The 144,179-nt window shown below is 41.2% G+C and overlaps 1 pseudogene; it reads right to left on the bottom strand.

The window, feature by feature from the left end:
• Positions 1-8,106: 8,106 nt before the first annotated feature.
• LOC126103948 (5S ribosomal RNA) lies at positions 8,107-8,223 on the bottom strand (annotated as a pseudogene).
• Between the last annotated feature and the right edge of the window lie 135,956 nt (positions 8,224-144,179).

The following is a 144,179-nucleotide window of genomic DNA, read 5'->3' as shown; positions in this document are numbered from 1 at the left end:
ATAGCTTTTATTCATCATAAAAATCTTTATCTTGCTGCGCCTAGGTCTAGGACAGTAACACTTTAAATAACGTAAGATGAAGTGTCTGAACCAAAGCGAGTAACATCCATGCACAAAAAGTAGAAGTTTGAAATAAAACAATAATATATCCACTTTTATTATAATAATCTCAGTGTCACACGCCTTGGTTTAACTTACTACAGAAATTATGTGGTCTGATAATGTGGAGGCTCTCTACAAAATCGGCAGTGGCAGGAACATATAGAAAACGTTGACAAAAGGAGGAGAGTTAGATACATTTGTTAAGACACCCATGAATATCTTCCACGCTACCTGAGGGTGCCGTAGATGGTAAAAACTGTAGATGAAGATAGGAAGGCACTAGCTAATAATAGAAGGCAGAGTGTGCAAGTGCTTCTCTGTGACAAAGAGGTCGGCACAGAGGAATTCGTGAGGGGATACCTGGAACCAATCAGAAGACCTATGGCTCAAAAAAAAAGCATTAAGGGAAAAAACGTATCGCTGGAGACAGAAAGTAATTTTTCCCTCGCTCACTATGCTCACGTAATAAAAAATAAATCAGACATGCGCTATACTGTAATTTTGCCGAGGCCAATCTAATCTTCCCTTTCCACATTAATTTTATCATACCATTTCGCTAATTTTTCCCGTCTAACATTAGTATTTTACAGCGAGTAGCTGATGAAGAAATCTTATCCCTTCTGTATTCGTAATTGATATTACACTGAAGAACAAAAGAAACTGGTACATATCGTGTAGAGCCCCCGCAAAGCACCCAGAAGTGTCGCAACACGACGTGGCATGGACTCGATTAATGTTTGAAGTAGTGCTGGAGGGAACTGACACCACGAATTCCGCAGGGCTGTCCTTTAATCCGAAATAGTACGAGGGTGTTGAGATCTCTTCTAAACAATACGTTGCAAGGCATCCCAGATAATCTTAATGAATTTCATGTCTAGAGAGTTTGGTAGCCAGCGGAATTGTTTGAACTCAGAACAGTGTGCCTGGAGCCACTCTGTAGCAATTCCCGTCGTGTGGGGTGTCGCATTGTCCTGCTGGAATTGCCCAAGCCCGTCGGAGTGTACAATTGACATGAATGGATGCAGGTGATCAGACAGGATACTTACGTACGTGTCACCTATCAGAGTCGTATCTAGACATATCAGGGGTCCCACATCACTCCAATTGCATACGGCACACACCTTACAGAGCCTCCACAAGCTTGAATAGTCCTCTGCTGACATGCAGGGTCCATGGATTAACACGGTTGTCTCCATACCCGTACACGTCCATCCTCTCGATACAATTTGAAACAATGTCGGTGTTGACGGGCCCAGGCGAGACGTGAAATCTTTTGTCTTGCACTCCGAAAGCCCATACTGATGTTTCTTCCAATGGTTTGCTCGCTGACACTTTTTGATGGCCGAGCATTGAGATCTACAGCAATCTGCGGAAGGGTTGCGCTTCTGTCACGTTGAACGATTCTCTTCGGTCGTTGTTGGTGCCATTCTCGCAGTATCTTTTTCCGACCGCAGCGATGTCGGAGATTTGATGTTTTATCGGATTACTGATTTCACGGTGCAGTCGTGAATTGGTCGTACGGGTTATTCCCCGCTTCAGCGCTGCCTCGGAGATCCTGTGTCCCATCGCTTGTGCGCCGTCTATAACACCACATTCAAACTCACTTAAATCTTGATCAATTGTCATTGTAGCAGGAGTAACCGATCTAATGCCTGGGCCAGACACTTGTTGGCTGATACGGGAATTGGCGACCGCTGCGCTTACATATCTCTGTATTTGAATACGCATGCCTGTATCAATTTCTTTGGCGCTTCAGTGTACGTTCCCAGTATTGAACTTCGGATTAAGCTTGGGAACTTTGTGTGGCTACTGTCTTGAGTTAGAAAATCACTATGATGAAAGGTACAACATGGTTTGTTGGGTTCTGGCTTCTCTCTCCGTGGACAACCTTGCCTTGTGGCCTGGTGGTAATGTGCGAGCCTGGAGACCATAAGGTCGAGCAGACGAAAACCTGTCACAGATTGGAATTTTTGAGAACGCATTTACGCTAGCCCTAGACTTTGCAAACAGAAAGTTGAAGACACGTCTTCAGGGACTCGCAACCGGGTATGAATATGAATTTATTAGCGTGCCTGGAGTTTCTGATGAAATCACGAAGAATTAGCTCCTCTGTTTGCTCATTTTCAAAGGTGCTTTTAGACACGAAAATGATGGGCCGCGTTGGTGTTATAGGTTCAATAATTCGGCGGTAATGATCTGCTTATAACCATAACACGAATGCGTAATTATACGAAAATCAGGCTATTGGTTCTAGGAGATTATTCAAAGCGCCGTTGTTGGGAAACGTTCGACTGCGTTTAATACAACCATGAGACACAGTCATTTCTTTACGTACCACAGAAAGTAAGGCAGAGGGACGACTCATCAAAGCTCCCTCTTGTTGCACAGTCATCAAGCAAAGTGATTTCCTTATTTGGTGAACGGTGCTCAGCTGATAAAACAAGGAATCACACAATCTTGATAATTCTCGTGTGCGATTTGATCACTTCCGATCGAGTTCCACAGTAACTGAACTTCGGAAGTAATTCACTGATCTGATAAGACTGATTCACACTCGCTGTTGTCTTCCTCACTGTAATACTTTTGCTATCTCAAGATGAGTACACTACCCATCGTAACGAAAGAAGTTTAGTAAGTCTTAGCTTCAAAGCTTTGGTGTAGTACTAAATTATTATACGAGTACAAAGAATCTTCAAGAGAGCGTATTCTGACAAACACTAATAAGCTACGATGTATATCATGTAAATTTGTCTTACACGTAACGTCACTTCTCTTCAACTACACGTTTCATTGACGATGCGTAATTTAATTTTGCCAAACATGGTTCGAAAAAGACTAGATTTTCTTTCAAATAAATGAAATTGGTAGAACCGGGAGAGATGATCCTGCACTATGCTCCTATACAGTGCAGCTGTTTCTTATATCTAACTGATAATTCACCGATGAAATATTTTAATGGTTTTGCGACAAAATTTGATTTAAAGAGGAAACATGTTTGATACTAAACGTGGGAGAAAAGTGTGTTCGTGATAGCGACAGCTAGAGCCGTACTGGCGAAGCAAATCGTTATCAGCAATTTCTCAGAACTATCGAGGTCGATATTATATTTTGCACAGGTAAACACTCACAATGCCATATCAGAGGTGACGTAACATATATAACCTATAGGACTTTGTTTCAGTGGAACAAAACACACTGAATTACACTACGCCGGCATGAGTGCTGTATGAAACAAGCTTGAAATTGGGAGTAAGTGGTACACTAATGAGAAACATATCAGCGTAACTGCACAGACAGTGATGAATAACGAATGCACAGGCTAAGTTCGGGTAACGACATCTATATTCTTTATGTAAGGAGAGCGTTCACAGCGTGTTTTCCATTCAGAGATTTGGTTATGTGTGAGAAGGTCGTCTTCTGCCTCGTTTTAAACTGAGAAATATCTACCAGAACATATAAAAAAAGAACGACGCTAAGGTACTAAAGCAGATGACATGCAAAGACAAACACGCCCATTAAACGTAGTTTTTCACGATCAACATAAATCTTACTTCTGGCATACCTAAGAACGAAAATAACATATTGCAATGCCAAAACCTTTACTTTCGTGCTAAACGACAATTCTAACCTGTAAATCAAATTGACATCGACAATATTCGTTTAATAACAATATTTAAGTGTTGGCAAGTTCACATTTGCATGAACCACTTGAATGTGATAGCTTTGATAAACTTTGTAAAGCAAATCTATTGCTTTTTTCTAAATAACTTACGTTGTTGTTGTTGTGGTCTTCAGTCCTGAGACTGGTTTGATGCAGCTGTCCATGCTACTCTATCCTGTGCAAGCTTCTTCATCTCCCAGGACTTACTGCAACCTTAATCCTTCTGAATCTGCTTAGTGTATTCATCTTTTGGTCTCCATCTACGATTTTTACCCTCCACGCTGCCCTCCAGTGCTAAATTTGTGATCCCCTGATGCTTCAGAACACGTCCTACCAACCCGTCCCTTCTTCTTGTCAAGTTCTGCCACAAACTCCTCTTCTCCCCAATTCTATACAATACCTCCTCATTAGTTATGTGAACTACCCATCTAATCTTCAGCATTCTTCTGTAGCACCACATTTCAAAAGCTGCTATTCTCTTCTTGTTCAAACTACTTATCGTCCATGCTTCACTTCCATACATGGCTACACTCCATACAAATACTTTAAGAAACGACCCCCTGACACTTAAATCTATACTCGATGTTAGCAAATTTCTCTTCTTCAGAAACGCTTTCCTTGCCATTGCCTGTCTACATTTTATATCCCCTCTAAAAATGGCTCTGAGCACTATGGGACTGAGCTTCTGTGGTCATCAGTCCCCAAGAACTTAGAACTACTTAAACCTAACAAACCTAAGGACATCACACACATCCATGACCGAGGCAGGATTAGAACCTGCGACCGTAGCAGTCCCGCGGTTCCGGACTGCGCGCCTAGAACCACTAGACCACCGCTGCCGGCTGTATCCCCTCTACTTCGACCATCATCAGTTATTTTGCTCCCCAAATAGCAAAACACCTTTACTACTTTAAGTGTCTCATTTTCTAATCTAATTACCTGAGCATCACCCGACTTAAGTCCTTAGCTGTCTCTGACAGAATTACGATGTCATCGGCGAACCTCAAAGTTTTTATTTCCTCTCCATGGATTTTAATACTTACTCCGAATTTTTCTTTGTTTCCTTTACTGCTTGCTCAATACACAGATTGAATAACATCGGGGAGAAGCTACAACCCTCTCTCACTCCCTTCCCAACCACTGCTTCCCTTTCGTGCCCCTCGATTCTTATAACTGCCATCTGCTTTCTGTACAAATTGTAAATAGCCTTTCGCTCCCTGTATTTTATCCCTGCCACCTTTAGAATTTGAAAGAGAGTATTCCAGTCAACATTGTCAAAAGCTTTCTCTAAGTCTACAAACGCTAAAACCGTAGGTTTGACTTTCCTTAATCTTTCTTCTAAGATAAGTCGTAAGGTCAGTATTGCCTCACGTGTTCCAACATTTCTACGGAATCCAAACTGATCTCCCCGAGGTCGGCTTCCACCAGTTTTTCCATTCGTCTGTAAAGAATCCGCGTTAGTATTTTGCAGCTTTGACTTATTAAACTGATAGTTCGGTAATTTTCACATCTGTCAACACCTGCTTTCTTTGGGATTGGAATTATTAAATTCTTCTTGAAGTCTGTGGGTATTTCGCCTGTCTCATACATCTTGCTCACGAGATGGTAGAGTTTTGTCAGGATTGGCTCTCCCAAGGCCGCACGTGGTTCCAATGGAATGTTGTCTACTCCGGGGGCCTTGTTTCGACTCAGGTCTTTCAGTGCTCTATCAAACTCTTCGCGCAGTATCGTATCTCCCATTTCATCTTCATCTAAATCCTCTTCCATTTCCATAATATTGTCCTCAAGTACATCGCCCTTGTATAGACCCTCTATATGCTCCTTCCACCTTTCAGCTTTCACTTCTTTGCTTAGAACTGGGTTCCCATCTGAGCTCTTGATATTCATACAAGTGGCTCTCTTTCCTCCAAAGGTCTCTTTAATTTTCCTGTAGGCAGTATCTATCTTGCCCCTAGTGAGATAAGCCTCCTTACATGTGTCCTCTAGCCATCCCTGCTTAGCCATTTTGCACTTCCTGTCGATCTCATTTTTGAGACGGTTATATTCCTTTTTGCCTGCTTCATGTACTGCATTTTTATATATTCTCCTTTCATCAATTAAATTAAATATTTCTTCTGTTACCCAAGGATTTCTACTAGCCCTCGTCTTTTTACCTACTTGGTCCTCTGCTGCCTTCACTACTGCATCACTCAAAGCTACTCATTCGTCTTCTACTGTATTTCTTTCCCCCAATCCTGTCAATTGTTCTCTTATGCTCTCCTTGAAACTCTGTACAACCTCTGGTTTAGTTAGTTCATCCAGGTCCCATGTCCTTAAATTCCCACCTTTTTGCAGTTTCATCAGTTTTAACCTACAGTTCATAACCAATAGATTGTGCTCAGAGTCCACATCTGCCCCTGGAAATGTCTTACAGTTGAAAACCTGGTGCAAATGGTTTAAATGGCTCTGAGCACTATGGGACTTAACATCGATGGTCATCAGTCCCCTAGAACTTAGAACTACTTAAATCTAACTAACCTAAGGACAGCACACAACACCCAGTCATCAGGAGGCAGAGAAAATCCCTTACTCCGCCGGGAATCGAACCCAGGAACCCGGGCGCTGGAAGCGAGGACGCTACCTTTAAAAGCTGGTTGCTAAATCTTTGTCTTACCATTACATAATCTATCTGATACCTTCTAGTATCTGCAGGATTCTTCTATGTATACAACCTTCTTTCATGATTCTTGAACCAAGTGTTAGCTATGATTAAGTTATGCTCTGTGCAAAATTCTACCAGACGGCTTCCTCTTTCATTTCTTACCCCCAATCCATAACTTACGTATTATTGTATAATGCTTGCTATACTATAACACACTACGCATTTGCAAGAACTTAGTATGTACGGAAAGACATAGGTGTTCATTCTTCCTGCGTGCAATACGAGATTGGAATAATAGAGAATTGCGAAGGTGGTTCGATGAACACTCCGCCAGGCAATTAAATGTGATTTGCAGATTATCCATGTAGATGTAGATGTAGATTACGGAAGAATTATAAATTTGCAAAAGTAACATTGATAGTCAGCGTTTTACCGAAAGTTCTGATTTTTGTTGTTGTTTCGCAATCATTTACATTTCAAACCATCATAATACAATACAGTGATAATGGTGTAACAATATTATTGCCTATTATTATTAAAATGGTTCTCTGAGGTAACTGTTACACTTAAACAGGCAAACCAAACTCATCTTCTAAGCAATCAAAAGCGATTTCCTCCAACTGTTTTCAGAACAACATGGGTACATCGTTAGTAATGGATGTAAACTAACTTAAGTCTGCTTGATTTTTGCCAGTCGTCTGTGAAAATAGGTTACAAGAAACCATCAAGATCTTACCTCTCATCAATTGAAATAATCAGGTACTTAGTGGCCTTCTTTAGAAGGTTATAACTGTACTATTATTTGCAAGTGTCAACAATAAGATGCATGCTGCATATTAATGCTGTCTAAAAAAATACAAGAACAATAATAAATCCATTAGTACAATAAGAGCTTTAAAGGCTTACATGATGGATGAAATACTACTCACTGTTATTGACATCTGAGACTGGATGGCAAAGAAGTACTTCAGATCGTGGTTAAGAAAATAATTTCGTAATGGTCCAGTCTCATTTCGAAAGCGACTTCCACTCTCGTGTATCTTGCTGGAGCTCCTGGAACGCAGTTAACTCCACATCACTATGGGTGTTTCCCAAAGCTTCGTACATGTGTAGGAAAACTCGTTTCATTTCACTTACGTGATTTAAATCTGGTAGGCCTTTAGACAGGGAATTCATGTCTATCACTCTTCCATCTTCCCCGAGGTTTCTTATTTAACCCTGACGGGTAGACCTCAGTCTATTCCTGTTCTGTTACAACTGCTGGCCCTTTACGTAGAAGTATCTCTACCGAAAATATGGTCAGCAGGTAAGTAACTTAGTCGTCGCAATACTAATTATTAATATTAGTACTATGCAATATAATCCCGAGGGAGCACCCGAGAATGTCTGCAAATGAAAGGAACTGAAATCACGTGAATAGAATCACCGTCTCCTATTCTCCGTAATAAACTATTTCTCGTTTGCGCGAAATGAATATTTGGGCAGGTTCATGTTTGCTATGCACTCCGTCTTCAGGCCACAAGTGGCCCATCGGGACCATCCGACCGCCGTGTCATCCTCAGCTGAGGATGCGGATAGGAGGGGCGTGTGGTCAGCACACCACTCTCCCGGTCGTTATGATGGTTTTCTATGACCGGAGCCGCTACTATTCGGTCGAGGAGCTCCTCAATTGGCATCACGAGGCTGAGTGCACCCCGACAAATGGCAACAGCGCATGGCGGCCGGATGGTCACCCATCCAAGTGCCGGCCACGCCCGACAGCGCTTAACTTCGGTGATCTGACGGGAACCGGTGTATCCACTGCGGCAAGGCCGTTGCCCCATGTTTGCTATGAACTGTGTATTTTTAGAGGTTTGTATCACGGCACATGCTCGATTTCGTTTAAACTGGGTGATGTATTTGATTCTGCTTATCCTATACGTACTCTTACATTTCGTATCTCATTTTAATTGTTGATATGTCCGCCTTTATGTGTCACCTTGTCGCATATAGGGACAGGTTGATCGTTGGTCGGTATTCCATGACTGTCATACGAGGAAGGAATCGACAGCTGGAGAAGGGTTACACTCAACGCTATGAATTATCTCAACGGTCCCATGAGACTAGCACCCGAAAGGAGAGACATATTGTTCACTCGGCCGTGCACAGTTACTCAGCCACGTGATGTACCGTTAGTCAGAAAATGGGCTTGTTTCCTTATGGACAGTTTGACGACGGCAGTAGCACCACTGACCAACAGCACGGCCGCCATTGTTACGGCTTTCCTTGATGCGGCAGCAGAGAGAGGCATACCGACGGTTTGTGCTCCCTGTAGACATGAGTGTGAACAATTGAGTGATTTCAGACAACTTCTAGTACTGCACACAGCATAGCATAGGACATACATCTGTGTGCGGAGGCTCCACGAAGAACAAATATTGCCAGATTCCACTGGTCATTATCCTATGGGTATAAGCGTCTCTGCATGGGGTGCGACTGAGTACACAAAACGATCACACCCGTTTCGCATTGCTCGTAAATTGCAAAACAGGCGATACATCTATGACGTGCTATAAGGTGAATATTAAAGCAGCTGATAAACGAAGGGATAGTGTCGTGCAATCTAGGTCTCTAGTGACGTAGGTCGTAAGTCGTGTTCCAAACAGGAACAGCTTAGAGACAGAAGTGATGACAGTTTCTGCAGGACCTGACCATAATTTTGCAGGACAATGCTCAAGCACGCACAGTGCAAGCTGTTACTGATTTGTTTGACTGATGGGGCTGCTAAGTGCTATACCACCTACTGCTCTCTCCTGACTTAAGCCCTCGTGAGTTCAACGCGACAAATTCGTCAGGGAATAGACCGCGCCACTCGAACTGTCTACACAACTGGTACTGCTAAGAGTATCCTACGACTTACATATCGCTGGCAGCGGTTTATACGCAATGCTGGTGACTACTTTGAAGGTCAATAAAAGTTTGAAACACGTATCTATTTTTTACGAGCTGTAAATAAATAGTTGCCACTATTGAAGTTCCAACCCTCGTACATCAACCGATTTCCGTCCCATTCGGATAATTCCTTCATGGTTCATCGTTGTTTTTGTTTTGGAGTGTGTTTTTGGGGTAGAAGTATGCTTTCATTATGAATAGCAGAAAAATGTAGAAATGAATCTTCTTACTATACTGATTGAGACATTTTGTTAAAAACAAGTGTTACTCAAAATTTGTCATAATCTGAGTAAAGTGTTCTGCCTCTATATTTTGACTTAGAGTTCTGTAATTTGTAGTGTTTAAAACTAAATGATCTCATATAGAGTTAGAATACTGTGACACAAATATCTCTGCAATAATCCACATTTAAACTGTCCTTTCAGAAACTTCGGCATTCACATCACTTCTTTCAAAATGTCTGTTACTTTTATTTTGAAAAATAGCGTTTTGAGGTCTTCATTAGGCAAAGGACACACCACCTGTAAAATAAAATGAAACCACTAAAAAGTTCCAAATATGAAAGTAACGTCAGTTTATCAGTGATTATGGTTACTAGAAGCAGGCGCAAACTCCCGTTGCGCAGGGCAGGATGTTTCCCATGTCAGCTGCTCCTGTTAGCACTCTCTCCACGACTCTCGGCTCTGTGCTTCGATACGTTAGTCCTTGTGTGCGTCGTGAGCGGCACGAGACTTTGAATTTTCGGCTTTGTTCTAGCGCTCGAAGGAAAAACTCAGTATTTCCATTAACTGTTTTCTGCAGTAACATCCACGTACGAGTAAAACACTGTAGGACACTTGCATTTATTTGTATGCGAAGAACTGATTTAGCTTATTAATGCAGTTTGCAAAAATCCAGTTTAAGTTGGGCACAGTGATTGAACTTTGCTGCCGCCTGTTACCGGATCACTGCCAAGAATTACGTAAGTGTGATACTTAACGAACTCTGAAGGATATGTGTTAGGTAGGAATTTTTATGTTATTTCAATTTCAATCCAGACTACTGCCATTGTAGAGCACTGGTTTGTTTTGAACGTGTATAAAGCATTTCCAGAATACAGTCGTTTTACTGAAGAAATGTGGTATAACTTTTGGTAAAACGTGTTCATCCACCATTTAATTCCTTTAATGAAGCTACGTTAAAGGGATGCGGTGATGCAGAAGTAGTAGTTTTAAGAATGACATCGGAAATGTGCCAGGAACTTAATTTTCTCGAGTCATTACCAAGCGTATTTGCTGCCATTGGTAGAGTGGGGAGAAATAGGCAGTTCGTAGTTGAACAGTAGTGACATGACAGGTAACGACAGAAACAGAGCTATCAACGTAGCAATGAGGCAGAGCTGCTCAGAAACTGTTTCGTGCGTCTGTGCTAACCGATTTCAGTTAGCACAGGTAATCCCAATCTCCATTGTATTTACAGACATGAATGCCTCCTACATGTACTTAAGAGAGCATACCATCCCCTACTGTTAAGTCCGTCCTAACAGTACGAGTATGTTTCTCGTCTCTAGATACTTTAGTGGCAAATAAAAACTAAAGGTCTTAGATTACACACAGTTTGTTAGAAATACACATACTTTCAGTGAGAACTGATGCTCCTTATACTACAAACCACACCATTATCAGGAAATTAAGCGTTATCATATCTCTTATCTGATTCTGTGCGCTCACTGCAGTATGTAAGTGAAATTACGTACATTAAGGAGCAACGAGTAAAATACACTACTGACCATTAAAATTGATACACCAAGAAGAAGTGGAGATCATAAACGGGTATTCATTGGACACGTGTATTGTACTAGAACTGACATGTGATTACATTTTCATGCAATTTGGGTGCATAAGTCCTGAGAAATCAGTACCCAGACCAACCACCTCTGGCCGTAATGACGGCCTTGATACGCCTGGGCATTGAGTCAATCAGAGCTTGGATGGAGTGTACAGGTACAGCTGCCCATGCAGATTCAACACGATACTACAGTTCATCAAGAGTAGTGACTGGCGTATTGTGACGAGCCAGTTGCTCGGCTACCATTGAGCAGACGTTTTCAATTGGTGAGAGATCTGGAGAATGTGCTGGCCCGAGCAGCAGGCGAACATTTTCTGTATCCAGGAAGGCCCGTAAAGGACCTGCAACATGCGGTCGTGCATTATCCTGCTGAAATGTAGTGTTTCACAGGGATCGAATGAAGGGTAGAGCCATGGGTCGTAACACATCTGAAATATAACGTCCACTGTTCAAAGTGCCGTCCAAGCGAACAAGAGGTGACCGAGACGTGTAACCAATGTCGACCCATACCATCACGCCAGGTGATACGCCAGTATGCCGATGACGAATACACGCTTCCAACGTGCGTTCACCGCGATGTCGGCAAACACTGATGCGACCATCATTATGCTGTAAACAGAACCTGGATTCATTCGAGAAAATGACGTTTTGCCATTCAAGCGCCCAGGTTCGTCGTTGAGTACACCATCGCATGCGTTCCTGTCTGTGATGCAGCGTCGATGGTAATCGCAGCCATGGTCTCCGAGCTGATAGTCCATGCTGCACCAAACGTCGTCGAACTGTTCGTGCAGATGATTGTTGTCTTCGAAACGGCCCCATCTGTTGACTCAGGGATCGAGACATGGCTACACGATCCGTTACAGCCGTGCGGATAAGATGCCTGTCATCTCGACTGCTAGTGATACGAGGCCGTTGAGTTCTAGCACGACGTTCCGTATTACCCTCCTGAACCCACCGATTCCATATTCTGCTAACAGTCATTGGATCTCTACCAATGCGAGCAGCAATGTTGCGATAAGATAAACCGCAATCGTGATAGGCTACGATCCGACCTTTAGCAAAGTCCGAAATGTGATGTGATGGTACACATTTCTCCTCCCTACACGAGGCATCACAACAACGTTTCACCAGGCAAAGCCGGTCAACTGCTGTTTGTGTATGAGAAATCGGTTGGAAACTTTCCTCACGTCAGCACGTTGTAGGTCTCACCACAGTCGCCAACCTTGTGTGAATGCTCTGAAAAGCTCTGGCAAATCACAGCATCTTCTTCCTGTCGGTTAAATTTCGCGTCTGTTGCACGTCATGTTCGTGGTGTAGCAATTGTAATATGCCGTAGTGTATATGTTATTCCATTTGTTTGGTTAACAGTTACGCCCGAATAATGAAGCTAACATGAATAACAGATCACTATGTTTTATATCGCAAAACTGGAAACAAAAAGTAGACGTGTTAACAGCAAAATCAGATAACGTAAAATGAGTTATCGATGATACGTTCAGTCAAACTGGATTAGTGGCGGCTGTCGCATCAACGCCCACGATTAGAATCTCACCGACTGCATCTACACGGACTTCCACTGTACCCTATAAAATTTTCAGATAAAGGAGTAATGAACAAAGGTCTAGCTGTCTTATCTTCTTCACGGAAAACATTATCTACAGGTGTGTTTACTTCTTCAGTTAACAATATCTCTCTGTCACTGAGCAACGCAACAGAGGAATTACTTTTGCCATTTCATCCACGGTAACATCAATGCCAATATTTCGTTTGTTTTTGATAATGCACGAGTATTTCAAGAAATTTATGTGTTTTCATTTCGATTACAAACCAAAACATGACCCTAATACCGCTTAATTGATTTGATCTAACCGAGATTCTCTTAAAACTTCAGTGGTTTACTAGAGATATTTCTACAGATGATGATATTATCTTGTCTTCTTCTGAACTGAATTACCAAACAGTTGGAGGGCTACTTATATATAAACAGGACGTAACCACAGTAAAAATTGGCACACTCGGATAGTAAAAACTGCAAATAGGTGATAGTGAATTCTGCAACTAAGCGCTTAGCGAAAGTCGTGTTCCGTTATTGCCTTGTATCGAATGCACTAGCTTGCCGTTGAAAATGCATGTATATTTCTAACTCACGCGATACACTAGTACCTCTTCTGCCTGTTTCATATTTTTTGGATATGATTCACAACAGTAGTCTTAATGGGTTAATACACCGAAGAGCCAAAGAAATTGGTACAGCCAAAGAAATTGGCATAGTATCGTGTAACGCCCCAGCGAGCACGCAGAAGTGCAGCAAAACTACGTGGCATGGACTCGACTGATTTCTAAAGTTGTGCTGGGCGGAACTGACACCATAAATCCTGCAGGGCTGCGATAAATCCGTAAGAGTACGTGAGGGTGGAGAACTTTTCTGAACAGCACGCTGCAAGGCATACCTGATATGCTCAATAATATTAATTTCTGAAGAGTTTGGTGACCAGCAGAAGCCTTTAAACAAATAAGCTTTCCTGGAGTCACTCAGTAGCAATTCTGGACGTGTGGGGTGTCGCATTGTCCAGCTGTAATTACCCAAGTCGATCGGAGTCCCCAATGGACATGAATGGATGTAGGTGATCAGCCAGGATGCTTACGTAAGTGTCACCTGCCAGAGTCGTATCTAGACTATCAGCGGGCCCATATCACTCCAACTGCACACGCCCTACGCCATTACAGAGCCTCCACCAGTTTGACCAGTCCCCTGCTGACATACAGGGTTCATGGATTCATTAGGTTGTTTCCATACTCGCACATGTCCATCAGCTCGATAAAATTTGAAACGAGACTCGTCCGACGAGGAAACGCGTATCCAGTCATCAACAGTCCAACGTCGGTGTTGACGGGCACAGACGAGGCGTAAGGGTTTGTGTGGTGCAGTCATAAAGGGTACACGAGTGGGCCTTCGGATCCGAAATGTTTCGTTGAATGATTCGCACGTTGACACTTGTTGATGGCCCAGCACTGAAACCAGAAGAAATTTGAGGAAGGGTCGCGCTTCTGTACGGCTGAACGATTCTCTTCAGTCGTCGTTGGTCGCATTCTCGCAGGATATTTTTCTGGTAGCAGCGATGTCCCAGGCTTGATGTTTTACCGGATTCTTGACATTCACGGTACACTCTTGATATTATCGTAAGGGGAAGATCCCCACTTCATCGGTACCTCAGAACTACAGCGTCCCATCGCTCGTGCGCCGACTATAGCACCACATTCAAACTCAGGTAAGTCTTGATAACTTGCCACTGTAGCAGCAGCAACTGACCTAAGAACTGCGGCAGACACTTGTTGCCGTATATAGGTGTCACCGACCGCTGCACCGTATTCTGCATGTTTACGTATCTCTGTATTTGAAATCGCATGCCTATTACCAGTTTCTTTGGTGGTTCAGTATATGTTTAACCTCCAACAAGGGATTTGTACTCGTATATGCCATTTTAAGACTTGGTTTCAGCATGTGGAAAAAATGGATAAAGAGCGGGTGCCATCTGTGAGTTATCACTTGATACGTTGACTGATAAAAGGTTTACTATCTGCGTTGGTTGCGACGCGGAATATGAGAAGTTCGAACGCTGTTAATTGAAAGCTACCACGAAGGTCAGAATGAAGTTACTTCTGCAGCCGACAAAATTGTCCCCCCCTGTTATCGCTGTTAGGAGGTCTCTGTGAAGTTCCAAACTGAGGTTCCAAAATCAAACACTGGACTATTTTGATATCCTAGTGAGATGTACATGCACGATGGGTGTAGGATTTACAGCTTATCAAGCGAATCCTCAGTTTAAAAACTTGGATATACCGAATGCTAAAACAGTGCTTCTGACGAAGTGATAAGTTTACATCCTTCTCCTCAGTAACGATTTGACTACGGTCAAGCCTTGACTTACTTGTACAGTTTTAACGCCCCCCACGTACGTTAAGGATTCTTCATACCTCATAGTACCGAAACTGCTCTCTTATTTTTAAGAATATAGTGCCATAAATTTCTTCCTCCACAATTCTACGTAATACATCTTCATTAGTTATGCGTACCGCTTAATCTCCAGTATTTTTATAGCGTCGTATTTTGATGGAAATGATGTGGTTTGGAAGGGTGTCGTAATGCCATTGCATCTCTTCAGTGAAAACCTGGCACACAACTATTGTCACTGGTCCTTGATACCGTAGACACCCTCGATGGGCCGGAGTTGACGTGTGAGTTGGTCCAAAACGTGATCTGCTGGGGACGGATGTGGGGACCTTGGTGACCACGGAAGTACCTCAGCAAGACACATGCCATAAGCCGGAGAATATGTTCCTGTTGTCATATGGCACTACGACACTGTCACGTCAGAGGCAACTCATAAGGGCACAACATGTCAGTAACATACAGTTGCGAAGGAAAAGCTCCTCAGTTACTACCAGCCATCACCTGTAGTGATGATCGACGGTTATGCACAGTTCGACGCGATGACTAACAGTGCAGTGCCCCTCCATAACCTTGGAAGTATAGGATTTTCCCCAGGCTGTCGTCATACTCGTCGACGACGGCTGCTGCTGATCACGGGTTTTAAAGAGACAAGGAATCTAAGGTCACCAGATTCCTCTCCACTCTACAGTCTTATCTTATAAATTATTCATTCACAACCGGTTTCCCTCAAAGACCATCTTGACAATGGAAAAGATACCTTTCACAAAGGCAATATCCCATGACATTCATGCCTTTAAACATGAAATGAAGAACACTGGTGACTTGAAAACCGTAATAAGCCATAGGTACTCTGTATTATAGAAGTGGCTAAATCAACAGCAAATAGTTTTCTGGTGGTTTGACTGACTTGCTGTCGCCTTCCTAGGTTTTTGAAGTCATGAATTTCATGTTTAAAGGCATGATTGTCATGTGATGCGTTTCTAAGAGATTTTTCCATTGTGAAAATGGTCACGACCGAAACCGTTCGTGAATAAGACAACACTGTGATCACCATGCAATTTTCACAGGCATAATGATGCCATTAATAGTTATATGAAGAGCATGGTTTCATTTTTTAAATGGCTGCGTAATGTGTAACTAAGGTGGGAAGTGGCTACCAGCCTAGTATTCACCTATATTTATGTGAAGAACCACATAAAAACCACATCGAGACTGAACTGTTCACCAGCCCCTCGCCGCTAATCCGCTGTGAGGGTCAGTTTTATTCAGATGTCCCATAAGCGGCTTAACAACGCGCTACGGTGGTCAGGTGCGCCCGGCAGTAGGCAACCGAGATACTGCAGAACCGAACTCATCGGCATTGACAAACAGTTCGTCCTTCCCGATCACGGTATCACTCCGAATGCGGCCACGTGTATTATGATGTCAGTGTCAGTCTAAGGAGGAGATGGTAATTTTCTAATTTGGCTGATGCTAGTCCCCGGCCAATGACGCAGGATGATACAGAAGTTTTCACGGGGACATTACTTGTTATTGGGTGGCAGGCGCGGATGTGAAGAAGCCGTCAAGTTCTCGTGACACGATATGGCGAAACTCTTAATGGTGGCCAGACGTAGTTCAGCAGAACCTTGACAACGAGAATAATTATCCTCGCGTCCTACGCAGTTCAACAATGGGCCACTGTCACATCCGGAAAACCTAAAGTTCTGGATATTGCACTATTCGACAAGCCGTCCAAATGGATGCTGACAATGAGGCCCGTTTCCAACTCTGTCAGACGTTATAACACTGTCTCAAGCGATTATGTGTCATCTATTCGTCTTCCACAGTGATCACTCACTTTCTGACGGCTCTTCACTCCACTTCAATACATAATGAAACCTGTTAACGATATTAAGCCCCAACAACACCCACTCACTTGGTTCTAGATGTTACAGAGTACTTTAACTCATCATTTATATATTCTCCGAATGTGTGTACATGTTCGACGTTACATAGACAATGTCCTCTTGGGGCTTCAATACCTTTGTCAGGCAGTGTAGTACGTTAAATTTTATTATGGAAACACTTTTACAAAACGATTAAGTACGAGTCCATCTTCCAAAATATCATTCTCAGTCAGGTTAGAACCAAAATATGGTATTAACGTCCTAGCTATATCGTTGTTTGCATACTTGTTCTAAGTACAATGGCGTCAATATGGCTCTTACAGTGCTACTGCATCTCTGTATTTACTACGACACAAGTGTTTGCACTGTGTCTGTAGAACATGAGACGTCTGACACCAGTGTTAATAATCAGAAGCAGCGAAAAGGGCTCGATTGCTGCATATACGCTTCATGTAGAGTTTCCCTTGCATTACGATTTTCAGCGACAGAGATCCAACATGCTACTTCGTGCTTTCTAGTCTCGTTTACCCAAGTTCACATGATTGTCGACTCCGTCTTTTCTCATCTATACAAAGTAAGTAAAGTGTTTCCACACCCACTCCATACTATTTACCAATGTTACAGTTCATTTCGTCCACCATTTCATTTGCGTTGTCGTCATAACCACGCGTTCCACTTTAATCTGCTCCCCTCTACTATGGGTATTCCCGTTTCCATAATACTTAGCCACTTTTTCTACCGAGCAACACCCATTTTTCACTGCAGGTAAGCGAAACAAAATTTAAAACTGGCATTTCACACTGATTACAAATTTACCGACTGAGATACATAGACAACTTAGTATTTAAGAACATAAGCTTACAAGAACCATTTCACACCTTTTTAATACTTCGGTCTATTCCCTTTCCCTTAACTGCTGCCGGCCGCGGTGGCCGTGCGGTTCTGGCGCTGCAGTCCGGAACCGCGGGACTGCTACGGTCGCAGGTTCGAATCCTGCCTCGGGCATGGGTGTGTGTGATGTCCTTAGGTTAGTTTGGTTTAAGTAGTTCTAAGTTCTAGGGGACTTATGACCTAAAATGTTGAGTCCCATAGTGCTCAGAGCCATTTGAACCATTTTGAACCTTAAGTGCTAAAATCACAAAAGTTCCTCATATATGTTCTTCGTATCACTTTAACACGTATTCCTACTGTATGAAGTACTGATAACACTTTGTATCTAATGGATTATAGATAAATCCGTGACGTTAGTTTGTGGTTCAAATAAATGTACTAAAAATTGAATTTCAAACAGTCTGTCGATTGTTCTCACTCATAAAACCAGATTAAATACGAATCTAGCTACTTTAGACTACTTCTGTTCAAGTGTGGGCTATTCATTCGCAAATAGTATAACCGGACGTTTGTATGGAATCACTTCCCGATATTATCTCATGCAGTGGCGTTGGCTGGCTTAGTCTTCGTAACTTCAATATTTCCTCATTAAGTTAAAAGATAACGCTGCACTGCAAAGTGTCACCGGTCCACTTCTGATAGCATTATTCACACGCAAAGAGCGGACATCAGGGTGTCCCACTCGCCCCCCGCCCTCCTCACTCCCTACCGTGTAGGGTACGAAACAACTGCAACCCCATATCTCAAAGTATATTGGGTTCGACAATATACAATATACAATAGTACAGTATGCTCTGCAGTTACCTGATTCAAACAATGCTACCATTTGGTGCTTTAATGCTTTGCTTTTCGCTGATTCTGACCATGTGATGGTAACTTGGGATATCAGGGCCATTACCTTTAGAAGAAATGGATCAATAGGGCATAGCGGCAAATGAAATATCTCACAAAAAGCGGCTGCGTTGATAAGTTCATCTACAAGTTTTCACCTTATCAAGATGGAAAACTTGGTGTGGTATCGGAGATTGTCTGCGAGAGTCACTACAGACCTTAGAAACACCAAACGTATCTTGGTATCGTGTACTGTAGGCCACGGAGCCATATTAATCCTGGAGGCTTTAGATAATGTGGGGCATGTGAAGCTTCTGCATAGTTACACCGCAGCTGGAGACTAACTCAAGTCTAACTTCGACCAGCAACTTCACCATCAAAGGTTTACCAGGGTTACTCTGCAAAGTAGCTACTATGGCAACACATGGTCATGTATTAAAGATTGACTTACAAACCGGTGTCACTCATCAATTTATTACTGTTATGTTTAGTGTAATTTTATTGTATTTATTGTAATGTTTTATATTTAATAAATTCCATATTAACAGTAGTGGAAAATATTTTGTGGTACTATTAATGAGTCCCATTCAACATTATAGATTCATGACAGAAATCTATAACATCGACATAAAACATATTGTAGTGTGTGACTAGTTCAAAACATCTATCAAAGTAATACTACGAAAGTTGCAACAGCAGAAAAAATTATTCCCTATATAACTTAATTTGTACGTTTTGGTATAAATACGCAGTAATACCAGTTAACGTCTCCATAGTGATGAAATCACTTCTTTATACTAACAGAGATGTCTTTCGTAAAAGAGTGTGAGCTACAAATGGGAATAAGTAAATTGGCTGATGTGTCTGTTCTTGTACAAGTATGAGGCTTAAAGTAATTGGTTTCAGGTTATATAACCCTGATCGAAACTAATATTGTTGTTAATACTAAAAATAATACAACAAGTGACGTACCTTAATTGGCAAAGTTTTGACATCCCTTTGATTAGGATACGGCAGCAAAAACAAATTGTACAAATTCCGCTAGGCAAGAAATCAAGGTGGAAGAAATTTAAGAATATAACGACTCCACAAATTACTTTACAGACATCTCGCGAGTTTTACGTTCGAGCAAACAATATGTTACCATGGAAGATACAAGAAAATGTTAAGAACTGTAAGGCTTGTAGTACGACAGAATGAGAAATATTGATAATAACAAAGAGCTTTGATTAGCATGCTAGAAAATCTGGACCAAAATAATAATAGATTAAGATAAAATGTAAATTAGAAGTAGACAGGTTGACTGCCACTCAAACTAAAATGGAGAAAAGGGGCACATACAAACTACGGAAACCTAGCGCTATCTTTTCCGTGAGTCTTCTGACTGAATTAATTAGCCTCGACACTATTTCGTCCCTTTGAACTAGCCTCTTGATCTTAAACCATCTACAGTCAATGTCCTCAATCTTCTCTCCTACTCAATGTAATCTTTGACATCTGATGCATTTTTGCCATCTATCGCTCCCTCCAGAAAGAGGAAGATATTTTTTGAGATCTTCGTGCAGCGTAACAGAAAATAAATACCTAACAAACATAATGAAAAAGAAGAAGAATAAAGTCCTAAAGGATTAATTTACTTATGAACATGTAACAACCACATAGCGATAGTAATTCAGTTACAGTTCCAATTGGGATGAAATAGGGAGAAAATGAAGGAATATTATCCCATCTCAACGATGAAGTGATTAAAGACGGATAGTGGAAAGGATGCGAGCGACGAGTGAACCTTCTTTCGAAGAATGTATGTATTGTAATAGTACATTTTCTCGAAGGCAATATCACACGGAATTCACGATTTTGAACATGGAACGAGGAACACTGCTGACATATTTACTCAGTGTTATAGTACTGGCTCAAACAACAAGAAATACGTCTCTGCCTGCCTGCCTGCCTTGAGTAGTCTACATGTTGTTCTAGTCAGTGCTTTAATGCAAGACATTGGTATTCTTCATTTCTTGTTTAAAAGTATGAATGTCATGTGATGTCTTGTACAATACAGAATACATTTTTCCAGAGTAAAGATGATCTACGACTGGAACTGTTTGTGAACAAAAATTTACATACATTTTTATCGAAATGTACTAATGCTGTTAACAGTTTTCTTAAGAAGAAGTTCGTTTTCTAAATGTCTGCGTAATGTGTAACTGAGGTGGGATGCGTCTACCAGCCCGGTATTAACTTTTTTGATGCATAATTACAGATAATGTTAACGGGGTCATTACTTGTCCTTGGGTGGCAGGCGCGGATAATAAAAAGCCATCAAGTTCTTGTATAACTATGCGGTGATCGTCCATGTGGTGGTCAGAAGTGACCAAGAGGAATGTTGACGACGAGAAGAATTGCCCACACGTTCCATGCCGTTGCAATATTGGCCCACTGTCGGAACAGAATGACCTAAAAATCTTGATAATACACTATTCGACAAGCCGGGAAAATGGATGCTCACAATGAAGCCACATTCCAACTCTGTCAACCGAGATAATACTGTCCCAAACGATTACGTGTCAACTGCTTGTCTTTCACAATGACCAACCATCATCTGACGCTGTTCATGACACTTAAAAATATTGTATCAAGCCTGATAACGACATTAAATACGTACAACAACCACTTCACTTGGTTCTACATGTCACAGAGATCTTCAGCGCATTACTTGTGTACCCACCGACGGTGTGTACACGTTGAAAGTTACGTATACAATGCCTTAATTGGGCTTAAGATTGTTTGTCGGTCAGTTTAGTTCGTTTAATATTGTGATGAAAAACGCTTTTGCAGAACGATTAAGTAAGAGTCCGTGTTGCAAAGGATCCTTCTCTGTCAGGTGTGATGTAACAGTTCAGAACACAAATGTTATATTAATTGTCTAGTTATGTCTTTGTATACCTACTTGTCTTAAGTACAATGGCGTTAATATGGCTATTCCAGTTCCACTGCGTCCCTGTAATTACTACATCACAAATGTTTCCACCGTGCCTGTAGAACATTGGAGGTCTGTTTCCTATAATAGTAATTAGAAGCAGCTAAAAGAGCTTGACAGCTGTATCTAGTATTATGTAGTATTTTACAAGCTATACGATTTTCAGCTATACAGATCCATTATGCTGTATCGTGTTTTATAGCCTCGGTCATCCTAGTTCCATCCTTTTGACGCCTCTGTCGTATTTCATATGAAGAAAGAAATTAAAGAGTTACCACACTTAATCAATTATTATTTAACCGTGTTATACCTCATGTCGTCCTCCATTTCATTTGCGATACAGTCGTAACTATGCGTTGTTTAATTTGCTCACTGACACATTTGTTTTCCCGTTTTTCGTATTACTTCGCCATATTGTCTTACAAGCAATCCCCACTTTTTTCAATTATAGGCCAGGTAAGAGAACCAAAAACTGAAACGGGAACTCCACACTGATTACAAGTTTACCGATGCACTTCATGAGAACGAAGTCTTAAAAAAATTTAGTATACCAGAACCACTTCACACTGTTTTAACTCTTCTGTTTGTTTCTTTTCCCTTAGCCTACTCAAAACACAAAATTTCGTCAACAGCTTCTAGGAACTCCGTGATAATACTTATTTTCTTATACATATCGTGGTGTGTTTTACACTGATCTTATTGTAACCGATATTGATGTCTACTTTCAAAATAGGTTTATTAAGTTCCTCCATTCACTGAGGTAATTATCTGAAATGTAAGCACACAGTTATCAATAAAATGTATTTTGTTCGTATAACATTAACACATATTCCTACTATACGGACGTTTAATAAAACTTTGTTTGTAATGTATTTTACATAAATGAATGACGCTAGATTATGCTTAAAATGAATGTACTAAAAGTAGAATTTAAAATAGTATGTCGACTGGTGTCACTCATAAAACTGGATTAATTACGAAGGTAGCTACATTGGACTGCTTTCGTTCAAGAATGGGCTATTCGCTCACTAACAGGAAAACCGGATATGTGTATAGAACTACTGTGCGAAATTACTTCATCCAGTGCGCTAGCTGCCTTAGTAGGTGCAACTTCGACGTTTCCTCCTCGAGTTAAAAGATAACGTTACACGGCAAAGTATTAGCTGTCCACTTCTGATAGCATTATTCACACGCAGAGAGTGGACATCAGTGTGCCTCACCTCCCCCCATCTCCCCCTCCCCAATCCGTACAACCGGTGGCTGCGAATCAACTCAACCCCATATCTCAAATTATATACGGTTCGACAGTATATAAGAAACAGCACAGTGTGCTCTGCAGTTACCAGATTCAGACAATGCTACCATTCGGTGCTTTGATGCTTCGCTTTACGGCGATTCTGACAATAGTTTTGTATCTCATGATACCATGTAATGGTAACTTGAGACATCAGGATGATTACCTATCGAAGAAATGGATCGAACGGGTGTGGCGGCAAATGAGCCGTCTCACAGACAGTGGCTGCATTGATAAGTTCACCTACACGTTTTCATCTGATGAAGAGGGAACACTTGTTGTGGTATCGGACATTGTCTGCAAGAGTCACTGCAAACCTGAGGAACACAAAACTTATCCTGGTCTTGTGTACTGTAGGCCACGGCGCCATTTTAATCCTGGAGACTTTCGATAATGGAGGGGGATGTCAAAGTTGTTCATAGAGAATAACTTAAGTGTAATGGACATTAGCAACATCTCTATCACACTTTTGTCCGCATTGTCGTCCAAAGTAACATACTATTTCAATGCATGTTTATGTATTATATATTGACTCATAATACTTTGCAACTCATTAATTCATTTTTATTTTATTTATTATAATTTATTGAATTCACTGTAATGTTTTATTTTTAATAAATTGCTTGTTAACAGTAGTAGAAAATATAATGTGGTGTTATTAATGAGTCTCTTGAACATGTTAGATCAAGACAGAAATTTGCACTAACAACATAAATTTTAAGGCAATACGTATTATTGTGTTGGTCTAGTTGAAAATATGTATCAAACTAATATGTCCAAAGCTACGATAGCAGAAAAATAATTATTTCCCTTTTTACATAATTTGTACATTTACGTGCAAATACGAAAAGAATGTCTTCTCATTCTTTGTACTAACTAACACAGATGACTATTGTAAACGAGTGTGACGTATAAACGGGAATAAGTAAGCTTACCAGCTTGTTTCCACTGAGAGAAAAATGAGACATTCATGCGAAAATTGTTGTTTATAGAAAAACAATATAACAAGTGACGCACGTTAGTTTGCATAGTTTCGACATCCCTTTGCTTAGGATAATGCAGAAAAAACAATTTTACCCGTTCCAAGAGACAAGAAGTAGAAGAGGAACAAGTTTAAGAATTTAACGACTCCACAACTTACTTTACAGATATCTCACGAGCATTCATGCAAACAATGTGTCACCATGTAACATACATGAAAATTTTAAGAACTCTAAGACGTGAGGTACGACACAGTGAGAAATATTGATACTAAGAAATAGCTCTGAGTAGTATGCTAGAAAATCTGGACGAAAATAATAACAGATTAAGATAAAATGAATATTAGAAGTAGACGGGATAATTACCATTCAAACTAAAATGTAGAAAAGTGACTCAGACGGAGTACGGAAGGCTAGCGCTATCTTTTCCGTGAGTCTTCTTACTGAATTGATTAGCCTCGATACTACACTCCTGGAAATGGAAAAAAGAACACATTGACACCGGTGTGTCAGACCCACCATACTTGCTCCGGACACTGCGAGAGGGCTGTACAAGCAATGATCACACGCACGGCACAGCGGACACACCAGGAACCGCGGTGTTGGCCGTCGAATGGCGCTAGCTGCGCAGCATTTGTGCACCGCCGCCGTCAGTGTCAGCCAGTTTGCCGTGGCATACGGAGCTCCATCGCAGTCTTTAACACTGGTAGCATGCCGCGACAGCGTGGACGTGAACCGTATGTGCAGTTGACGGACTTTGAGCGAGGGCGTATAGTGGGCATGCGGGAGGCCGGGTGGACGTACCGCCGAATTGCTCAACACGTGGGGCGTGAGGTCTCCACAGTACATCGATGTTGTCGCCAGTGGTCGGCGGAAGGAGCACGTGCCCGTCGACCTGGGACCGGACCGCAGCGACGCACGGATGCACGCCAAGACCGTAGGATCCTACGCAGTGCCGTAGGGGACCGCACCGCCACTTCCCAGCAAATTAGGGACACTGTTGCTCCTGGGGTATCGGCGAGGACCATTCGCAACTGTCTCCATGAAGCTGGGCTACGGTCCCGCACACCGTTAGGCCGTCTTCCGCTCACGCCCCAACATCGTGCAGCCCGCCTCCAGTGGTGTCGCGACAGGCGTGAATGGAGGGACGAATGAAGACGTGCCGTCTTCAGCGATGAGAGTCGCTTCTGCCTTGGTGCCAATGATGGTAGTATGCGTGTTTGGCGCCGTGCAGGTGAGCGCCACAATCAGGACTGCATCCGACCGAGGCACACAGGGCCAACACCCGGCATCATGGTGTGGGGAGCGATCTCATACACTGGCCGTACACCACAGGTGATCGTCGAGGGGACACTGAATAGTGCACGGTACATCCAAACCGTTATCGAACCCATCGTTCTACCATTCCTAGACCGGCAAGGGAACTTGCTGTTCCAACAGGACAATGCACGTCCGCATGTATCCCGTGCCACCCAACGTGCTCTAGAAGGTGTAAGTCAACTACCCTGGCCAGCAAGATCTCCGGATCTGTCCCCCCATTGAGCATGTTTGGGACTGGATGAAGCGTCGTCTCACGCGGTCTGCACGTCCAGCACGAACGCTGGTCCAACTGAGGCGCCAGGTGGAAATGGCATGGCAAGCCGTTCCACAGGACTACATCCAGCATCTCTACGATCGTCTCCATGGGAGAATAGCAGCCTGCATTGCTGCGAAAGGTGGATATACACTGTACTAGTGCCGACATTGTGCATGCTCTGTTGCCTGTGTCTATGTGCCTGTGGTTCTGTCAGTGTGATCATGTGATGTATCTGACCCCAGGAATGTGTCAATAAAGTTTCCCCTTCCTGGGACAATGAATTCACGGTGTTCTTATTTCAATTTCCAGGAGTGTATTTCGTCTCTTTTAACTAGCCTCTTGATCTTAAGCCATCTACAATCAATGTCCTCAATCTTCTCTCCTACTCAATGTAATCTTTGAGACATCATTCATTTTCGCCACCCATGGCTCTCTCCAGAAAGTGGAACATATTTCTTTTTTTTGATATCGTCATGTAACGTAAGAGACAAAACTACCTATAAAACATAGGAAGAAGAAGAAAAATAATTGAAATTTGTGGTAATGTCTTATGGGACCAAACTGCTGAGTTCATCGGTGCCTAAGCCTACGCACTACTTAACCTAACTTAAACTAACTTACGCTATGGACAACACATACACACACGTGCCCGAGGTAGGACTCGAACCTCCGACGGGGGGGCCCGCACGTACAATAACAACGCGCCCCAGATCAACCAGCCACACCCGCGCGGCCAAGAAGACGAATAATAAAATCCTAAAAGATTAATTTACTTGTGAACATGTAACAACCACATAGAGAGAGTAATTCATTTAAAGTTCCCATTGGGATGGAATAAGGAAAAAATGAAGAAATATTATACGATCTCAACGAGGAAGCGATTAGCCGGCAGTTGTGGCCGAGCGTTTCTAGGTGCTAAAGTCTGGAACTGTTTAACCGCTACGGTCGCAGGTTCGAATCCTGCCTCGAGCATGGACGTGTGTGATGTCCTTAGGTTAGTAAGGTTTAAGTAGTTCTAGGTGCAAGAAGACTGATGACCTCAGTAGTTAAGTCCCATAGTGGTCAGAGCCATTTGAACCATTTGAGGAAACGATTAAAGACGGAAGGTGGAAATAATGCGAGCAACGAGTAAACCCTCTTTCGAAGAATGTATGCATTGTATTACTATTGCAGTTCCATATCTGCATTTATAGTTTTATGACCATTGTACATTGTGTATTGTGACATACTTCAACGGTTACCGTCGTCTCATTGCGTGTAAAAGGGAATTGTGACTCCATATTTGTCTGTGTACCAGCTGTTTGCAAACTAAAGCAGCCCCTGTGATCCCTATTCGAGCGAGGTGTAGGTAGAAACAGAATACTCTTAGATTACACCTTGAATACGAAATCTGGAAGTACTATAACGTTCCACTACAATTTGTTTAGCAATGAAAGTCGTCATTTAAGATGTTTGAACATATCAGTGACCCATTCAGTTAAAATAGGAATTTTTCGTACGTAAGCTTATCTGTTGAATACCTCCTAAGCCTTGCTAATGAAAGAGAGTTAGCCACAAATTTGCTTATAATTGATCAACGTCATGGAAGTATTAAATGTCGCTAGAGTCTGACATCTGAATAGCGTGATTAACTGCAGTTGCGGCAGTTCTTATGATTCGTGAGCCTCATCAATTCGCAGTTTTCTGTGTTCGGAGCGAACTGATCTTACCTGTTCCCGGGTGGTGTCCAAGGTACAGCTGCACATTTGTAAGGGTGTAAGTGTCAATTTTTTAAAGCAGATATGGACACAGTTGATCATGGTCAACATCTGCCTCTAACTTAAGTTTCTACCTGATAGGCTAAACCGACAACGAGAAGAAACTGCTGCCTCTGAATTACTGTGTCACAGTCTTTGTTAATATCCTCATCATCCATTTAACTGCCTGGATTTCGGCGTAACTTTCCTGAACGCTTCCAAAATCACTTCCAGGCAATCGAGGAAACGCTAACGCAAATAATGGGACGGCACTCCTCATAACGCCCTAGGCGATAGGATCAAAGCGTGACCAAATTGTAAGGCCTAAACGGCGACACAAAAATGGCAACGGTTCACCAAAATCCAGAAACAGACTTCAAAGAGCATCAGATTCGACAAATATTACAATAGAAACGGACTGGCAAAAATCAAACAAAATACGAAGAAAAACAATACAGAGAACATTTAAATGAATACTCTGCAGTTTATTAAGCACATAGTCTCCGTTTTAAATGTCCAACTGCGACTATCGATGCAACTAAATAAGAAAATTTTACATTTCTACAAAATCACCTCGATGGTTTTTTGAAGTGTCAGTCACTCAATGATATTTCACTCTTACAAAGCCCAATCGAAATTAATACAGGTAACAATATCTGCCTGTCACGGAACATCGCAACTGAGAAATTAATTTTGCCTTTTCATCCACAATAAAAACGATACTAAACTTTCATTTTTTATTGTAATGCAGAATTATTTCAAGCAATTACCGTGTTTACATTTCTACTCCGAACCAAAACGTGACTTTAATATTGCTTATGTGTCTTGATCTAACATATATTCTCTTAAAACTTCAGTGGTTTACTAGGTGTATTTGTATAGAAGATGGTACGCCGTCGTCCCCTTCTGAATTCACTTACCAATCAGTTAGAGAGGTCCTTATAACTAAAGAAGATGAAACCACAGTGCAAATTGGCACAGTCGGAAATCGAATCCGTGATAGTGAACTTTACAACTAAACAACATTGTGCCATTGTTGTACCGTGTCGAATATCGCTATTTTACTTTGATAATGCAACTATATTTCAAACTCACACAGTACACTAGTATCTCTTCTGCCTGTGTCACAATTTCTGAATATCATTAACAATAGTAATCTTATACGATTAATATGATTGATCTTAAACAAGAGTTCTGTATATGTCATTTTATGATTTGGTTTCAGCATGTTTTAAAGAGGAAATAAGAGCGGGTACCATTAGTGAGCTATCACAAAAAACCTGTCTGGGAAAAGCTTTATTATCTGCATTGGTTACTACACGTAATTTGTGCAGTGAAAATGCTGTTAATTGAATGATAAACGAAGGGCAGAGGGAAATTACTACTCCAATCCACCAAATTATCCCCTTGTTATCGCTGTTATGTAGTGTCTGTGAGCTTCCAAAACCGAAGACAGGAATATTTTGATATCCCAGTGAAATGTACACACAAGCTTATTAAGAGAGTCCTCAATTTAGAAACATGGATGTACCGGATACTGAAACAGTGCTTTTGATGTTATGTTGAGCTTACATCGTTCTCTTCGTTAACTACACTCCTGGAAATGGAAAAAAGAACACATTGACACCGGTGTGTCAGACCCACCATACTTGCTCCGGACACTGCGAGAGGGCTGTACAAGCAATGATCACACGCACGGCACAGCGGACACACCAGGAACCGCGGTGTTGGCCGTCGAATGGCGCTAGCTGCGCAGCATTTGTGCACCGCCGCCGTCAGTGTCAGCCAGTTTGCCGTGGCATACGGAGCTCCATCGCAGTCTTTAACACTGGTAGCATGCCGCGACAGCGTGGAGGTGAACCGTATGTGCAGTTGACGGACTTTGAGCGAGGGCGTATAGTGGGCATGCGGGAGGCCGGGTGAACGACCGCCGAATTGCTCAACACGTGGGGCGTGAGTCTCCACAGTACATCGATGTTGTCGCCAGTGGTCGGCGGAAGGTGCACGTGCCCGTCGACCTGGGACCGGACCGCAGCGACGCACGGATGCACGCCAAGACCGTAGGATCCTACGCAGTGCCGTAGGGGACCGCACCGCCATTTCCCAGCAAATTAGGGACACTGTTGCTCCTGGGGTATCGGCGAGGACCATTCGCAACCGTCTCCATGAAGCTGGGCTACGGTCCCGCACACCGTTAGGCCGTCTTCCGCTCACGCCCCAACATCGTGCAGCCCGCCTCCAGTGGTGTCGCGACAGGCGTGAATGGAGGGACGAATGGAGACGTGTCGTCTTCAGCGATGAGAGTCGCTTCTGCCTTGGTGCCAATGATGGTCGTATGCGTGTTTGGCGCCGTGCAGGTGAGCGCCACAATCAGGACTGCATACGACCGAGGCACACAGGGCCAACACCCGGCATCATGGTGTGGGGAGCGATCTTCTACACTGGCCGTACACCACTGGTGATCGTCGAGGGGACACTGAATAGTGCACGGTACATCCAATCCGTCATCGAACCCATCGTTCTACCATTCCTAGACCGGCATGCACGTCCGCATGTATCCCGTGCCACCCAACATGCTCTAGAAGGTGTATGTCAACTACCCTGGCCAGCAAGATCTCCGGATCTGTCCCCCATTGAGCATGTTTGGGACTGGATGAAGCGTCGTCTCACGCGGTCTGCACGTCCAGCACGAACGCTGGTCCAACTGAGGCGCCAGGTGGAAATGGCATGGCAAGCCGTTCCACAGGACTACATCCAGCATCTCTACGATCGTCTCCATGGGAGAATAGCAGCCTGCATTGCTGCGAAAGGTGGATATACACTGTACTAGTGCCGACATTGTGCATGCTCTGTTGCCTGTGTCTATGTGCCTGTGGTTCTGTCAGTGTGATCATGTGATGTATCTGACCCCAGGAATGTGTCAATAAAGTTTCCCCTTCCTGGGACAATGAATTCGAGGTGTTCTTGTTTCAATTTCCAGGAGTGTATTCTGCCATACTGAATCCTTTTGCTCGCTTACTGGAAAGGTTTTGGATTATACATTTTACTACTGCAAAATCGTAAGTCGTACTGGTATTTCTAGACGTTCTCTTGACTTACAGGACGGCAAAATACCGGGGAGCTCTGTAATTTCGATTATCGCTGTGGAGAATTAATTCCAAAATATTGGCGTTCTAGGTAGAGCATACAAAGAAATCGAAATAAGAAACGATTTTGCTTTTCTAAGGGAAGAGATGTCCAGAAATTGGGTAAGCATTACTGGTATACAATGAATGTAAACACCTCTCGTGTATTCATTCTGACTGCAACGTACATGTTCTTACTTCCGTCAGACAGTCAAACAAATAGTTAGCTTACCCACTGAAGAAGGAGTGCTGGTATCGAAGTTGTTTAGAAGGTGCAAAGCCATTTACCTGTTTCACAGGGTAAAAAGAGATCATGAGTTCAAAATTAGTGAGGACAGGATGAGGTGTAAGCGAAAGTACATAACGTGATTGCGTGTGTACGAACTCAGTGATAATTCTTATTTTCTTATCAGTAATCGACGGTGAAGTCTACTTTCAAAATAGGTTTATTAAGTTCTTCCATTCACCGAAATAATTATCTGAACTCTAAGCACTCAGTTATCAAAAAAATGTAAGTTGTTCGTATAACATTAACACATATTTCTTCTATATGGACAATTTATAAAACATTGTAATGTTTTTTAAACAAAAGTATGACACTTGATTATGCTTAAAATGAATGTACTAAAAATGAACTTTAAATAGTCTGTCTGTTTTTATCACTCATAAAAATGCATTAATTACGAATCTAGTTACATTGGACTGGGCTATTCACTCACAAATAGGAAAACCGGATGTGTGTATAGAATCATTTTCCGAAATTACGTCATCCAGTGGCACTGGCTGCCTTAGTCGGTGGAACTTCCACGTTTCCTCCTTGAGTTCAAAGATAACGCTACAAGGCAAATTATCAGCTGTCCACTTCTGATAGCATTATTCACACACAATGATTGGACATCTGTGTGTCTCACCCCCTCCCCCTCCCCGCCCTGTTGGCTGCGAATCAACTGCAACCCCATATCTCCAAGTATATTCGGTTCGACAGTATATAAACAATAGCACAGTGTGCTCTGCAGTTACAAGATTCAGACAATGCGACCATTCGGTGCTTTGATGCTTCGCTTTATGGCGATTCTGACAACAGCTCTGTATCTCATGATACCATGTGATGGTAATTTAAGAGATCAGGACGATTACCTTTCGAAGAAATGGATCGATCGGGCGTGGCGGCAGATGAAGCATCTCACGTACAGTGGCTGCGTTGATAAGTTCGCCTACAACTTTTCATCTCATCAAGAAGGAAAACTTGTTGTGGTATCGGAGATTGCCTGCAAGAGTCACTGCAAACCTGAGGAACACAAAACGTATCCTGGTCTCGTGTACTGTAGGCCACGGCGCCATTTTAATCCTGGAGCCTTTCGGTAATGCAGAGGATGTGAAGCATCCTTATATTTACACCGCAGCTGGAGAGTAACTCAATTGTAATTGATAGTAGCAACGTCTCTGTCACAGTTGCATTAGCGTTGTGTTCTGAGTAACACAGTATTGCAACGCTTGGTCATGTAGCAGAGATTGAGTCAAAATGCTTTACCCTTGATTAATTTATTTTTGTTTTATTTATTATGATATTATTGTTTTCATTCTAATGTTTTATTTTTAATAAACTTCTTGTTAACAGTAGTGGTAAATATATTGTGTTGTTATTAATGAGTCACATTCAGCATATTAGATTCAACACAGAAATTTGTACAAAAGATATAAATCTTAAGATCAAACATATTCTTGTATGTACCTAATTGAAAATAATTATCAAATTAATACCCCCGAAGTTGCGGATGCAAAAGGAAATTTATTTCCTGCATTACCTAGTCTATAGATTGACGTTTCATTACGCAGCGATATCAGCTAATTCCTCTTCAGTGATGAAATCACTTCTTTATACTAACAAACAGAGCTGTAGATTGACGTATCATTTCGCAGTGATATCAGCTAATTCCTCTTCATTGGTGAAATCACTTCTTTATACTAACAAACAGAGCTGACATTAAAAGAAGAGTGTGACCTAGGAATGGGAATAAGTAAATTTACTGTTCTGTGTGAAGTGAGAGAAACATAAGGGTTAAAATAATGGGTTTCATATGCTATAATCGTGTTTGAAACTAAAATCGTCGTTAATAAAAAAAACACTATAACAAGTAAAGGATCCAAATTCGCAAATTTTTTACAGGCCTTTGATTAGGATGTGGCATACAAAAAACTAATTTTAACCGGTCAATGAGATAAGAAATAGTAAAGGAACGCATTTAAGAATTTAACGACTTGCAGTCCGTAAATTACCTAACCGATATGTCACGGGTTTTACATTCGAACAAACAAGACGTTATCAAAAAATATAGCTGCAACTTTTATGAATTCTAAGGCATTTTGTGCGGCAGAGTGAGGAATATTGATATTAAGAAAGAGCTTTGAGTAGCATGCAAGGAATCTGGACGAAAAACAGGTTAAGATAAAACGAACATTAGAAGTAGTTGGGATGACTAGCATTCAAAGTGGAATGCAGAAAATTGCATCTTCTTCTTGAGTCTTTCGACTGCCTTGATAATCCTGAATCATCTGTCCTATCCAATCTAATCTAATCTTTGCCTTCATTCTTGACCCTCGGGCTCCCTCCTGTAAAGCTGAACTCACTCTCTGGTATCGTCGTGTAATATAACATACAATAAATACCTAAGTAGCAAAGTTAAGGAGAAAAATAACATCCTACAGCATTAATTTCGTTACAAACATGGAAAAATCACATACAGTTACCATTTAGTTTGGGATGGAATGGGAAAAAGTTTGAAGGAATATTATCCCATCACAACGAGGACCGATTATAGACGGAAGGTGGAAAAGACGTGAGCAACGAATGAACGTTCTTTCGATGATTGTATGTATTTAATACTGTTGCAATTCTACGTCTCTTTTTATAAGATTATGACCAATGTGCGATGTGACATATTTCAACGTCAACCGTCGTCTCATTACGTGGTAAAGGAATTGTGTCTGCACATTGGTCTGTGTATAAGCTGTTTGCGGACTAAAGCTCTATTTGTGAACGCTATCCGAGCGATGTGCCGGTAGAAAAAGAATATTCATCGATTTCACCTTGAATACGAAACCGGGGAGTGCTGTAACGTTACAATTGGGAAGACTATTTTTTGTACCGTAGGCCTATCTTTCGTATAAAATCTACATGGAAACTACCAACAAAACGTGGTTATAATGGAACTATACGGTGGAGGAATAGCCTGATTAACTTCAGTTGTGGTAATTTTTGTATTTTGTGAATTTCAAGGCAAAGCTGTTTTCTCTGTTCGGAGCGAAGTGATGTCATCTGTTCCCGGTTTGTGGCCAACGTTCAGCTGGACAATTCTACGGTTGTAGGTGTCAATTTTTTAATACAGATATGGGCACAGTTGACCCTGATCAACATCTGTCTCTAATTAAGGTTTCCACCAAACAGGCTAAGCCGAGAAAGATCCTGAACTATTGACCCAGAACTACTGTGGCATGTTCATTGTAAATATCCTCAACATCCATTTTGCCGCCTAGATTTCGGAGATACATTCATGAAAGTTTCCAGAACCACTGGGGCCCAATCGAGGAAACGCAAATATAAATAGTACCAAGGCACACTCCCTAATACAACTGACCATAGCTTCAAAACCTGATCAAATAGTAACTCCTTAAAGGCAATATAAAACAAACAAGAGCTCAAAAAAATGAGGAAGTAGTCTTCGAAGAGCGTGAGGTTTCACAAACATTATGATCGAAACGGACTGGTAAATATCGAACAATATTTTAAGAAGAACAATAAACTAAACATTTAAATTAATTGTTGCCAGATTATTAGGCACCCAGCCTCTGTTTTCAGTTTCAAACTCGGAATTTCGATCCAAATAATAAAGAAAACTTTAAACTTCTACCAAATCACCTCGAAGTTCTAAAGTATGAATCACTCAGTGACCATTTCACTTTCACAAAAACCGATCGAAATGCAGATTACGAATTCTACAATCAGAGAAAATTCATTCAGTTAACAGAATCTCTGTGCCACTGAACAACGCAACTGAGGAACTAATTTTGCCTTTAAATCCACAATTACAATAATATCAATCTTCCCTTTTTTACGATATTACACAGATGTTTCAAGAAATCAAAATGTATTCATTTCTAGTCCAAACCAAGATATGACTTTAATTTTGCTTATTTGGTTTGAGCTAAGATTCTCTTAATACTTGAGTGGTTTACTAGACACATTTCCATAGAAGGTAGTATGCCTTCGTCTACTTCTGAACTGACTTACCAGGCAATTAGAGGGATATTTATATCTAATGATGACGAAACCATGGTGCCAAATGGAAGCGTCGTGTAGAAAAAAAAGCGGCGAATCGGTGAAAGTGAATTTTGTAACTAAGTACATACCGAGAATTTTTCTCCGTAGTTGCATTGTAACGAATACGCCAATTTTCCGTTGATAATTCTTCTATATTTCTAACTGACACACGACGCTAGTATTTGTTCTGCATGTTTCACTATTTACGGATATGATTAATAACAGTAATTTTAATTTGGTCATGTGATTCACCACTATGAAGAGTTCTATATATGCCGTTTTAAGATCTGGTTTCACCATGTACTTAAGAAATAGGAACGGGTCCCATTAGTGAGCTATCACATGAAACATTACCTGGGAAAAGCTTTATTATCTGCATTCGTTACTACACCGAACCTGTGCAATGCAAACTCTATTAATTGAAAGGTAACTCGAAGGACAAAATGAAGTTACTATTGCAACCAACAAAATTCGCCCCTTGTTGTCGCTGTTAGGTATTGTGTGTGAGATTCCAAAACCAAGAACAGAAATATTTTGATAGTCTAGTGAGATGTACACACAACGGTACTCGTAGAACGTAAAGCCTGACTAGCGAGCCTTCAGCTTAAAAATGCTGAAACAGTGCTTTCGGCAACGTGTTGAGTTTATATCGTTCTCCTCACAGACGATTCTGCCGTACTGAATTCTTTTCTTGCCTTACTGGAAGGGTTTAAGATTAAACACTTAACTGCGTCAAAATTGTGAGTCGTAATGAAATTTCTAGACTTTCTCTTGAAGTACAGTGTGGGAGTGCGATTTCGTGGAGCTGTGGAATTTTGTTTTTCGGTTTGAAGAATCACAGTTAATTTTTGTCGTTATAGGTAGAGGAAACAAAGAAACGGAAATAAGAAACGACACGTTGGTATTCCAAGGGTTGAAGTATCTAGCAATAGGGTAAGCTTTTCCGGCATACAGTTACTGTAAACACCTCTCTGGTATTCAATCTGTTTGCACCGTCCATATTCTTACTTTGCTCAGACAGTCAAATAGCTTACCCATTGGAGATGGAGTAGAGGGAAACAAATGTGGTAACAGACATAGTTTAGACGACGCAAATCCATTTAAATAGTCCACAGGGTAAACAGACTTCATGAGTTCAAAATTAGTGAGGACAGGATGAGGTGTAAGCGAAACAACGTAACTGTGATTACATGTAGGCTATCTTGGAATTATTATTTGGCCTCTACACACATCCGGCCGGTGGTGGCCGAGCGGTTCTAGGCGCTTCAGTCCGGAACCGCGCGACTGCTACGGTCGCAGGTTCGAATCCTGCCTCGGGCATGGATGTGTGTGATGTCTTTAGGTTAGTTAGGTTTAAGTAGTTCTAAGTTCTAGGGGACTGATGACGTCAGTCCCATAGTGCTCAGAGCCATTTGAACCATTTGAACCTCTACACACAATGTTTTGAACTACAGACACGCGTGAGTCGGTAAAGACACGCCCCGACACCGAAGAGCTGCATACAGTGAATATTTTTTTGTGGAAAAATGGTAACCAAAAGGCAATTACGTGCTAAATGAAAGTTTGGTAGACGCGAAGGATGGACAGATCAGGTATTGGATACCAAAGGACCAAGTAAATACTATATGTGCTGCACGAAGTGGTCTTGTACCTGCCTTCGAATGAACATGTTAGGTGTTCCACTAGACTCCAAATAGAGCAACCTATTGAATACAATAGAGGGCTTCTCGATCTGCTCCTTTCTCATTTTACAGCACCTTATTAAACTCCAATGTTTGGACTCATCAAAAATTGTAAATCATTTGCCATAATAAATCTCCTGAAACTCTACGTTGATTTAGTCCTCCGTCAGAAGACTGATCTGATGATTTCTCCACGCCAGTCTATGCTGGATAAACCTGCCACCTAGTGGCACGTAGACGGATTTCACTATGGTCAAGTCTTGACTTACGTGTACTGTTTTAACGCTCCGAATTTCCCTGAAACACCGAATGAAGGATTCTTCATATCTCGTAGCACGAAAACCATCCCTTCGTTATCCATTTTATGGAGTCATAAATTTCTTTCGCCGCAATTCTATGTAGTTCTTCTTCATTAGTTATACGTTTAGTTTAACCTACAGCATTTCTTTTATTGCATCATATTTTGAAGGCACTGATGTCATTTGCAAGGCTCTGATAGGGCCATTGCATCTTTGCTGTAGGAAAACTTGTGAACAGCTGTCGTAACTGGCCCTAGACAATCTGGAAACTAGCGCTGGTCTGGAGTTGACGTGTGAGCTAGTCCAAATCGAGTTCTGTCGATGACGGATCTAGTTACTTTGTTGGCTACGGGAGCACCTCAACAAGACGGTTCATAGAGCCACATTCCATGAATGGACGAATGTTTTCCTGTTGTGAAATGGCATTACGACACTGTCGCGTTAGACACAAAATGTCAGTGACTTACAGTTGTGCCGTCAGAGTGACTGCAGTCAGTGAGAGCAGCCGCCTGTAGCGATGCCCGACAGTTCTAACCACCGCGACACAAGGAGTAACAGCGCTGTGGCTCTCCGAAACGTTTGAAGTGTAGGACCTTCCCCAGACCGTCCCCATACTCGTCGACGGCTGCTGGTGCTGATTATGGGTTTTAAGGTGACTAAACATCTAAGTCCATCAGTGTCCTCTACACACCCATCAAGATAGATATCAGTGCACTATACTCGTCAGCGTCCAGGGTAAACCCTCGGCGCAATTGTGAGACCGTTCTCTAAATTTGGTGAAATACATCTACATCTACATCTACATTTATACTCCGCAAGCCACCCAACGGTGTGTGGCGGAGGGCACTTTACGTGCCACTGTCATTACCTCCCTTTCCTGTTCCAGTCGCGTATGGTTCGCGGGAAGAACGACTGTCTGAAAGCCTCTGTGCGCGCTCTAATCTCTCTAATTTTACATTCGTGATCTCCTCGGGAGGTATAAGTAGGGGGAAACAATATATTCGATACCTCATCCGGAAACGCACCCTCTCGAAACCTGGCGAGCAAGCTACACCGCGATGCAGAGCGCCTCTCTTGCAGAGTCTGCCACTTGAGTTTGTTAAACATCTCCGTAACGCTATCACGGTTACCAAATAACCCTGTGACGAAGCGCGCCGCTCTTCTTTGGATCTTCTCTATCTCCTCCGTTAACCCGATCTGGTACGGATCCCACACTGATGAGGAATACTCAAATATAGGTCGAACGAGTGTTTTCTAAGCCACCTCCCTTGTTGATGGACTACATTTTCTAAGGACTCTCCCAATGAATCTCAACCTGTTACCCGCCTTACCAACAATTAATTTTATATGATCATTCCACTTCAAATCGTTCCGCACGCATACTCCCAGATATTTTACAGAAGTAAGTGCTACCAGTGTTTGTTCCGCTATCATATAATCATACAATAAAGGATCCTTCTTTCTATGTATTCGCAATACATTACATTTGTCAATGTGAAGGGTCAGTTGCCACTCCCTGCACCAAGTGCCTATCCGCTGCAGATCTTCCGGCATTTCGCTACAATTTTCTAATGCTGCAACTTCTCTGTATACTACAGCATCATCCGCGAAAAGACGCATGGAACTTCCGACACTATCTACTAGGTCATTTATATATATTGTCAAAAGCAATGGTCCCATAACACTCCCCTGTGGCACACCAGAGGTTACTTTAACGTCTGTAGACGTCTCTCCATTGATAACAACATGCTGTGTTCTGTTTGCTAAAAACTCTTCAATCCAGCCACACAGCTGGTCTGATATTCCGTAGGCTCTTACTTTGTCTATCAGGCGACAGTGCGGAACTGTATCGAACGCCTTCCGAAAGTCAAGAAAAATAGCATCTACCTGGGAGCCTGTATCTAATATTTTCTGGGTCTCCTGAACAAATAAAGCGAGTTGGGTCTCACACGATCGCTGTTTCCGGAATCCATGTTGATTCCTACATAGTAGATAGAGATTCAATGAATCTCAACCTGGTACCCGCCTTACCAACAATTAATTTTATATGATCATTCCACTTCAAATCGTTCCGCACGCATACTCCCAGATATTTTACAGAAGTAACTGCTACCAGTGTTTGTTCCGCTATCATATAATCATACAATAAAGGATCCTTCTTTCTATGTATTCTCAATACATTACATTTGTAATGCACCGTGAACACTGTGCTGTCTTCTAAATTATTTATTCAAAACCGGTTTCGGTTTAACACCATGCTGACATTAGAAAAAAAATGTACTTCAGAAGGGAAACTGCACATAACATTCACGCTTTAAGTGTGATATTAAGAACACTGATGACTTTTAAAACGTAAGAAAACATACGTACTCAGTATTATAGCACTGGCTCAAACAACAAGAAATACATCTCTGCCTGCCTACCTGCCTTGAGTATTCTACTAGTTGTTGTTCGAGTCAGTGCTGTAATGCTGAGTACTTACGTTTCCTTACGTTTTTCAAACATCAGTATTCTTCATTTCATGTTTAAAAGCGTGAATGTCATGTGATGCCTTGTACAATACTATATATGTTTTTCCTCAGTGTAGATGATCTACGACCGCAACAGTTTCTGAGCAAAACTTTACAGGACATCACCGTGTTCAACATACATTTTTAGAACTGTACTGGTGCTGTTAACAGTTGTCTCGAGAAGTTCATTTTCTAAATAACTGCGTAATGTGTAACTGAGGTTGGATGTGTCTAGCAGCCCGGTATTCACCTATATTCTTGTGGAAAACCTCATAAAAAACCAGCTAATCTGCTGTGAGGGTCTGGCTGGTTCCAATGTCCCAGAGACGGCTTGCCAACCAGCTCAGATAATTAGATGCGTCCGGCAGTAGGCAACCGGGTTACTGCAGAAACCCAACTCATCGCCATTCACAAATAGTCCGTTCTTTCCGATCAAAATATCACTTCAAATGCAGCCACGTGTGTTATGATGTAAGTACCAGTCTAAAGACGTGATGGTAATTCTCTAGTGTAGCTGTTGCTGGTCTCCGACCAATGATGCAGAATGGCACAGAATGTTGGACGGGGTCACTACCTGTTCTTGGGTGGCAGGCGCGGAAGTAAAGATGCCTTCAAGTTCTTTCACCATGATATGGCGATCCTCCTCGTGGTGGGCAGACGCGATGAAGCGCTACGTTAACGACGAGAATAATGGCCCACACGTTCCATGCCATCCGTTACTGGTTCACTGTGACTTCAGAAAGGCCTAAAATTCTGGATAATACACTATTCTACAAGCTGGCCAAATGGATGCTCACAATGAGGCCACTTTCCAACTTTGTTAGTCGTGATAAAACTGCCCCAAACGATTAGGTGTCATCTGCTTGTCTTTCACAATGACCAACCATCACATGACGCTGTTCATGCCGCTTAAATAACCTATTACGCCTGGTAAAGACATTAAACACCTGAAACACCAATTCACAGGGTTCTACAAGTCACAGACATCTTCAATTCATGGTTTGTGTACCCACCGATGTTGAAAGTTACGAAGATTTATTGGGCTTCGATTACTTTTTAGGTCAGTGTAGTTCGTTTAATGTTGTGATGAAAAACGCTTTTGCAAAACGATTAAGTACGAGTTCGTGTTGCAAACGATCCTTCTCAGCCAGGTGTGATATAACATTCAGAACCCTAATGTGATATTAATTGTCTAGTTATGTCGTAGTTTATCTACTTACCATAAGTACAATAGCATTAATATGGCTATTCCAATTCCACTGCGTCTCTGTAATTGCTACATCACAAATGTAAGCGCCATATCTGTAGAACACGAGAAGTCTGTTTCCTATGATAATAATTAGAAAAAGCCAGAAGAGTCTTACTGCTGTATCTGGGCCTACTTAGAATTTTACATGCATTACGATTTTCGCTGTACACATCCATCATGCTGTATCATTTTTTTCTAGTCTCGGTCGTACTAGTTGCATACCGTTGTTGTCTCTGTCGTTATTCATATGTAGAAAGAAAGTAAAGAGTTGCCACACTTAAACCACTATTATTTAACCATGTGATATCTCATTTCCTTCCCCATTTCATTTGTGATACAGTCGTAACCATGCGTAGTTTAACACGCTCTCTGACACATTTGTTTTCCCGGTTTTGTATTACCTCGCCTTATTGTCCACCAAGCAATCCCCACTTTTTCAGTTATAGGCCAGGTCAGAGAACCAAAAACTGAAATGGGAACTCGACACTGATAATAAGTTTAACGACGGGATTCATAGGAATGAAGTCTTTAAGAACATTTAGTATACCAGAACCACTTCAGACTATTTTAACTCTTCTGTTTATTTATTTTCTCTTCTAATACTCAAAACCGAAAAGTTCGCCGAAAGCTTCTACGAACTCAGTGATAATTCTTACTTTCTTATTAATTTCGTGGTGTGTTTTACACTGGTCTTATTGTAACCGACATTGAAGTCTGCTTTCAAAATAGGTTTATTAAGTTTCTCCGTACACTGAACTGTAAGTACACAGTTATTCGTACACAGTTCGTATAACATTAACACCTATTCCTACTATACGGACGATTAATAAAACGATTTTTGAAAAGTATTTTACATAAATGTATGACGTTGGATTATGCTTAAAATGAATGTATTAAAAATTAATTTCAAATAGTATGTCGATTGGTATCGATCATAAAATTGGATTAATTTCGAATGTAACTACATTGGACTGCTTTTGTTGAAGAATCGGCTATTCGCTCACCAACAGGGAAAACGGATATGTGTATAGAATTATGTGATTCTTGAGTTTCTCCAGGCGTATTTGATAATCAAAATATCCATAGGTGTGCTGCCGGTCTATAGTGTCCAACGGGCACAATATTTCGGCGATCATACATGTCGCCATAATCAGGTGAACTGACGGACTGAGCTCCTGTGAACGTGCCGGCACGGAGATCCGTACGCTGTGGCTGCTCAGAGGCTTAACTAGTAATCATCTAACACATCCTCAATTTTCTTTTCCGTACTTCTGTATATTATTCCGTAAGAACCTGAATGTTACGCAGTTAAGTTGATTGTACGTTAATTCTCACATAGGGGGAGGGGGGGGGGCATCTGTTGCTGTCTTCAGAATTTTGTGGATGGTATTTCTCCGAAACTCAGATGGTATGTTGCACATTCTACACAACCAGAGCAGTTCCCTCTGAACAGCCATAGCGTACGGATCTCCGTGCCGGCACGTTCACAGGAGCTCAGTCCGTCAGTTCACCTGATGATGGCGACATGTATGATCGCCGAAATATTGTGCCCGTTGGACACTATAGACCGGCAGCAAACCCGTGGATATTTTGGTGTGTATAGAATTACTTTGCGAAATTACCTCATTCAGTGGCGCTTGCTGCTTTAGTAGGTGCAACTTTCACGTTTCCTCCTTAAGTTAAAAGATAACGCTTCACTGCAAATTATCAGCTGTCCAATTCTGATAGCATTATTCACACGCAAAGAGCGGACATCGGTGCGTCTCACTCTCACTCGACCCTCCCCTCCCCTCACTGTTGACTGCGAATCAACTGCAACCCTATCACAAAGTATATTCGGTTCGACAGTATATAAACAATAGCACAGTATGCCCTGCAGTTATCAGATTCAGACAATGCTACCATTCGGTGCTTTAATGCTTCGCTTTACGGTGATTCTGACAATATTTCTGTATCTCACGGTACCATGTGATGGTAACTTGAGAGATCAAGACGATTACCTTACGAAGAAATGGATCGAACGGGCGTGGCGGCAAATGAAGCGTCTCACAGACAGTGGCTGCGTTGATAGCTTCACCTACACGTTTTCATCTCATCAAGAAGGAAAGCTTGTTGTGGAATCGGAGATTGCCTGCAAGAGTCACTGCAAACCTGAGGAACATAAAACGTATCCTGGTCTCGAGTACTGTAGGCCACGGCGCCATTTGAATCCTGGAGACTTTCGGTAATGCGGAGGATGTGAATGTACTTTGAGACTAACTTAAGTGTAATTGACGTTTGCAACATCTCTACCACACATTTGTCAGCATTGTTGTTCAGAATAACAGACTATACAGACGCATTGTTTTGTATTACATATTGACCCATAATACTTTACAACTCATTAATTTATTTTTGTTTTATTTATTATAATTTTATTGAATTGATTGTAATGTTTCATTTTTAACAAATTTCTTGTTAACAGTAGAAGGAAATATATTGTGGTTTTATTAATGAATCACTACAACATATTCGATTCACGACAGAAATCTGTACTAGAAACACAAATTTTAAGGCTAAACACATTTTTATGTTGGGCTACTTGAAAATATGAATCAAAGTAATACGTCTAAAGTTACGACAGCAGAAAAATAATTATTTCCCATATTACTTAATTTGTACATTGATGTATAAATACGCAATGAATGTCACTTCACTTTTTTTATACTAACAAACAAAGATGACATTTGTAAAAGAGTGTGACGTACAAACGGAAATAAGTAAACTTACCAGCGTTTTTCTACTGATAGAGAAATGAGACTTAAATTCATTCTAAAATTGTTGTTAATCGCAAAACACTATACCAAGTGACGCACGTTAATTTGCAAAGTTTTGACATCCTTTTGATTTGGATATAGTTAAAAAAAATTATACCCATTCCACGAGATAAGTAATCGAAAAGGAACACGTTTAAGAATCTAACGACTCCGCAAATTATTTTACAGATACGTCACCGGTTTTGCATTCGGGAAAACAAGAGTTTATTATGGAACTTCGACGAAAATTTTAAGAGCCATAAGCCGTGTTGTACGACAGTGTGAGAAATATTGATATTAAGAAACAGCTTTGTGTAGCAGGCAAGGAAATCTGGACGAAAACAATATCAGATTAAGAAGAAATGAATATCTGAAATAGTAAGTATTACTACCAATCCAACTAAAATACGGAAAGTTAGCGCTATCTTTTTCGTGAGTCTTCCAACTACCTTGATGAGCCTCAACACTATTTCGTATCTATGAGCTAGCCTATTGATCTTGAAGCATCTACAACCAACATTCTGAATCATCTGTCCTGTTTCACCTAATGTTTGACAGTTCCTTCATACTTGCGCTTGTGGCTCCCTCCAGTAAAATTGAATTTATTGTCTGATATCGTCGTGTAACATAATAGACACTAAATACAGAAGCAGGAAAGTTAAGGCGAAGCACAACAACCTACGGGATTAATTTAATTATGGACATGTAAAAACCGCTTACAGACAGTAATTCAGTTACTGTTCCTATTGACATGGGCTGTGGAATAACATGAAAGAATATTATCTCGTCTTCAACGAGGAAGTGATTAAAGACGGAAGGTTGAAAAGATGTGAGTAACGAGTGAACCTACAGTCGATTAATGTATATATTACAATGCTATTGCAGTTCTGTATCTCCATTTATAGGTTTATGACCACTGTACAGTGTGTATTGTGACATTTTAAGTGACTGCCGTCGTCTCATTACATGTGAAAGGAATTGTGTCTACATATTTCTACCTGTATGAACTTTTAGCAGTATATGGCTGTCTTTGTGATCCCGATTCTGACGATGTGTTGGTAGAAGAAGAATATTTTTAGACATCACTTTGAATACGAAATCTGGGAACGCTGTAACGTTTCGCAAATTTTTTGTTTTCGTTCTAAACTCGTCAGTTAAGAAGTTTGAACATATCGGTGATCGATTCCATTAGAATATGTGTTCTTTGTACCGTAGGCCAGTCTTTCGTATAAAGCGTACATGTTACTAATGAAAGGGAAACAGCCACACAACTTGGTTATAATTTAACCATATGGTGGAGGTATTCACCCTTGCTACAGTCAGCTATTTATATAGCGTGATTAACTTCAGTTTCGGTAATTTTTACGTTTTGTAAACTTCATCACTTCGCAATTGTCTGTGTTTGGAACAAATTGGTGTCATCTGTTCCCGGTTGATGTCCAAGGTCCAGCTGCACATTTGTACGGTTGTAGGTGTCAATGTTATGGTTGCAGGAGTCAATTTTTTAATACAAGTATGGACACAATTGATGATGATCCACATCTGCCTCTAATTAAAGTTTCCACCTAGCATGTTAAACTGAGAACGAACTGAAACCAGTGATCGAGAATTACCGTAGCACGATTTTCGTACATATTCTCAACATTCATTAACCGCCTAGATTTCGGAGATACATTCCTGAAAGCTTCCAAGATCACTGGCAGGCAATCGAGATAACGGAAACTTAAATAATGGGACGGCACACTTCATAATGCATAGACCATACAATCAAAGCCTGGCCAAGTTGGAACTCCTAAAACCCGACACAAAACTGGCATGGGTTCACCAAAATTCAGAAGCAGACTTCAAAGAGCATCAAATTCGACAAAATTACGATAGAAACGGACTGATAAAAATCTAACAAAATATGAAGAAGAAATTATACAGTATATTTAAATAAATACCCTCCAGATTATTAGTCAACCAGTCTTTGTTTTAAACGTCCTACGGTGACTTTCTAAGTAAATAATTAAGAAAATATTTGACTTCAACCAAGACACTTCGAAGATCTTTTAAAGTATGAATAACTGAATTACCATTTCACTTTCATAAAACCGATGGAAATCCTGATGGAATATTTTACATATTAGAGGAAATTTAGTTAATATTGCATGAAACAAAAAATAATATGACGCCGATGGAAAAATAATAGGGCGCCAAGGAGAAGATGGTAAAATCGCTGAAACGTAGAGAATAAGTAGCAAAACCGACAGCAAACTATTTCAGAGAAATGTCCCAGGTGACTGGAAATGTGTTCCAATCCAGTCTTTTCATAAGAAAGAGGACAAAACAAACATTAGTTACTACGAGAGGTATGCGTTCTGTCGAGTCCTTACGGAATTGTGTTAAGAATCTTTCTTAATGACCTTGAAGCGCTGATCTGCGATCTAGATGCAGAACATCAACCATGATTCATGATATGTAGATGCTTTTAGAACAAATCATCTACCTCAAATTCCTATAGCATACATACAAGTGCAGGTCTAGACGTTTAACACCACTGCAGCCATGTGATTCGACAGGCAGACACACACACCCACACACACACACACAGCTCAACAAATCAAAATGATTAAAACGTAATAGAAAAATGACAAATCTTTCCCAACAAAAATTTGGTAACTCCGCCACAAATTCATAGGCAAAATTTGTAAATCTTATAATACTAACCGAGGAACAGAGCAATCCACGGAGACTCACTACCCTGTCCTCAACTCACCGCCTTTTTCTCTTATTTTCTTCTTTCTTTTCTTGAGTCATAAATCTTCATTTGATGCGGATTCCCACGTACTCCTCTCCTACGCCAACCACAGTAGCACTTGCAACCTACGCCCTCAATTATTTGATCGATGAATTCCAATCTCTGTCTCCTCAACAATTTTTGCTCTCTACAGCCCCCCCATAGTACCATGGAAGTCATTCTCTGATGTCTTAACGCATGTCCTGTCTTCCGGTCCCTTCTCCTTGTCAACGTTCTCCACAAATTCCTTTCCTCTCCGGTTATGCTCGGAATCTCCTGATTGCTTCAAATTCGTCTGCACATATCAAACGCTTCGATTGTCTTCTCTATCGGTTTTCTCACAGTCCATGTTTCACTACCGTGCAGTGGTGTGCTCCAGATGTAAACTCCCAGAAATTTCTTCCTCAAATTAAGGCCTATGTTTGGTACTAGTAGACTTCTCCAGAATTCCCTTTTTGGCATCGCTAGCCTGCTCTGATATCGTCTTTGCCACCTCCGTCATTGGTCATTTTGCTGCCCAAATTTTTAGAATTCCTTATCTTCATCTACTTCGTGACAATCAAACCTGATGTTAAGTTTCCGGCTGTTCTCATTTCTGCTACTTCTCATTACTTTCGTCTTTCTTCGATTTACCCTCAGTCCACATTCTGTACTAATTAGTCTGTTGATTCCATTCACCAGACCATGCAATTCTTCTACACTTCGACTCAGGATAGCGATGTCATCAGCGAATCGTATTATTGATAAACTTCCACCCTAAAATTTAACTCCATTTTTAAACCTTCCTTTTATTTCCATCATTGCTTCTTCGATGTACAGACTGAAGAGCAGGAGCGAAAGACTACATTCCTGTCATACATGCTTTTAAATCCGAGCACTTCCTTCTTGGTCATCCACTCTTTCCATCCCTCTTGATTCTTGTACATGCTGTATATTATCCATCTCTCCCTATAGCTTACCCTTATTTTCCTCAGAACTTCCAACATATTGCTCCATTTTACATTGTCGAACTCTTTTTGCAGGTCAACACATTCTATGTCTTGATTTCTCTTTATTCTTTCTTGCATTATCAACTACAACGTCGGATTTGCCTCTCTGGTACCTTTACCTTTCCTGAGGCTTAACTATTAATCATCTAACACATCCTCAATTTTCTTTTCTGTACTGCTGTATATTATTCCGTAAGAACCTGAATGCTACGCTGTTAAGTTGATTGTGCGTTAATTCTCACATGGTGGGGGGGGGGGGGGGTGTAAGCTGTTGCTGTCTTCAGAATTTTGTGCATGATATTTCTCCGAAACTCAGATGGTATGTTGCACATTCTACACAACCAGAGCAGTTCCCTCTGAACAGCCATAGCGTACGGATCTCCGTGCCGGCACGTTCACAGGAGCTCAGTCCGTCAGTTCACCTGATGATGGCGACATGTATGATCGCCGAAATATTGTGCCCGTTGGACACTATAGACCGGCAGCACACCCGTGGCTATTTTGATTGTGTATACAATTACTTTGCGAAATTACTTCATTTAGTGGCGCTTGCTGCCTTAGTAGGTGCAACTTTCACGTTTCCTCCTTAAGTTAATAGATAACGCATCACTGCAGATTATCAGCTGTCCAAATCTGATAGCATTATTCACACGCAAAGAGCGGACATCGGTGCGTCTCACTCTCACTCGACCCTCCCCTCCCCTCACTGTTGACTGCGAATCAACTGCAACCCTATATCACAAAGTATATTCGGTTCGACACTATATAAACAATAGCACAGTATGCCCTGCAGTTATCAGATTCAGACACTGCTACCATTCGGTGCTTTAATGCTTCGCTTTACGGTGATTCTGACAATATTTCTGTATCTCACGGTACCATGTGATGGTAACTTGAGAGATCAAGACGATTACCTTAGGAAGAAATGGATCGAACGGGCGTGGCGGCAAATGAAGCGTCTCACAGACAGTGGCTGCGTTGATAACTTCACCTACACGTTTTCATCTCATCAAGAAGGAAAGCTCGTAGTGGAATCGAAGATTGCCTGCAAGAGTCACTGCAAACCTGAGGAACATAAAACGTATCCTGGTCTCGAGTACTGTAGGCCACGGCGCATTTTGAATCCTGGAGACTTTCTGTAATGCGGAGGATGTGAATGTACTTTGAGACTAACTTAAGTGTAATTGACGTTGGCAACATCTCTACCACACTTTTGTCAGCATTGTTGTTCAGAATAACAGACTATATAAACGCATTGTTTTGTATTATGTATTGACCCATAATACTGTACAACTCATTAATTTATTTTTGTTTTATTCATTATGATTTTATTGAATTCATTGTAATGTTTTATTTTTAATAAATTTCTTGTTAACAGTAGAGGAAAATATACTGTGGTTTTATTAATGAATCACTTCAACATATCAGATTCTAGACAGAAATCTCTACTAGAAATACAAATTTTAAGGCTAAACACATTTTTATGATGGGCTAGTTGAAAATATGAATCAAAGTAATACGTCTAAAGTTACGACAGCAGAAAAATAATTATTTCCCGTATTACTTAATTTGTACATATATGTATAAATACGCAATGAATGTCTCTTCATTTTTTTTATACTAACAAACAAAGATGACATTTGTAAAAGAGTGTGACGTACAAACGGAAATAAGTAAACTTACCAGCGTTTTTCTACTGATAGAGAAATGAGACTTAAATTCATTCTAAAATTGTTGTTAATCGCAAAACACTATACCAAGTGACACACGTTAATTTGCAAAGTTTTGACATCCTTTTGATTTGGATATAGTTAAAAAAATTATACCCATTCCACGAGATAAGTAATCGAAAAGGAACACGTTTAAGAATCTAACGACTCCGCAAATTGTTTTACAGGTACTTCACCGGTTTTGCATTCGGGAAACAAGAGTTCATTATCGAACTTCGACGAAAATTTTAAGAACCCTAAGCCGTGTTGTATGACAGTGTGATAAATATTGATATTAAGAAACAGCTTTGTGTAGCAGGCAAGGAAATCTGGACGAAAACAATATCAGATTAAGAAGAAATGAATATCTGAAATAGTAAGTATTACTACCAATCCAACTAAAATATGGAAAGTTTGCGCTATCTTTTTCGTGAGTCTTCCAATTGCCTTGATGAGCCTCAACACTATTTCGTATCTATGAGCTAGCCTATTGATCTTGAAGCATCTACAACCAACATCCTGAATCATCTGTCCTGTTTCACCTAATGTTTGACATTTCCTTCATACTTGCGCTTGTGGCTCCCTCCAGTAAAATTTAATTTATTGTCTGATATCGTCGTGTAACATAATAGACACTAAATACAGAAGCAGGAAAGTTAAGGCGAAGCACAAAACCTACGGGATTAATTTAATTATGGACATGTAAAAACCGATTACAGCCGCTTACAGACAGTAATTCAGTTACTGTTCCCATTGACATGGGCTGTGGAATAACATGAAAGAATATTATCTCGTCTTCAACGAGGAAGTGATTAAAGACGGAAGGTTGAAAAGATGTGAGTAACGAGTGAACCTACAGTCGATTAATGTATATATTACAATGCTATTACAGTTCTGTATCTTCATTTATAGGTTTATGACCAATGTACAGTGTGTATTGTGACATTTTAAGTGGCTGCCGTCGTCTCATTACATGTGAAAGGAATTGTGTCTACATATTTCTACCTGTATGAACTTTTAGCAGTATATGGCTGTCTTTGTGATCCCGATTCGGTCGATGTGTTGGTAGAAGAAGAATATTTTTAGATATCACTTTGAATACGAAATCGGGGAACGCTGTAACGTTTCGCAAAATTTTTGTTTTCGTTCTAAACTCGTCAGTTAAGAAGTTTGAACATATCGGTGATCGATTCCATTAGAATATGTGTTTTTTGTACCGTAGGCCAGTCTTTCGTATAAAGCGTACAAGTTACTAATGAAAGGGAAGCAGCCACACAACTTGGTTATAATTTAACCATATGGTGGAGGTATTCACCCTTGCTACAGTCAGCTATTAATATAGCGTGATTAACTTCAGTTTCGGTAATTTTTACATTTTGTAAACTTCATCACTTCGCAATTGTCTGTGTAGAACGCATTGGTGTCATCTGTTCCCGGTTGATGTCCAAGGTCCAGCTGCACATTTGTACGGTTGTAGGTGTCAATGTTATGGTTGCAGGAGTCAATTTTTTAATACAAGTATGGACGCAATTGATCTTGATCCACATTTGCCTCTAATTAAAGTTTCCACCTAGCATGTTAAACTGAGAACGAACTGAAGCCACTGACCGAGAATTACCATAGCACGATTTTCGTACATATTCTTAACATTCATTTAACCGCTTAGATATCGTAGATACATTCCTGAAAGCTTCCAAGATCACTGGCAGGCAATCGAGGTAACGGAAACGTAAATAATGGGACGGCACACTTCATAATGCATAGACCATACAATCAAAGCCTGGCCAAATTGGAACTCCTAAAAGCCCACACAAAACTGGCATGGGTTCACCAAAATTCAGAAGCAGATTTCAAAGGGCATCAAATTCGACAAAATTACGATAGAAACGGACTGATAAAAATCCAACAAAATATGAAGAAGAAAATACACAGAATATTTCAATAAATACCCTCCAGATTATTAGTCAACCAGTCTTTGTTTTAAACGTCCTACTGTGACTTTCTAAGTAAATAATTGAGGAAATGTTTGACTTCAACCAAGACACTTCGAAGATCTTTTAAAGTATGAATAACTGAATTACCATTTCACTTTCATAAAACCGATGGAAATCCTGATTGAATATTTTACATATTAGAGGAAATTTAGTTAATATTGCATGAAACAAAAAATAATATGACGCCGATGGAAAAATAATAGGGCGCCAAGGAGAAGATGGTAAAATCGCTGAAACGTAGAGAATAAGTAGCAAAACCGACATATTTTGTTAGATTTTTACCAGTCCGTTTCTATCGTAATTTTGTCGAATTTGATGCTCTTTGAAGTCTGCTCAGAATTTTGGTGAACTCATGACAGCAAACAGGTCCTATCAACCTGTCCCTTCTCCTTGTCAACGTTCTCCACAAATTCCTTTCCTCTCCAGTTATGCTCAGAATCTTCTCATTCCTTCAAATTCGTCTGTAGTAGCACATATCAAACGCTTCAATTCTCTTCTCTATCGGTTTTCTCACAGTCCATGTTTCACTACCGTGCAGTGGTGTGCTCCAGATGTAAACTCCCAGAAATTTCTTCCTCAAATTAAGGCCTATGTTTGGTACTAGTAGACTTCTCCAGAATTCCCTTTTTGGCATCGCTAGCCTGCTCCTGATATCGTCCTTTCCCCGTCCGTCATTGGTTATTTTGCTGCCCAAATGGTAGAACCCCTTATCTTCATGTACTTCGTGACAGTCAATCCTGATGTTAAGTTTCCGGCTGTTCTCATTTCTGCTACTTCTCATTACTTCCGTCTTTCTTCGATTTACCCTCAGTCCACATTCTGTACTAATTAGTCTGTTTCCAGAATGAGATTTTCACTCTGCAGCGGAGTGTGCGCTGATATGAAACTTCCTGGCAGATTAAAACTGTGTGCCCGACCGAGACTCGAACTCGGGACCTTTGCCTTTCGCGGGCAAGTGCTCTACCAACTGAGCTACCGAAGCACGACTCACGCCCGGTACTCACAGCTTTACTTCTGCCAGTACCTCGACTCCTACCTTCCAAACTTTACAGAAGCTCTCCTGCGAACCTTGCAGAACTAGCACTCCTGAAAGAAAGGATATTGCGGAGACATGGCTTAGCCACAGCCTGGGGGATGTTTCCAGAATGAGATTTTCACTCTGCAGCGGAGTGTGCGCTGATATGAAACTTCCTGGCAGATTAAAACTGTGTGCCCGACCGAGACTCGAACTCGGGACCTTTGCCTTTCGCGGGCAAGTGCTCTACCAACTGAGCTACCGAAGCACGACTCACGCCCGGTACTCACAGCTTTACTTCTGCCAGTACCTCGTCTCCTACCTTTCAAACTTTACAGAAGCTCTCCTGCGAACCTGGCAGAAGTAAAGCTGTGAGTACCGGGCGTGAGTCGTGCTTCGGTAGCTCAGTTGGTAGAGCACTTGCCCGCGAAAGGCAAAGGTCCCGAGTTCGAGTCTCGGTCGGGCACACAGTTTTAATCTGCCAGGAAGTTTCAATTAGTCTGTTGATTCCATTCACCAGACCATGCAATTCTTCTACACTTCGACTCAGGATAGCGATGCCATCAGCGAATAGTATTATTGATAAACTTCCACCCTAAAATTTAACTCCATTTTTAAAGCTTCCTTTTATTTCCATCATTGCTTCTTCGATGTACAGACTGAACAGTATGAGAGAAAGATTACATTCCTGTCATACATGCTTTTAAATCCGACCACTTCCTTCTTGGTCATCCACTCTTTCCATCCCTCTTGATTCTTGTACATGCTGTATATCATCCATCTCTCCCTATAGCTTACCCCTATTTTCCTCTGAACTTCCAACAATTTGCTCCATTTTACGTTGTCGAACTCTTTTTCCAGGTCAACACATTCTATGTCTTGATTTCTCTTTATTCCTTCTTGCATTATCAACTACAACGTCGGATTTGCCTCTGGTGCCTTTACCTTTCCTGAGGCTTAACTAGTAATCATCTAACACATCCTAAATTTTCTTTTCCGTACTTCTGTATATTATTCCGTAAGAACCTGAATGTTACGCTGTTAAGTTGATTGTACATTAATTCTCACAACTGGGGGAGGGGGTGTGGGGGGTGTGGGAGTCAGCTGTGGCTGTCTTCAGAATTTTGTGGATGATATTTCTCCGAAAGTCAGATGGTATGTTGCACATTCTACACAACCACGTATTAAAATGGCGTTCTGTTGCCACTTCCCCCAATGATTGTAGACATTCTGACGGAATTTTATCCATCCCTTCCACCTTGTCTAATCTTAATTCTTCCTAAAGTCTAATTCCAATAAAGGATCCCCTATCTCCCTTCGCCCCTACACAAGCTTATAGTTCACTTCCGCATTGGAAAAAGTAATTATAATGTGAAAACAAAGTGAATGCACTGACTACTGACTTATTATGTGAAAATAAAGTTATAAAATTATTTCAAGCGTTTGACGTCTATTTCAACAACAGAAAACAAAAGATAAACTCAGTAGAAAAATTTTGTGAAATGGAGCCGCAAATTGCACTCCAGATGTCATAAGCTCAGCACATAATGGAAACCCTCGGCAGTGCGAAGACAAACCTTTAATTACTGTACCAGGCCAAATACCTTAGACATTTCGGAATAATAATTCAGTCATCAGGATTAAATCGAAAAGCAAACAACGTGAAAGTCAATAAACTATAAAACGTCTATATAAAAATTATAAACAGTCACAATAAATCAATATGTCGGATCGTAAAGCACCCTAGACAACAGTAATCAAAGTAGAATCATTATTTGTATCAGATATTAACATATTCGAAGGTATAACAGAAATCCAAAATACTGATGAGTGAGAAAAAAATTCTAAGGACATTTTTGGAAAATTTGCATAAATATAATTTGGATGAAAAAGAAATCTCATGACGTATACCAACACAGTGAGTAAATCTGTTTCAATATCAGAAAGAGTTAACTGAAATTTTCTACCCAGAATGAATGATGGCAAGGAATCAAAAAGAATTCATAATCTAAAAATCTTAAACACGGTTGCGAAACAGCAATTGTGTAAATCTGATGATGTTGAAAACTCAGCCAACCAGTTGCAAATAAATGTCTATTGGTCTTTGAACTAGGTTTCGATATTTGTAAAAATATATTCTTCAGAAGTAGTGAGACTTGTTACATCCAATGATGGTACATTAGATTAGATGAATCCCAGCAGCTCCTGGCGTAAACAAAATTGACAGAACAAGATTTATCGCAGGCCATAGCTTCAGATAGTAGCTAGATTACATATATCATACTTCTGAATTAATGCTCACTAGCAAGCGCCCACAAGTAGAGGCATTTGTCAACATGAGATTGTAATACGCGTCACAGGGTAAAATATCTGCATAGGGTATACGTAACTTATGCAAACGTTTTATCCTGTGACGCCTATTACAATTTCATGTTGAGAATAGCTTCTACCTGTCGTCATTTACTAGTGAGCATTCAGACTGAAGTATGATGTATATGTAATCTGGCTGCTGTCTGAAGCCATGTCTTGTGATAATTCTTGTTTTGTCAAATATCAAAATCTAGGTCAAGGGCAAATATATCTTTATTTGCAACTGGTTGGCTGATTTTTCATCCTATTCTAATTCACAATGTTGCTATCAAAATGACAGTTAAGAACAACTGTCTGCTTGAAAGATCAATTGTCTGCTTGGAATTGAAAGATAACTTCTGGAAATTGTCATCACAAATAACATGTCACATATTAATTCTGAATTAGAGCACTTATCGATATTTGTCAGCCTGAAAACAAACTGAGTATTGGAACCAACAAAACTTGTACACATGAACGGAAGAGAAAGTTTAGATCAAGAGGTATTGGAAAAATAACAAACCTGAATTAGATGATGCACACACCTCAATTGTGCATAACGATGTGCCAACAAAATAAGTAATAGGGATACCAGAATTTGGCGGCTTCCTAAGTGATATATTCTGTCCTATGGCATCATTAAGTCAAACTCCAGAGTCGCTTGCCTCAAATATACCAAATACGCGTGAAGGTTGATGGCATATTACTTTAACTTCGTTTCAACACCAAGCATATCAATCGAGGTATAGATTCATATACTATACACTGCTGCCTATTAATAACAATGTTCCTACGGTCATCTCTTAGAAAAGAAACGTGTTAAAACAGAAAAAGAAACAAATGAACAAACTCACACACAGAGAGAGAGAGAGAGAGAGAGAGAGAGAGAGAGACAGAGAGAGAGAGAGAGAGAGTAGCATCATTTTATTCCCCAGAAAAATAAAATATGCAATATGTAAATTTGTATATTCTGGACAAAGTGTGCAACGCTTATCAGTGAGTTTGAATGGCCAGGTTAGACAGAACTTTTCTCCACATATTCAATATTTACATCTCCTTGAAAAATGTGTCTTGTGTGCAATATGATTTGAATTATTAATTTTAACTTACTTTGGTGTTTCGACGTAGTGAGAAAATTTATCTAATTTTCAAGTAATTTCTTACAAATAGAATCTCTGTCATTCAGTACTGCAGGTAAAAGAAATACTGAATTACTATCCAAGCAAGATGACTGTAGCACACAGTTGATAACAATATGGTGGGACACGTACTCCTAGGTTACATTCTGAGAATATTCTTATCTAGAATCTCGATATCTTCTCGATTTCCCAGAATAATTACCGTTCGTATCTGACAGTCATTTCAGCTTTTCGATAAAATATGTCAGTGTCCTCGAAATGACTAACACCAAATTTTGTAAAAAGTCTCTTGTTTCAACAGTGTTACGCTACATAAGTCTTATGAAATGAACTTGCGGTAAGAACTATGCACCTCGGATATATGTACATCAATTACTGCCCATTAAATATGTGCAGTGAGAGCCTACACAAGTTAAATTACAACAGCGTTGGTTCAGCAACTAATGTCCTTTGACGGTACTCGCCTGATTGGTCCCACTATCGCCGTATGTGTTTAAAACGATTGAAGCTAAGGTGTGACAAAAAAATTGGTCAGTTCTCATCACTGAATGTATCAGTACCATTCTCAGTTCATTAACTGTCTTTCTTTAGGCCTGGTAAGAATTTTTTCTATAGTACCATACTACCTGCAACTGTTATTTTTTATTTTTTATTTTTGTACTATCACACATCTGAAGTACATTTCTCGTGTGTGTGTTCATCAAGGATCAATGATGGGAAATGTTACCATGATGGTCTCTTGCAGGTTTTGTGCAGAAATCAAATCTCTGATAATATAATATTACTCATATCAACAGCTTTAGTAATTTCTGTTATTTTAACCTCTTGACATGCTGCGTCACTGTAGGTTAGACAATTTTGGTTATACATGTGGCGTCGGTACACAGAAGTACAGGACTGTTCACATGGTTTCTATACAGCATTTGCAGATTATGTTAACAACAGAAATATTTAGATACTTAAAAATAGTTTCAGGCTTCATTCGTACCATATCCTGAAAAACGAAGCAAAGACTGCAGAAAGGAATCGTTTAAAAGATCGCTAACATTTTTCAGGTAGATCATATTATCTAATACTGGGAGTACTAGCTAAGAATGATGAATATAAAATTAAAAAATGTAAGAAGAACTAGGTATTCTGCATCAAATTAATTAATTAATTGCAATTACCCCTTCTTCATATGGACTGAATTATACAAGGAAGAAGAAAGAAAGCCGATGTTTAATACGATTTAACAGCAGTTCCTCACAAAGCATGATTCAATTAGTAACGGTAACTATAGCGAATTTACAAAAAATTACGCTTACGTCAAAACGTTCTTCAACACTATCAGTAATGTGTCATATTCATTATCTGTCTACCGCTTTTGCTAATTGTTGGCTGTCGTGTTACGGCTCATATGCTGATTCATGTTGTCATAATTTGTTAATTATACGTTTTAGCAAATTTCGCCATTTAATTAACCAATTTGTAAAATTTTGATTTCTATAACGATGTTATTCGGTGACCCTCCTGTGGGGCTTTCGAATGACAGCCTCATTACTGTGACTGAAGCGTACCATTCTAACCATAAGTTTTACTCTGTATTTATTAAGTACCTGAAGTTAGTTTACTGCTGGTCTTATAAGGGAGATTTTTTGATCAAAACAATCACGTTTGTGATATCTTTATCATCATTCGCACTGCGAAGAATTTGTAGGTTGTACAGTATTTTAGTATCCCAAGCTTTACTACGACAGTAAACATTATTTTACACATTAACAGTTATTTGGCGAAATTCTAGAAAATCCTGTTGTAGACTGATCTCGTAATCTCTAGACTACAGATAGTATTGCCAAAGGCAAACTCTGCTTTGCTGCTCATTCAAGAAATGAGTATGCCTGGTATGTTCCACTGTTTCATCTTGAAATTTACTTACTGGTCTTATATTACCAATATATTATCTATTAGTATGTAAATAAATGAACACGTTTGCTCCATAATTTTGTTAAGGAATGTAGTCAACTGAAAAAGGGCTAATAAAGACTGTGCTACAATGTTTAGATGATGTTACTGCCAGTGCTTTATCTTTTAGAAGTGATGGACTCTACCTCAACCTGCGTAACGAATAGAGTAGAAATTCAGGGTTCCTTTATGCCTCCGTTTGTCCTTGCCTAAGTGTTCAGGATTTGCTATTCCATCTCACTCTCAATGCCTCATTGCCGTTAACTAATTCAATATTTTTCTGTTTATTCCTGCTCAGTCTCTAAATATTCCCGAAAAGGATCAATAATCATTTTGCAGTGCTTCTAATGGTTCCTTGTGCAGTCTCAAATTTCTTCGTTATTCACTTGTCAGAACATCTACTGTCTCGTATGGTCCACTTTGATTTATGACTTATAATCTATTGTTAAGTGTTGGCATGTACATAAACACATTGGTGTGGCCAGTGCAACTATTTAATTTTTTGTATTTCAATAGATATGTTTCATTTTACAGAGGTTACTGGTTATACTTTCTCGATTGCTTGCTTTTTTCTTCTATTGCGCATATTTGTTAATAATTTTCTTCTTAGATTTCTCCAGGAATTTTGAAGTAACTTGTTGCTATACTGGGCCAGTTCCCCTACTGAAGTATTTGTTTTTAGATTTTCAGTAGCCACAACAAACTTCATGTTCTATCAAAAATTCTTAGGCTAACTGTAACTTTACCTCCATAAAACTGTTATTTGTATAACTAATTTAGTTACATTTTCCATAGGCTACATAAAACACTAGGCTGATAGTTAAAATTAGTTAAGATTTTTGAGGATTAATTGGATTTTTAACGTTCTGGACTCAACTGTACCTTATAATTCACACAACAATGGTGTTAATCCATTAGCCTACCTGAAACATGTTCTCCTCTAAATTTCGTATTAAGTGTGATATTTGTTTACTTGTCACTAGATGAAATGTACTAATTTCTTCTAAGACCAAATTCCAGTTTGATTGTCAGATCATCACGTTTAGAAAAGTAAAAATGATGACTCCAGTGTGTCTCTTTACCTATGATAATATCGGTTGATGACTAGTGTGGTCTGGAATATGTACCAGTCGAAGAAATTTTCAAATAAAGTAAGATGCAGAGTGCTGGACAATAAATCATTTCGTATACGTTCCATTGGCTTCACACATAACGTTTAGCCATCAACAGTTAAGAGCTTATATTTCTAGAGTATAATTGATACCGACAGATGTGGAGGGTTAGGAATTCGTATCTGGTTAATTTATCCAACAACACTTCTCAGTGCCGATGTTACAGGGGAAAAAATCTGCCATTAGGTCACTCTATTGACAGTAATATTATGTATGTGCACTGTCGCAATGAACCCGACAGCATTTAGGCCACCAAATGTTATAGGATGTATCCATGGCGGTCACAACACCATAGGGACTGTTAAGCAAAGAGTCACTGCACAAATTCATACTAACTGCCGAAAGGGGTTTCCTAGAGGAAAATGTTACCCCTTAACTGGAATTATGTTCCCACCTAAGGGTTCCAAACTTGATTGATTTCTCTGGCCACCCTCTACAGCCCCTTCAAAGTTTATTGGCATCGGTTTGTTACACACGGTCTAACTTCAGTGTATGTGAACGCTGTTCACACTAACCATTGTAGACATTTTGGTATGGTTTTGCATAATGCATAGATTGATTCACGATGAGCGTTTGTATGTATCACTATAAATTACAAAGCTCTCGTCTGGCCGTAGATACAGAACACGGAAAGTGCAACAACACAATTTCCTGAGAACTTTGATCAGTGGAATGGAGGTCCAAATGAACGAACACGTGTTTGGATTATCCACAGGTACTCAGCTATTTCTGAGAAAGTGACGCTCACAGTTTCTGAGGTACTTCATGTGCCTTTTAGCAAGTAAATAATTCATTTAAAGCAGGGGCATAGTGGCATCTTCGAATGTTTGCGCCCTGTGTTAGAAACCGAATTATTTATTTTATTTTTGATTTCATTTATCTACCCATGTCCGTAAATGATTATTACAGATATGTTTTCAAATGAATGTTGAAGCAAAGTTGTCCTTATTCGTCTACTAGTTGTATATTTGCTGAATGAATTTGGGAAAAATAATAAACGAATCAGACAATTATTTGAAATTACTTCCTGTGAAATTGCTTTAGTTTATTTTGATTAATAATTAACTGCAAGTGCCAGTTTTCGCAAAAGTGAAACATTATGCGTAGTCACCCGTGAAATTCTTTGCAATGCATGAAATCTTCAGTAATTTTAGCGACGTTTCTTTCGCGGGAGAGAAATGTCACTGTGGCAAACCTGACTTCAAGCGATTCTCGTGCTGTTCGGGATTTCGGTGTGTGCCATGTTTCTAAGATCGATTTCATTCAAGGGAAAGCACCAAAACTTCCTGAAAAAGAAACATACGAATAAAATATAAGAATACAAAAACTGATATAAGAATGAAATATAAGAACATGAGAAATTAAAAAGATTGTAACCCCTGTAAATATCACACACAAATATATTATATAATATTTGTATGACTCTTATTGTGAAATCCATCAGCATTTTACAATTAATATAATGCCTTTGTATCCCCAAACTTGATAAGAAACGTTCCTAGAGTAACATTGTTGCATGTTCGGAATTATGAAAAAACAGGTGTAAGCAAACGAGTAGTATAAAAGAGCTAAGAGGGAAAAATTAGAGAAGACCGAGAACCAAGTGCTCGGATTAAAAAGTACCTTAGGTGGCCACACTGCCGAAACCAAAAGTTTTTTGAAGGACTTTAAAATACTATTGGAAAATAGTACACACGAATAACGAAATATAAAGACGCCATAAAAAGATGCTCAAAAATGAGGTAAATCAGAATGGAAATAATTTGATGCTCGAATTAGCCTGTGGAAATGAAAATTCGTACTTTTGGACTTGCGTAGATAACCGAAAAAATTAAAAATAAAATAAAGCAGACAAACATGGAAATCGGGTTTCGAACACAGTGCCCAAAAGTGAGAAACCGCAATGCTAGCCACTATGCCACCATTTCCACTGAGATTGTCATACGTTAAAAAGCAGATGCAGTACCTCAGAAAATTTCACCGTCGTTTGCTCAGAAAAAGTCGAGGTTCTATGGAAAAGCGGAGATACGTGTTCACTTATGTTGACTCCTCACTCGCTGTAATTGTGTTATTGTGCTTGCCATATTTTCCTTGAGAACGGTGTGCGTCTGACGTCAGGGCGGACCGTTAGTCTCCATTTGTATAAAACTGCCGCAGTTTCTGTTTGTTTGTTCGGGTTCATAGCAAAAATTACCTTTGCGATTATGATATGCTTTGACCAATAGACTCATTCATAAGGAAGGTTTGTCTATATAATTTACAAACATTTCTGGCAAACTGACTGAACTATGATGAACTGAAGCCCCTGTGAAAACGATGCTATTACCATCTTGTGGTGAATATAAACTCTCATTAGAATTATCCAAACGTGCAATAAATTGTAGTTGCCTACCACATCTTTTCCATCTGTATGTGAATGTTAATCGCTGGAAATACTGTAGAGGTTTTGATTCATAGCTGCGTTTGTGGGTACAGCAGGTAGCCTAAGATCTTATGAGTGCAGCACAAGGCTAGAACTAGGTGAGCGTGAGCTGCCACCGACCTTCTAAAGAACCTGAATTGTAGGACGTATCAGACACTACGCTGATACGAATACCTTTCTTCATGTTTAAGGCATGTTAAGGGAAGAGTGGGAAATGGTCACAATGAATATGTAGATCACACCATATTAGTGCTGCGGTTATGCAGGCGCCATGTGACCATAGCTTCCTCTGTAATGGTGCCTGAGTTGGGAGAATCGGGTAGTGTGGTAGCTTGCGGTTTCCATCACTGCCAAACGACGTCACTCCAAACTTCAATTAAAAGCGGAACAGATATGCTGAGCACATTAAATTAAGTAAGTTATACGGGCGAGATGATATTCAGTTACCTGATGTTGTTCTCTGAATTTTAATCATAACTTTACCCAGTGGCCCGTGAAAAATCTACCTCTCCGCAAGACAATTCGTCTGGCCAGACATACCCGTATAATGCAACCTGTACAACGCTGGGCTGGGTCACTAGTATAAAGCAAAGTTTCTCTGTTTTGGTAGATTTAGTTTAAAGCACAATGACACATTCATACAATTAGAAACTTCTATGGGTAAAAAGTACTTAAGTAACTGTATATACTGCAGCATTTAATTTGGCCTCCGTGCCTCAATCTGTGAGAAGGGACTCTAATACTTTCAAGAGCCGAACAAACAGGTAATCCTACATATTATCGTGTATCGCCCCCGCGAGCACGCAGAAGTGCCGAAACACGACTTGGCATGCGCTCGACTAGTGTCTGAAGTAGTGCTGGAGGCAACTGACATCACGAATCCTGCAGGCCTGTCCATAAACTCGTAAGAGTACGAGTGGTGAAGTTCACTTCTGAACACTACTTTTCAAGGCATCCCAGGCATACTCAATAATGTCCATCTTTGGGGAGATTGGTGGTCAGCGGAGGCGTTTAAGCTCAGAAGAGTATTCCCGGAACCATGCTGTAGCAATTCTGGACGTATGGGGTGGCGCACTGTTCTGCTGGAGTTGCCAAAGTCCTTCGGATAGCACAATATACAGGGCTATTACAAATGATTGAAGTGATTTCATAAATTCACTGTAGCTCCATTCATTGACATATGGTCACGACACACTACAGATACGTAGAAAAACTTATAAAGTTTTGTTCGGCTGAAGCTGCACTTCAGGTTTCTGCCGTCAGAGCGCCCGAGAGCGCAGTGAGACAAAATGGCGACAGGAGCCGAGAAAGCGTATGTCGTGCTTGAAATGCACTCACATCAGTCAGTCATAACAGTGCAACGACACTTCAGGACGAAGTTCAACAAAGATCCACCAACTGCTAACTCCATTCGGCGATGGTGTGCGCAGTTTAAAGCTTCTGGATGCCTCTGTAAGGGGAAATCAACGGGTCGGCCTGCAGTGTGCGAAGAAACGGTTGAACGCGTGCTGGCAAGTTTCACGCGTAGCCCGCGGAAAATTGGCTCATGCCACAACTGGAGACCGACAGCGCCGACTTCATCTTTCAACAGGATGGTGCTCCACCGCACTTCCATCATGATGTTCGGCATTTCTTAAACAGGAGATTGGAAAACCGATGGATCGGTCATGGTGGAGATCATGATCAGCAATTCATGTCATGGCCTCCACGCTCTCCCGACTTAACTCCATGCGATTTCTTTCTGTGAGGTTATGTGAAAGATTCAGTGCTTAAACCTCCTCTACCAAGAAACGTGCCAGAACTACGAGCTCGCATCAACGATGCTTTCGAACTCATTGATGGGGACATGCTGCGCCGAGTGTGGGGGGAACTTGATTATCGGCTTGATGTCTGCCGAATCACTAAAGGGGCACATATCGAACATTTGAGAATGCCTAAAAAAACTTTTTGAGTTTTTGTATGTCTGTGCAAAGCATTGTGAAAATATCTCAAATAATAAAGTTATTGTAGAGCTGTGAAATCGCTTCAATCATTTGTAATAACCCTGTACAGGGTGGTCCATTGATCGTGAGTGGGCCAAATATCTCACCGAATAAGCGTCAAACGAAAAACTACAAAGAACGAAACTTGCTTAGCTTGAAGGGGGAAACCACTTGGCGCTATGGTTGGCCCGCTAGATGGTGCTGCCATAGGTCAAACGGATATCAATTGCCTTTTTTTAAATAGGAACCGCCATTTTTATTACATGTTCGTGTAGTACGTAAAGAAATATGAATGTTTTAGTTGGACCACTTTTTTCGCACTGTGGCAGATGGCGCTGTAATAGTCACAAACATATGGCTCACAACGTAAGACGAACAGTTGGTAACAGGTAGGTTTTTAAATTAAAATACAGAATGTAGGCAGGTTTGAACATTTTATTTCGGTTGTTCCAATGTGATACATCTACCTTTGTGAACTTATCATTTCTTAGAACGCATGCTGTTACAGAGTGATTACCTGTAAATACCACATTAATGCAATAAATCCTCAAAATGATGTCCGTTAACCTCAAAGCATTTGGCAATACGTATAACGACATTCCTTTCAACAGCGAGTAGTTCGCCTTCCGTAATGTTCGCACATGCATTGACAATGCGCTGATGCATGTTGTCAGGCAATGTCGGTGGATCACGATAGCAAATATTCTTAAGATTTCCCCACAGAAAGAAATCCGAGGACGTCCAATCCGGTGAATATGCGAACCACGGTATGATGATTCAACGACCAATCTACCTGTCATGAAACATACTATTCAATACCGTTTCAACCGCACTCGAGCTATGTGTCGGACATTCATCATGTTGGAAGTACATCGCCATTCTTTTATGTAGTGAAACAACTTGTAGTAACATCGGTAGAACATTACGCAGGAAATCAGCTACATTGCACCATTTAGATTGCCATCGATAAAATGATGGGCAATTATCCTTCCTCCCAGTACAGTAACCCGCCAAGGTCGCTGATGTTCCACTTGTCGCAGCCATCGTGGATTTTCCGTTGCCCAATAGTGCATATTATACCGGTTTACGTTACCGCTGTTGGTGAATGACGCTTCGTTGCTAAATAGAATGCATGCAAAAACCTGTCATCGTCCCGTAATATCTCTTGTGCCCAGTGGCAGAACTGTACACGACGTTCAAAGTCGTCGCCATGCAATTCCTGGTGCATAGAAATACGGGACGGGTTCTATCGATGTTGATGTAGCATTTTCAACACCGAGGTTTTTTGAAATTCCCGATTCTCGCGCAGTTTGTCTGCTACTAATGTACGGATTAGCCGCGACAGCAGCTAAAACACCTACTTGGGCATCATCATTTGTTGCAGGTCGTAGTTGACGTTTCACATGTGGCTGAACACCCTGTTTCCTTAAATAAGGTATCTATCCAGCAAACGGTCCGGACACTAGGATGATGCCGTCAAGGATACCGAGCAGCATATATAGCACACGCCCGTTGGCACTTGCTCAGAATAGCGATACATCAACACGATATCGACCTTTTCCGTAATTGGAAAACGGTCCATTTTAACACGGGTAATGTGTCACGAAGCAAATAATATCCGCACTGGCGGAATGTTACGTGATACCACCTACTTATAGGTTTGTGACCACTACAGCGCCATTTATCACAAAGCGAAAAAAGTGGTCCAACTACAACAGTCGTATTTCTTTACGTTCTACACGAATATGTAATAAAAATGGGAGTTTCTATTTTAAAAAACACACTTGATATCCGTGTGACCTATGGCAGCGCCATCTAGATGGCCAACCATAGCCCCATCTGGTTTCCTCCTTCAAGCTAGACGAGATTCGTTCTTTGCAGTTTTTTCGTCTGATGCTTATTTCGTGATAGATTTGGTCCGGTCACTGTCAATGGACCACCCTGTAGAGAAATGGATGCAGACATAATGCTTCTGTACGTGTCACATGTCAGGGTCGTATCTAGAAATATCAAGTGTCTCATATCACTGTAACTGCACATGTTCCACACCATTACAGAGCATCCACCAGCTTAAACGGTCCCCTGCTGATATGCAAGCTCCATGTATTAAATAGGTTGTCTCCATACCCATACACGTCCTTTCACTCATACAATTTTAAACGAGATTCGTCCTACCAATCAACACGTTCTGAGTCACGAACAGTCCAATGTCGGCGTTGTCGGGCCCAGGCGGGCGTAAAGTTTTGTGTCGTGCAGTGATCAAGGATACACGAGTGGGCCTTCGGCTCCGAAAGTCCACGTCAATGATATTTCGTTGCATGTTACGCGCATTGACACTTGTTGATGGCCCAGCTTTGAAATCTGTAGCAGTTTGTGTATGGATTGCACTTCTCTATCGTTGAACGATTTTCTTCAGTCGTCGTGCGTCCCGTTCTTGCAGGATTTTTTCCTAGCCGGAGCGATGTCGGAGGTTTGATGTTTTACCGTATTCCTGATATTCACGGTACATTCGTGAAATGGTCGTACGGGAAAATCCGCACTTTATCGCTACCTCGGAGATGCTGTGTCCCGTAGCTCATGCCAACTATAACTCCACGTTCAAACTCATTTAAATCTTGATAACCTGCCTTTGTAGAAGCAGTAACAGATCTGACAACTGCGCCAGACACTTATTGTCTTACATAGCCGTTGCCTAGAACAGCCCCGTATTTTGCCTGTTTACAACCTCTGTGCTTGAATACGCATGCCTATGTTAGGTTTCTTTGACGCTTCAGTGTAGCATCGCATTGTTGGCCTTCTGTATGTCTGTCTGTTTGCCGGTTCGAATGCTTGAACCTCTTTTTTGAGGAACTGGTAGACGTTTAAATTTATGTCACGTTAACGTCGTTTGTCCCGTGTTGGTGTAAGTGTTTTAAGCTTCTAACTCACTTCAGTCAAATGATATGCCCATTTTTGTCACTTATTTTGATACTCGAAAACTAACCCATCAAAACCTATAGAGTGTGTTCCTTTGACTTTGAACCATGAAATTTGGTAACAAGCAAGGTTTCAGAGTACAATGGAAAAAATCCAAGAGTTGCTAATTTTTGATTATATCACACACAAAATTTTCTTTGCCATTTTTAGCCATCTGTCTATCAGTTCGTCAGTTAAGACCCTTTTTCTTTGGAACAGTATGGTGTATCAAGCTCTAATTTATATTACGTACAAATGTCTACGGTCCCTTGGCGGATACTAAGTGAACGCAGACAAAAGTTACGGCCATTTATGTAACATATTTTGATACTACAAAACTCACTCATCAAAATTTATCGATTGTTTTTCTTTGACCTAGAAAAACGAAATTTGGCAAGAAGCAAGGTTTCACAAGTAAAATTCTGACGCCTCATAAACTCTAATTATATCACACGAAAAATGTCTCCCATCGATTGAATATATATTGCACTCTTCGTCTGTGAACAGCATAATAGACAAACATTACTTCATGCAAACATACATGTTAGTTGTTGTCATGTCTTAGTAAAATGTTTTATTAAATCTTCTCTCTCTACAGCTATGAACTGAAGTCCTCTGCTAATTCCTTTTTGTATGTCTGGTTTAGTCTCGGGAGATACTTGGAATACCCGCAACCAGTATCTTACCAATATCGATATATATAACAGGCAAAAATTGTTGAGACGATAGGTTCCTAGGCTGTTTTAACAGTTTCTAAAGATGCGACACTGCGGAACTCCTTCATATACTTGGCCAATTATATTTTTTCTAATCGTCTTATTCCTAGCACGCAGTTACAAGACTTATGTGAATATATGATTAACAGAACAAATCAGTAAGTTATTGCCAAAACACAACAATAATAAAATACACTGATTCCTATCCACTACTGGTAAAAACTGAAGGCTTTTTTCTGATTTCAACACTCATTTTTCATTTCAGTTTTTGTACCAAAAAAAATGGTTCAAATGGCTCTGAGCACTATGCGACTTAACTTCTGAGGTCATCAGTCACCTAGAACTTAGAACTAATTAAACCTAACTAACCTAAGGACATCACACACATCCATGCCCGAGGCAGGATTCGAACCTGCGACCGTAGCGGTCACGCGGTTCCAGACTGAAGCGCCTTTAACCGCACGGCCACACCGGCCGGCCCAAAAAAATAAAAATAAAAATAAAAATAACATAAATCTTGCTGTAAACAATATGTGTAGTGACTGATCCTCAAGGATAGAGACATTGGGAGTCAGGAGGCATACTTTAAGGCAGGGATGACCAAGAATTCGGCATGCGAACAGGTCTCTGGCTAGCGTGCTACAGCTCCCATCCTTGATAGCACACTACACACAGCCACACCACGCTGTCAAGGCATTTTGCAATTAAGTGTCTCTTCATACTTTTCGTTGAATGACATCGAAAAATATTGCAACGGTCAGTGGAATAATGTAAGCGATTTCAAAAAATTACTTTTCCTATCACTAATTTCCTCACATGCTTCATGTCAGCAAATTTTTTCTTGATGTACAGACCCATGAATCCCGTTTGTCGATTTTTGTGATGTTTTTCTTCTTCATCGTCGAATAAAAACCTTAAATTCTTGCTATATCTTCTTGTAATATCGTTCCATAGTATATTTGCAATACCAGCGATTACGTGAATGTACATCGCACAACACTTATAAAGAATTCTTATCCTCCTGTCATTCCCATTCATTTTTAAAGGCTTGTGACGACAGATCGCTACACTACCTCGATCTGTGCAAACAGCCACTGGATCTGTGAATCTCCTGTACCATGAAAAAAGTGCGAAGGGTAAACAGCACTGACACCACGACTTGCTGAACTGAAGAAAGTTGTGCCAAACGGAAAATGACACACCGCAGTGCTAAATGAAGTGTCATTCTGTAACGAGGACCTCCGAGAAGTACCGAACAAAGCGGAGACTGGACGAGCATCGGCCTGCATGCGGTCCTCACATCGTGGACTGGACGAATGACGATGTGATACGTATTGTTACTTGTTAGGTCTTCAAACTTGTTGTTTCTCTTCTAGTACTTCCCGTTGCACCACTATTAGAGACCCTTTCCGCTCACTTCCCGTACAGAGCACCGTTTGATGACTGAATGCCTGTGTTCACTGTGCAACGAGTCTGAACTTGCCTCCACTGTCCCTACAGGAGCGATACCTTCGGGGCTGTAGTACATTTGCAGACCCCTCAATACCTGTTCTTAAAAGTTTGTACATAGGCTTCCGTGCATTGTATTGTAATGTACAGGGTGTTTCAAAAATGACCGGTATATTCCTGAAAGAATATTTCGATGATCGTGTGATTGCTTTGGGCTATCCGAAACATACAGGAGACGGCGTGGATTGGCCTCCCTATTCGCCAGACATGAACCCCTGTGACTTCTTTCTGTGGGGACACTTGAAAGACCAGGTGTACGGCCAGAATCCAGAAACAATTGAACAGCTGAAGCAGTACATCTCATCTGCATGTGAAGCCATTCCGCCAGACACGTTGTCAAAGGTTTCGGGTAATTTCATTCAGAGACTACGCCATATTATTGCTACGCATGGTGGATATGTGGAAAATATCGTACTATAGAGTTCCCCAGACCGCAGCGCCATCTGTTGTTGAAAATTGTAACTACTGTAATTTCGAAAGTTTGTCTGCCTGAAAATGTACTGTTGTCCCAAGCATATTGCAACAAACGGTGTATTTCTATCGCTGCTCGTTTAGTTTTTATTGCCGTTTCAAATATACCGGTCATTTTTGAAACACCCTGTATGTTGACCGGGGGCCTAGAAACGACGGAGAGGCTCCGTCCCCGCCGCAGCCGCAGTGGTCCACACCACCGTCGTCCCACACCGAACCCTGGGTTATTGTGCGGTTCGGCCCCCGGTGGACACCCCAGGGAACGTCTCACACCGTACGAGTGTAACCCCTATGTTTGGTGGTGTACGCGTACGTGGAGAACTTATTTCCGCAGCAATTGCCGACTTAGTGTAGCTGAGGCGGAATAAGGGGGACCAGCCCGCATTCGCAGTGGCAGATGGGAAACTGCCTAAAAACCATCCACAGACTGACCGGCTCACCGGACCTCGACACAAGTGTGCCGGGCGGAATCGTGCCTTGGACCAGGCGCTCCTTCCCGCCCGGAAAGCCGTGTGTTAGACCGTACGGCTAACCGGGCAGGCTTTCGTGCATATTAGTTAATGTCTGCCTTCAAGTATCTGTCAGTTCAAGTTTTACGTAATTTCTGTTCTGTTTATCCACGAGTCTAGCAAACGTCCGACAAATGCCTTTCTTGGTATACGTTCAATATCCTCTGTTAGTACTTTTCAGTAAGTGTCCCTCAGACTTAAACACTATTGTAGGATGGGTCTCACAAGTTTTTGTTACCACCCTCCTTCATTAACTGACGACTTTTTCCAATATTCTTCTTATATTTGAGGGAATATACGGTATTTCGCATCGCTCCACGACCTTAACACTCTTGTAGGAACATATCAAGAGCAACACTCGTTACCATCAAGCAAAGTTCTATCTTTCGCACAACATCACTCAGCCTCCATTTCTGTGTCCTTTTCAGAAGCAGCAACCCGAGTCTGGCATGAACTCCTTCACTATATAAGCAAAATGTAACATCTACAACTTTAAATGACAATTAATGATACAGTTACTAAAACAAGAACGCTGTCTGCCTTTGTTATCTTCAAATCCGTTACGCCATTATAGCTAAGTACCATGTTTCCTAGCAGATCATCATCGTTTCTCAAAGCCCCTCCCTGCCGTAGTCTATCAAAATTTCTCTGCCTCAGAAGCTGGTATGTCAGAAAATATCAGTTTCATATATCCATAAAATCATTTTGTATTAACTTCAGTTGTTATGGTTATTATTATTTTCTTTAACAGCAGCAGGAGGAGTGGCAATAGTACTAAAAGTAATAGTTCTCAGTGACCGTATGAGGGTTACATACACTCGAATTTGGAGTTAAACCACTACTGCACTGTCCTCCAGTATCAAACTGACAATTCTTTGATGCTTCGAAATTTACCTTATCAGCTAATACCTTCTTTTAGCCAAGTTGTGCCGTACGTTCATTTTTCTTGGTTGGTTGATATCAGAGAGGTCATCGGTCCCATCGGATTAGGGAAAGAAGTCAGCCGTGCCCTGTCGTAAGAACCATCACGGCATTTGCCTGAAGCGATTTGGGAAACCCTAAATCAAGATGGCCAGACGCAGATTTGAACCGTCGTCCTCCAGAATGCAAGTCCAGTGTGCGAACCACTGCGGCAACTCGCTCGGTGCCTTTACTTTCTTCCCAATTCTGGTTACTACCTTCTCACTAGTTACGGTCAATCGACCTGATATTCAACATTCTTCTATAAGACCACATTTCGAAAGGCGTATGTTCTCTTACAGTCCGAACTGCTTATCGTCGAGGTTTCACATCAGTGCAAGGTTATACTCCAGACGAATATCTTCAGAAAATACTTCTTAACCCTAAAATTTGTATTCAGTATTAACAAATTCCTCTTTTTCAGAAATGTTTTCCTTGCTGTAGCAACTCTCCACTTTATATCCACTCTACTCCGGCCATCACCGGTTATTTTGCTGCCAAATATTAAAACTTATCTACTGCTTTTGGTGTCTCATTTCCTCGTCCAATTTTCGTCAGCATCGTTTTAGTTCGACTGTATTCCATGACCCTTAAGTTACTTCTGTTGATCGTGATTTTTAACCTACTTTCAAGACACCATCCATTGCGTTCATCTGCTCTTACAAGTCCTTTGGCGTCTCTTATAAAGCTATAATGTAAACAGTAAACCTCAGATTCTTTTTATTTCTTCTCTCTGAAATTTAATTCTTTCTACAAATTTTCCTCTGGGTGCTTTCGCTGCTTACTCAGTGTGCAGATTCAGTAACATTTTATAAAAGCTACAATCCAGTCTCTCTCTCTCTTCTCAACTTCTCATTGCTGTATGGTTTCTGTTGAGGATGTTTATAAACTGTTTCACCATATGAGGTAAATAAAATATGTGTTCGTGCCATTTCGTTCAAATGGCTCCAAGCACTATGGGACTTAATACCTGAGATCATCAGTCCCCTAGACTTAGATATATTTAAACCTAAGTAACGTAAGGACATCACACACATCTATAACCAAGGCAGGATTCATACCTGCGACCGTAGCAGCAACGCGGTTCCGGATTGAAGGGCCTAGAGTCGCTCGGCCACAGCGGCCGGCTGTGCCATTTCGTATCTGTCAGTAGGCAGGCAGACGTATTTCTATTCGGTAACGGTTTCAATTTGTAACTCATAGACACTGCAATAATAGAATATTAGCGCTTTGGATTACACAGCAGTAACAGAAACCAAACAATCTTGGGCCACCATCCACTTTACGATGAACAAAACCGAGAGTTGGACCTCCTCCCGGAGTCCAACGAGTTGCGCCGGGCCTAGACCACGGGGAGCCTCACCTCACCTGCGGCCGAAGAAGGCACCGACCAATCAGGACCGGGTAATTGCGCGTGTAATATTGATTGTCAACACGCCGCGGCGGCGCCACGCGGATGAAATATTCAGCCGCCCCACGGCCCGGCGTAGGGCACTCTCACCGCCGCCCACGACTGCCTCCATCAAGCCAGTCTGTGGCGGGTCACAATAACCACCTGCGCGGAGATAAGCGTTGGACGCTTCTCACAGGCTGGTGCCAATACTGCCCAAGTTTTTACTTCCTCAATTTCCTGTTAATGCGACTCAGGCTTACGGCAAGAAAAAGAAATAAGAGTGAGACAGTGTTAATACTTTCATCCTTCTTCACCTCCTCTGCATTACTGCAGATGACGTGTCACAGAGCACATTTGTACTGTGCATGCAATACACGAGAGGTGCCTAGTTGTTTCCACTGCCCTGTGTGGAATACATAAGTTATTGTACACTTCGCTAACCTGCTGTCTTCATGATGATCTACATCTACTTCTACTACTCCGCAAGCCACCTGACGGTGTGTGGCGGAGGGTACCTTGAGTACCTCTATCGGTTCTCCCTTCTATTCCAGTCTCGTATTGTTCGTGGAAAGAAGGATTGTCGGTATGCTTCTCTGTGGGCTCTGATCTCTCTGATTTTATCCTCATGGTCTCTTCGCGAGATATACGTAGGAGGGAGCAATATACTGCTTGACTCCTCGGTGAAGGTATATTCTCGCACTTCAACAAAAGCCCGTACTGAGCTATTGAGCGTCTCTCCTGCAGTCTTCCACTGGAGTTTACCTATCACCTCCGTAACGCTTTCAAGATTACTAAATGATCCTGTAACGAAGTGCGCTGCTCTCCTTTGGATCTTCTCTATCTCTTCTATCAAGCCTATCTGGTACGGATCCCACACTGCTGAGCAGTATTCAAACAGTGGGCGAACAAGCGTACTGTAACCTACTTCCTTTGTTTTCGGATTGCATTTCCTTAGGATTCTTCCAATGAATCTCAGTCTGGCACGTGCTTTATCAATTTTATATGATCATTCCATTTTAAATCACTCCTAATGCGTACTCTTAGATAATTTATGGAATTAACTGCTTCCAGTTGCTGACCTGCTATTTTAATAGCTAAATGGTAAGGGATCAATCTTTCTATGTATTCGCAGCACATTACACTTGTCTACATTGAGATTCAATTGCCATTTCCTGCATCATGCGTCAATTCGCATGATGATGATGATGTCCCCAGCGCAGAGAACATCACGCAGGTCGTGGATTCTTTTGCTTGAGGCTGAAATTAACTTCGCAAGGAACTGCTGCTACGAATAATCTATAACTCATTTCGGATGCCACTCGCGTTTTTATTGATATAGACAGGAGAACGTATTGAATATATCTTTCCACAGTCATTATATCTGGCTAAAATAACATGAGATACATTGAAGTTGTAGAATTTTAGAACATGTTTTTTGCTCGAGTATCATGTCGTTTTTGGAAACCCAGAATCTACTATGTAGTAATCAACGTGGATTCCGGAAACAGCGATCGTGTGAGCCCCAACTCGCTTTATTTGTTCATAAGACCCAGAAAATATTAGATACAGGCTCCCAGGTAGATGCTATTTTTCTTGACTTTCGGAAGGCGTTCGATACAGTTCCGCACTGTCGCCTGATAGACAAAGTAAGAGCCTACGGAATATCAGACCAGCTGTGTGGCTGGATTGAAGAGTTTTTAGCAAACAGAACACAACATGTTATTATCAATGGAGAGACGTCTACAGACGTTAAAGTAACCTCTGGTGTGCCACAGGGGAGTGTTATGGGACCATTGCTTTTCACAATATATATAAATGACCTAGTAGATAGTGTCGGAAGTTCCATGCGGCTTTTCGCGGATGATGCTGTAGTATACAGAGAAGCTGCAGCATTAGAAAATTGTAGCGAAATGCCGGAAGATCTGCAGCGGATAGACACTTGGTGCAGGGAGTGGCAACTGACCCTTAACATTGACAAATGTAATGTATTGCGAATACATAGAAAGAAGGATCCTTTATTGTATGATTATATGATAGTGGAACAAACACTGGTATCAGTTACTTCTGTAAAATATCTGGGAGTGTGCGTGCGGAATGATTTGAAGTGGAATGATCATATAAAATTAATTGTTGGTAAGGCGGGTAACAGGTTGAGATTCATTGGGAGAGTCCTTAGAAAATGTAGTCCATCAACAAAGGAGGTGGCTTACAAAACACTCGTTCGACCTATATTTGAGTATTCCTCATCAGTGTGGGATCCGTACCAGATCGGGTTAACGGAGGAGATAGAGAAGACCCAAAGAAGAGCGGCGCGTTTCGTCACAGGGTTATTTGGTAACCATGATAGCGTTACGGAGATGTTTAAGAAACTCAAGTGGCAGACTCTGCAAGAGAGGCGCTCTGCATCGCGGTGTAGCTTGCTCGCCAGGTTTCGAGAGAGTGCGTTTCAGGAAGATGCATCGAATATATTTAATTAAACAACGATACAATAAACTTACATTATGCGAGCTAAATGACTGTTTCATTAAACAGTATTTAAATAAACATTCATAATACCGCTCTGTGGCCTCTTACAAGTTCAACCCTACAGTAAAGACCGATTCGAAGCATTAAACAAGGCATTTGCTTCAGATTCCAGCCAACATCTTATTTAATTGGTAGTTATCTTGCAGACAGCTGTCTCATTGTGGGATTGCGCTGCTAGCTCGGAATCTCAGTCATTTTCTTGCACGGATCGAAAAATTTTTCTCACCTAGGTCTCTGTTTATTTTGTATTACACCCACCTTTGCTCGCTTAGACGTCTGACAGCACAGTTTTATCAAAGTATTAGCTGGAGCAATAATCAAGGAATAGGTACAGGTTCGCAATTGTAAAACAACAATGGAACGGTAAAAGACAATATTATTTGTGGTTGGTGCACTTTACATGCAGGTGTGCTAGCTCGAGTGTTAGTCTTCAAACCTTCTGGGAGGACAACAAGCGAATCTCGGAAGGGGCGGTCGCCAAAAGCATTAAAGAACTTTAGAAAATAATTTCGAAAAACGACTCGATCTCATTCTAGAAACACATGCTGCTTTTATTAACTTGGAGAAAGCTTTTGAGTCTGTTACTAAAAGCAAACTATGGACAATAATGAAAGAAAGATGATACACCATGCGTGACATATATAGCACTCCGTCTTCAGGCCACAAGTGGCCCATCGGGACCATCCGACCGCCGTGTCACCCTCAGATGAGGATGGTGATAGGAGGGGCGAGTGGCCAGCACACCACTCTCCTGGTCGTTATGATGGTTTTCTTTGACCGGAGCCGCTACTATTCGGTCGAGTAGCTCCTCAATTGGCATCACGAGGCTGAGCGCACCCCACAAAATGGCAACAGCGCATGGCGGCCGAAACGGTCACCCATCCACAGGCTGGCTACGCCCAACAGCGCTTAACTGCGATGATCTAACGGGAACCGGTGTTTCCACTGCGGCAAGGCCACTGCATGCGTCAAATTCAGATAGTGAAATACATATGTGAAGGTTCCAAAATAACACAGGCAGCTAAAGAACAGAGGAGAGAATGATACATTAAGGCATCACATAAGGAAGTAGCTTCTCACCGACGCTCTTTTAAATCTATACTGGAGCACTCAAAATAAAAAGAAAGAATGAAGTACACGAAATAAGCTGTCAACACAGCTGTATGCTATAAGCATATGACGTACTATTAATACAGAGTAAGGAACTAAGCTTATAATAATCGGCGTATGTATCATACGAACGAAGGTGTATGTCGAAAGGTACTTTGAAACGTCATTCAGGGTAACACAGGCACCGCAATATCGTATTTGTCCACCGATATCGGGTAACCTATTTTAAATTAAAATGTCTCACCTGTAGGGAAATATATATAATGGATGTACGAGTACAGAGTGTAGAGGCATTATTGACGACATACGGAAGTTTGTTTCTAGCTATCAGTCGTGTACGGATGGCCAGATGATACGATAACCGCTCATTATATGCGAGAAATCAGTGTTCGAGTCCAAGTCCTTCACAAATTTTCGTTGTCGTCATTCCACTCTACTGCAGATGGCTGTCCATATTCGCAATTGTGATCTCAGATCGATTCCATATTCCTAGATTTCCAGAAAGTTTTTAATACCGTTCCTCACCAGGGACTATTAATCCAATTGCGTGCATGTGGAGTATCGTCTAAGTTGTGTGACTGGATCCGTGATTTCCTCTCAGAGAGGTCACAGTTCGTAGGGATAGACGGTAAATCTTCGAGTAGAACAGAAGTGATATCTGGCGTTCCGCAAGGTAGTGTCATAGGCCCTCTGCTGTTTCTGATTTATATAAATGATGTAGGTGATAATCTGAGCAGCCCCCTTTGAATTTTTGCAGATGACGCTGTAATTTACCGTCTAGTAAAATCAACAGACGATCAATCCCAATTACAAAATGATCTAGAGAGAATTTCTGTATGGTGCGAAAAGTGACAGTTGGCACTAAACAAAGAAAAGTGCGAGGTCATCCACATGGGTACTAAAAGCAATCCGATAAATCACACAAATCTAAGGACTGTCAGTTCGACTATATACCTAGGAATTACAATTACGAGCAACTTAAATTGCAAATAACACATAGATAATATTGTGGGGAAGGCGAAACAAAGACTGCGCTTTGTTGGCATAACACTTACACGATGCGACAAACCCACTAAAGAGACAGCCTACATTACACTTGTCCGTCCTCTGGTAGAATATTGCTTCGCGGTATGGGATACTTACCAGGTAGGATTGAGGGAGGACGACGAAAAAGTGCAAAGAAGGGCAGCTCGTTCTGTGTTATCGTGAGATAGGGGTGACAGTGTCACTGATATGATACGTGAGTTGGCGTGGCAGTCACCGAAATAAAGGCTGTCTTCTTTGCGGCGAGATCTATTTACGAAATTTCAGTCACCAACATTGCCTTCCGAATGCGTAAATATGGTTTTGACACCCACAGACGTAGGGAGAAATGATTATCATAATAAAATAAGAGAAATCAGAGCTCTAACGGAAAGGTTTAAATGTTCCTTTTTCCCACGGGCCATTCGAGAGTGGAATGCTAGAGAAGTAGTATGAGAATGGTTCGATGAAACCTCTGCCAGGCACTTAAGTGTAAATTGCAGAGTAACCATGTAGATGTAGATGCGAATGCGTATTTCATAATGACTGTAGCGGTGACAGTGAATGTTCCTTTGGACATGCGTGCTCGTCCAAAGCAACAGTACAGAATAACACAGGCACTGCAACATCGCTTTTAGGAATAAGACAAGTAAGCGAAAATATACGAAACAAAATAAAATGACTGAAAAAATACCATATGATTAAATATGGTGACGAAGCCAGGGGCTGTGTGTTAAAGAAGTTTCCGTATATGAGAATGATACCATAGAACCACATGAACTGCAGATTCAAATGTAAAAAGCTATTAAACAGTAGTTAATTTGTGCATCTAGGGTGAAACACATAGTAGTGTACTGAAAGACGTGCGAGAAAAGCTGATTTAACTGCACAGAAACTCGCAAAATTTAACAGCGCGTTTGAAGTCCGAATCTGTAGTACCACATTATAAGTTGCGGTCTATAGAGTTAGTTATCCTCAATAACCTCCGCGAAAGCCATGCAACAAGGCCACCACGCGTGAACATCAACTAAAGAAGTAATTACTGTTCACAGCTGCCTCAAATCCCATAAACAAAATTAAATTTTATGTAGTCTTATGAAACCTGTCACCAAAAATACGATCTAACATTTTCCAGTGGAAAGTTTGCCGAAATTCCTGCTCCAGAGTTGCTCAAAGTTCACTGAAATGCTATAGTATTTATTGCTCATGTAGTATTAAAGAAGTTCTTAACGCAGTGCACGAATCATGCCTTCCTATGGCTGTATGTAGGATAAAAAGGCAGACTTTTAAGTAAGCTTCTAAATACATATCAATAGTAATTTATGGTTACTCATCCACACGGAAAAGTAGATAAGGATCTAGGAAACTCATGCTGTATTCGCTAGAGGGGAGATTGGGGTGGAATGGGCTACCGGCACAGAACGGTTTCGTTGGTGTAACGTCGTCTTGAGGTACACGAGTGCACTGAGGCTGACAAGTGTTTACCAAATCAACGTCTATGATGGTTTAGTAAGGTGCTAGTGTTGTCGTGCGCCATTTACGTAGTGTGCCTACAGAAATGAGCGAATTCGCTGTTCTTTTGTAACTTGCCGGGCTGTTTCCAACTACGGTAAATATGTCAGGTTTTTCTTCATAATCAACGGTTAGCCCACCTAAATCACCATCTCATTAACTGTGTATATAGCCAATGCAGTTGGGGAAAAATGTTTACGGTGATCACAGAGTGTTTTGTCAATAGAGATACGTTTGGGGCGGAATGGTCTAATATTTTAGTCCGTTCCTCTTCGGTCGCTTTTTATTCTGCATTTGACGACATGTTTTATCTTCCTCGTTTGCAAATGATACGTCATTATGTACAGAAAACGGAGAGACAAAATTGGTCCACGAAAAACAATATTTCATCAACAGTTCCATGAGTCACGCTTCCCTACTTTTAGCGAGGAAAACGTTAGAGCAATACCCACACATACACCACTGCAGGAATGAGTGGCAATAAAGAGGGGTAAAACCGCCACTCCCATATCATCTCCCTACATGGATGCACTGCAAGAAGCGGTCAAAATATCACTGGAAACTAAAGAAGGAAGAAAACACAGGAAATATCAGACTGCTAGTGAAGAAGTGACGAGGGAAATGAAATGAAAGGAAAAGGTTTCGGGCTTAAGGGCACTTTCTTTCTTTATTGATGTAAAATTCGAAATACATTATTTTATACTATTTTCGTTTAATAATTGTGGTACAAAATGTTTGAATAAACGGTTCCTGATTTTTCTAAAACGTTTTTCATCGTTGAGGCCTCAAAAGTTTGCTCCAGCCGTTGGACGGGCCGTTCCGCCCCGATCTTTTCTACGTTTAACCATGGAATATTTACAATACTGGCACCTTTTCATTTCAATTTTTAATAAACACGTTTGTAAATATTAATACACACGTATGATTTGAAAACTACCTTGTGGTGTTTACTGATGTTGTCAGATTTCGTATGACTCATATGGTCAGATCGTTTCAGCTGTTTAGTTATCGCAAATTGTATACCATACTATACCAGCTAGGGGGCCCGCGCTAAACTTCCGGGCTTTTATAGTTAAAAAGAACTTCGCGCTTTTATGCTTTTAAAAAATGGCGTTATTTGGAATAAGTATAGTTACTGTGAAAGCATAGAAGTGGGAATGAAAAGAAAACATCTAGAAAAATGAACTGGAGACATGAAATAATTATCAGGAATTTGTGATACATCCTGGAATACAAGTTTCCATGCACATGATTTTGAATAACATTCTTTGTAGATCATTGCAATACATCAGTTTAAACCATATTCGACGTAAGAATGTAATCTTCGTGTACCTTTTGTTGGTCATTTTCTTTAAGCGATACAGAAACATAGAAACATTACTTGACTAAGTTACCCATATATATATATATATATATATATATATATATATATATATATATATATATATATATATATATATATATAATTGTCCGTGAGTGGAGGCAGGATTTGTCAAATACAACCCAGCTTTTGTCGCTAAGAAATATATAGCTTAGAACACAATATTCGCTTCTTATCTGGACTACCGCACTGGTCGTCATGATTATTATCTATGACAATGCTGCATACAAATTACCCAATTAGTAATTACTTAAAATGAAATTTTATTTGTAATAAGATAATATGAAGAGGGAGTCTCTTATTCGTTATTATTAAGTACGCTTCGTAAAAGTAGGTATCAAGCTGAGTATCGAAGATGTCATAATGTCTATGATACTTAAGTCTCCTTTAATGAGTTATTAAAGATATGAAGTACCTTAGACTTGCTTTAGCTACAGGGCACCGTGCATGTAAAATACTTTCTCATAGCAGGGTGACCAAAATTCGACTACGAACAGGTTAAATGCTTAGGAATTTAGGGGGCATGGAGGAGGCGGAACAGCTGAGGAAAGGTTCATTACCCAGTGTGGGACGTGTCACGACGTCGAGAACACAGCGACATGGTGCTTTGCGTTCTCTGTTTCAGCAGATGCTGTTGAGTGAATATTATCGAGGGACGGACAAGGCACATTCTGCACCTCACAAAATTCGCTGGTGGTCCCAGTTGTTTGAAGGAATTGACGTTTTATTTAATGGTTACTACACATGGTCGTCCCCGCGTGCTCGTTCAAGTCTTCATTAACAACTTCGCAGTCCTCTGCGTAAGTTAAAAGTGACCGTAAGTTACTAACTTCATTGTTGTAGAGACTTTCCTTTCTCTCTTCTAACGGGTTGGACGTAGCCCAACTTCTTCATTTCAGAGTAGTTCTTGCACTCACGGACTTTAACGATTTGTTGGATGTATTCCAGTTGTAGAGGAAGGACTAGAAGAAAAGGTTACGGGAGAATATGCGTTTGGGGCAAGGAATGAGAGAGGAGAAAAACTAATTGAGTTCTGAATTAAATTTCAGTTAGTAATAGCGAATACTGTGCTCAAGAAACACAAGAGGAGGAGGTACACTTGGAAAAGGCCAGATAGCACCAGAAGGTTTCCGTTAGATTACATCATGGTCATACAGATATTCCGGACTCAAATACTGGATTGCAAGGCGTGCCCAAGTGCGGATATATATACTCATATCACAATGTAGTGGTCATGAAGAGCTGGCTGACATTTAAGAGATTAGTCAGGAATAATCAATGCTCAAAGAAGTGGGATACGAAAGTTCAAACGAATGACGAGATACGATTGACGTTCTCAAAGGTCATACATGGAAAGCAATAGCTCAGTAGGTAGTACAGTTGAAGAGGACAACTTTAAAACGGGCAGTTACAGAAGTTGGAAAGAAATACATAGGTACAAGGAAAGTAGCTGCGAAGAAACCATGGGAACAGAACAACAGTTGATCAATGAAAGAAGGAAGCACAAAACTTTTCAATTAAATTCGAAAATACAGAAATACAAGTCGCAGAGGAATGAAATAAACAAGAAGTGCAGGAAAGCTAAGACGAAATAGCTGCATGAAAAATGTGAAAAAGTCGAAAAAGAAATTATTGTCGGAAGTAATGACTCAGCACATAGGAAAGTCAAAAAAGCCTTTCGTGAAATTAAAAGCAAGGAGTGTAGCGGAAATTCCACTGTTAAATGCAGAGGAGAAAGCGGATTGGTGGGAAGAGTACATTGAAGTCGTCTATGAGGAGGAAGATTTGTCTGATGTAATAGAAGAAGAAACGGTAGTCGATTTAGAAGAGATGAAGGATACAGTATTAGAATCAGAATTTAAGAGAGTTTTAGAGAGCTTAATTTCAAACAAGGCAGTTAACATTCCATCAGGATTTCTAAAATCATTGGGGGAACAGAACGACTCTTCACGATGATGTGCAGAATGCATGAGTGTGACGACATACCATCTGACTTTCGGAAAAATGTCATCTACACCATTCCGAAGACTGCGAGAGCTGACAAGTGCGAGAATTATCGCACAATCAGCTTAACAGCTCATTCATGAAAGTTACTTACAAGAATAATATACACAAGAATGGAAAAGGAAATCGATGATGCATTAGATGACGATCAGTTTGGATTTAGGGCGCCAGAGAGGCTATTCTGACGCTTCGGTTGATAATGGAAGGAAGACGAAAGAAAAATAAAGACACGTTCATAGGATTTTTCGACCGGTAAAAAGCCTTCGACAATGTAAAATGGTCCAAGATGTTCGAAATACTGAGAAAAGTAGGGCACGCTATAGAGAGAGACATATAATGTACAAAATGTACAATAGCCGGGGGAAAATAATAAGAATTGATGAGCAAGAAAGAAGAGCTCGGAATAAAGTGGTGTAAGACAGATATGTAGTCTTTTTTCTCCCCTACTGTTGGGTCTGTATATCGAAGAAGCAATTATGGAAATAAAAGGAAGGTACAGACCAGAAATTAAAATTCAAGACCAGAGGATATCAAGGATACCATTCGCTGATAACATTGCTGTCCTAAGAGAAAGTGAAGAAGAATTGCATGAACTGTCTAAAGAGTATAAAATGTGGACTGAGAGCAAATCGAAGAGAGACAAAAGTCATGACAAGTAACAGAAATGAGAACAGCGAGAAACTTATCAGGATTGATGGTCAAGAAGTAGATGAAGTTAAGGAATTCTTCTACGTAAGCAGCAAAATAACCAATTACTGACAGAACAAGGAGGACATTAAAAGCAGACTAGCACTGGCCAAAAGGGCATTCCTGGCCCACGGAAGTCTACTGGTATCAAAGACTGTCCTTAATTTGAGGAAGAAATTTCTGGGAATATGCGTTTGGAGCACAGCATTGTATGGTAGTAACACATGGGACTGTGGGAACACCCAACAGAAGACCATTAAATTGGTGCTCCAGTCTAATGTTGCAAATTAAGTGCACTGATAAGGTAAATAACGAGCATGTTCTACGCAGAACGGCAGAGGAAAAGAAATTGTGGGAAACATTGACAAGGTGAAGGGACAGGATGACAGTACATTTCTTAAGACATCAGATAATGACTTCCATGGTACTAGATGGAACTGTAGAGAAAAATCTGTAGAGGAAGACAAAGTTTGGAATACATCCAGTAAATAATTGAGGAAGTAAGTTGCTGATGGTATTCTGAGATGAGAAGGTTGGTACGGGAGAGGAATTCGTGACGGTCCGCATCAAACCAGTCAGAAGAGGGATGACTGAGAAAATAGTATTCCAGTCTCCGTCTGACTGTACCGTTTCTACCCGCTACAGGTCTTTCATAGATGCATGGTCGAGTTGTAGTAGCTTTCATTTGTACCGGTTTGAAAGCCAGCCATTACTTAAAATTTGGATAAAATGCATCAGAAATCGTGGCCGTAGACTCGCGGGACAAGGAGACATCTTCTTTCCTGAAAGGCATTACAGTACAGGACAGTGTTTCAGGGTGAACTCTTGCATTTGGGCTGGGAAACTGCCTCCCCGAAAGGTGGAAGAATCAGCACAATTAGAGGCACGATTATGCACAAAGCACTGCAGACATAAAATTTACATCCACTGAACGCGTAGCCTATATCTGAAAATCATGTTCTCCAATGACAAAATATTCCTAATTAGTCCCCCATTCGGTTCTTCGGGAGTGGACCGCCACATTGGAGGTGACCGTGAGAAAAATATGTAGAAACTAGTGATTTGTGAAGTCGTACGAGCTGTTCTGAAATACCCTGTATGCAACATAGAAGTATACAGAATATATATTGACCATGAAGCCGCGGGCCGACATGGTACATATGTGCAAATGTTACTCATTTCTGCTGAACATAATAACGTCACTAACGTACATGTCCTGTGAATGTGAACTTCTTTCCTCAAGCCGTTCAATGTATTCTGTTTCTTTATGAACGTGAGTGTACATCATAATTCTGAACGACAATGGTTTCTATACAACAACCATAATAAGGGAATAAGTACACTGTGAATAAGTAGTTAGATTGTCTACCTTTTAAATAAATGTCTACAATATGATAGTGGCTAAGCAACACATATTGTCCTTACATCGCGTTTTTGAACAACTAAAATTATGTATATAAACGTAGGTTTCCGCGGCCATTGCCACATTCAACAAATTTTTTTCTGCGTTTGTTGGTTCAAATGGCTCTGAGCACTATTGGACTTAACATCTTAGGTCATCAGTCACCTAGAACTTACAACTACTTAAACCTAACTAACCTAAGGACACCACACACATCCAAGCCCGAGGCAGGATTCGAACCTGCGACCGTAGCGGTCGCGCGGTTCCGGACTGAAGTGCCTAGAACCGCTCGGCCACACCAGCCGGCTCTGCAATTGTGACCGCACTGTCAATGTATATAATGTATTAAATTAGCGACGTGTCGGACCCTGTCTGTTGCAAGCGACAGTGTTCGGGGTGTATTGAAAAAAAAAAAAAAAAAAAAAAAAAAAAAAAAAAAAAAAAAAAAAAAAAAAACACCCTGTAGATTCTAGAAGGTCGCTTGCAACAGGGACCGAAACATCGGTAGTCTTATATATATTGACAATGCGGTCGGTGTGGCCGAGCGGTTATAGGCGCTTCACTCTGGAACCGCGCGACCGTTACGGTCGCAGGTTCGAATCCCGTATCGGGCATGGATGTGTGTGATGTCCTTAGGTTAGTTAGGTTTAAGTAGTTCTAAGTTCTAGGGAACTAATGACCTCAGATATTAAGTCCCATGGTGCTCAGAGCCATTTGGACGGTTCAGTCCCGCGTCCGGCCATCCTGATTTTGGTTTTCGGTGATTTCCCTAAATCGCTTCAGGCAAATGCTGGGATGGTTCCTTTGACAGGGCACGGCCGACTTCCTTCCCCATCCTTCCATCATCTGATGAAATTGGAAATTTGTGGTAAGGTCTCATGAGACCAAACTGCTGAGGTCATCGGTCCCTAACCTTACATTCTATTTCACCTAAGTTAAAGTTACGCTAAAGACGACACACACACACCCATGCCCGAGGTAAGAATCGAACCTTCGACGCGCGAACTGTGACAAGACGCCTAAGACTACGTGGCTATCCCGCGCGTCACATCCGATGAGACCGATGACTTCACTGTATGGTCTTTCCTCCCCCCCCCCCCCCCCACAAAAAAAATCAACGCAAACCAACCTAAAACTTAGTCTACCACTCTAATTATTATTTTCTCACCCTCTGTGCAAGTTATCGTTGCTCAGTACCTACAGATTTTCAGAGCTCAACAAGTTGTATCTTTGTTTTTAGACTTAGAGGCTTTGTAGGTAGTCTCCAAAAAAAAAAATTTGTAAAAAAATTATTTGTATTGTCTCTCTTGCTGTTTGTGAGTTTATATACAGGGTGATTCAAAAAGAATACCACAACTGTAGGAATTCAAAACTCTGCAGCGACAAAAGGCAGAGCTAAGCACTATCTGTCGGCGAATTAAGGGAGCTATAAAATTTCATTTAGTTGTACATTTGTTCGCTTGAGGCGCTGTTGACTAGGCGTCAGCGTCAGTTGATGCTAAGATGGCGACCGCTCAACAGAAAGCTTTTTGTGTTATTGAGTACGGCAGAAGTGAATCGACGACAGTTGTTCAGCGTGCATTTTGAACAAAGTATGGTGTTAAACCTCCTGATAGGTGGTGTATTAAACGTTGGTATAAACAGTTTACAGAGAATGGGTGTTTGTGCAAAGGGAAAAGTTCTGGACGGCCGAGAACGAGCATTTGTTCGCAGCCCAGGAAAATCGACTCGCAGAGCTAGCAGAGAGCTGCAAATTCCACAATCAACTGTATGGAGAGTCCTACGAAAAAGGTTAGTTATGAAACCTTATCGTCTGAAATTGGTTCAAGCACTGTCTGCAGCTGATAAGATTAAAAGAATCGATTTCTGTGGTTTTATCCTTGCTCAAATGGAAACAGATGAATCTTTCGTTTCAAAGATTGTGTTTAGTGATGAAGCAACTTTCCACACTAACGGGAAAGTCAACCGTCACAATGTCTGTATATGGGGCACTGAGAATCCGCGGGAAAGAACTCAGTATGAACGTGACTCGCCTAAGGTGAACGTTTTCTGTGCCATTTCAGCCAATAAAGTTTTTGTTCCCTTTTTCATCGAAGGTGCTACTGTAACTGGACTACAGTATCTGGAGATGTTAGAGAATTGGTTGTTCCTTCAGTTCGAACAAGAAGCACAACAATTCATATTTCAGCAGGATGGAGCGCCACCACATTGGCACTTATCTGTCCGTAACTACCTGAACGTCAACTACCCGAGGCGATGGATCGGCCGCCAGGCAGCCCGTGACAGAGCACTTCATCACTGGCCTCCAAGAAGCCCTGATCTTACCCCCTGCGATTTTTTCTTATGGGGGTATGTTAAGGATATGGAGTTTCGGCCACCTCTCCCAGCCACCATTGATGATCTGAAACGAGAAATAACAGCAGCTATCCAAACTGTTACGCCTGATATGCTACAGAGAGTGTGGAACGAGTTGGAGTATCGGGTTAATATTGCTCGAGTGTCTGGAGGGGGCCATATTGAACATCTCTGAACTTGTTTTTGAGTGAAAAAAAACCTTTTTAAATAATCTTTGAAATGATGTAAAACAGAAGGTTATATTATGTTTGTTTCATTAAATACACATTTTTAAAGTTGTGGTATTCTTTTTGAATCACCCTGTATAAAACTAGTGCCACCTGCACGAAGAACTCAGTCTACTTGTGTATTAGACGAAAGGGCGAGTCGATTACATACTGCATATGACAAAAAATAGTTGACTAATGTATTGTATAACCACAGACGTGATTTAAGCAGGTATGTAATCAGGCTGGCGAGTGTCATTCCAGCCGTGATGAAGATTTCCTATTAGCGCCGTATGAACTTCCAGTCCAGTACAGTTGTCGGAGGCTTTCTTCAGTTCCCGAAATAGCGGACAGGCCGCGGCTGACGCACCCCTGGGATCAGCCGTCGGCCGCAGCAGTTTACAGCCGGAGGGCCGCGGGCCATCGGTCCGAGGAAACGGGGTCGCGTCCAGATTGAATCTCGCGATGGGCGTCCATAAAGTGCGGCCGGACGGCGACGCGCCCTCAGACTGATAGGGCGTCGCTGAGATCGGCGCCCGGCGCGAAGGCTGCATACAAACAGCCGACCCCCGCCCTTCTCATGCTGGCGGTGCAAGCGGTCACGTGGCAGAGGAGGAGAACCACTCCTATTGAACAAGAGGAACCCACTGTTTCATGTAAATCTGTTCGGTTTTGAGACGAAAGGGACTTCCCGATAGAGGTGTCATTTCCACACGGAATGAAAAGTAAACATAACGTAAAATACGTGGCCCGACAGGAAAGTGAAACACACCGAATTGGGGGAGGAACCGAATCGAAACACCACATGTACAGAGGGATGACATGTTATTTCAGTAATTACAATATCGAGTCAAATTCAGAAATAACTTGGCAGTGTGAGCCAGCTTACTAGAATGTCGATATATCCTTTCTGACTTTTATGCATGCACTAATTCGGTTCGGAAGGGCGTACTAAATCCGTTGCAGCCTTTTTCTAAACAAACTGGCCGCTTGCTGTTGTAAATAGCGTTTCATATCCCGGATTCTGGCACTCAGACGAAGCTGGCGTCCGAGCTGGTTCTGTAGTTTTCTGGCTGGGAGAGTTCTGGGGATCTTCCTGGACGCAGGAGTATAATAAAGCAAAGAAAGTTCACAGAGACACAGTCTGTTTTGAAAAATGCCACCACGATACCGTCGCATTAGATTAATTACCGTATCAGTCCATTAGATTTTCAACATTCATCTGTAGCATCAAATCAAAAATGCTTCGATTCTCTTCGGTTCCAGTTTTCCTACGATCCATGCTTCACTACCATACAAATATGGGCTCTAAACGTACACACATCAAAAAAAGTTTTGCCTCACCTCGGTTTAGAGAGTTCCGGAACCTGTGCAGAAAATTGGAATAGACGTCAACATAAACATAATTTCCGCCCTTTTCATAGCTCATGAAAAACACACATTGCATGTTGTACCACCATCAAGCGAGATAATCAGAAGTGGTAGTCCATATTGCTGTACACACCGGTACCTCTAATACCTAGAAGAACGTCCTCTTGCATTGACGCATACCTGTATTCGTCGCGGCACACTACCCACAAGTTCATCAAGGCACTGTATGTCCAGATCGTCCCACCCTTCAATGGCGATTCGGCGTAGATCCCTCAGAGTGGTTGGAGGGTCACGTCGTCGATAATTAGCCCTTTTAAATCTATCCCAGGCATTTTCGATAGGGTTCATGTCTAGAGAACATGCTGGCCACTCTAGACGAGCGATGTCGTTATCCTGAAGAAAGTCATTCACAAGATGTGCATGATGGGGTCGGGAGTTGTCGTCGATGAAGACAAATGCCTCGCCAATATGGTTGCACTATCGGTCGGAGGATGGCATTCACGTATCGTACAGCCGTTAAGGCGCCTTCCATGACCACCAGCGGAGTACGTCAGCCGCACATAATGCCACCTCAAAACAGTAGGGAACCCCCACCTTCCTGCACTCGCTGGACAGTGTGTCTAAGGAGTTCAGCCTGACCGGATCGCCTCCAAACACGTCTCCGACGATTGTCTGGTTGAAGGCATATGCGACACTCATCGATGAATTCTGAGCGGTCCATTCGGCACGTTGTTGGGCCCATCTGTACCGCGCTGCATGGTGTCGTGGTTGCAAAGATGGACCTCGCCATGGACGTCGGGAGTGAAGTTCCGCATCATGCAGCTTATTGCGCATGACGTCCTGTGGCTGCACTAAAAGCAGTATTCAACACGGCGGCATTGCTATTAGGGTTCGTCGGAGCCATAATCTGTAGTTAGCGGTTATCCACTGTAGTAGTAGCCCTTGGGTGGCCTGAGCGAGGCATGTCATCGACAGTTCTTCTCTCTCTGTATCTCCTCCATGTCCGAACAATATCACTTTGGTTCACTCCAAGACACCTGTAAACTACCCTTGTTGAGAGCCCTTCCTGGCACAAAGTAACAATGCGGACGCGATCGAACAGCAGTATTGACCGTCTAGGCATAGTTGAACTACAGATAACACCAGCCGTGTATCTCCTTTACCTCCTTCCTGGTGGAATGACTAGAGCTAATCGGCTGTCGGACCCCCTGCGTCTAGTAGGCGCTGCTCATGCATGGGTGTTAACATGTTGGGGCGGGTTTAGTGACATCTCTGAACAGACAAAGGAATTGTGTCTGTGATACAGTATCCACTCTCAACGTCTATCTTCAGGAGTTCTGGGAACCTTTACCTCCTTCCTGGTGGAATGACTAGAGCTCATCGGCTGTCGGACCCCCTGCGTCTAGTAGGCGCTGCTCATGCATGGGTGTTAACATGTTGGGACGGGTTTAGTGACATCTCTGAACAGACAAAGGAATTGTGTCTGTGATACAGTATCCACTCTCAACGTCTATCTTCAGGAGTTCTGGGAACCGGTGTGATTCAAAAATTTTTTTAAAATTTGTATATTCTTAGAAATTTCTTCCTCAAATTAAGGTCAGTTTTTGATGTCCTCCTTACTCTGTCCGTCATTGGTTATTTTGCAGCCACGGTAGCAGAATCCCTTAACTGCATCTGTCTCGTGACCATCTTGATGTTAAGTTTTACTCATTTGTGCTACTTATCGTTTCATTCGTCTTCCTTCGATTTACTCTCAATCCGTATTCTGTATTCATTGACTTTTCCATTCTTAACAGCAGATCATGTAATTCTTCTTCACTTTCACTGACAGCATTGCCATCAGCGAATCGTACCATTGATATGCCTTAACCTGCAGTTTTATTTCCACTTCTGAACATTTCTTTTTCCCATCATTGCTTCTTCGATATATAGATTGAAGATTAGGGGTGAAAGACTACATCCTTGTCTTTCACGTTTTTTTTTAATCCGAGCACTCTGTTCTTGGTCGTCCCTTATTTTTATTCCCTATTGGCTCTTGTGCAAGTTGTATATTACCCTTCTCTCCCTATGGCTTACCCCTATTTTCCTCAGAATTATGAAAATCTTGCTTCATTTGACAATGTCAAACTTTTTTCCAGATCGACAAATAATATGAACGTTTCTTGAATTTTCCTTAATATTGCTTCCATGATCAGTAGCAACTACAGAATTGCTTTTCTGTAGCCTGTACCTTTCCTAAAGCCAAACTGATCGTCAACCAACACACCTTCAATTTTCTTTTCCATTCTTCTGTATATTATTCTTGTCAACAGTTGGGATTCATTAGCCGATATGCGGATTGTGTGGTAGTCCTCGCGCTTGTCAACTCTTGCAGTCGTCGGAATTGTTTGAATGATATTTTTCCGAAGGTCAGATGGTATATCACCAGAATCATACACTCTGCACCACCTATACCCACCTTCAGCCGTGTCGATCTTCTATTTCTTGGAATACTTCATATTTGCAGGACTGAGTTCTGTGGTTTCCTGGTGAAGTTTACACTAGCGACAAACACTACAACGTCACCATTTCCACGAAGGTGGTTCAAATATCTCCATTTTCCTGTCGAGCCATCTGAAAACATCATCTCACGTAATTCTTAATTTCCTGTCATTTTATTGAATTAAAATGGACTCTTAGAATGCTACGATATATTAAAGTAAGTTGAAGCAAAATTTTGTTTTCCGTGGTTTTTAATACATATTTTGTTGATAATATAATATAAACGAACATGGAGAGGGTCTTTGTCTCATGGTGGCATTAATATTTCTAGACTGATCGATTGTTTTTAACAACTTCCGTTTCTGTTATCACAATATTTTCTTCACTGCGCAAGGAAAAGTGACTCAAGGGCAAAATGTTTTTCTGTTTCCAGTTTCTTCTGAACGTGTCCTGACATCAATTCCTCAAAGCAATACACGTATGGTAGTAGGAGAGTGCCATTCTATTCTTTCAATCAGTCTACACAAAAATATAAAAGATTAACTCTGCTTATTACTTTACTATTCACTTTCTGTGAATGCACTTAGACAGCAAGAAGCATTATTTAACAGAACTGATATCAACGAGAGCCACAAATAGTGACACCTTACTCAGTTTCTGCCAAAGACATCAGACGGTATTTCTATATTTAAAAAAAGATTGGCTTAATAGTCTAAGAAATAATAAAATGGCGTTTCCATCATAGTACTGTGTTGAGCGGTATAAGTAACTTGTTTACTTTCGGTTACACAAAAACATGTTATCCGCTAGAAACGATCCATTTGTCTATTATTTCTAAGCGTATCGCGACGACACGTACACCTTCACAAAGACAGTTCGTAAAACAAACACGATTCCTGGTATTAGACAAATTACGGAATTAGTATGAAATGATTGAACTTTATGTTACGTGACTAAGAGTGTACGACAAACTGATTACGTTTTGGCATAGAACGGATATCCAGATGTGCCATTCATTATTATTCATCTAATACAAATAGAGGTAGGTCTTATAAGCAAGGGGAACCAGAGAAAGGTATTCCATATGAATTACTAAAGATTCATGGCAATAACACGAGTGCAAGCTTAGAAAAAAAGTGATTCGAAAGACAGATGTAGGTAGAACTGGCGAAATGAAATCCTTCCTTGCACATGACGAAACACTTCACAAAACATATAAGGGCTTACATTTATTAAAATATTATACTTGGATGGAGCAGCAACCTTAGGATGAATTCTTCTTGTAGAAATAATAAATGGCAGTCTGCTGCAAAATGGAAGGTTTATTGAAACCCTTTACCATGGTGTCAATGCGAATAAAAACGTCTTCCCCAGAAAAATATATTGACAACTAGATCACAATTTCTAGTAGATGTACGTTAAAACGTAGAAGCTTACATTTGTCTTGTTCTATCGAATGCAAGATTCTGCTGGCCACTGTAATTGCAATAAAATGAAGGGCACATGCTCAGCTGTGAAAATGATTAGCATTTTAGTGCACCCGCACAAGGTGATCCAAATTACGTAGATCTACATAACGAAAGATTACGCAGTGGCTACTCAATCAGCAATCGTATTTGATTGTTGAATGGTGCACTGCCTTGTGTAAGACTGGTGGGCCACTACCAGCACATGTCGCAATTCCACAACGGCAGGATCTTAACCCTTGCAACGTATCGCTCTACCGTTTTGCTGGCAGCATTGGACGGAATCTCGGTGCCATATAGGGCACTACCAGCGGCACGTGACTAGTACACTCCTGGAAATGGAAAAAAGAACACATTGACACCGGTGTGTCAGACCCACCATACTTGTTCCGGACACTGCGAGGGGACTGTACAAGCAATGATCACACGCACGGCACAGCGGACACACCAGGAACCGCGGTGTTGGCCGTCGAATGGCGCTAGCTGCGCAGCATTTGTGCACCGCAGCCGTCAGTGTCAGCCAGTTTGCCGTGGCATACGGAGCTCCATCGCAGTCTTTAACACTGGTAGCATGCCGCGACAGCGTGGACGTGAACCGTATGTGCAGTTGACGAACTTTGAGCGAGGGCGTATAGTGGGCATGCGGGAGGCCGGGTCGACGTACCGCCGAATTGCTCAACACGTGGGGCGTGAGGTCTCCACAGTACATCGATGTTGTCGCCAGTGGTCGGCGGAAGGTGCACGTGCCCGTCGACCTGGGACCGGACCGCAGCGACGCACGGATGCACGCCAAGACCATAGGATCCTACGCAGTGCCGTAGGGGACCGCACCGCCACTTCCCAGCAAATTAGGGACACTGTTGCTCCTGGGGTATCGGCGAGGACCATTCGCAACCGTCTCCATGAAGCTGGGCTACGGTCCAGCACACCGTTAGGCCGTCTTCCGCTCACGCCCCACCATCGTGCAGCCCGCCTCCAGTGGTGTCGCGACAGGCGTGAATGGAGGGACGAATGGAGACGTGTCGTCTTCAGCGATGAGAGTCGCTTCTGCCTTGGTGCCAATGATGGTCGTATGCGTGTTTGGCGCCGTGCAGGTGAGCGCCACAATCAGGACTGCATACGACCGAGGCATACAGGGCCAACACCCGGCATCATGGTGTGGGGAGCGATCTCCTACACTGGCCGTACACCACTGGTGATCGTCGAGGGGACACTGAATAGTGCACGGTACATCCAAACCGTCATCGAACCCATCGTTCTACCATTCGTAGACCGGCATGGGAACTTGCTGTTCCAACAGGACAATGCACATCCGCATGTATCCCGTGCCACCCAACGTGCTCTAGAAGGTGTAAGTCAACTACCCTGGCCAGCAAGATCTCCGGATCTGTCCCCCATTAGGCATGTTTGGGACTGGATGAAGCGTCGTCTCACGCGGTCTGCACGTCCAGCACGAACGCTGGTCCAACTGAGGCGCCAGGTGGAAATGGCATGGCAAGCCGTTCCACAGGACTACATCGAGCATCTCTACGATCGTCTCCATGGGAGAATAGCAGCCTGCATTGCTGCGAAAGGTGGATATACACTGTACTAGTGCCGACATTGTGCATGCTCTGTTGCCTGTGTCTATGTGCCTGTCAGTGTGATCATGTGATGTATCTGACCCCAGGAATGTGTCAATAAAGTTTCCCCTTCCTGGGACAATGAATTCACGGTGTTCTTATTTCAATTTCCAGGAGTGTATTTTTAGAGGACAGAGATGCTGTTCGCTCTGAAAGGCAGGACCGAACGGTGAAGTCACGTTTCTTGAGTCAGGAAACGATCACTACTAGAAAAGAATCCACACGGCCGATGTGACGACGTTTGGAGCATCAAGGGATACCAGCGTGGCGACCATTGTTGCGCCTTCCCTCGACGGGCCTGGGGGGAGATGGGCACTGACAGTAGTGTTCCAGCTACGATACTGGAGCCATTATTGTCCCTCTTGTGTAGTCGAGGGGTGGCCGAGCGGTTCTAGGCGCTACATTCTGGAACCGCGCAACTACTACGGTCGCAGGTTCGAATCCTGCCTCGGGCATGGATGTGTGTGACGTCCTTAGGTCAGTTAGGTTTAAGTAGTTCTAAGTTCTAGGGAACTGATGACCTCAGAAATTAAGTCCCATACTGCTCAGAGGCATTTGAGCCGTTTTGTGTAGTAGATAATATAGACAACAGCGGTTGTATCGAGGGTGTAACGGGTGTAAGCACAGATATTTCTATTAGTGACTGAGGACGCTACACTGAATAACATTATATCACTATTTATGTCAGTTGCGGACTAATAATTATGGTCATAACAAGTCGTATGTTTTCAGATTGGTTATGACCCCCAAGTACAGCGGTAACAGCAAATCATTCATGCTTGTTTTTCCCAGGACAGAAGATCAGATGCTGATGTGTAAACGTATAGAAGCAAACCGGTTGGTCTATACTGAGAGGCGTAGTCCACTTAGTAGTGTAGTAAGACCGTGCAGAAAACGTCAGATAGTAAAGTTTGTCACATGTTTGCGACATGACTATTTGACGGCGCGATAAAACAACCAAAACACTTGCGTGTGTGCATAGTAATTTACCAATCCGCATATATACCCGTTACGCCTTGCATACTGTTAGTTAAGCTCTGTCGAAGTCTTGCGACATAATTCAACTCGATAACACTAGACCCATATTACTTGTACTGCCCTGACCTACCTCGATACAGAAGGTATTTCACTATTGTTCTGTTCAGCACACACTGTAGATCTATTCCTCCACCCCCCTCAATCCCCCCTCACACAAACACACACAAAAACTCAAAAAACGTCTAGACATTGTATGTCGAGAAACTGGCGTAGTATCACCTAAGGCCGTTAAGATTTTAAGAGGTAGCATAGAATCCATCACCATGGAGGGACGTAACCATATTTCTGAATGTATACCAGTTGTAGTAGCCACCAGAGACTGCAGGTCTATGTACAAAAATTTCTCACCTTGTGTAACTTCGAATCACCTACAAATACAATGAGTAAAATTTCGTAACGTGTTAGCCTTCCTGCCGTAATTGTAACAGCCAGAAGTGTACGTAATAACACAAGATACCAGAAAGACAAAGAAAACTTATTAAATTTGAAATACCCAGTCGAATAGAACACTGTTTTGTAAAGCATTTTCTTTGAATAGGCTGTAAAACATGTCTTATCAAAAACGGCACGCATCAAAAATGTAGTTTCATCAAATATAGTAAATCTTGAAACACAATGTAAGATGGCAAATATATCTTCAAGTCCATAAAGCGATCTTCTTGCATGCTTCAAATCAAATGGACGAAAGAGTGTTGAGTGAAAGTAGAAGAAATTCATTCCCTGATGTACCCTATTAACCCTAAGGAAAGAGAGACTCCATAGCTAACTCTTCGAACGTCGGCTACTTTACGGAAAATTAGCAATGAAATGCCCGTACTTCTCATAATCCTTCAGATCAGCTAATGTTACTCTGATGTAAAGTAATTAAAACACGTCCAGTAATTATGTGACCTCCGTTAAGTAAAATCCATTGACTTTTTTAAGGAAATTAGAAAAGCTGCATTTTCTATCATAACAATATGGTGCTCGTGAGTGACTGTCCCAGCCACTTCATATTTCACTACTTCAGTCTACCATGCACTCAGATCCTACTTCATCTAGCCTCTAAACTTTTAATACCCACGATAAATAAGTACCGAGTACGTCTCTTGCATTTTTAAAGTTCTGAGAGCGCCGCTCCAATAGCATGTACCCGGCTGCAAATTAATCATTGAACTCCACTCTACACCAAATGCAGCATTTATCTCTTCATTGGTCAGTCTTCCACTACTTTCATTTCACCTTCTGAAAATGTTTCTTCTTCCGTGCATAGCTTAGTAACACTAGTCAACGAAAGAATGTTTCAGATACTTTTTGGTTAGTTTGTAGCTGAATCCTATGACCACTTTTTTTAGCACTGAATTCACGTCAGACGTCAGTGATTTTTGTATCATTTACGGTTCTGTCAGAATAAGATCCCGTTATAAAGTAAAAAATTAGCAACCATATCCAGTTGGAACAGTAAGTAATTTAATCTTTAACTTTGTATTTTGGTCTTATTTACGAAGAAACTTGAACAGCACCTTTTCTTCATATAGTAATTATGTGTGAGATGACTTTTTATTCTTCTTGTCCATAAATTTTCGAATTCATCATCGATGAATTACCTGTTATACGTCTCGGTGAAGTGCCCAACGGTAGTCTCTCACCACTCTTGCATTCCAATGCATCTGAACCCGTCTTTTTCCATACCTTTGATGTCTTGATACAAGCACTCGCCTTGTTCGCTACTAACCTCACCCAAATCTTTAGGCAAATAATCAAAGTGATTGTTCAACAAGTGAATCATAATACTCATCAACAGAGTTCAACTTATTCGCCTAATGCAGCATGTAGGCCGCAACAGAAATATAGTGATGGTCATTTTAGGTGCCTGAGAACTTAGAAACCACTGTCTTGTATGATACACAAGCCTTATATTCCATCACAGTAATTTGTGTTTCGCAGATGGAATCGAATATCCTTTATCGCATGTCAGGTACTACAAACAGCTTCCAATTTATCTTTTGATGGACGAAGAAACTTTACTCAGACGTACTTGTAACATTTTCACTCTTTGGATAAGGCATTCACGAACTGTTTCGTTAGGCGCATTTAATACGTAGCGGTAGTAGAAGAACTTTTATTTGTTCATGGGCTTCTTGCTCAAAACGTTCAATAGCGAGGGCGTATGACTCTCGATTTTCATTCCTTCTTGGTGTTGGGACGTCAAGCACTTCAGCCCTATTGGCTATATGCTGGCGCTGTTTTTCCTTTTCTTACAGAGCTCTCTCATCGCTATCACCTACAAAACACTGAAACTCCACACGGGCTTCTCACAGTTACCTATGTTTAGTATGCAAGCATACCCGGACTCCACCGACAAACGTCCAGTGGTGGTACTATGGAACAAAGCAAGACAAAACGTCTAGCAGAAAGGGGCTGTAAAACGCATACCTTAAGAACTATGAGCGTTTAGTCAGTAGAAGAGATACGTTCCACAGTAACAAAGACGAAAAATTACTGATACAAGCTCTGCCCTTAAAGGCCTATGTTTACTGCACACTTTATTCTTGATTTGGTGCATACTACCACCTCGCAAAACATGGAAAGCGAAGAGTTTGCAATAGAAGAGGTGTATCTCACTGTAAAGAAGATGAAAAAATGCTCATAGGTGTTAGGGTATGGATTTTAGAGCTCAAGTTTACTACAAAGTTTTTTTTTGTCTTGGTCTGTATACCTCTGAAAGTTTGCCGTTGGAGCTCACCCTATATAACTGTCACACCTTATGCAGAAAAGGTGCCTTTGTTCGTAAAGAGAGAGAAGCCTTCCATAACACAATGGAATTTCCCCAAGGATCTCCAAGTTAAAAAATGACACATGATTCTTTCTTGAGCTTATTTTGTTTGAGAGATGGTGTTTCGTCCTGAGTAGGAAACCCGTGTGTCCTCTGTTCACACTATTGAATTTCAATACGTCGTTATTCACGTTTCTGTACATAAAATTCGTGTTCAGAGTTTTAAATTTACCGGATGAATCAACAGAAGAACAGGCTTTGACGTGACATAGAATATCTGATGATTCTACACTACGGCCGTTAAAATTACTACACCAAGAAGAAATGCAGATGATAAACGGATATTCATTGGACAAATATATTATACTAGAACTGACATGTGATTACATTTTCACGCAATTTGGGTGCATAGATCCTGAGAAATCAGTACCCAGAACACCTCTGGCCGTAATAACGGCCTTGATACGCCTGGGCATTGAGTCAAACAGAGCTTGCATGGCGTGTACAGGTACAGCTGCCCATGCAGCTTCACACGATACCACAGTTCATCAAGAGTAGTGACTGGCGTATTGTGGTATTGTGACGAGCCAGTTGCTCTGCCACCATTGCCAGACGTTTTCAATTGGTGAGAAATCTGGAGAATGTGCTGGCCAGGGCAGCAGTCGAACATTTTCTGTATACAGAAAGGCTCGTAAGGGACCTGCAACTTGCAGTGTGCATTATCCTGCTGAAATGTAGGGTTTCGCAGGGATCGAATCAAGGGTAAGCCACTGGTCGTGACACATCTGAAATGTAACGTCCATTGTTCAAAGTGCCGTCAATGCGAACAAGAGGTGACCGAGACGTGTAACCAATGGCACCCCATCCCATGACGCCGGGTGATACGCCAGAATGGCGATGACGAATACGTGCTTTGCTTCCAATGTGCGTTCACCGCGATGTCGCCAAACGCAGATGCGAACATCATGATGCTGTAAACAGAACCTGGATTCGTTCGAAAAAATGACGTTTTGCCATTCGTGCACCCAGGTTCGTCGTTGAGTACACCATCGCAGGCGCTCCTGTCTGTGATGCAGCGTCCAGGGTAACCGCAGCCACGGTCTCCGAGCCGATAATCCATGCTGCTGCAAACGTAGTCGAGCTGTTCGTGCAGATGGCTGATGTCTTGCAAACGTTCCCATCTGTTGACTCAGGATCGAGACGTGGCTGCACGATCCGTTACAGCCATTCGGATAAGATGCCTGTCATCTCGACTGCTAGTGATACGAGGCCGTTGGGATCCAGCACGGCGCTCCGTATTACCCTCCTGAACCCACCGATTCCATATTCTGCTAACAGTCATTTATCAAAGTCGGAAACGTGATGGTACGCATTTCTCCCCCTTACCCGAGGCATCACAACAACCTTTCACCAAGCAACGCCGGTCAACAGCTGTCTGTGTATGAGAAATCGGTTGGAAACTTTCCTCATGTCTGCAAGTTGTCGCCACCGGCGCCAAACTTGTGTGAATACTCTGAAAAACTAATCATTTGCATACCACAGCACTTTCTTCCTGTCGGTTAAATTTCGCGTCTGTAGCACGTCAGCTTCGTGGTGTAGCAATTTTAGTGGCTCCTAGTAAAGTGAAATATTGCGCAAATTCCTAGGCAGGTTCAAGGAATTCGTCTGATCATTCTCCTCTCTCATTTGCTGACTTCTTCTGCCGTAGATTTACAGCAGTGTTGACGACGTTAGATTTACGTCAAGCAAAAGATATCTTCATGAAAGATGCATTTTTTCAGTATTTGTAAAAGTAATAGCTTCCCGACAAGCGTAGCCGAAGTCACGCAGGTGACGACTCAAAGCAGGGAAGCTGCTGGCCTTACCTCGAGCGGACGGAGGCCGGAGGTCCCTGGCGCTCGTCAAACAAATCGCCCCACCTTCTGCTCCAGCCGGGCTCCTCCTCGCCTTCCTCGCAGAGAGAAACGAATTCATTTAAATTCAAATGAGACGAATTGCTTCCAATTCAAACATGGTGAATTTGGTAGGCTGCCTTCAGCTTCGTCGTCACGGAACTCATTATGTCCTGCGGAATAATTCTTATCTACCACACGCGAACTTTCTTTCGCTCTCCCCTTCTCGCTCTGTGTATGTGTGCGTGCGTATGTGTGTGTGTGTGTGTGTGTGTGTGTGTGTGTGTGTGTGTGTGTGTCTATGTGTGTGTGTGTGTGTGTGCGTGTGTGCTAGTGCGGACTCATGTCCATTTTGTTCTTGTTCCGCTCCATTAGCGCGCTATGAATTTCATCCACTCATTACTGTCATTATCTGAATATCGACATATTCATCTGGTGTTCTCTGTAGCAGTTAAGCATCAGTAAATTTAATTCGGGTGACCGGAATCTACTCTACAACATTGGAGATGGTATTCGGCAGGGTAAGCAGAATGATGAGGTTTCCAATTCCTTCGCGACCGTGTATCCTATATTTGTTTTGAAAGATAGCCTCACCAACCATTTCTGTTCGCGGTCAAATTGAATTGCATCTATATCCATCTATCGCCTAGTGAACTTAATGTCAAGTTAAAAGTTCTCTGACTGAGCCGGCCGGAGTGGCCTGCGGTTCTAGGCGCTACAATCTGGAACCGAGCGACCGCTACGGTCGCAGTTTCGAATCCTGCCTCGGGCATGGATGTGTGTGATGTCCTTAGGTTAGTTAGGTTTAATTAGTTCTAAGTTCTAGGCGACTGATGACCTGAGAAGTTAAGTCGCATAGTGCTCAGAGCCATTTGAACCATTTCTCTGACTGATTGAATTCTGTTTTTCTCTCGTTAATCATTAGCCATGTGCAGATGTTAGCAACCACCTTATAAGTTAACTCATTAACGCTACATTCCACCTCTCTCATTCAGGATGAAACTTATTATTTCGAAAGGAAAAACAACTAATCAGCTTTCATTTTTAGAACCCCTAGACCACTGCATCCTGCGTCTATTCCCTGTCGGGTCGAAGATCTTTCTCGCCAGCGGACTGGTTGTTTCCACTGCCCTAATAAGTTCAGTTGTTCTTCATCATCTACGCTCAATTCGCCTTAATGGTGTCAAGTAAAAAGACTTGCTTCTGGTAACCGATCAGAGTCATATGAGCTGTCCCGGGCAAAAATGCTGTGCGTGCGATCATTCCGTTTCGATCAATTATTTGTAATAAATGCAGTGAGACAATCGTTCGGCATTTTGAACAGTGTCTATGAGTCTCATTTCTTAATGTAAGTTGTAAGTTCTTCATGCGACTGACTTTAAAGATTTTGGACACCCTATATGAGGTGGGGATGTCAGTTAGAGTTCAAACAACCGGTTTTATGTTATTGTCTTTCTTTCTTTTTTTCACGCCACTTTAACCACACTGGTTAAACCTCTCAAAACAACCGGTTCCTGAAAGAACCGATTTTCGGTTTTTTTGTTCCTGTTATTTCTTGTAACAAACATAGAAGTCCCTATGTTTTTAGATATATACTATCAAAGTACTGAATTAAACAAGCAATAAAAGAGAACGCTGTCCCTATAAGTTCTTGAAAACTACGAAAACCACCATTATTCTCCTACTGATGGTAATTTTTTGAAAAGGTGCTTAAAAATCATGTTGTACTCGGAGATCATACCACTATTTGGGCATTAGAAATAATGGTAAATTGAGAAACCTTGTACATCTACATCTACATCCATACTCCGCAAGCCACCTGATGGTGTGTGGAGAAGGGTACCTTGAGTACCGCTATCGGTTCTCCCTTCTATTCCAGTCTCGTATTGTTCGTGGAAAGGAAGATTGTCGTTATGCCTCTGCGTGGGCTCTCTCCGATTTTATCCTCATGGTCTCTTCGCGAGATATACGTAGGAGGGAGCAATATACTGCTTGACTCCTCGGTAAAAGTATGTTCTCGAAACTTCAACAAAAGGCCTTACCGAGCTACTGAGCGTCTCTCTTGCAGAATCTTCCACTGGAGTTTATCTATCACCTCCGTAACGCCTTCGGGATAACGAAATGATCCTGTAACGAGGCGCGCTGCTCTCCTTTGGATCTTCTCTATCTCTTCTACCAACCCTATCTGGTAGGATCCCACACCGGTGAGCAGTATTCAAGCAGTGGGCGAACAAGTGTACTGTAAGCTACTTCCCTTGTTTTCGGACTGCATTTCCTTAGGATTCTTCCAGTGAATCTCACTCTGGCATCTGCTTTACCGACGATTAATTTTATATGATCATTCCATTTTAAATCACTCAAAATGCCTACTCCCAGATAATTTATGGAATTAACTGCTTCCAGTGTTAATGTGTCAGTTTTCAAAGACTACAAGCAGATAAAGGCATGTGATGTAGCCAGTGGCGGCACATCACTTACTTCCTATTTTCGTTGCAAATTACGAATGGACTGTTGTTAAGATTTTAACTATTACTGTTACCATATTTTGCTTCCTGTTTTATTATTTGACATAAATGGCAGACAAACGTTTAATCTTTTAGAAGAAGTAAAGCATCGTGCCTCCTTGATCCGTCACTTGCGTGAAATATTTGGAGACGAGGGTTGGTGCCATTCTGATATATAGTCGATGTCCGGCGGCGACAGTGAAAAACTACCGTACAGACCAGAAGGGGCAACTCTTGCATACTGTAAGCTGATGTGTACCATTCATAGGCCACACCGCTTGGTAACGGCTATATTGTTGTCTCATCAGTGCTGGACCAGTTCTTATCCTAGTCCTTGTTGCTCGGTTATGTACCTATTGTTATTAAAATAGCCCTGATCACAATATTTGAAAGCAATGCTGATTTCACAAATAAAAATTACTAGCTTTTTAAAAGGTTTATTTAAAAAAAACGAAAAAATTAGCACTGATACTACGACTACCTGGTTATTAGTCAAAAATTAAAACCGCTTGTTATAACCGAGACCAAATAAGTATTGAAAAGAATTCCAGTTATTCAAAACTAAAATACCGGTATCCGTTTTAGCAGGTCTAGTTTTCCAATCCCTAAAATTTTCAGAACTAGGACTGTAACAGAAAGCATTAAAAACATCAGCTTCTTTGCTGAAAGCAGAGATTTAGACCACTATATTGTCAGTTCGAGTGGCTTATAATGATCAAATTGTAATTAATTTCGTTCCACGGGATTATTTGGGCATTCCGCGACTCAAGAATGTGAATTTGTGTCCCGCAGAGCAGCTACGAACTAGTGCATCCCGTACGGTGCTATGAAAGCTAATGTATTGCATAAAGTATGATTGATACGTTATACTTGTCTACGCCTCTTTCTCTAGTCGTGGGAAGTATGAATGTTGCGGAGCAGTCTATCATTTAGCAAACTGAAGAGGCACTATATTAATTCAAACTAGAGCTGAACGACTCACTGGCAAGCATATAAACGTTTCATATTCAGTGAAATTCTGATTACGTTATTGTGACTTATTTTCGAAGTGGTTAATGTATTTTGTACCCACTTAATTGGACAATCGACACCGACTTGGTAATGGGTAGTGCACTGTTTCAGACAGCTCTGTGTAACTACGACCGTTTCCGACTGCGAACCAAATGAAACGGTTTTAGTAGCTCATGTAATTATCATTTTCTTGCACTTCCCAGTATGTACAAGGCAGTCTATTTCAGAACTCACCGTCTCTCTCTCTCTCTCTCTCTCTCTCTCTCTCTCTCTCTCTTTGTGTTTGTGTGTGTGTGTGTGTGTGTGTGTGTGAGAGACAGCGTGAGTGAGAGGGAGAGAGGCAGAGAGAGAGAGAGAGAGAGAGAGAGAGAGAGAGAGAGTGTGTAAACAATCCCGCCCCCACCCTCCCACTCACACACACACACACACACACACACACACACAAACAAGGGAGAAAACATTTTTGTTAGGGTCAGTACGCTCTGATTTGAAATAATCTTCATCGGCCACTAAACACTGAACAGCGATAATTACAGTGTGCCTTTTTGTAACAGAAACCAAAGTGACCTAACACACACACACGTACAGTGAACAAGGCAAAATGTGAACACAGTTACGCAGCACCGTGTTCTGGCATTGATTCTGGACGTCCCATGTCCATCGCTGTGCGCGGTCGAACAGCCGTCCCACTTGGATCTATTGGTAATTTAGGAACTGAGTACGGATGACAGTTCGTCAATAGTATCAGTGCTAGATAATTGGTAGCGCATACCAAATGCCTCACTAATTAATGACCTGCGACGTAATTCAGGTTTGGCGGCATCTATACGCGGTAATTCATCTTGTCGACGGAGCCGGCGGTCATTTGCGAGGTACGGCAGCAATGCACCGCACTGCGACGTTCTGTCCGCAGCTCGGCGTCCTTACCCACTCCGAGGCCGTTGCCAAAGGAAGGAATGCATGTGGTGCCCTTTTGCTCTAACTGAGCATGTTTCTAATTAGTCCATTTGCTGGACACATTAATTTTCGCAGTAATCGAGTCTTCATTTCATAGCAGACATTGGCTGCAAATACAGTTCCATACATCGTTGAATGCCGTCAATAGTGGCTATTGCTGGCGACACCGAGGCAGAGAAATAAAACCTGACAATAAATTTTACAGTAAAATCCGATCCAATAGAATGTTCATTATCTCACTGTACTTATTTTTATTTATTTATTTATTGTACCGTGGGACCAAATTAAGGAGAAGTCTCCATGGTCATGGAACGAGTCAATACATGAAATTATAACACGATAGTAAAAACAGATAAAATGAAATATAAAAAAAAACATATTCAGGCGACAAGTCGTAAGTTTAAGTAAAGAAAATCAACAATGTAACACTGGAATTTGCTTAATTTTTTAGCTCTTCCAGGAGCTCCTCGACAGAATAGAAGGAGTGAGCCATGAGGAAACTCTTCAGTTTAGACTTAAAAGAGTTTGGGCTACTGCTAAGATTTTTGAGTTCTTGTGGTAGCTTATTGAAAATGGATGCAGCGGAATACTGCACTCCTTTCTGCACAAGAGTCAAGGAAGTGCATTCCACATGCAGATTTGATTTCTGCCTAGTATTAACTGAGTGAAAGCTGCTAACTCTTGGGAATAGGCTAATATAGCTAACAACAAACGACAATAAAGAAAATATATACTGTGAGGGCAATGTCAGACTTGCCAGACTATTTAATTTCTTACTTCACCGTGACACCGTCGTAAGTTGGTAAGCAAAGACCTTTACTGCGAATTCAATACCTCAGAAACACGCATTTTAAACTTCTCACGGCGTAATGAATAGTCCATAAAATTTCGGCCATGCAGCTGCGCAAATAAAATTTACTCCACTGATATTTCGGCAGCGTATCGTCCAGCAATTCTCAGAATGAGTCACAAGACTGACGACTAGATACCAAGCGAGGCCTTATATGCTCCTCCGCGGCGGTACTGCGCATGCGAGTCACTGAACTCGATGGAATGGTCTCACGAGATGGATGAATTGCATCGATCTCTTGAGCATTTGAATTATGTCCAAGGTAGCAGCAAATTTACTATGGAAATATAAAATGACGGCTGTCGTTCGCAGTAAAGTTGATGGCACATTAAGCACATGCATTATAACAGAAACAACACACACACAAATTTATATCTACATGCCAGTGGCGGTCATCAATCTTCACAGATCATAGGCGTCCTTAAGACCTTAGTGCATAGGGCGCACTGTACATCTGATAAAGATAATTTGGAAGAACAGCTCACCGGTTTTCTCCGCAACACATTCATAGAGTTGTTGTTGTGGTCTTCAGTCCTGAGACTGGTTTGATGCAGCTCTCCAAGCTACTCTACCCTGTGCAAGCTGATCATCTCCCAGTACCTACTGCAGGCTACATCCTTTTGAATCTGCTTAGTGTATTCGTCTCTTGGTCTCCCTCTACGATTTTTACCCTCCACGCTGCCCTCCAATACTTAATTGGTTATCCCTTGATGTCTTAGAACATGTCCTACCAACCGATCCCTTCTTCTAGTCAAGTTGTGGCAAAAATTTTTCTTCTCTCCAATTCTATTCAATACCTCATTAGTTATGTGATATACCCATCTAATCTTCAGCATTCTTCTGTAGTACCATATTTCAAAAGCTTCTATTCTCTTCTTGGGCAAACTATTTATCGTCCATGTTTCACTTGCATACATACCTACACTCCATTCAAATACTTTCAGAACGACTTCCTGACACTTAAATCTACACTCGATGTTAACAAATTTCTCTTCTTCAGAAACGCTTTCCTTGCCATTGCCAGTCTACAATTTATATCCTCTCTACTTCGACCATCATCAGTTATTTTGCTCCCCAAATAGCAAAACTCCTTTACTACTTTAAGTCTCTCATTTCCTAATCTAAATTCCTCAGCATCACCCGAGTTAACTCGACTACATTTCATTATCCTCGTTTTGCTTTTGTTGATGTTCATCTTATATCCTCATAGAGTATTTAATACAAAATCTAGAATGCAGGTATGTGATGGGGAAGAAGACAGTAATTCCTTCAGATCAAGTGCGTTTTTGCCCTATGTGGGTGCTCGTTCCTCGAAGGTAGGCCATGTTCTCGAGAAACACTGTGTTAAGGTGATCTTCCACACCCCCCCCCCCCCCCCCCCAGGAAGATTGCAGCTTTACTCGGCTCTTTGAAGGACGATTTACAGCTACGTAAGGCGGGTGTGGATCACATTTCTTGCGTAAATTGTGAGAAGTTGTAGATTTGTCAAACAACACGCACCGTTCATGAGAGATGTGTGTAGCATCGAAGGTACCCACGCTTGTTACAGCCAGATAAGACAACTGTGGCCGAACATTGTAATGATACAGGGCGTTCCATGAATTACAGTGCTGAGGAGATTATAACATCCTTTTGGGAACCTGTCTTCAAGGAAGCTATAGAGATCAGATTAGCTAATAATTTAATAAATAGAGATAATGGTTTTAATTTGGACAAAGCATGGAATCCGGCTTTTGGGGTAATTAAACTCCAGAGAAGTCATCGTGGAGTCACCATCGCCGATCATGCATCAATAAGCCAATCAAATGTCTGCACGCCTTCGCCACAGTCGGCGCATGTGTAAGAGTATTTGTTTGCCGCCGACCACGATCTGTGACCCGCATGCGCAGTACCGCAGCGGTGGCGCAAACAAGGCCGCGCTTGGCATCTTGTCGTCAGTCTTGTGATTCACTCAGAGGATGGCCGGAAGATACGCGGCCGAAATATCAGTGGAGAAAATTTTATCTGCGCGGCTGCATGCCCGAAATTTAATGGGTCATAAGAAACACATTTCCGTTGGAGTTAATTATGTGCGACATTAATTGTTAAGTGAGAAATTTTGGTGGAATTTACAGAGAACGACAGTGAACCAAGTAACTCCATCTCGTATGTGGCTGTGTGACGTGAAGTGAGATGTCTACTTCTGTCCTGTCACCTTTCTTGTGCAATGAGTAAACCCGTGCGCATCTCCAATCTTCTCGCAGTTTTCCTTTTTGTTAAATGTCCGTGATGTTTTCCCAAAGATCATCAAATGCATTCGCCCCTTCGTCGCCCATCAGTCTTCTGAGTGGCTTGATGCAGCCCACAACGAATTCCTCTCTTGTACCAACTTTATCTCTAAATGGTACTTGCAGACTACGTCCTCAATTATTTGTTGGATGTGTTCCAATGTGTCTTTTCCTCTACAGTTCTTCCCCTCTACAGCTCCCTCTAGTACTGTGGAAGGTATTCTCGGTTACCATAACACTTGACGTATCTATCACTTCGGTCTTCCTGTTAGTGTTATTCATACGTTACTTTCCTTGGCAATTCTGCGGAGAACCCCCTCATTCTCTATCAGTCCACCTAATATTCAGCATCCTTCTATGGAAGTACATATCAAACGCTTCTTTTATCTTCTGTCCTGGTTTTCCCACACTTCATTATTCACTATCATACAATGCTGCGTTGCAAATGCACATCCTCAGGAATTTCTTCCTAGCTGACTTCTCTTGGTCAGGAACGCCCTCTTTGCCTTTTTATTTCCCCATACCATCGTCCATCATACACTCCTGGAAATTGAAATAAGAACACCGTGAATTCATTGTCCCAGGAAGGGGAAACTTTATTGACACATTCCTGGGGTCAGATACATCACATGATCACACTGACCGATCCACAGGCACATAGACACAGGCAACAGAGCATGCACAATATCGGCACTAGTACAGTGTATATCCACCTTTCGCAGCAATGCAGGCTGATATTCTCCCATGGAGACGATCGTAGAGATGCTGGATGTAGTCCTGTAGAACGGCTTGCCATGCCATTTCCACCTGGCGCCTCAGTTGGACCAGCGTTCGTGCTGCACGTGCAGACCGCGTGAGACGACGCTTCATCCAGTCCCAAACATGCTCAATGGGGGACAGATCCGGAGATCTTGCTGGCCAGGGTAGTTGACTTACACCTTCTAGAGCACGTTGGGTGGCACGGGATACATGCGGACGTGCAGTGTCCTGTTCAGCAAGTTCCCTTGCCGGTCTAGGAATGGTAGAACGATGGGTTCGATGACGGTTTGGATGTACCGTGCACTATTCAGTGTCCCCTCGACGATCACCAGTGGTGTACGGCCAGTGTAGGAGATCGCTCCCCACACCATGATGCCGGGTGTTGGCCCTGTGTGCCTCGGTCGTATGCAGTCCTGATTGTGGCGCTCACCTGCACGGCGCCAAACACGCATACGACCATCTCACGCCCCACGCGTTGAGCAATTCGGCGGTACGTCCACCCGGCCTCCCGCATGCCCACTATACGCCCTCGCTCAAAGTCCGTCAACTGCACATACGGTTCACGTCCACGCTGTCGCGGCATGCTACCAGTGTTAAAGACTGCGATGGAGCTCCGTATGCCACGGCAAACTGGCTGACACTGACGGCGGCGGTGCACAAATGCTGCGCAGCTAGCGCCATTCGACGGCCAACACCGCGGTTCCTGGTGTGTCCGCTGTGCCGTGCGTGTGATCATTGCTTGTACAGCCCTCTCGCAGTGTCCGGAGCAAGTATGGTGGGTCTGATACACCGGTGTCAATGTGTTCTTTTTTCCATTTCCAGGAGTGTATGTTATGTGGTGTCTAACTTAGCTGAATTCCCTCACTTTGTCTAGTTCGTGGTTCTTAGTATTCATAATTTTGTCGCAACTCTCATTTCCGCTAGTTGTCAATACTTTCACCTTACTTCAGTTTACTCTCAGTCCATATTCTGTATTAATTACACGGTTCATTCCATTAAAAAAGTCTTGTGATTCTCCTTCGCTAGCACTGAGGGTAGCAATGTCAACAGTGTATCTTATCATTGACATTCTTTCACCCTGAATTTTAATTCCACCCTTTAACTTTTCTTTTGTTTCCGTTATTGCATCTTCAGCAAATAAATCGAACAGTAGACTTCATGACGATTATAATCCCTTCTGTTTATCCGAGCTCATCGGTTTTACTTTCTTAATGTTGCCTTTGGTTATGTACGTATTCTACATTATCCGTCTTTTCCCATAGGATACTCCTATTTTCGACCGAATTGCGAACAGCTTGCACCATTTTACTTTATGGAACGCTTTTTCCAGATCGACAGAATCTATTTTCTTAACTCTTGCTTTCATTACCAATCACGTCAGAACTTCCTCTCTGGTTCCATCACCTTACTGACAGCCAAGTTGATCATCATGTCACAGGTACAAAGTTTTCTTTTCCTTTATTGTCAATATACTCATCAATATTGTCAATATGATGCCATATTTGCCAAACATCCTGTTGCTCTGTTGTATGTAACGAAACGTCCTGCGTTTGTAGTGTTCCTAAAAGTTCATTTCTATCGAGTCCACTTCTTATTTCAAGTGTCTTCCCTTTATGTTTGTCTTTGCTTAGTAAAACCGTTGACCACAGATGGTACAATGACAGAAAACGCCTCCAGGATCACTTATTTTTAATTACTTTTCACGTGTTTCATTGATTCTCTTGCTTAACAGGGCTCATATGTAATGACTGAAGACACGATGCCTTGATAATATCTGAACACGTTTGGTATCACGACGGGAAACAACGTCTCCGTTTTTTATTACCACAATGAAATAAATATAATGATCCAGACGGGGATCTCTTTCAGCTTGAGCCAGCACGTTTGCAAAAATTCTGCAAATTTTCACTTCCCACGAAGGGCCCCTTTCTAGGTCACATAAAACTACAGTAGCGTGATTTCTATCAACAGCACTATCGCCTTTTAGTAAAAAGATGTTTGTCTTCCGTTTCCTTACAAGAGCTAAGATCTTCTATCACACAGTAGTCCTGTATGCAATTCGTATTGTCCCTGGGCTGTATTGACTCTGATGTTACGCTACCGTAAGTGCAGCAGAAAGCACCTAACTTTCTTGCGACTTGCAGTACGTACTACCTTGAACGTAAATTACATTGTGGTTTGCAGTGTATGCATGTAGATGTAGACTTTTTGAACACTGTCTTTGCGAAACCACAAAGAATGGCATCCGCTCTTCCTCAACTGGAGCTCTTTGCAATAATGGGCGAGATCATACGCAAAATTCTCTTACATTTAATTATCTTATTTTTGACATAGTGACGGTTGGAATAAATCGAAGTAGTCTGCCAGACGTCTCCTTTACGATTAGGTGAATGGCTTAATGAACCAATTATGATTGCAGTTTCCAAGTTCATTCCAATTTCTGTCAATTAGTGAACCTAGTCCGTAGTTTGATTTAGCTAAATGTGTTATTGGCTGTTTGTCCCGCGGACGTTATGTTCGTTAATGATTACATATTTGCGTTAATTAAACGTTAGTTGATCCAGTTGTTTAAACAGACTTTTAGCGGGATGGCGTATTCACAGTTATGATGACTATATTAATGGCAGTGCGCTTTGACATTCGTTTGGGAGCTTATATTGGCACAGTTATCGTCAGTATTCTTTGTTTTATTCGTTCATACTTGTACGTTTGTGAAGTGATTCTCTGTCCTCGCGGCACTAAAGTAAACTGGAAAGGGTGTACGATCATCTCTTTCAGTAACCGTGTACAGAATCGTCCCAACAATTATCATAATGCTTGGAAAGTCTAAGCAAAATGGTCAAATTGGGTCGCTGCCTACAACTCTGAACAAGAGTCCAGTTTTCAACCTTTGCACGTTATTGCTACTAGCTCAGATGAAATGTAGGAATTTTTAAGAACTTTTGACTTGACTGAGGAACTCAGCGATTATACATAATAAAGTAACGAAAAGCAATAATCGAGATCGACAGTTTATGTTGGTAAGCGTTTTCGATCATTACAACTATCTTCAGACCAACAGTTCCTATAAACTGTTTACAGAAGGCCAAAAGTAACCACCATCATGTTAAAATACTGCCATCTATCTAGTAAGCAACCGAATGTGTCGCTAACGTGTACGACAGTAGGCAGTGTTCCAATATTCTGGAGGTAGGAATGATGTCAAGCTAATGTTAAAACGAGCAGGTCATTTCGGTTTTCAAGATGGATCATCTGAAAGATGCACATAGATTAACGCCCATAATACAAACGTCAGATTGTTGTAGATTCACAAAACACAACTGAAATAGGAACCACAAGGCAAACAGAGATCTTGTGAAACTAATCTTACTCTGAACGATGATCACTAAAACGGTGTAGACAATGGCCCCTAGGTATATGAAGAAATCTTTGAAGTCTGGAAGACATTCAGCACTGTTACTCTTCGTCGTTCAGGGAAAATATTATCGGATATCTGACGTGCTTTAAGAAGGGATACAACAATTCCTAAAGTTATAAATCAGTTCGTCTTTTGTAGTGGGATGAAATCATCAAATGTAATATTACTTCCGGAAGTACAATAAGGGCTTGTTATAGGGCCGCTTCTGCTCTCAAAGTTAAATAAAATAGACGTATCAGACGTCGAGAACACCTTGTGGCTCTTCGTAGATGGTGTTGTACAGATAGTTGCAGGGAATCGCGTGGAGATCCAGAGGATCAACGACTGGTACAGGCTTGGCACTTGACCGTCAATGTAAATAAATGCTGCATACAGCGTAGAATTAAGGGAGTTGTTTTGTTGTTGTTGTTGTTGTGATCTTCAGCTCAAATACTAGTAATACTAGTTTGATGCCGGTCTCTCCGCATGTCTGTCCTGTGCAAACCTCTACATCTCCTAGTAATTACTGCAGCCTACATCCAACTGACCCTTGGTCTCCCCCTAGTATTTCTATCCCGCTCTCCCCCACCATTTCCTGACTCCCGCAAGACACTTCCCATCAATATCAAATTCATTCCATGATACATCAAAATGTATGCTATCAATTGAGCCCTTCCTTTATACAAATCTACCTATTTTTCAGCATTCTTCTACAGCACCATTATCAAAAAGATTCTATTCTGTTCGTGTCTCAAATGCTTGTCGTCCACGTTTCACTTCCGTAAACGGCTACACTTCCGACAGATATCTTCAGAAAAGACTTCGCGATCTCAAACTAATATTCGATGTTAACAGTTCCTACTTCTTCTCAAAATACTTCTTTGCTAAAGCCATCCCGCATGCCAAATTTAAACGAACACAATATCTCCAAGATTAGCGATTTTTTTACAGAAGCACGAAATTTAGGGCGGAATTCAGTGCAAGATATTTATAATAGCTTCCACAACGAAACTTCGTCTCGAAATCTGGCGGAAAATCTAAAGAAATTCTGGTCGTAAGTAAAGTATACTAGCGGCAAGACATAATCAACGCTTTCTCCGCGTGATGGTAGTGGAAATACTACCTAAGACAATGCCGCCAAAGCAGAGTTACTAAACACAGCCTACCGAAACTCCTTCATCATAGTAGATGAAATAAATATTCCAGAATTGGATCAAAAACAGCTGCCAATATGAGTAACTTAGGACCTATTACGCTGCCCTGGGGCACACCTGAAGTTACTCTTATTTCTGTTGAAGTTACACCGTTCAGGACGACATATTGCTCCCTGTCTGTTAGAAAACCTTCTATCCAACCGCATATATCACTGCATAAACTGTAAGCTTGCACTTTTTGTAGCAAGCGACAGTGCGCAACTAATGTCACTGCATCTGGTGACCTCTGTTTCAATTGCTTCCGTGGTTCCTTGCTTTAGCTACAGCAGTCGTGGTGACGCTATAACATATGTGGAGGCTCACTAACTTGGGGCCGCCGTAGTGGTCGAGCGGTTCTAGGAGCTACAGTCTGGAACCACGCGATCGCTACGGTCGCAGGTTCGAATCCTGCCTCCGGCATGGATGTGTGTGATGTCCTTAGGTTAGATAGGTTTAAGTAGTTCTAATTTCCAGGGTACTGATGACCTCAGCAGTTAAGTCCCATAGTGCTGAGAGCCATTTTTGAACTAACTTGTGTTCTTCCAGTACATCATTCATGAATAGTATTGTTCCATGTATGTATGTTAGCCCAATACTTAGCCATATCTGTAACTTTTCCTTTAGGAGTGGTCGGTTTCCTGACCGATTAAAGTACTCGGTAGTGAAGCCACTTTATGAAAAGGGAGACAGGGATAATGTTGATAATTATAGACCTATTTCTATGCCATCGGTGTTTGTTAAAGTTATCGAGAGGGTTGTATATACAAGGTTACTGCAGCATTTAAATTCACATAATTTGCTGTCAAATGTACAGTTTGGTTTTAGAAATGGCTTAACAACTGAAAATGCTATAGTCTCTTTTCTCTGTGAGGTTTTGGACGGATTAAATAAAAGGTTGCGAACGTTAGGTGTTTTCTTTGATTTAACGAAGGCTTTTGACTGTGTTGACCACAAAATATTACTGCAGAAGTTGGAACATTATGGGGTAAGGGGAGTAGCTTACAATTGGTTCGCCTCTTACTTTAAGAACAGAAAGCAGAAGGTAATTCTCCGCAATATTGAGAGTGGTAATGATGTTCAGTCCCAATGGGGCACTGTTAAATGGGGCGTTCCCCAAGGATCGGTGCTGGGGCCACTGCTGTTTCTTATTTATATAAATGATATGCCTTCTAGTATTACAGGTGATTCAAAAATATTTCTGTTTGCTGATGACACCAGCTTGGTAGTGAAGGATCTTGTGTGTAATATTGAAACATTATCAAATAATGTAGTTCATGAAATAAGTTCGTGGCTTGTGGAAAATAATTTGATGCTAAATCACAGTAAGACTCAGTTTTCACAGTTTCTAACTCACAATTCACCGAGAACTGATATTTTAATCAGACAGAACGGGCATGTTATAAGCGAGACGGAACAGTTCAAGTTCCTAGGCGTACGGATAGATAGTAAGCTGTTGTGGAAAGCCCATGTTCAGGATCTTGTTCAGAAACTAAATGCCGCTTTATTTACCATTAGAACAGTATCTGAAATAAGTGACATTTCAACACGAAAAGTAGTCTACTTCGCATATTTTCATACGCTTATGTCATATGGTATTATTTTTTGGGGTAATTCTTCTGATTCAAAAAGGGTATTTTTGGCTCAAAAACGGGCTGTTCGAGCTATGTGTGGTGTAAGTTCTAGAACCTCTTGTCGACCCCTATTTTCTTTAATGTCGTTTGCTGTTAGCAATATTAGCTTATTCCCAAGAATTAGCAGCTTTCACTCAGTTAATACTAGGCAGACATCAAATCTGCATGTGGAATGCACTTCCTTGACTCTTGTGCAGAAAGGAGTGCAGTATTCTGCTGCATCCATTTTCAATAAGCTACCACAAGAGCTCAAAAATCTTAGCAGAAGCCCAAACGCTTTTAAGTCTAAACTGAAGAGTTTCCTCATGGCTCACTCCTTCTATTCTGTCGAGGAGCTCCTGGAAGAGCTAAAAAATTAAGCTAATTCCAGTGTTACATTCTTGATTTCCTTTATTTAAACTAATGACGTGTCGCCTGAATACGTTCCTTATATTTCATTTTATCTGTTTCTACAATCGTGTTATAATTTCATGTATTGACTCGTTCCATGACCATGGAGACTTCTCCTTAATGTGGTTCCACGGAACAATAAATAAATAAAATAAATAAATAAATAGGACAGAAAAGGATGAAAAACTATTTGTATGAGGATTGCCTCAGCCTCAAACTGTAAGGTGACTTATTGAGAGTACAGCTAGACGTAGAACACAAGGTATCCTAAGATTACCCATGGAACTATTTCTGCAGACAGCACTACAGTTTCTATTACTGGTGCTGAAGTGTAGTGCTGACTCCGGGAACCAGAGAGGACCGGCTGGTTCAGTCAGATGCGTCCCTCTCACCGCAGCGGCCGTTGGTGACCGGAACACCTGTTTGGAACGCGACCGCCGCGCGGACAAGGCAAACACGCCATCCGCTTCCGATATCGAGCACGCTCCGCTCGCAGGCTCTGTGTATACAGGCCGAATTGCGTTCTGCAAGAGCTGTGCATGAAACATACATGTTGAGTCAACATGTCCCAGCCTCGACGGAATCTTAAACTTGTTTAACAACACGCATTTCCGTCGGCCCCTCGTGTGGCAGATCGGCAGATGTAGCATGCCACGTACCAGTAATCAAAACAACAAGATACCTAGTGGAATGTTATTCAAGGAGTGTGCTAATTTCTGTTACTGTAATACTCGATACCAATGTTTATATAACCTCTCAGTACTAAATTACATCTTAATTATGTAGTACATATGATCGCATACAAGGTATTATTTTATCTAGCAGGTGTTGTAGCTGATAAATGCGTTTCTTTTGAGCGGTAGTCCAGTACAACGTACATGTTTAAGCTGTAAAAAGAAAAATTCTTTACAGTAACATTTATTTACAACCAGAGGGAGGTATTAAAAACAAAATGGCCAATAACGATCTAAATAACTCTCTATTTTTCGTTTCTACAGGGTACTAAAAAGTATTATGTAATCAATACGTTCGAAAACTGTATTACATATAGTTCATTGAAATGTATAATTCACTTTTTAGTTATTAGTTTTCTGATTGTAATAGTGTGATTATTATTACCAAACACACTTTATTTAAAGAAATATTGAAAAATTACGATACCTGCTGAGTATGTATTACCTAAAATTTGCACACAGGTTAAAGTCAGTCGTATTTTCCGTAACACACCTTAATTGAAATCTCCTTTCCTTCAAGTCCGAATAAAATTTCAACAACCGAGATTTATAAAAGTTTATATTTTGGTCAAAAATTATGAATTACTGACACTAAAAATCTTTAGTTTTGGCACGTTTCTCACGTGACATACGAGATAATATTGGTTGGGGCCAGTTCTCGGAGTTCGTGTTTAGCTTTTTACCTGTAAAGATACTGTCCTACTCTGTGATTAATTTACTGCTTGTCTGAACGTGTTTGTTATTTGTCTCAGTTGACTGTAGAAGTAGTGTCGTTAAGAGCTGATCTGATGTTAATAACATGACGAAATAGCGAGGCATTGTATAACAAACCCCATCTTAGACAACGGCCTGGAAACAAGAGAGAAAGATACGTAAGACATGTTTTCAGTTATTATTGGTTTTTCAGTTTTAATCTTGCTGTGGTTAAACGGAGAGTGGTTTACATCAGAAGCATTTCGCTTTTATTTACAAAGCGTATTCTGGATCATACTCTAAATATACACAAAAGTTTGTATCTTGATTTTTTAACGATTAAAAGCAGTATTTCATTATAAATTTCGCGTATAGTTTGCCTACGATGCTTCTGCATCTTGTTTACACGTTCCGCAAACCGCGGCTATTTCCATCGTTCTTAGACGAAATTGAGGTTGAAAGAAACTTGGTTGTACATTCACTCTTGGAAATTATTCGTGGTTTTTGGAACCAATTTTCCTTAGACTGCATTGGTGTTATTTCCACTCAATTCATTTTGCAGAACTTCACAATAGAAACAGAACTGCAGTGTTAAATGTGTGCGATTTTCCATTTAGATGTGCGTGTTTGTGTGTGTGTGCCTGCGTATATGTATGTGGAGGTTTTTGTTTGGGCGTGGGAGTATGTGTGTGTGTGTGGGGCGGGGGGGGGGGGGGGGGTTGTAGAGAGAGAGAGAGAGAAATTTTGGATCTCAGATTATATCTTATTTAATCTCGGTGAAATAGTTCATGATTTATGGTCTGAAGGGTCATTTGGTGTAGGTTGTTCTAGACTAAGGTTCTGCTGTTTTAGTTAAGTCCATAAACAGTTGACATTGATCGGAATGTCGTGAATATAAACAAACCTTCTTTCGGTTACTGTTCTTAGTGTACGCTGCTGAACGCTTATTTACGCTAGTAATATCAGTGAAACTGGCTTTGAAACACATTTTTTGAAATGTGTAAGTGAATTCTGTCAAGCTATTCGTTTCAGTATCTATTTTCTGTATGTAATTCGGCTCAACGCTCAGCCATGACTTCATCCCCTGTGCCACCCTCTTCTTCTCAGACTCATCCAAACTGGGTTTTGTCTATTAGTTTTAATCCTTTACAGCCCCTTCTGAAACCATGAAAGCTGTTCCCTTGTAACTGACACGTGAACAATATTCCTGCTCCCTCTTTTCAGAATTTCCCGTTAGTTCATTTGCATTCCTTTCTTCAACTTCCTTCTATAACACTACGTCTTAAACGCATCAATTGGCTATTTTCCTCGTTTTTCTGCAGTCCATGATACACTTTCATTCAGTGCGGGACAGCAGATGAACATTCTCATAAATTTCGACTGTGATGAAAGACAATATTTGTTACTAGTGGGGTTGCTTTAGCGTAATGCACTGTTTATTGCTTAGCTGTTTCTTGTGATGTCCTTGCTCGTCCGTCAGCCGTAATTTTGAATCCAACGTAGTATGATATTCCTCCGGTTTCGTCTGCTTTGTAGATCCTAATTTAAATATTTAGTTTATCGCTAAACTTATTTTCTCTACTTCTCGTATTTTCCTATTTGATTGGTCTACTTTCAATCATATTCTGTAATTAGACAGTTCATTTCTTCCCATTTCTTCGTTTCGTTGTTGTTCTTTTTCCCTACAAGTTCTTGTACATATTTTATACTACCAGTTTCCCTAACACCTTACACAAATGTTCCTGAGAATTTCGTACATCTTGACATCTTATACCATTTCAACGATTTCTCTAGTTCGGCGAATTTGATGTATATGTTGATTTTTTCTTAAGTATTGTTTCTATTTAGAATGATAAGGCTTCACATAAATAGTGTGTTGACTGATAATGCCTCGAAGATTATCTCCGACATTAGAATAGCAGAAACTGGCGCTAATGGCAAGGTTTTCATGAAAACAATATTGTCAGCACTTGATCAAAAATGCTGTAGGGTTTGGCTAATTGCACGCAATGTGGGCCTCATGTAACACTCTGTGGTAGCGTACAAATTTAGTCTTGGCCAGTGAATTATTCAGGCCAGAGAACCGCTAATTATGGTTTAAATATTTCATCAACAGCTATCATTAACACGCAGGGCTTTGGTCCGATACGCACTCGCAATGTTTGTCACGTCATCAGACCTAAAAGACTCATTACATTTAAACGGTCAGGAATAATTCCACGTCATTGTGTTTTGTGACTAAATTGTCGCCATGAATTTAACACAACATGATTATCCTTCACACTCTACGCTAAAGTATTGACAATTATCAGTAAAACGGATACTCTATTATGTTCTTTACCCAGTGATAGACATCGTCCATAAATGAAGCTGTATTGTGGTTAAGAGTTAGAGAAACTGTAGGAAAAACAATACTAGATTGTGAGTCCTCAATGGTTCTAAAGTTTTCAAAATGAGTGACTGTGGAGATTTCTTTCCCCGTTGATCCAATGATCTCAGCGTACAAGGTATGGAAAATAAAACTGGTGCATAAAATGTTTCGAGCACCTTAAGACAGGAAGTCAAAATAAATCTTCCCCAACTACGGCGGATGATATAAGTTTTAAGTTGCCTACCTTGAGGTGCATGAAATATTTAGCAGGTTAGTTTTATTTAGTCCACCCTGTACGCATTGTACCAATTATTGTTGTCATTTATAGTATGTTGCTGACTTGGTCATTAGTCATACGGTGCATTTATGCCGCTCTATATTTCTGTTGTTTGATGGCTACACTCTATAATTCTTCACAGCTGTGGCATCCCATGTCATCGACGATCAGTCTTATATACTTTTGTTCATATTTTTGCTGACATTCTATTTCTCTACCTTTTCTTCAACTACAGTGCTCGGTAACTAATTCCCATTTTTTGTTTATTTTGAGTCATCAATCTTCTGACTGACCTGATACCACCCGCCACGAATTCTTCTCCTGCACTAATCTGTTCATCTCAGACCAGTACCTGCACCCAATTATTTGTTGGTATTCTAGCCTCTGTCTTCCTCTACAGTTTCTACTCTCTAAAACTTCCTCTAGTATCATGGAGATTATTCCCCGATGTCATAACCTGTCCCTTCTTCCTGCCCATGCTTTCCGTATTTCCTTCTTTTCGCCGATTCTACGGAGAATCACCTCATTCCTTATCTTATCAGTCCAGCTAATTTTCAACATTCTTCTGTAACAGCAAGTCTCAAAGGCTCCAAATGTACATTCTCAGAAATTTCTTCCTCTAAATAAGGCCTATATTTAATATCACTAAATTTCTCTTCTATGCCTGCACTAGACTGCTTTTTACGTCTTTCTTGGTTCGTCCGTGGTGGTTATTTTGCTTCCAAACTAGCAGAATACCTTACCTTCCTCCACTTGGTAATCACCAATGCTGAAGGTAAGCTAGTTAGTCTCATTGCTGCTACTTTTCATTACTTTTGTCTTTTTCCTGTTTATTCTATATTCTGTAAACTTTATACTGTTCATTCTATTCAACATAGCCTGTAGTTCTTCACATTTTTACTGAGGGCACCAATATCTTCAGCAAATCCCGATATTCATATCCTTTCACCCTGAATTTTTATCTCACTGGCCGGCCGCGGTGGCCGTGCGGTTCTAGGCGCTTCAGTCCACAACCGCGGGACTGCTACGGTCGCAGGTTCGAATCCTGCCTCGGGCATGGATGTGTGTGACGTCCTTAGGTTGGTTAGGTTTAAATAGTTCTAAGTTCTAGGGGACTGATGACCTAAGATGTTAAGTCCCATAGTGCTCAGAGCCATTTTATCTCACTCTTGAACCTTACTTTTAGTTCCTTAGTACATTGTTCGATGCATGTATTGAATAGTTGGGATGAAAGACAGCATCCCTGATTTACATCCTACATAATCCGAAAACTCGTTCTAGGTCTTCCAGTCTTATGTATCCCCTCTGTTGTGACACCTTTCGAATGGTTCAAATGGCTCTGAGCACTATGGGACTTAACTGCTGAGGTCATCAGTCCCCTAGAACTTACAACTACTTAAACCTCACTAACCTAACGACATCACACACATCCATACCCGAGGCAGGATTCGAACCTGCGACCGTAGCGGTCGCGCGGTTCCAGACCGTAGCACCTAGAACCGCTCTGCCACCACGGCCGGCTCACCCCTTTCGTCCACATTTTGCACCCATACTTAGTTGGGCTCTGAAACGGGTTTTACAAGAAACTTTCATGGCCCTAAAGATTTTACTTCTGGCTGTCGTCAACTGTGCTTTATATGTCATAAATTTGGTATTGTTTAATCCTTGCCGGAAGTCTTCCTTGCACAGCTCGTACCAGCATCTTCCGTTCCTTTCCTGTTTCGTTCGCGAATGGTTTTTGCTAAGAGCAGCTACTGGGAATCCGCAATATCAGTTGCATTTTCCCTGACTGTTATTTCGCTTGATGTTTACGGAAGTAATATATCGGCTCAATACTGTAACAGTAATTCTCTCCGTGGTTCACAACGCCTCTCTTGTAACATCTGCCACTGGAGTTCCGTGAGCGTCTCTTTCACGCTCTAGCGCTAGTTAAACGAACCCAAAAACAAAACATGCCGTTTCACTTTGCACTTTCCCCACACACTCGCCTTTTTTTTATGGGGGGGGGGGGGGGGGGAAGAGAGTGCATAAAATTCGCTGTTGATTGTAGGAGTCACTTACTTCACAATTTGGGCTTCTGGGCCAATTTTCAAGAGGTACTTCAGAATTTCCCGATGTACAAAGCTTCGCACTCGTCTGATGTCACTGTATTTCTACAGTGTCAACGCTTATTCTGTCAATGATATTATAGATTTTTGAGGAATTTAAAGTGTAAATGTGCTGAGTCCAAAACGTTTTCAGTGTGACTTGAAAGCCGAAAGGCTGAAACTGCAATCGTTTAATAAAATTTTCTACGGTCACTAGCGAATACGATGTTCTTTTAAAAAAAAGTTCTATATGACTGTGAAGCTAATCAGTTACTGTTGTTGTTGTTGTAGTTGTTGTTGTCGTTATCCTTATTCCAGAAACCGCTGTGTTGCTAGTCTATCCTGCCCAGGTTTCTTTATGTCTACCTACTAACTGCAAATTACACGTATTTCAACCTGCTCACAGATTTCAAGCCTATATCCCACTAACAGGTTTTAAGACATTCACACTTCTCTCCATCGACCAACTAACGATTCCTTCATGCCTCAAGGTGTCCCCTATCAGCCAATCCCTTCTTTTAGGTATGTTGTACTATAATTTTTTCTTTCTTGGACTCATTAGTTACCCGATCTACCCATCTAATATTCGACATTATTCTGTACCACCACAATTTAACAGCTTCTATTCTGTTCTTATCTCAGCTGTTTATTGCTCACCTTTCACTTCCGTACTCCAAACGACGACCAGAAATGATTCCTACGATTTAAATTTATATTCGCTGCTAACAGAAGGGCAGCTCGTTTTGTATGATCCGAAACAGAAGAGAGGGTGTGTAACGCCGGAAATGCATATCCTCCTGTTTCCATCTATTGTACTATAAATTTGTTTTCCTTATTTTTGTTACCTGAATATATGACATTTCTGTGTCTTTACATATTGTAATTGTTTTACTATTTGTATATATATGTATATACATTTATGCATTTATGTCGATGTATAATTGGTCTGTTTCGTAAATATTATTTGGATTTTTACGCTGGGCCTTGCCTAGGGAAAACTGCTATCGAACGATTACATCGATAGGTCGTGTGAAGAATCAAAGTGTGTAGGATCTTTGGTAGTGTTAACTCTGCCGCGTGGAGCACGGGCTGAGCAGAGAGAGAGTCTGGCTGGGGTGGTGCATTGGAGCAGGTGTGTTGTGTGAAGCTCCCGCGAGTTGCCGTGCTTTCGGGGTTTAGCAGAATGTAATTGCGCTCGACTTGCGATGATAGTTTCTGACATGGTGTCGCGGACGGGAAGCATTAGCTGGCGCACATCAAGAGCCCGTTACGTCTGGTGACCGTGTCGAGAAGAAGGCGCGCCAACATTCAGCTTCAGCAACAGTGACGGCTGACAATGGGTGACTGTCGCCACCTCCTCGATCGACGGCTTCAAACCTTCAATCAGCCAACAAGGAAGACTGGAAGCACGTAAAGTTTTAGAACTGTATGGCAGACCTCAGCTTTCCAAACTTCTAAAATTGTTGTATCACAAAATTACAGCAACTTAGCATGAACGTTTGTTGCTCATTGTCCCAATTGCATTACTAAGCAGGGTCCCTTTCTTTTCCGGAATGAACCCGAGTGTCGTTGAAATTCAAACGCCAGCATCATTCGATTTCACTGCTTTAATTTCAAAGTTCAGTTAAGGTATTCATAGCTGGCTACAATATTCAGATTACACAAGCACAAATTAAGAGTGCGAGTTTTGTTACCGTATTTTAGCTTACCTGTGACTGCAGCTCAGCTTGGTATGTACTAAATTTTACTACTGTTAATTGTTCAGAATCATTTAATTCAAGTTCAATGTTAAATCCCTTATTTCTAAATTGCGTAGATTCAAGTAGCTTTTGAAATGATTGTTGAGGTAGTCCAAGACTAACCGTATTTTACTGAATTTCGATGTGCTTCAGAAAGAAAGCTCACTATTAACTTTCGATTTTCCGGTTTTACTAATTCTTTTGCTATATTAAGTCAGAGTGTAGCGAAATTTATTACTTCTGACAAATTTCAGTTTTCACACTGCACGTGTCAACCTTCAGTTGCCACGCTTCTAGTGCTAATTATATGTGTAATAACTTTTCTTTTTCAGTTACTATAGTAATTGTCCTTAGGACTGGCGACCGTAATTTCCCCCAAATCTCAAATATCTAATTACCGCTAGTTAATTGTTAACGTAACGGCCGCACATTTACTTTCTTTATTAACTTTACCCCTTTTCAAAATTAATTTCCACCGGTTTCATTAGCATTTTTCCTTTCATTTAGATGTAACCCTGTCCTCCCTCTACAGATAGATTAACTTCGGTGACGATTGCTTTTACCAAATTTCCATTAGGTACACACGGTTTAATTTTTCACTGTAATTTAGGTCGATAGGTGAGGGGGAGGTTACAGGTGCCACGGATATGATAGACGAATTGGGGTAGTAGTCATTAAAACAAAGCCGTTTTTTCTGTGGCAGGACCTTCTCATGGAATTTCAGTCACCAAAACTCTCCTCAGAGTGAGAAAAATGTTTTGTTAGCGCACCCCTTCATAATGACAGATTACCATCATAATAAAATTGCAGATAGCAGGACTATAACGGAAAGATTTAAGTATTTGGTTTCCCGCGTGCTGTTCGGTAGTTCCACGACAGAGAAGTTCTTTATAGGAGGCTCGAGGTACTCTCTACCAGGCACTTAATTGCGACTCATCAAGTAAATGCAGGTGCAGATCTAACAAATTTCTCGTTTTCCATAACTATTTTTTGTTATTCCCAATCTGGCTTTCATATTTTGTCTTTTTCAGCCATCATCATTAATTTGGCCGCCCAACTAGAAAAACATATCTCCTACTTTCCGTGTCTCATTTACTAATATCCCTCGGCATCGCCTGATTTAATTCGATTATCTTCCATTACATCAGTTTTATTCGTGTTTCTGCTCGTTTAATAACCTCTTTTCAAAACATTATCCCTATCATTGAGTTGTTGTTCATGCAAGTCATTTTCTGCCTCTGGAAAAATTACGTCATCAGCAAACCTCCAAGTTTGTATATCTTCCTCCTTAACTTTAATTCCCCTACCTAATTTCTCCTTGGTTCCCTTTAAAGCTTGCTTGATAAACAATCTGAATAACCCTGGGGCAGGCTGCAACGCTGTGTCACTTCTTCATCAATCACTGCGTCCCTCCGATGTCCTTGAGCCACATAACTCCAGTCTGGTTTTTGTGTAAACTTCGAACAATCTTTCGAGCCCTGTATTTTGTCGTTGCTACTTTCAGAATTTAGATGATTGTGTTCTAGTCAAATAGCCAAAGAATCTCACTAAATCTGCAAATGCTATAAATGTCGTTTTGCCTTTCTTTAACCTGTGTTCTAAGGTAAGTCGTATGGTGAGTATTGCCTGTCATGTTCCGACGTTTCTCCGAAGCCCAAACTTCTCTACCCCGAGGAAGGCAGCTACCAGTTTTTCCTTACTCCTGTGAGCATTTTCCAACCACGACTTATGAAACAGGTAATTCGATAATGTTCTGACGTGCTAGCGCCTCCATGTATTATAACTGGTAATATATTCCTTTTGACGTCTGAGGGCATTTCGCCTGTCTTATACATCTTACACCCCAGGTAGAATAGTTGTGTCATGGCAGTCTCAGGAGAGGATTTCAATAATTCTGCTGCAGGCGCTTTGTTTCGACTAGATGCGATCAGTGCCCTACCGAATTCTTCTCGCACCATCGTATCTCCCATCTTTAATCACTGCCCCTCCTTTCTATGATGTTGTCTGCAAGCTGATTTCCCCTTTGTAGCCCTTCTATGTATTACTTCGATCTTTCAGTCGTCTCCCTTGCTTAGTATAGGTTTGCCATCTGGGCTCTTAATGTTCATAAATTTTTCTCATTTCTGCAAATGTCTCTCTAATTTTTCTACAGGCGGCATCTATCTCTCGCCTTGTAATCCATGCCTCTGTAGCCTTGCATTTGTCCTCTAGGCATAGCTCTTTATCCGTTTTGGACTTTTCGTCCAACCCACACTTTAGACGTACATACGTCCTATTACCCACTTCTTTCACTTTCTTCAATACAGTAGTAATGGTTATAATATTGATTAAATTGGCAACATTCTGTGTAATACACCTTTCAAGTTATTTAGTAATATAAATGTTAATATTTCATTAAAAAATACTTTCGCTTTTTTCATTCCACTATTAACGCCGGGCGACTTGTCTGCCGTATCGGTATAAAACAACATAGCACACAATTCTTCCTCCTGAATCAGTCTGTCCGTTAGTGAAAACCGTATTAGTATCCCTAGATCAGTTTCTGATATTAAATTTTACATACAGACAGAAAAACACGGCCGCATACTTTAATTTATAATTTCGTAGATATATATGTTGTATCCGAAAGTGGAGTGCATGTGCAATTAGATTTCAAATGTTACTGTCGCTTAGCGGCTTTCATATATATTATATTTTATCCATTTCCGTCTTCCCTACACTGCTATACTACTGTAGCAAATAAAAGCCCCTTACTACTGAATCATATTTGACACATAACAGCACACGATTTTACTTTTGTAGTCTAATGTCACGACGAAGGTTTCTGTGCAGTTGAATTCAGTTCTGGCGTATTTGTTTCTTACCTACTAGAGTTACTGCGAACGGCAGTTGCCCGTTATCGAATGATTGCCAAACAAGCTGAGAACAGGTAGAGTAATCCACACATATTAGTGAAACGAAACACGATGCTCTTTTCAACCCGAAAAATGAAACGATTCTACCAAAAATCACGGACTAATCCGCTAACATTATTAGTACAAGTCATTTTTAGTAGACCTGTATTATATATTCTGCTGCAGACTTCCTCCAGCTACGGATCCCTAGGCACTGGTATGATCGTGTATCAGCATTTGTTGGATCTGAACTACATCATCCGTGGAATGTTGTACTGTCATAGGATACAAAATCCCCTAAGTAATGTAGCACATTTTTTTGCATAATATATACGACTAGCAAACGATTTTGCTTTCACAACCTAATTTCATGACCATGGTTTCTGTGTAGTTGTTACTGCCCATTTTGATAGACTGGTTTATTGCCCACTAGAGTTTTTGCGAACGTTAGTCAGTTGTTACCCGATGATTTGCTAACAAGCTGGAAAGAGCTTAGTAATGTATACATGTAAATAAAACGAACCACTATTATCTTTTCAGCCCGAAATATGAAACCATGCTACCAACATTTATGGAATAATCCATTAAAATTGTTATTACAAGTAATTTTTGGTAGATTTGTATCGCATATTCTGCTTTAGACTTCTTCCAGCTGCTGGTTCGTACGAAGTGGCACGATTGTGTACCAGCATTTGTTGGTACTTCGTTGTACCTGTTTACTCGAGGAAGGACCCAAACTCCATACTCGTCATGAGGAATCAAAACTGCACCCTCATTGGCCAATAAATGCAGTTAAAGGTAAATAACGAAACAAATAGCTATGGTATAGGTAGCGTGTCTAACAATACCACCACTTGCAAAATAGATTATAAATCAGATTAATAATGTTGATCACGCTTTATCGGGCAACAACAAAGTTATTGACCGTGGATGGTGTCGTCAAAATTGAAATAATGAAGTCACTGTAAAAAAAGTCATTAATTTTGGCACTTATGTTGAATGGATTCCCACGTAGATTTCGTCGAAGTTGTTATGGCTCATCTTGTTGATTGTAGGGTGAGTCCACTTTGACTGCTAGAAGGTCCAGATCTGTATTTTAGCAATATTTGAAGACCTAACAAATGCGTTTTTCAGGAAATTCTTAATGATCAAACAATCACAGATCAGAAAAGTGATATGGTAGAAGTAATTTTTGACTTGGTGTTGACGATACACATTTTTGTTAAATTTTTTGTAAATTCATATATACTTCTTAATTGTCACATCGTCAAGGAAACAGTTTTGTATCAATCTTCATATATTTAATTTCCACTTTAACCAACCACAAGACTTGACTGTTCTTTTACAAAGAGAAATAACAACTTAACTTCTGCAAGGTAGAACAAAGACTGCTCTGTGCGCATTCGCGCCAAAACGGTTACAAGTAAGTCAAAGACTATGACAGTTTCACAGAAATGAAGACACACAAAAACCATATCACTGTAATATATCGATACATCGGAGTACCTATACACTAATAAAACCAAATGCGAATATTCTCACAAAAATATATTTGTTACTTCGCAGAAAAATAGTACGATATTAATGGTATCGAGAACTGGGGTTGGAGTGCCGTAATGCTCACGGAAATAAAGAACCATTACACGTGATAAATGAATCAGGCATAAGAAACACCTATTACTGTATAATTACACGATTACAAAACAATCCTTGGAAGCAGTTACTTCCGTAAAGTATCTAGGAGTATGCTCACGGAACGAATTAAACTGTAACGACCACATAGCATAACGGCAGGTAAGGCAGAAGCCAGACTGAGATGTAGTGGACGAATACTCAGTAAATGTAGTTCATCAACAAAGAAGCTAGCTTACAAAACCGTCGCTCTACCAATACTTCAATACTGGACGCCAGTATGTGTTCCGCACACAGGACTGATGGAGAAAATAGAGAATATCCAAAGAAGACTAGCGCGTTTAGTTACAGGTACGTTTATTAATAGCGTGAAATTGAGTAGCACGAAACTTCACGGAGATTAACAGTGAGCTCCAGTAGTAGACATTGTAAGGGAGACATCTGAGGTCATCAGTCCTCTAGAACCTAGAACTACTTAAACCTAACCAACCTAAGGACATCATACACATCCATGCCCGAGGCCGGATTCGAACCTGCGACCGTAGCGGTCGCGCGGTTCCAGACTGAAGCGCCTAGAACCGCTAGGCCACAACGCCCGGCCCTGAAGAGTCAACAGGTAGTTTTCTCCCTCCTCTGCATATCTGGCGAAAAGGCTATGATGATAAAATTAGCTGAGTTGCAGCCCATGCGGAATCTTACCATCAATTGTTCTTCCGTGAACCATCCGCGATTGTAACAGGAAAAAGGGGACGTACCCTCCCTCAGAGACCGTAAGGTGACTTGCAGAGTATAGATGTAGATGTAGAAAAGCTTTGAAAGACGTCTTATTGCCAACGACGAGTAGTTGGTTGACTACCATACTTAGCTTCTGATAGTTCTTCGACAGTCCGATAATTATTACCGGCTGATGTTTTTGAGGTTGGTCTCACAAGAAACTGACAGAAACCCGTCACTGGTGGAACATGGTGAAACTACGTTCTCAGAATAAGAAAAATGATTCCACCGGTTTTCTCTTTCTGTCATCGCAGTTTGACATGTTGCTCTCGTTAACATGGTTCACTTTGCGATTGTCATTGTGTTTCTCAACACGACTACAAACACTCAGCATTCACAGTTTTTACTGGCATGACGCCACCATGCCTCGGCGCTACCGACTAATTGACAACGGTTTTCTGAGAGGTACGTACTTGCTTTCGCTGCTGCCTCCATTTCTAGTGTAGTACCATTCGTAGCGGGGCCATTGTTCTGATTTAATTAACGCAGTTTGGAGCGGGCCGCGGGGTCGTCTCGCAACGCGGAGGAAGGCTGTTCGTCTGGAGCGCAGCGGCCAACGGCGCACTTTATCTCGCGACTGGTTCGCTCGTTTCTTGCCGCCAGACGGGGGCTAACAATTCCGTCCCTCGTCTCCAGCTCATTAAACATCATCATTTATGCGTTGCATTACCGCGTCTCTCGGGGGAATAATATACTGTCTGAAATTAATTCCTACTTCGCCCCAGTAGCGGAGTACTCGGTTGTTCGATAAATTAGTCGGAATGGGTGCAGAAGAGAGGACGAAAACAATGGTGATGAAGCTAATTACCAGATATCCTGCTTTGCTGCTTTGAGAAATCGCCTTGTTCATTCTCGTGGGGAATCTGACGGGGTCACTTGATCGGAATTTGCCTACACATTTTTTTTTCGAACTAATTACGTTGATGAATCGTGAACAATTTGACAATAAGTATGCTTCATAAGTGGTAGTTACACATATTTGAAGTATGAGGAATCCGGACGTGGTTACGAGTAAACTACAAAAGTTTATCCTTCTACGAAGAAAGACTGTGCATAAAACACTAGTGTTCATGTTACCTTTAGGCTCTCTTGTCTACCTACCATTAGTAGTGTGAATTATGGTATTTCCGTTTATGACGATTTGCCTCCGATACTTAAAATTAAAGATTAAAGAAAGGCAAACCTACGTTTCTAGCATTTGTCGATTTAGAGAAAGCTTTTGACAATGTTGACTGGAACACTCTCTTTCGTATTCTCAAGGTGGCAGAGGTAAAATATAGGTAGCGAAAGCCTATTAACAATTTGTAACGAAACCAGATGGCCGTTATAAGAGTCGAGCGACATGAAATGGAAGCAGTGGTTGGGAAGGGAGAGAGACAGGGTTGTGGGCCGGCCGCGGTGGTCTAGCGGTTCCGGCGCTGCAGCCCGGAACCGCGGGACTGCTACGGTCGCAGGTTCGAATCCTGCCTCGGGCATGGGTGTGTGTGATGTCCTTAGGTTAGTTAGGTTTAAGTAGTTCTAAGTGCTAGGGGACTTATGACCTAAGATGTTGAGTCCCATAGTGCTCAGAGCCATTTGAACCAGACAGGGTTGTAGCCTCTCCCCAATGTCATTGAAACTGTATATTGAGCAAGCAATAAAGGAAACAAAAGGAAAGTTCGGAGTAGGTATTAAAATCCATGGAGAAGAAATAAAAACTTTGAGGTTCGACAATGACATTGTAATTCTGTCAGAGACAGCAAAGGACTTGGGAGAGAAGTTGAACGGAGAGGACAGTGTCTTGAAAGGAGGATATAAGTTGAACATCAACAAAATCAAAACGAGGATAATGGAATGTAGTCGAGTTAACTCGGGTGATGCTGAGGGAATTAGATTAGGTAATGAGACACTTAAAGTAGTAAAGGCGTTTTGCTATTTGGGGAGCAAAATAACTGATGATGGTCGAAGTAGAGAGGATATAAGATGTAGACTGGCAATGGCAAGGAAAGCGTTTCTGAAGAAGAGAAATTTGTTAACATCGAGCATAGATTTAAGTGTCAGGAAGTCGTTTCTGAGAGTATTTGTATGGAGTGTAGCCATGTGAATCATGGACGATAAATATTTTGGACAAGAAGAGAATAGAAGCTTTCGAAATGTGGTACTACAGAAGAATGCTGAAGATTAAATGGGTAGATGACATAACTGATGAGTAGGTATTGAATAGAATTTGGGAGTTTGTGGCACAACTGAAGATTAAATGGGTAGATGACATAACTAATGAGGAGGTATTGAATAGAATTGGGGGTTTGTGGCACAACTTGACTAGAAGAAGGGATCGGTTGGTAGGACATGTTCTGAGGCATCAAGGGATCACCAATTTAGTATTGGAGGGCAGCGTGGAGGGTAAAAATCGTAGAGGGAGACCAAGAGACGAATACACTAAGCAGATTCAAAAGGATGTAGCCTGCAGTAGGTACTGGGAGATGAAGAAGCTTGTACAGGATAGAGTAGCATGGAGAGCTACATCAAAACAGTCTCACGACAGAAGACCACAACAACAACAAATTAAAATATAGCATAAACGCCATAAAACAGTGAACTATAATAAATTCTGTATCATTCATTAGGGTGATAACAATGCTGAACAGAATTATTTTTCGGGAAAAGCGGATCACAAGCTAAAACAGACGTTAGTAGCTCTCACGTTTCCTTGATTTACGGGAGCCGCGAATACTTCTTCTTCTTCTTCTTAAACTGGCCCTGTTTATAATACGCATCGTCTTAGATGAAACAATTCAGTACCGTAGCATACTTTGAACAGAAAATCTCGCAAGATACTTTTCTAATTTACCATGATTCTTATATCAGTCTATCCACTTGATCTAACATCGTAGATCGGAAAAGAATACACAAACCTTATTCCAAAAGCTGTTCTTAGGAACATTTTAAAATATTGGCAAATAAATTAGGAAAGGAATAAGTAAATGTGTCATAAAAAATGGAAATAGGATCACATTTGAGGAAGTGGAAAAAATGGTCAATAGATTGCAGTGCAATAAAGCAGCTGGGGTGGATGAAATGAAGTCGAAACTCATCAAATACAGTGGAATGTCAAGTCTTAAATGGCTACACAGGATAATTGAAATGGCCTGGGAGTCGGGACAGGTTCCATCAGACTGGACAAAAGCAGTAATCACACCAATCTTTAAACATGGAAACAGAAAAGATTGTAACAACTACAGAGGTATCTCTTTAATCAGCGTTGTGGGTAAAGTCTTCTCAGGTATTGTTGAAAGGAAAGTGCGAGTATTAGTTGAGGACCAATCGGATGAAAATCAGTGTGGGTTTAGGCCTCTTAGAGGTTGTCAGGACCAGATCTTTAGCTTACGGCAAATAATGGAGAAGTGTTATGAGTGGAACAGGGAATTGTTTCTATGCTTTATAGATCTAGAAAAGGCATATGACCGGGTTCCTAGGAGAAAGTTATTGAGTGTTCTACAAGATTATGGAATAGGAGGCAAACTTTTGGAAGCAATTAGAGGTCTTTACACGGATAGTGAGGCAGCAGTTATAGTTGACGGTAAATTGAGTTCATGGTTCAGAGTAGTTTCAGGGGTAAGACAAGGCTGCAACCTGTCTCCACTGTTGTTCATATTATTTATGGATCATATGTTGAAAACAGTAGACTGGCTGGGTGAGATTAAGATATGTGAACACAAAATAAGCAGTCTTGCATATGCGGATGACTTAGTTGTGATGGCAGATTCGATTGAAAGTTTGCAAAGTAATATTTCAGAGCTAGATCAGAAATGCAGGGACTATGGTATGAAGATTAGCATCTCCAGAACAAAAGTAATGTCAATGGGAAAGAAATATAAACGGATTGAGTGCCAAATAGGAGGAACAAAGTTAGAACAGGTGGACGGTTTCAAGTACTTAGGATGCATATTCTCACAGGATGGCAACATAGTGAAAGAACTGGAAGCGAGGTGTAGCAAAGCTAATGCAGTGAGCGCTCAGCTACGATCTACTCTCTTCTGCAAGAAGGAAGTCAGTACCAAGACTAAGTTATCTGTGCACCGTTCAATCTTTCGACTAACTTTGTTGTATGGGAGTGAAAGCTGGGTGGATTCAGGTTACCTTATCAACAAGGTTGAGGTTACGGATATGAAAGTAGCTAGGATGATTGCAGGTACTAGTAGATGGGAACAATGGCAGGAGGGTGTCCACAATGAGGAAATCAAACAAAAACTGGGAATGAACTCTATAGATGTAGCAGTCAGGGCGAACAGGCTTAGATGGTGGGGTCATGTTACACGCATGGGAGAAGCAAGTTTACCCAAGAGACTCATGGATTCAGCAGTAGAGGGTAGGAGGAGTCGGGGCAGACCGAGGAGAAGATACCTGGATTCGGTTAAGAATGATTTTGAAGCAATAGGTTTAACATCAGAAGAGGCACCAATGTTAGCACTGAATAGGGGATCATGGAGGAACTGTATCAGGGGGGTTATGCTCCAGACTGAACGCAGAAAGGCATAATCAGTCTTAAATGATGATGATGATGATGATGATGATGATAAAAAATGGAAATGAGTGTGCGGCGTTGTTGGCCGTGAGGCCCCATCCGGGTAAGTACGGCCGCCAAGTGCATTTCAGTCGACGCCACATTGCGCGACTTGCGCGCTGGTGATGAGGATGAAATGATAATGAGGTCAAGACAACACCCAGACCCCGAGCTGAGAAAATCTCCAACCCGGCCAATAATCAAAATCGGGCCCGCTTGCATGGCAGGCGAGGACGTTACCACGCAGGCGGATAATATATTTATATAATAATGTCTTAACCAAAACTTGGTATATTATTGCAGCTGTCATATACCCCCTTTTGACTAAGGATTTAAATCACGAAGTTATTTATTAATTTTCTAATTTGTCTGGTTATATTTTGAAACGTTCGTGAGAACAACTTTTCTAATAATTTCTCTACATTCTTTACCGGTGCACATTGTTATATTATGTGAGATATAGGCGCGGATAGTTAACTTAGCTATTAATGGAGTTGAAGAGGAAAAGCTGTAACTGCTGGTATTTGATTATAATACGTCAAACAACGTAATGTTTATTATAACAGCTATGTAAAGGTCTTGAGGAAACGAGGAAGATGACCCTAAGTAGTTCAAATATGTCCTGAGAAAGAACTGTAATTCCTTAGCTTCGGTGCTCCTAAGTAAATGATTGACCACATATCAGAAGACTCTGTCCTTAATTGGTTCTTCGATTTTTTGGCACCCGATGTCGAAATTATCTCGAGAAACATCTTTTGTAGTAGAATAACGAAAGGTATAACACAATTCTGATTCCAAGTTGAACAATACTTTAGCATAAAACTCTCTGGAGTGTGTGATCCTCAGAGCCAGAGAAGGTGAGAGTATACCTCAGACAGGACTTCTTATAAAGCACTGTTAATGGTCATATTGTAACTTCATATTGATGATTACTTCATTCCAATGCGATTCGTGAATTCTGTTTTCTATTCAGCAGTGACTGCTTTATTCTCTACTTCCATTGTTTTCTCACCCATGTGGCCTACAATATGGACATAATGATTGTTTTGGACAGTACAAGTACTGAAGACGCAGAAGACTGTTCATTGTGTATTAAAACGTAACCAAAAACTCGGATTTAGACACATTTAATAATTTTGCAATCAGTAGGATCTATGTAGGGAGATATTCTAAATAACAATAATTTAGTGTGGTTACCAGACTGTTGATAAGGGTATGGGCTCAGTTAATACCAGTTCGAGTGTGCGGCGCATTCCAAGAAAGGCGAAACTACGTGATAAGATAAAGTTAAAGCTCTGGGAATCTCCACACGATTAACGTTTCGATTACATTACAACTTCCTCGATGAGATACTACTGCATTTTAGATTCGGATTTACTGTTAACTATCACAAAACAGTCGGTGCTGCAGCATTCCTTCATTCGCCGACGAAAAACTTTTCAGTACTTCACCTTAGACTAGAAGATAATACTTTCGAAGTCCCCTTGTGCAGTAGAAATGTGTTCATGATTAATCCAAACATAGCAGCTCATCGAGAGTTTAGTGACACAGTATTTTTAAGTAATGTTTGCTCGTCGAAGGGTATAGACGACTCTTTTCTTAAATGCCTTAAATGCCTGGAATGTTTTTGTTTAAAATCACAACGTCATCATATAAGTAACGTGTCTTCGTATGTTCAATATGCCCTACTTGAGAATTGAATTGCCGAAGCCGGCTGGAGTGGCCGTGCAGTTCTTGGCGCTTCAGTCTCGAACCGCGCGACCGCTACGGTCGCAGGTTCAAATCCTGCCTCGGGAATGGATGTGTGTGATGTCCTTAGGTTAGTTAGGTTTAAGTAGTTCCAAGTTCTAGGGGACTGATGACCTCAGATGTTAAGTCCCATAGTGCTCAGAGCCATTTGAACCATTTTTTTAAATGCCGATTTCACTATGGATATCTAAAGAGTGGTAAATTATCTTCAACAGAAACGTAAGTACCTTGGAGAGCAGACGCACAGCTGATGAAAGAGCATGTCAATTTTTATGATTTCCGAGTAGTATTTTACGTTTCATGGGCGTTTCACTGGGCGTCTCACTGCTATTACTTGCGATATGTTATGTGATGCCAACAACTGTGTGGACACTCCAGAAGATATTCACTCGCATTTATAGAGGGAATCCTAAAAACTGATATGTGTGAAATCTAAAACAGTGCAAAAAAAAACACGAAGGTAGACGATTCAAAAGTCACTATCGGAGCTAATCATGTAACACATGTAGCGGGCCAAAAATTGTGTGTAGAAAGTCTAACATTCGAGGAACTGGGGAGTGATAGGTTATGTATGAAAAACATCAGTTATGAAACAATCGATACTGAAATATTACATAAGTTAGCTTCTTGGAAGACTGGCCCCCTGGTATCAGCTGCGTTTGTATGTAAGGTGGCAGTCAGCGTAGTATGGTCACGTAGGAGCCCAAATATGTAGTAAACCACAGCTGTAGGATCTTCGTAAAGGCTTCGATTCACTACATTTATTCGTATTTGAAGTAACAGGACTGGATACTACTTGTCCACAGCTTCAACCTTGAATGAAATGTGAACAAATAACAGTATCTTGAACAAATGGAGCCCACAAAATATCTTATCTTGTCTGCTCTAAAGCTATTTCCTAGGCAAATCATGTGTAATTATCACAAAGGCTCAACCGCAGGTAAAGCTGGTGATACACGTCGTTTCATTGGTAAGACACTATCAATCGGGCTACAAAGGAGATTGTTAGTAAACCGCTTGTGCCACTTGTTGTAGATTACGGTTAAACGTAGCGTCTAGAACTAACAGGAGATGCGAGTCAAGATAGCTCGAATGGTCACACGTCTATCTGACCCACGGGAAAACGTCTTGGAGAGACTGGGAAAGTTGAACTGGCAAATGGTTGATGATAGATACAGACTAACCCGTTAAAGTATGCACACAAGGGGTCAAGAGCTTGTTTTAACTGGCGTTTTAAGAATACAGTACGGTGCTCAATGTGTTGTTCCGATAGCGGAACAAGATTAGCTTAATTACAGAACGCACAAAAGCGTTTACACAATCATTCGTCCAGCGCTCCATACTTGAAGAGAACACGAGGAACACCTAGTAACTGGTATCATCGGAAACACCTTCTTCCGTGTACTTCAACGTGATTTGGAGAGTATCAAAGTAGATGTATTAATGTAAGACGGTTGTTATAGTATGAAACGGTCGAAGTGATGCACCGTGTACGTAGTCTGGCACGGTGAGCGTATTCTTTCTTTGTATTTCCTATAACATCGGCTACAATGAGGAAATCTTGCTGTATTACTTTTATTGCAGTAGCATCTTATCAACACATCAAGTCTGAAACATCTCCTAAAAGCATGTGCGAGGCGTGCAGTCATCTCATAAACATTTGTAGCACTGATTTCCCTTGCAGTTATGTTTCAAGACTAATATTAAACTGTTTTCCAACTTCCTTAGAATGGGAACGACGCACAGAGGAGAAACGATACAGCAACACACTGAAAGAACTGGCAACATGGATGGTGTATCTTTCCATTTGTATGAAAATGGGTAAACTGACCTGATCGCTTTCATTCTTTTCTTTTCCTCTCTGTCTGAGTGAGGTGCTTTCAATATGACGTGCGCTACAAATAAAGATTTATCTGCCAGTGAAAACGATCAGTTTTGATGCAATGTCAGCTGCATCAAAAAATAGTTACATCCAGGGAAAAATATCCGAATGAATAACATTCTGCGTGGTGTCTGTTTGTTCTATATCATATCTTCCTACTACTTTCACGCAACGACGCTCTGAGCGTATTAATTAGGGAATTGACTAGTTTGAACCTGGGACCTGTTGCTGGTAAGGAGACGTCAGACCACACATGACATGCAGAATTCACAAGAGTTCATTGAGACTAGCGACGATATAAACAAATACTTAATGATTTCTGCATCAGCTACACTGCACTCCCTGTAAAAGAATCTTAGTACGAACTAAATTTAGTGGAAGGGGTTCAAGGCTATCCTATTTTTAGTTAGCTGGTAAAATAACGTCGAAAAAGCAGTTAAGTTTACCATTGGAAATTTTATTCTACTCACAAAACATTGTTTATAAGTCGCACTATTGATAAAAGGAAATGTTTTTATACAGGATGGTAAAAACCAACTGCGTTCAACAAAAATGTGAACGAATATTCCCTGAATGTGTTTCCAAGTTCTACAATGGATCGAAGGATGACCTATGCCATATCACATCTATAATCTAGGTTTAAATTAAGTTTCACAAAAGAGAAAACTATCAAAATGGTCTACAGTGGCCCTCAATTATCTTTAATTACTTATCTAACTTGTCGTAAATTACAGTGGCTGATGTGGCTTCTCAATAACAAAATAACAGAAAAATCATCGCGTTTCGGATTTTTACTTCAAGTGGCAAATGTGAACACCATGAGCTTTAATTGACGATCGACACTAGTATTACGCAAAAGGGGGGTGTAACAGATGAGACTTCTGCAGTTCTGAGTGAAGCTGTATGCGCTGTTGTGCGGCATCGCGTGCGTTCATTACCTTGTTGGTGTTCGTCAGGGGGCGGTGGACAGCACAGCTCTGCTCACCTCGCCATCTCGGAAGCAACTCTCTCCTAACTTCTCCTTACTACAATTTACCGAAGTTGGTTTAAAATAACTATCTGTCTGTGTTTTTATCTGACCAATCAGGGTGTCAATGTTAACCTTAAGCTCCACCTACAAAAATTCTGTCTATCCAATGAGAAACGTTATACTTTTCGTGGTGGGGCAATGTTTTTAAAGTTTGCAACGTAACAGAGACGCGAAAAAGTCTCACGCTAAAACTTGCAGCTGGTGTGGTCCTTTTAATCTTATCGTAAGATCGATACTGTTCTTCTGGAGGGCTCTATCTTTTAACATGGGCTGGGGGGGTGGTCCTGACGTAACAGAGACGCGAAAAAGTCTCACGCTAAAACTATCGGGTGGTGTGGCCCTTTTTGTGTTATCGTAAGATATATACTGTTCCTCTAGAGGGTTCTAGCTTTTAACATGGGCTGGGGGATGGTCCTAACGGTTAGCTGGCGTCGTGGGTGTCCGTCCCTGGCGTCGTGGGTGTCCGTCCCTTATCGTAGGGCCTTCTAACTTAACACGGTTCTGCTCTCAGCTTCTGTTCTCGTTCCTCCCCTCGGAACTGCGTCTGTCTCACGGTGGGAAGGTATGACATGCATTTAGTCTGTGGTATTCCATTTGCTCACTCGTTACTCGTATTACTTTGGTTAATTTAATGTCACGATTTATTCGGAGCTATGTGACATACTACTGGATTTGCTTATCATGTCACGGTTTTCATGGAAGGTGTTGGATTTGCCTGACACCTTACAATACAAATGCCTAGAACCTAGAAAAGAAGGTGAGCCATATTACAAAGAAGTAGCCCTCTCCTATTTGATCATAAACGCTGTATTGCTCTAAGTTTTTTCACTGAACAGACGTTTCAAAGTGTGGAAACAGAACAACAATGTTCCTTTTCGACGTCTAACAGGGGAAATTCAGCAAATGGAGCAAAATAATCCATGTGATACGGATGGTTTTATCATACCCTAATATTTCTCCTCATACAGAAACTGTGTCTATGGGATGACTCGTCTGTGAAACAAGTGGCGTAGAATGGACATCACGATCATTTAGAGAGTGACCTCCCGCTCGTACACATGGCTTCAGCGGACCTTACATGTTAATCTTCTGTCTCGATACTGCAGCACTGCGACCATTGCGGATCTGTCGCAGTCGATGATTTACGTGTAGTGGAACGACTCGGTAACTGTGCCACCATTGTATCGACTTCCACTGACGGCTGAAAACTTCCCACAGAACTAACACATTTAGTCTCCTTCAGACTGCCAAGAGTCCATACTATAATAGCGACAGAGTTTCATTCATTATTGCCTGCAGTTACGCCCTGTGAGGACTGTCAACGAGGATTTGATTTCTCTCCCGTTCCTGCCATCACGCGCCTACAAAGCACTGAGGGCGACATGAATGTTTGACACTACCAAGAGGCGACCAGTACCGTGGAGCCTACAACGTATGGAATCGATGCTGTTTTGGCTTCGGCTTGATATCGAGCTCAGACTCAATAGCCACAATCGCATCAGTTATGTTTCCAGATGTCGGGCTGATGACTCGTTCAAGAAACTACGTGTACTGTATAGCAGCTTGGCAAACTGAAATCCAATGCTGCAAGAATGTTCAACCCTCCTTCGAGAGGTGACTCACGTCCACATTTGTTGCGATGTTACCCGCCGAAAATATCTGGAACTCTTTCCGTCGACAACTCTTACGCAGCTATCACTACCCGATGCATCTAGCAACAATACCATCATCAGCAGGGTGTAAAACTCATACACAAAGCTGATGGTGTTATTGTTGATACACATAAATCAAAACACCTGTTGTCCCATTATCCATTAAAAGATAGACATACAGAGCCTATCACGCTGTATCGATAATTTGTTCTTTATGGTTGCCCAGCAACTACGTCACCACGGTGAAGGAGATCCATCAGCAAAGTATATCAGCTCAGTACGATTTCATGCTCTGGTATTTACACCCTCTGGTTTGGTAGAGCGGTGGTTTCATATAACATGGAGTCAAAGTTTTTGAAGTGTGGTGTTAAGGTCTACTACTATAGGTTTGATGTGTAGAGCGGATAATTTATGATGTGATAGTGAGTCGAATAGGTGGGAAAAGGGCTCTCCGCGGAACTCGACTGAAACATAGAGGAAGCTGAAAGGACACATTCTAAGACAACCAAGAACTGTTGGTTTGGTAATAGTGGAGAGGGCAAATTTTACGCGGTATACCGAGGCTGAAATTGTAGAGGGAGACAAAGAGTTGAATATATGAATAGTAAGTAAGTTCAAAGTAATGTCAGGTATAACACATACTCGGAGTTACACGCAATATATTGGTATTTCGGAGTTTGTAAGTCATTTCATTTAATGATCAACTAACTATATTATGTGACTCAGAAATGAGCAAGAATAACAATGTGGAAACCAAGCAGTTTATCACAAGCTTGTCCTGTCTCAGCTTGAAAACACTTGGTATCTTCTGAAGCAACACATTTGGTTAGGGCACCAAATACTTTGTTTTTAATGACTAAATCCCTACAGTTTTGTTTCTAGTCGCAGACACTTTCACATCTTCACAACTATCCGGTTATGATTATCATTCCTCACCTTCAGACCCAAGTACGTCAAATAGAGTGCTATTATTATTCTCCTAATCCGCCAGACAGAAAGACTGTGAGATTTGCATCCAAAGAATGTTGAATGCTGCTTGATGGGCGAGGTCCTGGTGGCGAACTATGGTAGTCGTAACCTGTCAATTGTGAAAACATGAAGTGGTACTACGGCAATAAAGTTGTTAAATCATTCAGTTACGGACATATCGTTTGACAATTTATTAAAACGTTTCTGCTTATTTGTGTGAATATTCCTGCATTTAGTCGGAATATGTCATAAGAAGCCAATTATTACGGTCCTAGTTACCGACAGTGTGTGGAAGTCACTGATAATATCAAGCAATTACAATGGATTCCAACATACATTGCAACAGGGGGCAAATACGTAGTTTAACTGATAAGGAAACTTGTTTGTACTATGTCTGTATTACCACTTACCTGAAATTTTAAAGAAGAAGTTATATGAGAACTTATCGGACGATCAATAAATATTTCGAACATAGTGTATCCGGACCGATAGCGGAATAAAGTTTAACCGTAACCTGCGTTCCTCCTGTCTGTTGGTGATCCTTAGCCTTAAAGCTTGACACAAGTATTTTGTTTGCAATAAGAACTAAAAACAATCTATTTTTCTTAAGTAAGATATGGAACTATTTGACACAGTAAACTGGAATAGTAAAAAAGTGATATACAAATGTTGACAACGTTTTACTTCCTTCTTAAATCAGCATTGCACCAAATATGTCGCCAGACTTACCGGATGGTAATGTACTCGACTGGTAGAGCGAGGAACGTTCTCACATAACTTTGATACCAGAGAATCTTTTTCGTGTAATTTTAACAATAGAGCCACTACATAGTTTTTGTTGTTATCCTGGCACACAGTGGTTCATTACAAAATTACAATATTTATACAGTCCCACCTCACCAACAGAACTTGTGTTAATGTAATTGACAGCGTAATGTTACTGTGACATGTGTTCCCTGCACAGAAATCACTACATGCTACGGTATTGTATATTCGGTCACGAAAATAAAGAGTAGTTAGCAGAACAGAGTTACCATCGTTCGACATTTATGACTTGTTGTAATTTAATCTGAAAATGCTCCAGAGCTTGTTATGCATGCAGAAAACTCTCGACACGCCATTTAACAATGCATGCTGTTCTGTACGTTTCTGAAAAAGTTTCATCGAGGTAATATAATGGACGTCGGAGTGGCGGTTATTGTGGTTTTTACTGACAGGAAAACAGCAACGAGGTCCGTGTTCTCCCCGAAGAGCAGTTGTACCATCGCCACGGTGTGACTTAAACAAACATATCGTCAGGCCCTTCAAACGAAATGTTTGTTGTTTATTAAGAGCTAACATGTCGTGTTTAACAAGCGCAGTGACCATCCGTGCTAGAGTACGTGAACTTCAACGTACAAAATGACGTTGTGTGTATGGTATTTTAGAAGAATCTGTAAATATTGAAGGACGGAAATTTCTGATGAAAATAAATCCGGTTTCTTGCATGATAGTGTTGATATCTAATGACATTTCGGATGATCACTAGGAAATATAAGCTTATAATAAATAACAGTACTTAAAACTATATAGTGGAGCTAAGTTGCCGTAAACTACCTCGTTCATTTCCCAATAGCGCCATAAATGTTCATACTTCAGACCAACATTACATCGAAATTCAATACATCGCATTGATTTTCAGTAAACAATTTACATCGTGGGATCAACGTCGAGCTAACTAAAAGTAAAATAGAAAAACTTCATAACTGTCTCTTATTTCTCCTTATTCGTAATTACATTAGTTAACGGGAGGTTGAAGTATATGTTGTAGTGAATAATCTCCCAATCACAACCATTTTTTTCTATTTAGTAAACATGAATTTTTCAATTTCGTCGTATCCTTTTCTGTGACTGGGTTATTATGAGAAGACGTATGTCGATACAAAGTATGTTACTGCCGACATACACTTCAACGAAGGTTGGTTTAGTTACTGTATTTCCCATATGAACTTACTCCATTAGCACTTATTGTAACATCGCCTAAATATTTTCATAATGGTACGTATTACTATGTTTTCTATCTCTATTCAGTCTTACCATCTACCTATTCAAGGTACCTTCCTGGCCTTTGCATTAATTCCCGTTCTCTGATTTGGGCCTTTGCCTCTAAAGCAACAAACGTACTATATGTTAAATGCCCTATCTCTTCCTAGTTCATGGTAATATTTTCCTGTAGGCATATTTACGATGCCCAGAATTGTAGACCTATAAAGCTAACCTAGTTCTGTTGCATCATTTATCCTATCCACGGCAACTTCCATGTGAAATCTATTATTCTGCATGCCTTAGCAAGCCTTAGCAAGCATGTTAGATTTTCTTGGCCGTTCGTATGATGTTTTCTACAATGTTATTTCGCTATTTGTTGATTCTCGTGCACTTTGACTACACTTTACTGTAGTATTTTATCTGCTGCGTTAATTTATGTCATTGTTCCGTAGCACCGGTTTTAAAACATTTCCAGTTGTGTGTTTGACTTTTATACAAATCAATGCTCCACACGTACAACCTGAGTTTCGTGTATCATAATTTAATACAAGCAAAACGTGTTTGATGAAGACAGCATTCCACGCCAACGGAAATACATTTTTGACATTCATGTCCTTCGAGCATCTGATTTGATCTCTTAGTACAGATAATACTTTAGCATATTTTACTATGAAACTTCCCCATTATGGTGATAGGATATTTCGGTAAAAGGTTGAGTGAAAATTGTGCTATATATTTCCAATGAATTGTTACTCGTATTCTGTAATTTTCTATTAATTTATTTCGGTAAATAACATTCAGTAACCAAGATTGCATTAATTCCTCTATTAACTTATTCTCTTCTTTTAGACATATCACATAAGAGAACACTGTCTAACTGAACATTTCGTTCTGCACTATATGCCGATATCTTCAGGGATCTCGAATCAATATCACAAAGTCTGTGCATTGTACGTGAAATTCGTTGAAATTTGACATTTTCTGTTTTCTAATCCATAACGTACTTTGGCTTCCAGAACATTTTGGTATACAATACATTAAAATCAGACACTTGTGAGGCCAAATAATATTTCGAATGTTGACGTGTGACTGTCGTATCTTGGTAACTACACGGTCTTGAAGGCTGTGAATTGCTTTGTTTTGTGCGTAATGCTACGTCTCTAAAGTTGGAATTACAAATAAACAAATCAGTCCTTTGTGTCTGACACTAGTTTCTGTTGAAAGTAGTGTGATTATCGGCTATTTATGTAGTAAGCTAACTTCTACTGCTTTTAATACGTAAATAAAATGACTAAGTGAAAAGTAACTTCAAGAAACGGAAATTAGAGGGTAACAGATAAGTGAGACCTGCATTTTCTTCTGAAGTACTTGAAAACAGGTATATCATCCGATGACAAACCGTGTCATGCTTTGTGTCCACCTGCACCAAACACTTTGTCTAAATATAGGCAAGCTGAATTTTCTGGCACCCTGCATTAATTTACACTTAAACATTCTCTTCCTTTGGCAGTAATGGATGAAATCAAACCTATTTACAGACATTTGTCAGAGCCTGAGATACTAAAGAGATACCCAGAATGTGAGTGAGTCCTTCAATAGTGTTGTATGGTGCCGTGTGCCTAAAATGTATTTTTAACGTTATGGCTCTAAAGTTAGCAGTTTCTGATGCCGTAATAAATTTTAATGGTGGGAACTATGAAAGACTTAAGGTACTGTAGAAGTTAGGGATACGATTGGGACAGAACACAGCTAAAGGGCTGCGGGAACTGGATGAGCTTTGTGTACATGAAGCAGAGTTAGCTGCTCGGCAAATGACAAAAGAAGCAAGAAAGAGAAGGAGGAGGCGAGCACTGGGCTGTTGTGACGCTGACGAAGACAAAACATTGGCCAGGGTAGTTCTAGTGCATACAAGACGCATAAATGTAAGTCTATATAAGAATTTGTAATTAAGAAAGTTTCAAACATCTATATATCTCAACTACATTTTTTGTAATAAATGTCCAGTTTTCTAAAAACGTATTGCTGGTAGAGACATGAAATTTTCACAGCATGCCAAGTGTGATATTCAACACGTATGAAACAAGATTAATTAAAATATCCTGAGCTGTTTTGTTTTTATATTCATTTATTTACAAAATTCTGTCAAAAAATTGAGTCTTTGAGAAGAAAACAAAAGATAACATGCCTCACAATACAGTTTTAGTAATAATTCCATTTCAGTGTATCTAGAAAGGTGCATTCAATTATTATGGAAAATTGTAAAGTGGTACCTTAAAACGTTTCCAAGATAGTGGGTCACAAAATTCGATAATTTAACATTGCTGGCATAGAACATACAATTTCCCCTTAAGTAATGCCACACCATTTAGGATTCTCTCCGTCTGCCCCAGCCATGCCAATTTCGTAAAACAGCCAAACTGTACCGCTTACAAAAAGAATAGCGTAGCTAAGTGTTTCTCTGTCTGTGTACGTGTGTGTGTGTGTGTGTGTGTGTGTTTATATGTGCGTATGTGCATGTGTTTGCTCTCTGAAGAAGCACTTTGTACAGCTGATCAGAAGTACTTTGACGAGGCAGAACACTACAACCACTGTCTACCGCCATAGCCCGATCGAGGTGGCACAGTGGTTATCACACTGGATTCGCATTCGGGAGGGCGACGGTTCAAAACCGTGGCCGGCCATCCCGATTTAGGTTTCCCAAAATTACCCTACATCGCTTCAGGCAAATGCCGGGCTGGTTCCTTCGAAAGGGCGCGGCCGACTTCCTTCGCCATCCTTCCGTAATCCGATGTGGCCGATGACCTCGCAGGTTCCTCGTTTCCCCGCCATATGGGCTGCCGTAAGGTGGCGTTGTGGTCACTTGAAGCCGTAAGTACGCAAGCGGAGTAAAGAGGAAAGGGGAAAATTCTAGCGATGGTATAGGCTGTAAGTGGGGTAATCAGCTGACGTAAGCGGTTGTAAGGAAAGACGGATTGTTAAGATCGGAAACGGCGAAGCTGGTCGTCTGTCCGCGCGGCACTGACATGAGGATCTGTGGAAAGTGGTTGAAGGGCGGTGAAGCCACGAATACGCGAATAGAGCCTCACTCCAACACTGTTCGGAAGCTTTCCCGCTCCGCAAACAGGGTAGGCGGCGATCTCTCATAGATCTAACGACAGCTTACACTGCTGGTGCGAGCGAAAGTGGTCCAGAGCACATTGTACAGGGAACATTGTTGAATATAATGCAGCACAGAAATGGGCACTGTGTGATCCCATGTAGACCCAACGACGGTTACTTATTTATTTACACGCCAAGTTCCGTGGGATCAAATTGAGGAGCAAACCTCCAAGGTCATGGAACGTGTCAGTAAGTGAAATTACAACATGAAAATAATAACGGATAAATATAAAATATGAACCCGAAAAATCAGTCCATAAGTTTAAGCAGACGCAATCAACAATACAACAAGAATCAGTTTAAATATTTAAGGAAATCCTCTACAGAACAGAAGGAGTGAATCATGAGGAAACTCTTCAGTTTCAATTTGAAACCGCCTGGGTTACTGCTAAGCCGTTTGAATTCGAATTGTAGCTTACTGAAAATGGATGCAACAGTATACTGCACACCTTTCTGCACAAGAGTTAAGAAAGTTCGATAAAAATGCAGGTTTGATTTCTGCCGTGTATTAGTTGAGTGGAAGCTGCTTATTCTTGGTAATAAGTTAATATGACAGTAAGGAATGTATATACTGAGAGGCCAGAGTCAAAATACCCAGACTCGTGAACAGGGTTCGACAAGAATTTCGTGAACTTAACGCCACTTATTGCCCGAATTTTTTGGGGAGGAACTGGCGTGAATCGCTGGGTGATTTCACACTATGCCAGTTTCCTGAAGTGCAGCAAAATGAGTGTGTGGTAAAGCACTCAATCTTATAATCCACTTTGATGTCCACGCGATTGTCTTTATCTCTTTATATGGGTCTATACTAATACATATAATTTGATAGCTAACCACTGGTTCGTATTAAAAATATCTTGATTCAGCCATTTCATTTACCTCAATGCCCGTCTTTCCTCTTAGAAT

The sequence above is a fragment of the Schistocerca cancellata genome, chromosome 1, assembly GCF_023864275.1.
Source record: "Schistocerca cancellata isolate TAMUIC-IGC-003103 chromosome 1, iqSchCanc2.1, whole genome shotgun sequence".
In the NCBI taxonomy this organism is placed as follows: Eukaryota; Metazoa; Arthropoda; class Insecta; order Orthoptera; family Acrididae; genus Schistocerca; species Schistocerca cancellata.
This window is presented reverse-complemented; position numbering and strand designations above follow the sequence as displayed.